General features: G+C 37.9%; 1 pseudogene; it reads right to left on the bottom strand.

Moving 5' to 3' along the window:
- Positions 1 to 58,567: 58,567 nt before the first annotated feature.
- LOC143642274 (KH domain-containing, RNA-binding, signal transduction-associated protein 1 pseudogene) lies at positions 58,568 to 60,132 on the bottom strand (annotated as a pseudogene).
- Between the last annotated feature and the right edge of the window lie 84,047 nt (positions 60,133 to 144,179).

Raw genomic sequence — 144,179 nt, 5'->3', positions numbered from 1 at the left:
TGATTTGTATTTCTCTAATTGCTAGCGTTGATGAACATTTTTTTCATATATTTGTTGACTGATTGTATATCCTCTTCTGAGAAGTGCCTGTTCAGGTCCTTGGTCCATTTGTTGATTCAGTTATTTGTTTTTTTGGTGCTTAGCTTTTTGAGTTCTTTATATACCCTAGAGATTCTCTGATGTGTGAGAGCTAAAACTTTGCTCCCAGAATGTAGGCCCTCTGTTCACCTCATAGATTGTTTCTTTTGCTGAGAAGAAACTTTTTAGTTTGATTCCATTCCATTTATTGATTCTTGGTTTTAATTCTTATACTATAGAAGTCTTATTAAGGAAGCTGGGGCCTAATCTTACATGCTGAATATTAGGGACTAGTTTTTCTTCTGTTAGACGCAGAGTCTCTGGTTTAATTCCTAGGTCCTTGATCCACTTTGAGCTGAGTTTTGTGCATGGTGAGAGATGGGGGTTTAATTTCATTTTCTTTCATATGGATTTCCAGTTTTCCCAGCACCATTTTTTGAAGATGCTATCTTTTCTCCAATGCATGTTTTTGGCATGTTTGTCTAATGTAAGATAATTGTAATTTTGTGGGTTAGTCTCTGTTTCCTATATTTTGTACCATTGGTCTAGCAATCTGTTTTGGTGTCAATACCATGCTGTTTTTGTTACTATTGCTCTGCAGTATAGTTTAAGGTCTGGTATAGTGGCATCACTATAGTTTACTCTATATTTTTTTATGCTTTACTCTTCCTGCTAAGGATTGCTTTTGCTATCCTGGGTCTCCTATCTTTACAGATGAATTTCATGATTGCTTTTTTCTATTTCTATGAGTAATGCCATTGGAATTTTTATCAGAATTGCATTAAATCTGTATAGTGCTTTTGTCAGTATGCTCATTTTGATAATATTAATTCTGCGTATCCACAAGCCAGGTAGATCTTTCCATCTTCTAAGGTCTTCTTTGATTTCTTTCTTTAGGGTTCTGTAGTTTTCATTGTATAGATCTTTCACCTCTTTCATTAAGTTGATTACCAAGTATCTTTTTTTTTTTGAGGTTATTGTAAATGGGGTAGTTTTCCTCATTTCCTTCTCAGAAGATTTATCACTGATACGCAGAAATGCCTTTGATTTATGGGTGTTGATTTTATATCCTGCTACTTTGCTGAATTCATTTACTAGTTCTAGAATTTTTCTGATGGATCTTTTTCATATGATTCTATCATATTGTCAGCAAATAGTGCTAATTTAAGTTCTTCTTTTTCTATACATATCCCTTTAATTTCTTTCATCTGTCTAATTGCTCTAGCCAGTGTTTCAAGAACTATGTTGAATAGAAGTGGTGAAAGAGGGCATCCCTGTCTTGTTCCAGTTTTTAGCAGAAATGCCTTTAATTTGCTCTATTTAGAATGATGTTGGCCTGAGGCTAGGATGTTGAGATATGTTCCTGCCAAGAATCTTGTATTGACAATGAACACTAAAAATAATGTTAAAAATAATAAAAGAATATTATTAAAAATAACATTAAAATAATAATAGTAATAAAGCCTACTGAAGATGTGGAAAAGAAGGAATGCTTATAAACTCTTAGTAGAAATGTAAATTAGTATAGACACTATAGAAAATAGTATGGAGGTTCCTCAAAAACTAAATAAAACTACCATGTGATCTGGTACTACACTCCTCCGTATTTATCCAAAAGAAATTAAGTCTGTGTTCAAAGAGGTATCTGTATATCAGTATTTATTAGAGCACTGTTCATAGTAGACAAAACATGTAATCAGCCTAAGTGACTGTCAACAAAGAAAATAAGCTATATATATATATATATATATATATATATATATATATATATATATATATATAAATAATGGAGTGTTATTTAGCCATAAAGAAGAATGAGATCATTTCATTTGTAGGTATACCGATTGAACTAGAAACATTATGTCAAACAAATTATACAGAGACAGAAAAATAAATATCACATGTTTAGGACTAGGAAGAGGACCAGAGGGGAGGGGAGTAGGGAAATAGAAAGAATAGAAGGGAGGGTGGACATGATGAAAGCATAGTATTTGCATGTATGGAAATGTCACAGTGAAACCCATTAAGTTGTATAATTAATATTCAATAATTATAATTTTAAAAGGAAATATAGCTAAGGTAAGCTGAAATGTGTTGTAAGTTTAAAATATCACATTTTGGAAACTTCAAAAATGTAAAATATCTCATTAATAATTTTTAGAATGACTATATATTGAATTGATAATTTTTAAAGTACATTGAGATAAATACATGAGTAAAGTTAAAAAATAAACACCACTGTTATCTGAAAGTATCTGATATACCAGATAAGACAACAGAAATTGTACTTGTCTAGTCCAGGAATCAGAAGAGAGCACAGTTTCAAATGTGAGCTTTGGTGAAGACAGGATATGGATGACCACTGCATTTGCAACTTCCAGGGCCTGAGATCATGTAAAGTCACCTTGGTATGAGTAAAATGTCTCAATTCAAATGAAAAGCCTGACATCTATAATTGAAGACCAAGAAGCAAGTTTCCAAAGCTATATGAAAAGAGGGGCAAAATGAACCCTAGAAAGCTCAGGACACCCTAAAAGAGGCATTCTCTATCAGAGGGAAATGGTGTCATCTTTTCAGATAGATGCTTTGGTGCAACCTCAGAGGACAGTGCCATGTTGACCATATTTGAAGTTACAATGCAGAGTGAAGTTACAATGCAGAGTCAGCTATAAGAGGATGTTTGCCCTCCTCTGACACTGTTGTACGGTTCTGCTCATAGGTATGCTCAGGGATCAGTCATTACCAAATAAAACTTGCTTTCAAATTTCAGGGTCTTTTTGTTTACTGGATACCATAACTCTGTAGTATTAACCTAAGCCAACTGAGCTATCTTTCAAACTATAATCCTTTATTGAGAGCCTGTAGTGTTACAGGTAGTCAGCCAAGCACAGAACACAGGGTCTTTTTCATCAGGGAGCTTACAGTGCAGTGAGAGTTGGGTGAGAAGTTAGAAAAATACAATAGTGACATGTACACCAGTGAAAAATCAGTTCAGATTTCTGGAGGGGACATCACATATTTAGACTTCTGAGAGTTTAAAGACTTTCCTGAATAGATGATGTCTGAGTATTTTCCTGAAATAGAGAAGGAGCTTGCAAAATCAATGTGGTTGTCAATGAATCATCAATCAGTCAAATAATTAAAACAATAATTTAAATGTTCACTAGGTGCCAGATACTGTGCTGTTCTTCTCCAGGATTATCTTTCATATAGCCCTTGCAATTTTCTTCTGAAGTAGGTACTATTGTTTTTCTCAGATTATATGTGAGAATATTAAAACTCAAAGGTTCTAAATAACCTTCTCATAGATACACAGTTAATAAGTGGAAGAAATGAAAATGCCAAAGACAAAATTGTGAGATTTCAAATTAGAAGTCTACTAATGAGGGGATATAGAGAATGGATTGTATCAATACCAACCAGCCATAAGGAGATCAGATGAGAAGTTGTGGTGGCCTGAAATGGAATAGAGGAGGAGACACAAATTAGGAATTTATCAGTTTATAAATCTATTATTAAAAAGAAAACAAGAGGAGTCATATTGTCACTTAAGAATGCAACTTGAAGTACATATTTTAGGAAAGAGTCATATTTTAGGAAAGAATGCTGAGAAACACCTCCATTTACAAGGAGAGAAGGTAAGCAAGCCCACAGAGACCTTAGAAACAGCTCCTCAATGTCCTCTAGAAATGTCATAGTCTTTTCTACCTGTGAGACTTTGTACAAGCTGCTTTTCTCATCTGTGTTATCATCTTCTCCCTCCTTTTTTTTATTGGTTGTTCAAAACATTACAAAGCTCATGACATATTATCTTTTATACATTTGATTTAAGTGGGTTATGTACTCCCATTTTTACCCCAAATACAAATTGCAGAATCACATTGGTTACACATTCACATTTTTACATAATGCCTTCTCCCTCCTTCTCTTCTGCTAAACCTCATCTGATCTTTTAAGATCCTTCTCCAACATTCTTCCCTGAGCATTCTCTTCTATCCCCCAACCAAAACAGGTTTGTTCCATAAGATCTATTACATGTCCCATCTTGATCATGATTCAATTGTTATTTTCTAGCTGTTTTCCCACTCTGGTCTTATATGTCACACTAATTATAAACTTCTTAAGAGCAAAGGTCACTGATAACATTTTCTGATATATCTCACAGTTCTAGAATTGGACCCAAGGTAGGTATTCACTTTCATGTAAAGATCAGTGGTTGTTGAATGACTCCCCAGTGTTGTGTGCAAAAGAGTTATTCATAGATTCCAATATATGCAAAATAGACCTGGTTCATACCTATTGTTCCAGTGTAGTTATTAATAGTGCCTTTTTGCTATCAAAACTGACAACATTTGAACAGTAAATTATATATGGTCACCCTATTGATAGTGTAATCAACATGTATTTTTTTATGTCTAATATTTTTAAATGATAGTATTTCCAAAATAGGCATCAATTTTTCTTGGGGAGTAAGGCATGTTAAGGTGTTTTGGCACATGCTTAATATGGAGTGATGTGTCATTCCAGATGTCTTCATTATTAGGTGGTGGCCTGTTGCTCAATTGACAGATGTCATTGTTTATTATATAGTCCCAGGGGCTTAGTTTTTTAAAGAACCATTAAATTCCCTCCTATTTTTCCAAGTGTGTGTGTGTGTGTGTGTGTGTGTGTGTGTGTGTGTGTGTTAAACTTTATATGCCACTATATATGAAATGTATCATATGTATTATATCCTTCTAATCCAGCATTTTAGAAATGTTAAGTACTTTTTCATATTTGTTTTAAGGGCAACCATTTTGAGTAAAGAGTAAGAGGATTTTCCCAATAGTTGGAATTATAATTTTTGTATGTTTTCAGGGGAAAAAATTCAACATTTTCATTTATTTAATGGAAAGAGTTAATCTATCATCCTTAATGAATAATGATCAAATAAAGAGTAAATAAAATATAGATTATTAAACTTGATTAAATACAATTTCAAAATTATCAGAAATCAATAGTACAGTTTTACATTTACTTCTGATTATGTAGTTTGGATTTCAGACAATACAAATTCAGGAGTTGATTCGTAAGTCTCCATCTAATACTTCTCTGTTAAGATCCTGCAGTTAGGCAGCAGGGACGAAACTAAATACCATTCTTTTTTGTGACCCACACACTCTACAAGGACCATTCCAGTTCCCTCATTTCCCAGGACAAAATAGCATGAGCCCTGTGGGAGTAGTTTATATGTTCCTTGGTTAATCTATGTTTACTACCACAGCACAGAGGTGCTCTGTTTGTGTCAGAAAATAGTTATAAATCACACTTCTTCCCATCATAAATATGAATTTATCTTTAGAATATATCACCAACTGAGTCATTTTGATGTAAATATTGCACCTCTTAAATATAATGATGATAATAGAGGCTGTGAATCCACAGATTTGCACAAGTACTCTCTTTTCAATAACTGAAAATATTTAAATCACAGAAGCTTTAACATCCTATGGGGAGTGGCAGACAGATATGTCAACAGAGTAGGACCTACAGAAGTTGTGACTATTTTCTCATTAATGAATAAAATACTCATCAGCTCTTGTCAGGAAATGACAGTGCATTCTATGTTGGTGTGTTCCAGCTACATTGTGACTGTTAGCCTGGAAGTGACTGACAGCTTCTTACCTCCTTCTAGCTCTGTCATCACAACCCGAGGGCTCCATGGCAAAGGGTTGGCAACAATAGAAGGTAGGCTAGCCCCTGTGGATTTCCTCCTTCAGTCAGAAGTCCTGCTGTAGTCTTCCAGCTTTCTGAGACTGGTCAAGAGACATACATTTGGTAGGATGTGCTAAAGTTCTCAGAAACTATATCTTCTGGGTGGTATTCTGATGGCACTGCCATTCTTTACTCCTTGGCATCCTTGTTTGGAAACTTCCTCCATTGGCTATAATTTTACTTGAAGATTAAAGCACAGATTTTTATATGTATCTTCTGTTCTCTGAATGTAAAAATTATAAAATACACCTACATTCACTCCTAAGTGGCAGTATTGTAATTCAGCAGATTTCTGTTTTTCTCTGAAACCTGGAGTCGAACTCTCTTGAGACGGAAGGCATTCAAGCTGCTGTTTTTCCCTTAGCTGTATTTCTCTATAAGCATCTAATTGTTTCGGAAAATGATGTACAGTATGCAAATACCTGAATCTGATGCAAATAAGTCTGTATGGCACTAAAGCTAACAGGTGTTCTCATTAATGTAAGTAGACATGGAACAATTCTTGAATGTTTTATAAACACTCAAAACCATTGCCAAATATGTTACAATAGCATAGATGTACTTACATATTGGAACATCTTTTATTCTTATTTTGCAACCTCAGCACTTATTAATAGAAAGACTTGTGTGATTAATAATCTAGTGGCAATATTTCTTTCTTCTGCTTAAGTCACTGTATTTTAAAATTAGCTATCTAAAAAATTATTAGTAACATAACTACTGACACTTTCCTAAATAGTTTGTTTATTAGTATTAGCAGTTCTTTAGTAAAATTAATGACTGCAACATTCACAGATCAGCAGTAAACACCTTTGTCCATTGAGGGTCTCTAAATAAAGTTCTACCATTAACTCAGGTATTAATTCTTTAAAATTTTGAATCTGTGATCAATCATCCATACTTTCAATTCTCAAGTAAAGAGTTCCAAATATAGGGTGATATATTTGGATGGTGCAGTATAGATTATCCCAACATAACACATGGGTGGCTTTGGAGTATAATCAAGAACATTATATTCTATGGACATGCATTGAAATACAAACAACTCTTGGTTTCTCCTGGCCCCTTCAAGTTTGTAATCCTGTTTTCTGAAGTCCAGGTCTTTTTGATACATGGAAAAATACAGTCTTCAGGTGACTGTACTAAACCTTCACAATTGTTTGCCTATTCTACTCTGATGCATTATGATCAATAGATGTCAAAAATATATTAGCTACATTACATGAAAGAATGAAATTGTATTTCAGCCTTCAAATTTTTATTATAATGGAAAATTAGTTAAATGTATTATGCCATATCAAACAAGAGAATAGTATGCATTCACTAAATGAATAAGATAGGCAAGGTTTATGTATTTATAATTTTCTTAGTGTTTCTATGTGTGGGTTATCCATCAACAACAAATACCATTGGCCTCAAGGTTAGTTTAGCATAGTAGGGGAATGGAAAAATCCATTGCAATGTAGACCAATTTGTGCTGTGACAAAGGGAAGTAGGATAGTATGAGGGCATTTTGGGAGTGACATCTATTTCATAGAAGCCTTTACTGAAAAGGTGACATCTAACTTGATTTAAAAGATTTAATAGAGGAAGTCAGAGGGTTCTAGGCAGCAGAAATGATGTGCTCTAAGGTAAGAAATGAAAATTAGTATAGAACATCTAGGGAACAAAAAGATTTTCAGTATGAGTGGATTGTAGAGATGTAGAGAGGAATATGGAACAGGGGAACTGCAGAGCAGGTAGGTGCCAGAGAAAACAGGGTCTGGCAGGCCTAATTAAAGAGTTTGCACTTCACTGCAACAGCTGTGGGGAACCTCAGATTGATATCAAGCAGAGGAATGGGATGATCAGTTCCAAATTTCAGAGAGATCACTTTGGCTGCAATATAGAGTATGGAATAGAAAAGACAACATGAATGAGACATTGGAAAAAGCAAAGGGTACTTTAACTAAATCCTTGTGGGGGATGATGTATTTAAATAGTTAAATTCAGAAAAGATTTCATAAGTGTTGTGTTACCTTTTTGTTGCTATGACCAACAAAAATCTTTCCTCCTCTAAGCTGTTCCAATAAGAACAGCTTAGAGGAGGAAAGATTTATTTTTGGCTCAAGATTTCAGAGAATTTAGCTCACATTTGCCACTCCATTGCTTGAACATAAGGTGAGGCAAACCCTCATGGTGGAAGGGCATGGCAGAGGATTATTGCCCAGCTCATAGAAGCCTGGTACTGGAAATAGAGGAAGGGACAAGGGACAAGATATAGTCTTCAAAGGTAAGCCCCCAATGATCTACTGTCTCCAACCCATGCCCCATCTGCCTGTAATTTTCATTAATCCATCAAATGAATGAATTAATTTATGATAGAGCCTTTATGATCAAATCATTACCTAAAAGTCCCACTTCTCAACATTGCCATACTGGGAACAGCCAAGCTTTAGACATTTGAGACTTTGAGGGACATTCTAGATCCATACTATAAAGTATACATTATATTTTTCATTAAGATATAAACATATACACAATGTTTATTAATGTATCTGAAAGGTATGGAAAGAGAGACAACAGTTCAGAATATCATGGGGGAAAAGGGATTCTGCATTTATATTAAGACTTTTGAATTTTAAAAAAATCCTCAAATTAGACTTATTTAAATAATGATAATAATAATATCATTTCAATTTGATAACGATGGAGGTAGCATATGCCCAAATTTCATCTGACTAGATGAGTAATTGAGCACAGTGACTAAAGTTCAGGATAGAAGTGGCAGTAGGAATATCTGACTAGTGGATACCAGTAGGCACAGACCTCAGATGATGTATTTATCTGGAGACAATTGCTCCTCCCAAGTTTCAAAATTAACATTACGAGTCATAAAACTCTATTCTGACATCTTTTTACAACAACTGCTTAGACTAGTCACTTTTTCAGTCACTTTTCATATGAGCACCACAGGCAAAAGTTTGGGTGTAGCTGCCTGCAAAACTGTGGAAACTGCTAAACTATCTACTAATTACTTGGATAGTATTCTTTCATGAATATTGAGAAGACTCTTTCTCAGTACTTAAAATATTTTAGCACAGATAAAAGAATGAACACAAGTTTTTGTTTGCTTGTTCATCTGAAAAAATATTTGAGTGTAGATATTTCATTAATAAAAAGAAAGGTAGAATCGGCAAATGACATGGGGTGTAAATGTTCATTATAGGCCCAAATTTTATTATGCAGAATAAATCTCTGAAGTAAGAATGCATGGACCAAGTTATTTGGATGTCAAAGGTACAGCTCAATTTCAATTAAAAACCATGTTTTTCTTAAAGGTGGTCCCTAAACCTTATATTTCAGAATGCTCTTGAGATCTGTTGTGTACATAGCTGAACATTTGTTTACTTTCCATTAAATAAGAAATTGCTTACATGGGCAGGTTATGTTGATATGATGATACCACTGAGGTTTCCAATAAATGTACGTGCAAATCAATCAACCCAAACACATTGAAAACATATCCAATAAACATCTGGAAACTAATGAATGCACATTTGTTAACACAGAGGGATTTGTGGAAATGCAGGATCCATTGATGGCCCAGCTTATTTAGTAGCATGTGGATTTAGGAACATTTCACAGAGTCAGAAGAAGCAGGGTAATTATAATATAAGGTTCAACATCTTTAGATATGTAGAACATTTTCCATTGCTTAAAACAAATATTCCCTAAGAAAATATAAAACATTTTTCTGACTTGCAAAGTTTTGCAGTCTATCATTTAAATTACTTAAATAAAGGGAGCTTTACTGCTCCCCAAAGCTGAGAATATAACACCCTCCATGCATATTAGCTTGATCTTCTTGACAGACCAGAGAAGTGTTTGTGTGTGCCAATTAAAACAAAAATGGGTCCCTAGTGGCTTGTTCCTCACACAACTTCTGAAGACTGCTATCATTGTTTGCTGGGGTAACCCTGGATAAGGCTGCTATCCAAAGTAAACAAACTTTTCAAAACTTTCATGACAGATGGGGGTTACAAATGCATTTTAATAAGGAGTTGCCAAAACAACTTTTTTTTTGATAATCAGTATATATTTATTTAAACATCTAGCAACATTGGGAACACAAGGCAGTTACTTTCTCACAAAATGCTTTAACAAATAACATTTTGGAAAGACAAAATGAAGATCTTTTACTTCAAGCTAGCTTTATGTTAACTTTGCTCTGAAATTTAAAAAAAAAAAAGTTAGAAGTTATTTAAGCAGGCTGTAAATTTTAGACAACAATGCAGCCTGATAATGTAATTCCTATGGCGGCCATAAACACCTTTGGAAACAAATAAGATAACTATTAATATAACCATGAACATCTTCATTTTATAAGATATATCAAATGTGGAGTGATGCAAGATGAAAACAATGTGAATCTGGGTTTTTTAAGCATTATTGTTTGGTTTTATGATTCGATATCTCATTATAATGTAGCCAAAATGTATATCCATATTTTATGCTGTGAGTATTAAATAAAGATACGGCCAAAATTAATAACATAAAAATAACTCATATTCACATCAAATAATTAACTTTTGACATAACTTTTTATTTCTACTTAATTTAATACAAATGTAATGATTTCATTATAAATTTCAAAGTATTTCCAAATATAATAATAATTGAATTCCATTCCCCTTATCCACTTATTTCTAAAACCTTTGTAGCCATACCATCAAACATGTTTTAGGACTCTTTGGACATTTGGTAAATTTTATTATATATTTCCTACATACAGTTTCAGTTTCATTAGGATGGAATAACTTCTTCGATTCTCAGTCACAGACTGATTCTAAGAAAATTATGAAAAATATTTGTTCAAATATAGGATTGTTTTAGTCCTTTTTTAGGATTTGAATACTTTTTTATTTAGATGCCTCAATTCTGCCTGATGCTTTTTTTCCATAGCAAGGAAATGATTGTTTTGGAAAAAGAAAAGAAAGAAAAATGTAAGAAAAAGGATGTTAGGTGATTTTCAAAAATTCTGCTGTCTTTACAAAACACCAAGGAATGAACCACTTTGTCTAAAATCAATATTCCAAATCACACAAATGAAACCAAATCATCATGGCCTTTTCCCATATACATACACACAGTTCTTAACTGTATACAATGTTTGCTGAGAACTAATGAACTTGAAATCAGTATCTTTGTAATTTCTTAATTCTGTCATTTAAATGATGCCAATTTGATACAATGGCATTCTTGTTTTCCTCATTTTCTTCATTTGTAAAATTACTTTATGACAGTGGAAGGAAGCTGCATTTGGAGAATGTTTATTATGTGCTTTGAGATCATTAAAGCTGATATCACTTTGCATAACAAGTGATGATATTCATATCCTTAATATGCTAAAGTTCTGATACAATCAGCCTTTAAAGAATAAGATATCATGACCAGCAGTATATATATAATTTCATGATGTAAATGTGACAGCAGTAATTACTCCCTCCTCTGAAATCTTGACATGACAGTTGTTTGCACCACTCACACTTAGTCTTTCTCTAAGCCATTTTATATTGTTACTTATGTTTATATGCATATGTCCTATTTATTCAAACAGATTGTGAATTGTTGAGGTTGGGAGTTGTTAGCTTCTAACAATGTGCCTTGGACTTAATGGATGCTGAATCAGTCCTTGATGATGATCAGGGGATTAGGGGGATGATCAGTCATGAACATATCCTCTTACAGAATTATCTGTGGAATTTATTTTGCAATTGGAAGGGTACTATATCAAAGAGAAGGGAGCACAATGTCATTCATCATCTCTTGCATCTTTGGTAATCTCATAATATATATTTGAGGTCAACTGGAAGGAAGAAGTCAACAATATTTACCACTCAAATATTTTTCTGATGAGGCATCTATCTATAGTATAAATTAATCCATTGAGCATTATATCCATTTGGTTACTATATATAAAAACTGGCATTGTCTAAATTAAAATATTGCAATGTTTAGTCTGAGGAGCTGTGAATAGTTTTAATTTGAGTCTTTGTATTTTTTATTTTTCCATACTCTACAATAAATTTATATTATTCTTATAATCAGGAAAAAGGTGTTCTACAAGGGATTTGTACCAATTCTAAAAAATAAATCTTTGAAGATTTTAATAGTATCAATGCCATTCTACACAATAGCTTCTCATTTAAATAAAAATCTAAGACCACAAATTCTTACTGCTGCAACGAATATTGGCAAAGTAATACTTAATTGACAATATTACAAATATAAATACTACTCTTAAAATGACAGTGATTATAAATCTAAACACTATTCTTAAAAACATTTTAAAATTCTTTCAATTAACACAAAAATAATCAATTTATTCTAAATCTATTCTTTTTTCCTATATACCTCTTATCTGAGATATTAGAGCTTGCATATCTTTGCCACCATTCAGGGGAACCACAAGGACACAGACCAAGTTTCCAAGCCAAAGAGAAACTATTGTTGTTAATACCAAAAAAGCTTTCACAGACATGTCTAAAATTCTGTAGGTTTTTCAGTGGATATACTTATGTAATTCATGGGTGTGTATTAATCTTTACCACATGTACCTCAGATAGAGCATTAATCTCCAGGATATTTAAAGAACTCAAAAAACTTAAAACCAAAAAGCAAATAACCCATTCAGTAAATGGGCTAAGGAACTGAACAGACACTTCAAAGAAGAAGAAATACAATCAATCAATAAATTTGTGAAAAAAATGTTCAACATCTCTAGCAAAGATGAAATGCAAATCAAAACTACTCTTCATATTTCACCTCACTTCAGTCAGAGTGGCAATTATCAAAAATACAAGCAACAATAAATGTTGGCTAGGATGTGGGGGTGGGGTGGGGAAGATAAACTCATACATTGCTAGTGGGACTGCAAATTGGTGCAACCATTATGGAAAGCAGTATGGAGATTCTTAAGAGAACTTGGAATGGAACCACCAATTGACCCAGCTATCCCACTCCTTGGTTTATATTCAAAGGACTTAATATCAGAATATTATAGTGACACATCCATATCAATGTTTAAAACTTAGGTGTCCTTCAACAGATGAATGATGAAGAAAATGCAGTATATATACACAATGGAATATTACTCAGCCTTACAGAACATTGAAATTATGGCATTTGTGGGTAAATGCATGGAGCTGAAGAATATCATGATAAGCAAGCTAAGCCAATTCCCCCAAAACTAAAGGCCAAATGTTTTCTCTGATATGTGCATGCTAATTTACAATAAGTGTTGGGGAGCTAGGGAAGAATATAGTTACTTTGGATTTGGCAGAGGGAAGTGAAGGGAGGGGAATGGATAGGGGGTAGGAAAAATCGTTGAATGAATCAGACATCACTATCCTGTGTAGATATATGACTATATAACCAGTATGAATCTACATCATGTACAACCAGAAGAATGATAAGCCATACTCCATTTATGTATGACGTGTCAAAGTGCATTATAGTGTCATGTATAACTAATTAGAACAAAAAATAAAAGAGAAAGATAATTTAAAAAAATTAAGTGGTCCCAATTTAGAGTAAAAAAAGTTTGACACAAATTTCCCCAGACAAGTACTCAAAGACATTTATTATTGACAATATTAACACACTTTGTTAAGGCTGCTCTGGTGCCCTGATAAGTCCCTTAAAATATGATCCAGTGGAGATGGCTTAAGACGTTTTGCTAAAGTAGGCTTCTAAGCAAAATGGAGACCAGCAGCTCTTACCTAAACCCATTGTTTTCTGTAAGTTCTTCCTTCATTGCCTCACTCCAGCATCTGCCATGGAAGCAAAACATGATATAGGGAGAGTACATTGGCATGGTTAATATCAGATTCTTTATCCCTGTTATTAGTACTGTATCTTTTTATGTTGTCATCATATGTTGTCAATCATAAGTTTCAGTCAAAGTTCACATTCCTTACTAGTGACATTTTTTCCCCAAGAGTGTAAAAATTTCAATTGTTCAAAGTGCAAACCACGTATCGGAAATCCTAAAGAGGTAATGTAAAAATGTGGATTGAAAGCCCTGAATTAAATGGACTTTACCAGTCAGAGATTCTGAAACCACTTTCCTGTGAGTGACTGGAATAGAGGAGAACAAGTCAATTACTGAGTGTAATTAAGAAGTGGATGCATTTAAACTGTAGAGCAGTAGCAGACTTCTCCAGACTGCCTAGTAACTCAAAAGATAGTGGGAAGACATAGGAAAAGATGTGAACTGGATTTCTCTGGCAGTTTGATTTGAATGAATTGCATTTGTATGGTTCCCTCATCTCACTTCCCAAAATGGATTTATAAATCACTGATTATGTATGATTAATGTAATAATATACATGAACAAAGAAACTTTCAAAATACATTTGCTTCTGATTGTGTTACCAGTAAAAGATCCCTTTGCATTGCATAGTATGCACCAAAAATGCAAATGCATTGCTAAACTACTTATATTTTATCACTCTTTGAATTTACTAGGCCAAAAACTGAACTATGTTGGCTCTCTCATAAACCCTCACAATACAGTAAATCTAATTATGTTTGTTTCTTGTACTTTAAAAATGTTACTCCTTTTTATAATTTTAATAATGGCTTATTTATACTGGCAGAGAATTATTATATTAGATTGTACATTGTGCTTGGACTAAATTCATTTCTGTGTATAATAACAAATTATGGCATATAGTATATTCATAATCAAAATAGTTAAACTTAGGATAAAGGTAAAGGTCAAGGACATTACTAGCTTTCTTGAGTTAGTTAGAAATGACCTTATATTTTTAGATTTCTCCTTCTGAGGCAACATTTTATAAAGTAAATATTCGGGACTTTATTTAAGTAAGGAATATTGTAGTGGTGTTCAGATAATTAGGCAAACATCAGCATAGCTGTCTTTTACTGGATACATAAAACAGAGGACTATTTTGAGCCATCCCAAATCTTAAATGCATTTTTATTTTTGAAGAGAGTGATTTGCCCCAGTGATCTGCCAAATTCTAGTATGGGTAATTAAATCCTATTATTTTCTAATATTTCACTTATTATAATTGCATATGCTTTGGACAGCTCTTTTACTGTAGAAGGGGCCAGGCTTGATAGGGGAACTCACGTCACTCAAGAAGAGCTGCTTTGCAATACAGAGTAATGTCGCATCTTCATAGATTCTTTATGAAAAATGAGTATATGTGCATATGTGCCATCAAAAATTTCTTAAAAATGCCAAGACATTCATTTAAATGTTGCCATAAGAATCACAGAAAACTTCAGAGTAAGCCATTTGGGGTAATAATTGTCACTTTAATCATAGAGTTTTAAAGATGGCCTCAAGCACGATTTGTGATTTTCTGAACTGGTGCCACATTTCAGCATTCACCTCCTATTTAGAGCAAGTAAGGCTGAGAAGAGGTGACTGGCTCCTGATTGAGTATGCTGAAATGCCAGTCTTCTCAAACTCTGAAGCCTTGCTTGATGTGTGACAGTAGTTGGGAAATGTTCATCTTCCTCTTGCAACAAAAAGTCAATAATACAAAGGGAAAATCTTCACAGTTCAGATTGATGGCCTTAAAAAAAAGCGTGTGCACACCTAATCAAATTCTCCTCAAAGGAGCCCTTTATGTGTGAAATCAAGAGCATTGCTCTGTTTCTATAGGGTCACATCCTTCTGTCACAATTCTGGGGAGAAAAAAGATTTACTGCAGTGAAAAATTTAAGTTGCATGCTAAGAAGCACTGCCAACTATTTAACAGCACTGAGAGAAGAGACATAGGATGTTCACTTGAGAAATATCCTCTAGAATGGGTTCAAAGATGTAAATAAACTTTTATTCTAACATACTCCTTTTGTGGGAAATTGGCTCTTTATTACTTTCCTATAGATCTTTATGATAGGAAAATAGAAACAGCCTAATGGTATTCATCCGTATGACCTTTTAGAAAAGTCTGCATTAGTCTCTTCGGTAAATAATCTGTTTTAGAGCTCTCCATAAAAGGAAATCAAATATAGAGTTAGTATTAGATTTGAAAAGACAAACAGGACAGAGGCCGAAGTGCAGAATGAATTCTGACACACCCGGTTACATTTTTCTGAGACTTCTAACTTAAGTGTGCACTGTCTGTATTGCTCTGGATTTCCTGCCTTATTTCTCCTGAAGTTGGAGCAATTCAGCTTTAGCCTACTCTGAGTTAATTGTTCTATTATTAAAACAATAATGTATTTGTTATGACATGAAAAAAACAGTTTATAGAGAGTACTTCAAAATGATCCTAGCCTCCCAGTTCCCAGAAAGACAGTTACTGGAAGACAAGAAAATATTTCAGTGTATTAAACTCTGTTTTAGAAGTTTTTTTTTTTTTCAAATGTAGGAGATCTATCTCACATGGTTTACCTTATTAGTTAAAATGTAGTCATTTAAATCTTATTGCTCAGTCATATAACACACATTTAAACAGAGCATATGGACTGAGGGATATTAAGTTCTTTTAAGTTTAAATAGAGTCCACTAGGAACATTTTCAGCAGACAGGATTTGTGGGACTAAATGTCATTTAATTTCTCTCTTTCAAAAATGCAATGCTTTTTTTTCTGAAATAACATGGACATTCATTTACTAGAGGTTGTAAAAAGCACACAAGTGCTTAATAACTACTGAGTTTTTACATTTTCAGTTTATGCAGCTTCTAATACTTATTCTGGAAAATAAATATTATTAAGGCCATACTCCCTGTTATAATACCAGTAAATAATAATCCTTTGTGTTGATTTTTATTGTCCTTCCAACTAGGTTATATTATCCTTCTCATGAAAATTACACATCTAGAACTTCATGAAATTATCTTAAATCATACCGGAATATGTTTTTAAAAGAACCAAGTTATTTAAAACTACTCATTTCATACTAACTATAATTTAGCTCATTAATATTTGTAAAATCTTGAGGGGAAAATATTCCTGAGACTTTTTAGTATGTTGTGCAATAAGAAAATACATTCTCAGTGATTTTGCTGATATTTTATTAAAGTCTTTCATGTTATCACTTTGAGATCAAAACTTTAAAAATAAAATGACTTACCCCCTTCATTAATACAGTCTCCATAAACACAAAAAAACCACATAAGTTGTTGTCTTTTAGAGTGGACTCTGGGCCCGAACTGCCTGTTTGAACACTGACTCCATCACTTACTAGCTGTGTGGCCTTGAGCAGATTATTTCCTCTTTTGGCCTCAATTTCTTATTAAGTAAAAATAATGGTGGCTACCTCATTGGATTCCTGTGATGATTAATTGAGTTAATGCATGAATGCTTGGAATAATGTGCAGCATTTAGTAAGCACCATGTGCATATATGATCTATTATTAAATTTTAATATAGAGCTTAGCATAGAGAACCTATCTTAAAATAATTACAATATTTCAAACATTCCTTTAAATCTAACATCAAAATAGAAACAAAATTCTTTAATGAATCCTTTCTTCATATTAAAATTATTGAGTCTAATTGCTTTCTGTTTCCAGCCAAGGGATCCAAGTTGTCCATCAAGAAACCTGGAATTATTCAAAATGCAGAGATCCTCCAGTACTGAACTGCTAAGTCATTATGATAGTGATGTGAAAGACCAGAAACCAGGACACAAAAAGTCTTTAAGTGAGTACTTTCTCTGACTCGTTCATTTTAACTTTATCTAAATGCAGTGTTTATGAAATATAAATGCATCAAAATCAAATTTAAGCCAAACTCATACTTCTCATGGAAGATTTGTAGCCATTTCTTGGCTAGGGATTCATGCACTGGAGGGCAGTCTGGGCACTTTGCTCACATCATTGTTGGTAATGCCTTTTGAGAAAATAATTATTCCAAGGTCATGGTCTCTGCTTACAGCAAGCCTCTGAATCTCTGAGTAATAGCCATGGAGTTCAGATTGGTGATTGATTTTGAGAGTGGGAAATGTCAAGCGTCTCCAAATCTTGGAATGCTGAATATTTGATTTCCATACATTAAAAGGTATGAGTGACCACCACAGTTGGGCCAACTTAAGCCAACAGGCTATGCAACTTTGCACATTTTCAGACCACCAGAAAGATTTAGAAATGCACATTCCAGAGGTTGAAAGAAAATATGGGATGTGAATTAGTAGTTTTCCCAGGTCATACTAGGTCTGCTATTCTAAAGTAATTGAATTTGGACTACAAAGAACTTATACCAGTTACATAGTAAACCTCAGTACTTTAATAGATCTTTTCCAAGCCTACTGCTTCTTCAATAAAAGGGGGTTATTAAAGCATGTCACCTTATTTCAAAGACTTGGTTTGAGTCTCAACCTTCTGAAAAAACAAGTAGATATTTGTAAAGTCATAGAAAATACATTTAACAATGTCTTAAAACTATAGCATCTTTCTTGGATCCTCTACCTTCCTATCTTAATCTTCTGGTTCACCACATTTTGGGACAGTTCCCTCTGACCAAACATCAGTTTAGTTACATCCTAACTTCAAATTTAGGGATGCCTCAGTAAGATGAGAATGTACAAGTTAATAAGTATGATGCTAGACAACTATATGTATGTGTGTGATATATACATGATAGCATATCTTCCAGAACTAAATTTTGAGAACCAAAAATCTAGAAATTATATAAGAACTTGGAGCATAAGTACCCTTTTGAAATTAATTCATTATTCAAAGACCCACATAATTGTCTCTTTTTGGTACTGGGTATTGAACCCAGGGCCTCAAACATATTAGGCAAAAACTCTACCACTGAGCTATACCCACCAATACACACCATAATTTTCAACTAATATCATTTACATATTTAGTTAGCCAGTTGGGCTATGTTGGAGTTTAAAATGATCAGTATTAATAGCTAGAAAACACATGATGTGGAAGGTTTGTGGAGAGTTAACAATGCCATATTTAAAGATTTTTTCCATATGATGTTAAAGTTTAGAGTTATTTCGTTTAAAGAACATTTCCTTTAACTGCTGGTTATTAAACCATTTTAATTCATATGGAATCTGATATAAGGTAAGATATCAAATTTAAAATTCAGTTGTGAGTGCATGTTTAATATTAACTACATAAATATTTTGTAGTAAATAGAAAAAAAGATATGTGTTTCAGTTATTAGTTGATCTGGGATTTGAAAGAGACCTTGACATGCTTCTGAAGCCTGAAATTAGGGAGAAAATAAAGGTGTGCAAAAATGTATTTTAGAAATATTGAGCCTAACAAATTCTGTATTGGGCAAAATCTCTTTTAAACAAGTTTTAGGATACTACTGGGGGGGCAGGAATTCTATGGATAGAATACCTGCTACTTCTTTTTAGAATTTATTTTTCTTTGAGAAAGACAGTTATTCTCTCTGAAATTCAATCCTGCCTAAGGAGAAAAGACACATTATTTATTCTATTTGTTTTATTATATACCTAATTGTACAAGGATGCCACATTTACCTTTTACTTTGAAATTTAAAAGCCAGTTATAACTAAAAAAATATTTTGCACTTGCTATCTAGTAGTTTTTCTAAGTGCTTGTCTTACATAGTCTCATTTAATGCTCCCCCTAACTTTATGACAGATACTGTGATTAGATGTTTTAGTTAATGAAAAAAAAAATAAGCATTTAGCTCTTCAACATCATCCTCTTTTATGGATGAGGAAATGGAGGCTTGGAAAACTAAGGTATTATGTATGAAGACAGGTTATCAAGACTTGTTTCAAACCCAAACAATCTGCTTTTAGAACTTGTGATTTTAACCAAGATACCATGTGAAAAAATATATAGTAAGCTAAATCTCTATCAACTTCAACTTTGATGGAAATGAATACATTAAATACTTTTTAAAATGACCCATAGAAATCAGTAGACTTAAAGACAAGACCCAAAAACTTATTAAAAAAGAATTAAGATCAAATGTTCTCTTCTTAATTTGATTTTACTATTAAAATAAATAGTCATTTAATCTTGAATGCTAGCCCTGATTTTAGAAAATGCTTGGTTTCTGAATCTTGGTAGATATGTATATGTGTAAGCCTTATTTAGGGTTAGCATGTTTTTTGCAAGATACAATAGTTAGTATTCATCGATTTAAAAAGAAATAAGTTCAGTCCATATGTATGTGTTCATTTTCACTAAAGGCATAATGATTTACTCACCCATACAATGTCAAATTAGACTATATGTTTGAGATTGGAGCATTTTATACTTGATGATTCTAAAGATATTTTTTTTCCAAGTAGGAAATAGCCTGTCTGAAGCCCCTCTGATCTTGGTCCTAGATTTGAACACCCAAACTTAGATTTATTACAACCTGATTTTGATTTTTTGTCACCCTCTGGAGATTAAATAATTATGTGAAATCAGAGATTCACAGTATCCTCTTCCTCGTTAGTAGTCAAAGCACAAACTTTATTGTCAGTTTGCTGCCTTTGGCTTCCTGTGCCCTTGATGTTCCCACAAGTTTTGTCGCCAAGATTGTAGGAAGATAAAGCCAGAATTACTTTTTTAAAAAAGCATGTGAACATCATTAGCAACTAACAGGTGGTCATTTTTTTTTGTCCAGTTTGTCTGTTTAACATGGGAAAAATATGTTCTCTCAATGAGTGGATTCAGAAAGTTGTATTAAAATACACTTTCCTTTTTAAAATATGATTCTAACCTGCCAACAGTAATAAGTATTATTCAGATATTTTAAGATATCAGTTGAGTCTAACAGACAAGAAGCCAGAAAATTCAATGTAATGGCCAAATCACTTTGGGAAATTCAGGACACCAGTCTGGGATGAGTGTAGGAAAGCAGCTCTCCAGGGAGGGCTGTTATGGAAAGTGGAGAGTCAATCAAAGACGATGCTAACATATTTCTCCAAGAGAAAATCTTCCACTGATGGCAAGGAGGAAAGGCCCAAATATAAACCCAGCATCAGATAACCCTAGAAAGGTTTTTGTTTTTTTTGTTTTTAACTTTGCTAAGCTCTACTTTCCAGATGTTTAAAAATGGGTCTGATAGCATCCATACAGGATTGAGTAAGAATTTGAAACTAGAGATGTAAATACGTAGTTCACAGCAGGCACTCAATAAGTAGAAGCTCTTATTATTATCCTCTGTGTCCCCAAGCAGATGGTACCAAAATGGGCATGAGCCAAGGATGATGACTGGTAGAAGACTGGAGCAGGGTGTGTATACTTGACATCCTACTCCCCAAGTGTACAGAAAATAGGGGAATGAGCCAGAATTGGATATGGGAGTCATAGATACAAAAGTCTAAATATGAGCAGCTGTCTTTCCCCTGGCACTTCCCCAGGTGAAAATGGCAGCCAGAGTATTCTTGGGAGCAGCAAACCAGGACATAGTTGAAGCGTGCCAAGAGATATCTTGATTCTTTTATGCCCCGAAGAACATGCCATTAAGAAGTTCTAGTTAACAAAAGACTCAACATCTAGCTCTTTTCCTGTTGCTTTAGACAAAGCTCTAGTTTATTCACGTAATGATACATTCATTGTTTTTTGTCAACAAACATAACCTAAAGATACACAACTAAAATTCTCTATGTAATTTGTCTGTGTATCCCTTTTTTAAAAAATATTTTTTATGGTTAGATTGTGCTTCAGTAGTGAATATATCATGTCTATCAATTGCCAAACTATAAAATCCATATGTGGAAGAAACTGGACAACTTTCATATAAAACTGAGACTTTATTTAGTACTTTGAGTAAGCACCCCCCCAATGAACATGAGTTATAAGAGTTATAACAATAAAGTCAAATGATAAAAGAACTAAAAGGAAATATATTTCCTATTAGCTGTCCGTTGATTAAGTTATTATGAAAAACAAATGTGTTTTGACTGAAATCTTCAAGGTTCTTAGATGTGGATTTCTCAATTTCATATCCCCAAATGATATGTATAATGCAGTTACAAGGACAAAGATTGGAATGGAAAAACTTTAATTGAGATATTTATACAAGGAAGGAAATGAAAATGATATTGGTAGTTAATGCTATCTTTCTTTTAAAAAGTTGCCTGAGGCATAATTATGATAATGTCATGTGAAAACAAGTTTAAAATAGAATTCAATATTTTTAACTAAATAATTATAATACTGACTGATGGTAACTGGAAGTAGGCTAATGTTCTCAAAATCCAGGTATAAATTGGTTGCTTAGAACTTGATACATTTTCTCAGGGAAACCATGTACCAGGCACAAAAACACACTGAGCTTTCTTCAGTCACATTGTTTCTAGCAAAAAACTCATTCTGAGTGTGCTATATCTCTGACCCTGAGAGCCCAGACTTCCCAGTAGTATTGCTCTCCATCTGGTTTCCCACTTCCTACTACCTCACTTTTGCACCAACTCCACCAATGCAATTAGGAGTATCGTAATAGCTTTGGCTAGAAGGCTGCAAACCCCTGAAACCCCCACCCCCCCCCACCTAATGAAAGGAAGAGAATGTAGAGCTCCAAGCCAAAAGAAATAGTGAGGAAAGGAGAGAATGGAGGGCTGTGAAAGGTTTTACAGCATGGATAAGAAAGTGAGTCTTCAACAAGGCAGATATTCTTTTTCAGAAATGTGCATAACAGATTAACTCTGGCATTGTCCCAGATGTTGACATTTGATGAATCTAGGTGGTAGATACACACATGATCATGATGCTATTGTTTTATGTATGTTTGTGATTCCTCTGAAAAAAACATACACACATACATACATACACACATAGTTTGTCACTTCCTATGTAAAAAATTCAATTTAAAAAATACATATTTTCTATTTACAACTTGAAAACTTTTAAATAAAGATATAATTTGCCAAATATAAGTTACATTAAGAAATTTTTTAAAAAATATGTAACTCATCATTTTCCTACCTCCCCAAACATATATATAGTATATGTATATGTATGTGTATACATACACACACACACACACACAAACACACATACTCCATGTATATTTATTTATTTTGCATGAGTTATAAGACTACTATGACCTTTCTAGTAACTATGTAAAATTTGTAAGATGTTTATTATTACCCAAATGCAAAACTCATAGTAGTTTCTTGGATAAATATGTAATTAGCAATTGTTTAAAACACATTCTAAAAAGCCTGTCCTGGATACACAGAGAAATACATATTTTAAAGACTTTATTTATTAAGAATTTTGTATAAAACAGCCTACTCCTGCCAATGCATGAAACTAAGAAGTAGTAGCAGCCATCTCCCAAGAAAAAGAAAACAATATTAAAATTGCACAAATGAATCCTATCTAGTTTTGAAGAATCAGGAAAGCTCTTACCTGGAAACAACAAAAAATTCCTAATATTTGTGTAGCATACTATAGGTTATTATGTTGTCATGAGGACAAAGGCTCCCTATTTGGGTAAAATGATTGATCGACTTGACTATGTTTTCTCTAAAACAAATATTGTCATTCTGACATCAATTTCATTCAATATCCACTTTAGAAAAATAAACTGTGTGAATGAAATGTGAAAATAAATGATTTTAGTTTACTATAGTTACAAAACAACAATATCTAAAGAATAGTTTAGTGCCAATTCTTCACTCAATTGTTTCTCAGTATTTAAGGAAGTTGTTTATTTTAAAATATTTCAGTTGGTGAAGAAAAATATTTTAAAATTTAAATTAAAATATATGTTGTTTAGGCTGGAGGTTTTAAAATTTGTCAGAGAAAAACATTAAAAATTAGACACATACTTGATAACCAGGCATCCAAAGTAATTTGTCAAAAGTGTTATTCACAAAGGTTGTGAGACTACTGTGGTCTTATGTGACCAGTCATTGTTCTGACATGTGTTCTCAAGACAATTAGCAGTGAACCCAAGTTTTCTGGGACCCATAGATTGTAGTTTCTTTAAAACATTTACTTCTCAATGAATCATGTGATAAGAGGACTTAGATATGAGTTGAGCAAAGAATGTTCTGATTCATATCTCCCTTCCCATCTGAGGGGCTGATCTTGCCCTCTGATCTGTGGGCATCCATGGTCACGTATCTTGTAGCATCAGCTACTCTGAAAGTCTATCTAACCCTATCAGCACTCCAGCACTAGATCACCCTATCCTCCTCCTGACACTGGCAGCAACACCATGACCATATTTCCCCTCAGATGAACTGCATTTAATCAATTTCTGATTTCATTAGGTCAAGTGGCATCTTTCTTTCAATAATAGGCCAAATACAGAGGGCTCTTTCCTCTAACTCTCCAGCAATATTTCCTTAGCATTAATATGCTACTGTGACTGTAAACAAGAGAAAAACAATGCTCTCTGATCCCCCCTGAAAGTTTCTATTCTATGAGTACAAGAGGCATAAATTATATCTTCTTGTAAAGTTAGCTATATAATATATATTCATTATTGTCACATCAGTTTAAATTACCTTTCCTCAATGTAAAATATATTCTTATAGTGAATCATAAACAGAGAAAAAACATTATTTTGAACACAAATGATCTCCTCTTTTGAAACACAAAGTTTATCTGGAGTATAGGAATGCAGAATACTTTTTTTTTTTTTTTACAAAATCCTAAAAGAAAGTAACTTGATTTTTAATGTATTAATTTATATGTCCTACACAGGTCTTAAAATATTTCAATTATAAAAACATAGAAACTTTTTAAGATTTCCTTGGAAAATAAATTTTATTTCTTATTATTCATACTTGAATCCAAATCCTTTAATTAAAATTAGGTATTTCTTTCACCCTAGAGTATGAACCAAATCTAAAAATACCATATTTCTCCAGAATTAAATGAAGTGAGATCCATACCTAAGAAATTTCTAACTTCCTTCAAGAAATGGTATATGATGACTTGGGTAAAATAAGTCTGTTAATTCATCTTTCTGTGATTATTTAAATGGTACCTGAAGACAAATGTTCCTGTTGTCTAATTTTTTCTAATGTAAATAGATATTCCCTATTCATATAAAAAAATAATTGACTTAAAAAATAGAGTCAAAACAGGAAATATCATGACCAAGTAGAAAATATAGGACTGAGATCCTGCTACCACATCTAGTATCTTCAAAAATCCAAAACTGAGATAAAAATAGGAAGAATAATTCCTTCTCCTTCTCCCACTCCCCTTCTCCTTTTCCTTCTCTTCCTCTTCCTGCTCCAATTAAGAACCACTTCTGATCAAATTATTACATTGGGAATCAAAGGCCCAAGTTCCCCTATAGACAGCTTTTAACTGCCTATGCCCTATTCCCCAGAATTTACCACCATTCCATGACCCACAGTTTATGTTCCAAGGAAACAGTGCTTATAATCATGATACATACACTACATGATGAGTTTTACCTTTAAGATAAGGTATTCTCTTAATTAAACAAATATCCTTTAAGACTAGCTCAGGCCATAACCTCTCAATATTTCTATCATTTTTTTAAAGGAAACTTGTTTTTTTTTAATAGGAAATTGAAGTTATACCCAACATTCTTTCTTTCTTTATTTTTATGTAGTGCTGGGGATCGAACCCAGGGTCTCACACATGCAAGGCAAGAACTCTACCACTGAGCTACAGCCCCAGCCACTCTATCATCATTTTTATGTCCTTTTTTAATTTTGAAGAGTTACTATGTTTCATATTAACCCTTGAGGCTCTTTAAATTGCTAAGACTTGTAATTTTCAAGGTGCTATTAGAGCAATAAAATAAAAAGAAACTTTGTAATGTACAAAAATAATAATAGTTTTAATAATTCTAAAAGACTCAGAATACTTTTTTCTTTAATCAATTTATTTTAAAAAATTTAGATTAACACAAAAGTTGTAGAAAATAAGTTATACTAATGTTGATCTTCAAGTAATATTAGTCTTCAACACCCTCCTCAAAATGTTATGTGAGATTGTATAAAAAAATTTGGGTCTAAGAATCAGAAATTTTGAATACAATTCTTACTCTCAGGATATACAACTATATGATTTGGACAAGTTTCATAAGTTTCCTAAAATTGATTTTCCTGGTAAGTATAATGTGTATTTTTTATATAACTATAACATTATCAGAAATACAAATGTGGATTTGATATGTAATAGATCTAAAGATTGTGTACACACACACACACACACACACACACGACTAAAATATATCTAAGAACTTTGTAGGTTATATATTATGATATAAATATTGTATGTAATGATTTGCATGAGTGAAGTCCGAGTAAACTAATCATAAATTTTTCTACTATAAAACCACCAGTTTCTTTCTTTAGAAATATGCCCAGAATGCACTTTTAATACAGAATTTAAAAATGCAAATTAAACAAATATGTAATTTGCCAAAACTTAATTTTTAATATTGTCATTAACTCAGAGCATAATATATCCTTTAATTCTTTTCTTTCCTTAAAGGACTCTGAGTGTGATGAGGCATAATGTCATTCCTGAATGTGAACCTGACATTATGGCAATCTCTAAATATTAAACTTGGCCAAATGTCAGTTACTTTTTTCATTACTGCAAAATAGTAATACAACTGAATAGTAATACAACTGTAGAATTTTGAAAGAGTTTACGTAATTTTGCATAAAAGCTAGGGAAGATTTTGTTTATGTTATATATATATAACATAAACAAAATAAATATGAATATATATTCTAATTGAATAAACCAGCATCATAAAGTATCTGGTTATAAAGTGATTGATTTTTATTGACTAGAGTAAAAATATGAAACACACAGATACCAAGCCATTTATAAAGAATTAACTTAAAGTTGATGAAAATCTGATCTCACCCAAGTGCAGTTCATTGGCCAGGTGGAAAGTATACCTAGAGGCCCATCACATTCACTATATCAAAGGGATGGCAGGTGTTATCTGGAAGAGGTAATCCTAGCTGACCAGTACTTCTCTCATTTGCTTTAACCCAGTTCATCCTGATCCATTAGATGGGGAATGCCTGAAGAACATTAACCAGGACCTTCTAAGGATTACCCCTCCTCCCTTATAACCTAGAACAGAGTCTGAAAGCAGTGATGTTTAATATTAAAGGCCTGAGTGAGTAAGTAACCTAATGACTGAGGAACCCATCCTGAATTTTATGCCCAAGGAATAAGAGGAAAGGTTGAACTGTGAAGAAGCACTTATCTCTTAATGTGAGTCTTAGTAAGTTCAAAGCCAGCCTCAGGAACATAGGAAGGCCCTACACAACTCAGCAAGACCCTGTCACTAAATAAAATACAAACAAGGGCTGGGGATGTGGCTCAGTGGTTAAGTGCCCCTGGGTTCAATCCCAGGTAACACACACAAACACACACACACACAAATAATAATATCAACAACAACAACAACAAAAGGGGTTCACTATGCTCCCATTACTTGTAGTACAAGTCCAAGTTTCTTAGCATGGCTTGAAAGACCTTTTGTCAATGATTTATTGTTCCTTTCCAACCTATGCTTCAGTTGTTTCCCCAGTGTTTTGTACATTGAAAGTTTACCAATCAAATTGTTATTCCCCAACTCTTTATATTCCATGACTCCCTGTCCTGTATCCTAATATGTATCCATGTTTTTCTCTGTCATTATTTCTTCTGTACTTGAAAGACTCCCACAAGTCCACAGTCACATTATATTGTAGAAGCCTTTCATTGCTTCCATCACTTCCCTGGCAATCTTCCCCCAATTCCTCCATTTATGTCTAGAGGTCACATTGAAATATTCCAACCTTTGTCTGAGAAACACATTTCTGGGCTGCTGTTCTAGCAAAATGTAGAACAGTTGGTTAGCATGCATAAGGCTATTCCAACCTTTGTCTGAGAAACACATTTCTGGGCTGCTGTTCTAGCAAAATGTAGAACAGTTGGTTAGCATGCATAAGGCCCTGGTTTGATCCCCAGCATCAAAATAACAAAAATAGTTACAAAATATCAAATATTTATCAAAATAATTATCAAAATGACCAGGTGCCATGACACACACCTGTAATCCCAGTGGCTTGGTAGGCGGATGCAGGAGGATCACAAGTTCAAAGCCAGCCTTAGCAATTATGAGGCCCTATGCAACTTAGTGAGACCTTGTCTTTTTTTTTAAAAGAGAGAGTGATAGAGGAGAGAGGGAGAGAGTGAGAGAATTTTAATATTTATTTTTTAGTTATCGGCGGACACAACATCTTTGTTTGTACGTGGTGCTGAGAATCGAACCGGGGCTGCACGCATGCCAGGCGAGCTCGCTACCACTTGAGCCACATCCCCAGCCCCAGTGAGACCTTGTCTTAAAATAAAATATAAAAAAGGGCTGGGAGTATGTGATTAATAGTACAAAAAAAAAACTTTCAAAATACTTAATTGATTAATTTTTAAGATAAGGAAAAACACACATTGCCATATCACAAAAATAATAAAAGTAAGTTTTCTAAATAGGTTTTGAAAGCTGAGAAACTGCATGTGGCTTTGGGGACTTCAACAAGAAATGCTTATATAAAAGAGCTGTCTCATCTGCCTTTGTGCAGAGTAAACCTGCTATGATTATCACATTGGCAATTGCATGACAATGCATAATTTCAGATGGTGAATATTTATTTACTCTCATCAATTCCTCCTAGCCTATGATTACAGACAAATACAGGATCAAGACACAAACTTCCAGTGTAACTTTTGCCTGTACCACACCCAGTCTTAAACTCTAAACTGGCCTCAAAAAGTCAACAGTTCTAGCCAAAGCACAATAACCAAAAAAAAAAAAAAAAGAAAGAAAGAAAGAAAGAAAGAAAAAAGAAAGAAAGAAAAGAAAAGAAGAACAGAAAATAAAAGAAAGGAAGAAAAAATGAAAAAAAATAGTTTCTAAGAATAAACTACACTCACCAAAACAAATTGACAATAGACAAAACCTGCAAGCAATTCCCTGGAAATAATCCACTAATTCCCTGGATATAAACATGTGTAAATCCCATCTGAGACTCTATTTACCTTCTATTTGACTCTTCTTTTAGGAATGTGTAATCTCACATGTAGTTTGTTTTGTTTATTTGTTACTTTCCTTCTCCAAATACAAGAATGATAGTATTTGATTGCATGAATGATGTTTTATGTGGTTCTTGAGTTCATTTCCCATTAGCCGTTCAGGTTAGATGTCCTAATTCTGGATGAGCCACAGTTTGGCTGTTTGATTCAGAGTTAGCTGCTCTCTGCTGCCTGCCAAAACAATCAAGGCCCACCAGGCTGCACTTCAGTCAAGTTGTTTTTGAAAAATCTCAAAGAAAACAAAAGTAGGCTCACAGTCTAGTTCTCAAAAATAGAGGATAATTTAAAATAAGATCTAATTAATCCATCTACTATTGTGAGATTTCACTCACTGAGAAGAAATGGTAATAACTAGATCTAAAATAAAATATTTTCTCAGATCCACTTTTATTTTTTTTATTCAATGAAATGAAAAAGAAAATGGGCTAATGATAATGATATTCTCAATAAAAACCTTATTCATAAATGTGTACCAAAATATCTAGTTTTTAAGAATTCCTTGAATAGTAATAAGACCAATTGAAGGAGTTTCCTTAAATTTTAGTAGTGCCTAGATTCACTTCACTTCTTTGGCTTTATTACCCCAAGATGGCTTACATAAGAATATTTAATCATTTTTTTGTAGTCAGTACCTGGGTTTATTATTGAAATTCCATGCCTTATTTTTAAATTGGGCATAACTGATTTTCACAGAAAGCTTTGTTTGAGAACCCAAAGAATTTTTGCTTACCTCATTTTTATTGAACAAAACCAGAATTTTAGTCAAGAAGCATTAGATATTAATCACATGTGAGTGGCATCATTAAAATTTCCTTTACCTTCCAGAATGGTGGGTCATTATGGAATTATATGAAGTGAGCTCACTTAATACTCTTTACAATTACACAGAAACAATCATTTTCATAAGTCTTACAAGAAGCTTTAACTACTACCTGAAGAGCATTTTGGAATATTAGAAAGTATTATGTTTTATTATTGTAGATGTGACTTTTGAATTGAAAAAAAATATATTCTCAGAGTTAGGAGTCACCCTTTCCAGCTTGACGAGTTTTAACTGCTAACAGTTTGTGATTATGTTTTTAACATGAGAAGTAGAGACTTTCCTGCTGAAATATAAATCATTTCTTAATTATTATATTCTTAACATTATAGAAAATAGGAGGATAATGCAGTATTTTTAATTGCAAGTAAGAACAATAGTTTGTGAAAATTTAAGTTGAGTCAGTTAAGGAGAAAATTAAGGCAAATTCCTCCTCTAAATTGTTGTTGCCTTTCTCCTTCTTTTTCTTGTAACCATTTCTCATCTTTGACTTTGAAACCCAACAGTTTAAACTTGGTTCTTATTTCAGTAGGCTAATCCCCTTTCATAAATCATGCTCAAGAGCTGAAATAATTTGCACGTCATTTAAAGAGTATTTGCTTTGAAATATTCACCTCAAGCCCTTTTGTATATCCTTTCTCTCTAAAGATTTGTAGTATTTGTTTTGTTCTCTGAGGTATAAAAGACCTGGATAAACTTTATTCCTGTTGTTTCAAGATTAGTTAACGGAAATGCATATTAATTCAGCAGGGATGGGAATAAACCTCAGCAAAGATGATCATACATATGCCCCTCGGGAATAGCAAAGTACAAAATGTCAGTCTTCAAATCTCCTTGGAATTGCTCAAAAGAGTATTGAGGGATTTAAATTTCCAGAATATGTCTACAAATGTAATTTCTTTGTTCTGGAGAACAGGAGCTATACTGATTATTTTTCCCCAGAAAATTGATTCTAATTTATATTTGAACAAAAAGTAAGCTATCCACAAAGTAGCTTTTCAAAAAGACAAAAACTGGACAGAACAAGTAAATTTAAAATGAATGCTATTAATTCTTAAATTTGTTTGTTAGTAAACTTCAAATATCAACATAAAGTTTAGCAGCCCAACATCCAGGTTATTTCCCTACAAAATGGTGTCATTGGAATGACCTCACAAAATTATAAGTAGACATAATTAGGTAAAATGTCACTTTACATTTATAAATTCCAATTTTACAATTTACTAATAAACTCAAAAAAAAAAAAACAATACTGATTTCTCCAGTTAAGATATCCATCTTGAATGGTAAGATGTGCCCTGTTCTTTTCTTTTTTTTTTTTTTTAAAGAGAGAGTGAGAGAGAGAGAGAGAGAGAGAGAGAATTTCCAATATTTATTTTTTAGTTTTCAGCGGACACAACATCTTTGTTTGTATGTGGTCTTGAGGATCAAACCCGGGCCCCACGCATGCCAGGCGAGTGTGCTACAGCTTGAGCCACATCCCCAGCCCTGCCCTGTTCTTTTCTTAAACTGAAAATGACAATAAACTTTTGGCACTTAAGTGCTTATCCGGAAATGACTAAGTGGATTCAGAGGTCATAAATCACTCATATAGATCCAGCCACCCACAGTCTTGTTCCACTTCTCTTCTTTACAAGTGTAGTAATAGGCATTTCCACAGTCCTCAGGGTGCCAATCTTTGCACCATTAGGAAAATCTACAAGTAGCTTGATTTATCTTCCCCACTCAGTTAGCTAAGACCCAACTAAGTAAAAATCAGCAGGAATGAACTTGACTTGTTAAACTTTTTTAATAGGGAGATACAACAATTACAACTTTCTTCCTTTGCTATTTCCTAATACATTGAATGTGAAGCCCCTAGTGAAAAATATTTAGATGAGATCTCAAATTATAGGTGCATGGCTGATGATGCTGACTCTGGGTTTTCATTACACACAGAGGATTGTCTGCTGTTTGCAATTAATCCAGACACAATCCTCCTGGTACTTTGGGAAGAATGTGGAAGAAATAGCCATTTTATAAGTTGTAAACTCCTGAATTACCCTAAATTAGAGACACTATTAATCGGAAACTTAGATATAGATAGGATCTGCTTATTGTGTAGGCTCATCTTCTCCTGATGGAGAAATCAATTAAATATTTAGGATGTGGAATACCTTCAAGGTTGGATAATGCGTTTCATTTAAATTATGGCCCTCCAATCTGAAACATTAAAGGGGATCTTAACGGATGGAAGCACATTACTGTCTCTTGGATTGGGAGCATTAACACTTTAAAAATGAATGTGCTTCACAGGATTTCCTATTGTTCCACCAGCTGCCTGTCGATGTGCCAGATAAACAGTTTAAGGATAAGTATGTAAAAGATGCATGTGTAACAATCTGTGTGCTGAGGTGCTCCCTTGTAGAAAGAGTCCCAACTGTGGCCCCTTTGGATTTTTCTCTCAGTGCCTAATTTTTCTAAAATGAGCTGGCTCACTGAATGGGAGAACAAGAGGGAAACCAACAGGTGATGCAGTTAGCCTCTTCACAAAAGTTCAGTGTATGTCTAACCCTTTAACATTTCTTCCCATAATTTATCATAATAACTAATGATGATCACCAGAATATGTTGGGATATCATAGTAGCATTTGAAATATGTCTAAACTTTCCCATTCTCCAAACATGTGGCTGGGACAGCATCTTTGATTTCATTCAAGAACCATTGTTATGTTCAATCTATTAATAGCATTGTAAGAATGAAGTTGTTGTGTCTCCCATATTACAGAAGCATGGTCTAGAAGTAGCTGACAAAATGTTTTATTAGACAGAAGGCACTGTTCTAACCCTTTTATGAACCCTCTTATTTAATCCTATCAATAATACTAGGGTGGTATAGTGGTCTTATTCCCATTTTTACCTACTATGTAACTGAGGTACTGAAAGTGTGCTCAATGCACCCAAAGTCACAGAGTTAAGAAGAAGCCAAGTTTTAATTCAAAACTAAGCAGTCCAACTTCACAGCCTGGAACCATAATTATGTTCTGTGAAACTGCTGGCTTTTGGAGCTAGGTACAGAGTTTCTATAGCCTACTACATCTATAAACTGAGCTAGTGACTTGACATCACTTAGCTTCTGTTTCACAGCCTTGAAAATGTCAATAATAATGGTACCTATCTTGCAGAATTATTCAGAAGCATAAATTAAATTAAGTAATGTGAAGTTTATAGCAGTGTTTGACACAATAAATATTAATCATAGCATGACCATTCGCACAAGTATTATTTTTTCCTCTAGTATTTTGAATGTGCTCCTAATTTGATTAGGAAAAGGTTACCTACAGATAAATGATTTGAAATCCTTGAAGATTAACATATGTTCAAAAATGGTTTTGGAAGGAGGATGGGGGAGGAGGAGTGGAGGTGGTAGGGAATGCAATTGACCAAAGCATGTTATGTGCAAGTATGAATATAGAAAATGAAACCCACTTGTATGTATAAATATAATGCACCAACTAAAGAAAAATAAAAGAGTTGGGGCCTAGCAACAGATCATTAAAACACTAGAAGAGCTGCCCTTGGGAGGGACAAAGATAGTTCTTATGAGACCCTTGAGTCAGTTCTCCAGAGAGGCTTGGTATCAAAGAACAGGCCTTGCCACCCAGCATCCTTTCTGACTTCCTGTCTCCTTCCAGGGCCACATGTTCCCTCATTGTGAGGCCATCCTTCACCAAGCCCTCAGAGTTGAGCAGATATTGACTCTATGCCTTTGAACCTCTAGAACCATGAGATAAATATGCCTCTTTTCTTTATAAAGTTAAAAAAACAAATGTCTTTTGCCTTTGGTGGGGAGAAATAGTCTATTGAGGGCCTCACAGAAGGCTATAAATTTCCTGAACTGAGTTAAATGTCTGTTCTCATCCATTCTCTGTCTACAAAAGTCTTGACTCACAATTAACATAATGCATAACATAAATATATCATATTAGCTTACCAAGTGAAAACAAATTTACTCAATCAGAAAAAGATGGTAAAGATAATGGTCAATTTCTTTGTTTCCAGCAACAGACTCCTCATGCCAAATCTGATAGAACATATGCTTGGGTGCATATGCCTTTCTTCAGAAGACTGCAGAAATCCCAATTTACCAGTATAATTACATAACTTGGACAGTCATATTTAGTAGTTATCTTTCACAATAGAATATAGACTTACAAAGTTCAATGAAGTTTTAGTAATTTAAATGAAAACCAATTATTTATCATTCTTTTGATGGGGAATAAACAAACAAAAGGAAATAAATTTAGGCCTTTCAAAGCTGGATGGAAAAACTACCCAGAACTTTACACTGTAATCAGTGTCATTGAGAGATCCTGAGGACTTTTATTTGATAGTATTTGATACCTAGTCTTCAGGCTCTAATACTTCAGACAACTGGTATTATTAGGGATTGCCAAGAAAATTAGAAATTAGTTGGAACTCTTCTTTCTATTCATTTTTCACTCTAAGGCAGAGTATATTGTAAATCAGGAGAGAATTACACATAAATACATTTACCCTTTCACAATGTTGGGAAGAATATTAGGATCAAATCACAATCTGGTATTTAAAACAACCAGCAACATGCTTCATTTGGCCATTCCACAATTCCTCCTTATTTATTTGTTTGCTGGCGTCTTTGGAAGTCCTGAGAGTGGAGTGAAGCTCCTGTCTACTCTTTAGCTCTGCTCTTCTGTTGAAACAGAAAGGACTTGACCTAGATGGATTGATAATATAGGAAGAAACCTGGGCTTCACCCACTGTGTCAGTCATCACCTCTGAAAACTGGTGAAGAAACTGGGCACACAGAGTTATTTTCACAACATGGAGACTAGAATAATTCCTCTCTATTATCTGTTCATAATATAAGTTGATTAACTCAGTTCAAAATGATCTATAACTAAGGACTGAGAATCCATATTTCAAGATCAAGCAATAATTATATAGACTCTAAAAAGCTCAAGTAGGGGGAGCAGGACCTCAGTGCACATTCCCACGACAAGGAATTGACTGGGAAGTTTCCTTACCCACTCACAGTTTCAAGCACTGGAATTAAGGAGATTCTGCATAGTCTCAATTCTACATTAACAAAGAGCATTTTGTTGCACTTTTAAGTGGTTTTCTTCCTATTCTATATCAAGGTGATTTATTTTTAAGATGAATTCATTAATGAAATATTTTTTAAATATACCTGCTTAGTCTTATCAACAACATGAGTACAGCTGACTTGTTAATAGGCTTTTAGCGAAGGGAATTCATAATAGTTTTATTTATATTCTAAATTGAATTTATCAGAAATGTTTTATTCACCATAAAGATTAATTCTCATCTCTGGAGTGTTAAGTCATATGCCTTGATCATCATCTACCATGCGTTTATGAGGGAAAAAATTAGTAAATCAGAGTGCTACAAACTGAAGCCCTGTTGTCTTTTTTTCACCCTAATTCTTGAAGTGGGAATTATTTCCTGGCCAACCTTAGGAAAGATCTGTCACTTTCCAATGATAGAATCTGTGTTAAATGCTGTGGAGCCCAGTCTATAGGAAGGAAATGCTACATATTGTTCACATCCAAATTAGGAATTAGGCCCACTTACCTGATTGTCCAGCTGCAGGTTAGAATGAATATTGTGGGAACTACAGCAAGACTGGCCCTGCTGGTCTCATTTGTTTGACTTGGGTAACATTTTCTTTGAAGAGTTGTAGTGGAGCTAAATAAACTTTGCCCCTGGAAGTGCTTTGAATAGTTACTAGAATTCAGTAAGGGCTAACTAAATATTCAGAATATTAGAGAGCTTTATTAGAGCAAATGAATCTAATAACCCATATAATGTGCATGATTTTAAAAACAAAATGGTAAAAACATAAGCATCAGGGTGGTAAATTATTTGATGTATAAAAATGTTTAGAATTATAAAAAATAAAATAATTTTGAATTTTTGATTGTATTATACATTAAAATTTTATAAACTAAGAAACAACATGTAGTATGCCAAGAGATAAAGTGATAAGGCCAAATTTATTTCCATAAGGTTAAAGAATTTTGGTCAATCTTTACATACTAATATCAATATTAAACACCATATGCACAATGAGTAATTTTAAGTACATATTATATATTTCTCATTTTTCTTCTTCAAAACACCATATATATTAAAAATAATTTTATATTCATTTACAGAAAAGGGAATTCACATACATGGTTATCAAGCCCAGATTTTATGTTAAGCAGTTTAACTTAGTAAACCTTCTACCTTTTTAATAGCTTTTTGAAAATTTTGTTTTTTCCTACTCTTTCTTTCTATCTTTTTTTTAGTTGTAGTTGGACACAACACATTTATTTCACTTTTTTTTAATGTGGTGTTAAGGATCAAACCAGAACGTGCAAGGAGAGCATTCTACCACTGAGCCACAACCCCAGCCCCACTCTTGTCTTTCTTTAGTTTTATTTATTATTATGTTTGAAAAAAAATTACATTGTTAAGTGATTTTTTTCCATGTGTTTTGAAAGATAAAGTGTTCTGTCTACAGATATAAATGCATGTGTGTGTATATATAGTACGTAAAAATAAATTTTAAGGCCATATTGGCAGATGGAAAAAACACAAATGTCAAGGAAAGTTGATTAAGAAATAAATATATAATAACAAAAACTAAACTCTAGCATTTATTGATTTAACAGATGGTGAGTTAAAAACTTATAATGTAATATGACTTTTAAAATTAATGAGATTATTTTGTGCACTTGTTTGGAAGTTTGTTATTTTCTACTTTTATTTAAAAAAAGAAAATTCTCACCTTTAAGTTCACAAATAATTTACTTTTTTTCACTAAATAGATCCTGTTTTTAAATCATCATATGTACAAATATTCTTGTCAGAATATACAATTTACTCCTAGATTAACAGCCACAATGTTGTAGTAGATTTTTACAAACATATTTCACATATTTAATATTATTAATAATAAATATGCATTCAACCTTGTACCTTAAATACAGACCATATAACTTATTTTTAAAATATCCCACAAGATATAAAGCAAACAAAGTACTATCAATCACTTACTAAGACCACTGAAATCCTAAATGCAAAAAAAATTATTCAGAAATTTGATATGAATACAACTTGAAGATAACAAAAACTCAAACAGAATACTTCTAGTAACTTATTTTTCAAAATAAGATTCTCTTCAATTGTTTGTCTCTTGGTAGAAATCCTAAAAATGCAAATTTAATACATGCAACCAAAGAAATATTCAGAGGCAAATGCATTGCATGAAATATTTTTAGTATGAAAAAAAATGAAGTAAAAAAATAAATTGGTACTTAAGAAATATTTTAATTAAGTAAATCTAACTAAGGAAACCAAAAGTTAGTAATGATGAAAATTCTTAAAAAATGAATTAGAAGAAAAAATTATTGAATGAACAGGTAGTTCTTTGGGAAATAAACAGCTTTTTAAAAAATGAAGTAAAAACAGCTGAGGAAAATCTAGTTAAGAGAACAAAACATAACTACCTATCATTTAAGATGTGAAGCAGATATAGAAGAGATTAAAATATAAAATTGTATAAAAGTTTGTTCTGATTAATTTGGAAACTAGTTAGTTTGGAGGAAAAAAAATAACCAAAGTAAGTAAAAACAGAAAATCTGACTACATTCCAAAATCTTCCTCAAAAAGGATCTAGATACAAATATTTAATAATATGTGATATCACTTTCTGAAGAACAGTTCATTTTCATACCATTCCAAAGCACACACATAATCCATGAGAAAATCTTCAAATTCAGAAGTGATTAAGAAACAAAAACATAATGCAGCACAGAGCACAAGGCCACTGCTGCAGCTACTGTGGGAGGCATCTGAACAGGCAAGAAACAAAGGAAGGACTAGAGTTTCCAGATTGGCTTTCCAAGCGGTTCCTTAAGAAAGACAGTGCCAGACCTGTGCATTCACTTTTCAGGCACTACCTGCAATGTGTTCAGACAGCATTAAAAGGAATGTAGATTCCTCTGAGGGGCCAGTGATCTCTAGCCATGGGAAAGAAAAGTCTTGAAGGCTCTTTACTGCTTGACAGTTAAAAATAGCACCTTCAAATCAAGAAGTAAGGAATTCTGGATTTTGTCAGTTAAGGTCATCAAGATAGATATCAGCTGGGCAAATAGTTTAAGAGGGAGGAAATTTATTCCTTTCTTCTTAATGTTTCCTCTTCTTTGTTGATGACCCACTACTCCTTGCTGTGAAGCCATGACTCAGTTCCTTTGGCATCTCACAGCAACTAAATTGGGCCAAATAGTCTTTATTATTTTTTTCTTTTTTGTAATAATGTTTGAAATACTTGGTCTGTAATCAGCTTGAGAAAATGAATGTAAGCAATGGTAAACCAGTCAGGATGTTCAGGGTCCCCTGACCTCTTAAATTCAGCTGTTGAGTACCCTGTACTAACATTTTCTCATTTTTTTTAGCCTCAGTGAGCTAATGCTCTGAAAGGCATGCTGAAACTATGGCTTCAATACTTGGAGGCATCATTTTTTCTTTTTACGTAACAACTTGATGGTTTTTAAGGTTGCTAGAAGCCTGGGTCAGCCAAGAAGGAGAATGCTTTTCAAAGAGTGTTTCCTGCCTTAACAAGGGATATCAGATTGGAACTTGAGAACTTCCAGAAGGTCACATTGAACAGAGCCTCAGAGTGTACAACAGGGTACAGGAAATGAGAAGATATCCTTAATGAAGTGTAGTGCTGTTTGCTGATTGTTGGGGAAGATCACAAGTTTGCAAAGATGGGCCCTCCCAATATCCAATCCCAATCAAAAGGTCCAGGTACAAGCACATGTGTGAAATTCCAAAATGATACATCTGGTTAAATAAAAGATTTTTTTGCCTTGTTTCTCCATGCCTCCAGGTAATATTGCTAACCATAAATATAAAATAATATCACAGTCATAATCATAAGTAATAATGATAGGATAGCATCTTAGTCATACATTTCATTTGTATCATTTGGAAATAAAATTTATAAGGATATAACAGTACTTTTTCCATAAATCTAATCAAGAGTTATATGTCATTACATTATAATCATAAAAATAAGAAAGTACATATGTGCAGATATGTGTACATATATGCACACACACATATATAAATATTTCATCTCTACTATAAACATAATCTTTTTATGAAGCTCTTTGGAAATGTGAACTGACAGCCTTAAAAATTTGTATTCTTTAAACTTTTTCAATTCTAGAAAATCATATAAAAATAGTAACAAACTAAAGTGTTTTTATCATAGCAAATAATTTGAAATAATCAGAGAGGACATTTATTTTTTAAAATTATGGTGAATTGTAGAATGGCATGTAGTCATGAAAAAGAAAGTTTTTTTCTGATATTCTTGATCAGAAATATATCCCTACTGAAGTAAGGATTCATTGAATATGTATAAATTAAGTAATAGAAAAATATACCAAAATAGGGCAACAGCAACATGATCAAATCTGATATAATTACCACTTATTTTTTTTATTGTTTCGTTCTCAGTTACTTATCTTCTAAAGTTTCCATATGTTTATTCCTAAAATCAGAAAAACTATAAAAATATGACATTATTCCAATAGATGCACAATATCATTATGGGAAATACATTTCACAAAGTGCTTATGTTTTGCTTATGTGTGCTTGACTTTTCTGTACTAAAATTCAAACTCAGGCCTGCTCATCCCAGTTATTTTCACCAAATTTCACCAGCCATATCTATTTTCACTACTAGTTTTATTTATTCTATTTTACTTTGGCATTCATCAAAGTGTGAATGACATGTCTAGAAAATATAAATATCAGAGACTAAAAATACTTTCTTATCGGAGAGCTGAAATGCAAAGATTTAGAAGACAAAATATCTGAATAATGTTAATGTAGAATCTTTATTCTATACCAAGGAGACCTCAAATATGAAGTGTAGATTTTACTTTATTGCTTGATGTGGTAATCTCATTAGGTTTATTGTTCAGTTTAATGTCATTTTCTTCCTCTTAGATTTTACATAAGATGTGATATAATTTGCTAGGAAGATTGTAACTAAACTTTGATCCTTTTTAAAACTATAAATCTCTTTGATTCCTGTTCTCTTCAACAAGAACACAATAAGAAAATGAGACAAGGGCTGAAAGGACCCTTTTAGAAAAAAACTTAGGAAAATGAGGCAGAGCACCATTACAATTCAGAAAAAGGGCCCTATGTGTTGGGGTGAAGAGATGGCAGCTCTGAGGGCACTTGTGTCATCCTAGCAGAGGGAAACAGACATGCAGAACACACTACCCCCTTACACCAGCTCTAAGGACTTCATCCCTGCTGCCTTCCAGCTTTTATTTGAGGAAAGACATGAGGCATAGTCTTCAGATGTGGCTTAAACTATGTCTATTCTTTCATTTGGGGCACACAGCAACCTAGAGAGTTAGAGGCAACCACAGGAAACATTGAAATGTATTATTTCTTCATTTTGACTAAATTTGTTTTATAAAAAAATATAAAGATGCCTTTAGTTTTGCTACTATTAGAGAAAAAAAGATTCCTGATATTAAAAGAAAGAAAACTAAAGAAATAGAATCGATCTATAAGGATAAGAAAATCAGTATTGACCAGGAAAAAAAAAAGTTCTGATGCTAACAGAAAGTAACTCTTGGTGTTCATTTGTTTTTCGCATAACTTAAACTGTCATCAGTGAAGAAAAACATCAGTTATTTGCCAAACTGAAGACAGTAGTTAACCCTGCTTCTGAAATTGTCTATAAACATAGTTCCCCTTTGAATTGTCCTTTTTCTGCACAGGATATTAACAATTAGTTATTAACACCAACTCCTACAAGCCTGGAGGTTCACCATGAAAATGGACTTACCAGCAGGCTCTTGTGATATGTAAAGTTGGTTGTCAGCTGGAATTAACAGGTCATTTATAACCTGCCAGGAGAATATTGTTTGTTCACTTGTCTTTTAAATTTTGTCCTATTTTCATGGTGGAAGTTTGCCTTTACAAAAATGACAGCTTACAAGTTTTTAACTCAGGGACAGGGATGGCTGTAGAGAGTTGTTCCTGGTCACTAAATCTCCTGCAAAGTCTTAATACTGAAAAACACAAAGCCTCACAGAAGGTCCACACACCTCACATTCCCAGTAGATACTTACAGAGTTCATCCATTCATTCATTCCACATTTTATGTGATATAATAATGTACAAAATAGATGAGCTTCCTTTTCAAAAATGCCGCACATGTAAGAAACTGCTGACCCTAAAGCCAGAATCATGTTCTGTGAAGGCTAAAAGTAAACAAGACTACACATAGCCAACCTTCTACCTTTTTTTTTCTTTATATAAAAAAGTTGTTGATAGACCTTTATTTTATTCACTTATTTGTATGCGGTGCTGAGAATCAAACTCAGTGCCTCACACATATGAGGCAAGCACTCTACCACTGGGCCACAACCCCGGTCCACCAACCTTCTACTTTTACTGATGAGAAATTTAGACCAAAATTGTACTGTTTCAGTTAGAGTTCAATAGATAAGCAGTGCCACCACTAGCAGGAAAATCAGCAGGTGGATGGACAGATATATGATAAATAAAAAAGGCTTGGTTTATACAATAGTAAACGTGAAGTATATAGGATAAGCAGTCAGAAAGTGAGACCACCAACCACCGAAAGGCTGGAATCTCACACACCTGGGCTGAAACTAGATATACACAGGCAGAAAGAAAACGTAGAGAGTAGGCTGAAACTCCCCAGACAGGAGCTCTTTAGGATCTCTCTGCTCAAGGAGGTCTAAGTCCTTTGTAAAGTCCTTACCTGTCCTACCATAATCTAATCCCTTCTGACTAAGTTAAAGTTGACTGGTAATGTTCTCTAACAATCACTTCTCAGTTCCACATAGATTAGTATGATCTAGTGACTAAAGTTTGTAGTTTAACCTACCAACATTGACACATTAAAAACCCATCACAGGAACATTCACTGTCCCAGTGTCACACAGCTGTCACCTGGCTGAGCTAAAATTGAACTGATATTGACTCCCCTAGTACCCAGCTCATTCATGAAAGGCAAGCCTATCAGACGCACACATGTCATTCTATTTCTGAAGACAACTACAAGGGGAAAAGTTTTCTTTCAATCACAGGTGTCAAAAAAAAGGTTATAAAGTGATCTACAAAGCTGGAATGCCTATAAACTTAATTATATTTTAATTGAGACCACTCATTTAACTTTGACTTGGTAGGCATGATGACAGTCAAGGCCAGCCTGGCCAAAACTTCTACAGTCTTGGGAAAACAGGCTGTGTTCCTATAAGAAATAAGTTAATCTATTTAATTTATTAAATTGATATTAAGAGAATCAAGGTCAATGACAATTCATTTATTCAATTTTGTTTATTTTAGTAGTGACTTAGTAAGGAGATATAATTTGATGGAAATAAAGAACAGACTGAAATGTAATAATTCTGTAGAAAATGGATGTCTAAACTTGAGTAAGCAGAAAAAAACTGCATTAGAAATAAAGACATAGAACAACATAACCTAAAAAGAATTTTTATTAATATGACAAACACTGACTTAAAAAGCATAAACAAATTAATAAACCACCGCTCTGTATATTTCATGAAAATTTGGAAAACTATGCTTAGTCTTACCAGACAAGTTATTTATATTTCTAAATATAAATGACAAATTTCTATGACAATTTCTAGTCAAGACAACTTCTGTTCCAGTGGAATGATGTAATCAAGCCTAGTTCTGCCTCTTTACTTGCTGATAGTCAAAACATCTCAAAAAGTTTGTGTTGGAGGATAATGTCATTTCCAAAGATTTTTATTATAAGCTGAACACTCAACGAGTTTTCTTTCTTATTTGTTTCCTTTATTTTAAGTAGTCATGATATCAAACTTCTACTGCCATTCTTTGCATTTTTATGTCAAATTAAAAAATGTTTATTGGAAAATTTGTTTTATTTTGCAAGAAAAATAAAACAAATTCAGTTTTCATTTTTTTCTATTTTCATGAATTTATTTCTACTTCAGTGATTGTACTGAATATATTCTAGAAAATTCATAATACTGATCTTTCATATAGTTCAATTAATATTAAAATTTATTTGAAGAGAAGATTACCCAATATTATTGGAACAGCCTATATAATAATAGAACTGGTAATCCAGATCCACATGTATTAATAATATCCCTGCATAATTTATATAAGATACAGAATTTTTTTAATTGGTACATATTTATTATACAGAATGATGGGTTTTACTGTGGCATATAAGTGCATACATTAAAACATAAATTTTTATCAATTTCACCCATTGATTCTTCCCCTACCCTCCTTCCTTCATCCCTTCAATATTTTCCTCTATCTTATTAGTCCCCTTTTGATTTGATGGACTCCATTTTTGTTGGTTTTGTTGTTGTTTTCTTCTAGCTTTTACATGAGAAACAAAACATACAACAACTATTCCCTGAGTCTGACTTATGGTCTCCAGTGCCTGCCATTCTCCTGCAAATGCCATAGTTTCACTTTTCTTTATGAATTAATACAACTCTATTGCCTATATATGCTCTATTTTCTTCATTCATCTGTTGACAGGCAGCTGGGCTGACTCTACAACTTGGCTATTGTGAAATTGTGCTGCAATAAACATGGAGGAAAACCCTTTTTCATCTCCTATAAAGCAATGATGGCATTTTTACAATCAAATATTTACTATAATATTCTATTTTAGAAACTTAAAAAGATTAAATCATTCCTTAGGTGAAATTATTTTAGCATGAAAATGTTGAGATCAAAAGCCTTTCTGTCATTATTCCCTGGATATATTTCTGCTATCTTTCTCTGTTAACCCATTGCTGGTTTCTTTTCTTCTTCTTTATTTCCCCCTTTATACTCTCCCCCATTTTTGCTTTTTTATGATTTCTCATGAACATTGTAAACACATTTTAATGAGCACTGACCAAAGGATCTAAAATGAAAAAAGCAGGAGAAAAAAAAGAGTGGATACAGAAGAAAGAGAGGAGCAGTGGGCATGGCTCTTGTTTAAGTTCATTCCCACAGGTGGCTCTCACTTCCACAGTTGTACTAAATACTTTAGCATATACAAGATGAGCAAATCTTTACAAAGTCAAGGTGCTGATAATAAGAATCTGTAGTCCTTGAATTCCAGATTATTTCTGTGATCCTTACCTGTAAACAGTAAAGATGTGTGTCCCTTGAAAGATAGTAAATGTAGTCACTGAAAGTCTTTGCTCTGTTGGTATCTACATTTTTAGGCTATGACTGACAGTATTATTAAATCCCTGTCTACACGTTTCAGGAGAAAGGCGATGCCTTATATCTTTTCCATTTTAAAAACCCAAATGCTGATATGTTACATGTAAAATGTATCAGATGTTTGAAAATATAATTGCTTTTTTAAAATGCTAATAAATGACAAAAACTATAAGTATTTTCATTTAATTGCATGTAAATGGAAGAAGACCCTCAGGGGTATACAAAATTACATACAAGAGGAAGTGAGGGGAAAGGAGGAAAAATATAAGGGGGAGAAATGAATTACAGTAGAGGGGGTAAAGAGAGAAGAGGGGAGGGGAGGGGGGAGGGGGGATAGTAGAGGATAGGAAAGGCAACAGAATACAACAGACACCAGATTGGCAATATGTAAATCAATGGTTGTGCAACTGATGTGATTCTGCAATCTGTATATGGGGTAAAAATGGAAGCTCATATCCCACTTGAATCAAAGTGTGAAATATGATATATCAAGAACTATGTAATGTTTTGAACAACCTACAATAAAAATTAATTTAAAAAAAAAGAGAAAGTGAGGGGAAAGGGGGAAAAATATAAGGGGGAGAAATGAATTACAGTAGAGGCGGTAGAGAGAGAAGAGGGGAGGGGAGGGGGGAGGGGGGATAGTAGAGGATAGGAAAGGCAGCAGAATACAACAGACACCAGAATGGCAATATGTAAATTAATGGTTGTGCAACTGATGTGATTCTGCAATCTGTATACGGGGTAAAAATGGGAGTTCATATCCCACTTGAATCAATGTGTGAAATATGATATATCAAGAACTATGTAATGTTTTGAACAACCTACAATAAAAATTAATTTAAAAAAAATAAAAATAAAAAAATAAATATCAATACACAAAAAAAAAAGATTATATAATGATGGCATTTGCAGTTTAATGGATGGAGTTGTAGACTATCATGCTAAGTGAAGTAAGCCAATCCCATAAACCCAAAGGCAGAATATTCTCTCTGAGAACTGGATGCTGATCCAAAATGGGGAGAACGTGAGAAATGAAGAAATTTTGACCAAAGAGGAGGGAAGAGAAGGGAGGGCGCATAGGAGCAGGATAGATGGTGGAATGAGATGGACATTATTCCCCCAGGTACATGGATGAGTAACATAGGGTGCAATGCTACATGGTGTCCAATTAGGTAAATGAAAAGTTGTGTTGCAGTAGTGTACAATGAATCAAAATGCATTCTGCTGTCACATATACTGAATTAAAAAAAATAACAAAAAAGCTCCTATGGTAAGAGAGCTTCCAGTCCTGGAGCTCAAACAGTACCAGGGGCCTCTGGAATAAGAGACAGAAGTAAGCTCAGAATGACACATGCCGGTGACCTCACTCATGGGGAATGGAATATAGTCACATAATAGAGGTAGAAAAATGGTTGTGAGTGATATTTTCCTAATGACTATTAATGCAGATGGCAATTGGTTGTTGGTGTCCTGACCCACAGCAGCCATTTTACAAGCAATGCCCATCCAGCGCTCTGTCTGGGCCTTGCTCTGGACCACCACTCTCCCTGCCTGGCCTATGTCACAGTGTCCCCTTGCAGGCAAGAAGAACGGCAGGTGCCTTTTCAGGGGCCCTGTCCATTTGGTTTTCATTTTCATTTTGTCTAAGAAATGTCACTGACTTCTGATTTCTTACCACTCTATTTTGGGATTTAAATGTTTAATTTTAAAAAGCACATTCTTGATATTTGAATATTCTTTCATATATCTTTTTAAAATATAGAACATGTTCTGTCTTTCTGAAGTAATAAATTCATGTTTTCTAAAGTTGAAAAAAAAATTAAAAAAATAAAATGCTAATAAATGACAAAAACTATAAGTATTTTAATTAATACTTTTTTACATGACAGCACATAAAAACGAACTGAAGGCCAAGATGATGTTTTAAATTTCCTCAGTTTCTTCCTCTTGCCTGTAGGTAGGAGGTTTTTCACAAGTTCAAATTCACATCATGTCTCTAGTTTTCTTCCAAAAAAAGATAGAAAATTCCTGGCAAGGCTTCGGCACTTTATATCTTTCTTTAGGGATCCATGTAACAGATCTCCAGAGTTATCAGTCAATTAACCAGTTCCTTGAACAGTGGTGATTTAATATAGAAACTGAATTCTTATTGTTGTTGTTGTTGTTGTTTTCTGTAGTCTGCCTTTGTCATACTGGCAAGAGGGATGAGATTGAGTCTCAGCAAATATCTCCAGAATGGTAAAGCTATTCTAGAAGACAACTTGTATTTTGATTGGCTATTGTATTTTCAGTCTGTCATGGTTCCCTACTTCCATATAGGAGGATAAATTATTCAGGCCAAACAATACAACGGGGTTTGGAAACAATTGGCTTTTATGGGCACAATCTTATTCTTTCCATTTCCATTTTTTAAAAAATTGTAAAAATCAATCCAATTTTTTTTTTCAAAACTATGCAATTTCCCAAGACTCATGGAAAAGACATCTTGGGTTGAATTTTCTTTTCTTTTTTATTCAATTTCTGCTCATGAGGAAAAAGAGTCATTGTATAAATTCAGCATACGCATTTGTCCAAGTATTCATAGAATGTGTTTTGAGTATTAGTGGAAAAGAGTATTTTACCTGATGGGCTTTGTCTTCTTGTTTAGTTCTTCAAGTTCCCATCTACTAATCCAATATTTATAAATCAAGAATGTTCAGGTGCAAAGCAGGTGACTGAGCTGTGCTCTGGGTAATTTCATCCTCTCTGTGAACACATTTTCAAATACAAGTGATTTTCATCTGTGAAAGCCCCTTGAGGGGCTTGTGTGTTCTCAATAATTTTTAGAGATCCAAGAATTTTCTTTGTAAAACTCACTCTGTAAAGCCAGTTGGTTGATGCCACCCTACAAAACTCCTTTTGAGTGAGGAAGACCAGTTTAGCAGGTTGATGTAGCAACACCTATTATAGTTATTGTAACATTTCCTGATTCAGTAATGGCAAGATGTGATTCCTATCACATGTTCATTCCAAACACAAAAATGAGTAAAAATTGGTACAGTATTCCTTTTACTCTAAGAATTGGGCACAGCTGCTCCCTTGCAAGTATTAAAGGGAAAAATAAAAGATAATAACATCTTTAATTTCTCATGTTTCTCAGCAACTCTTAGAAAAATAGCTTTGTGATACATGGCTCTGTTGCCTGAAAATGCCTCCTCTTGTTATGCTCGAAAGCACTGCTTCCTTTGCCTGAATCAGAGAAGGTTCCTAATAAATACAGAAACTTGAGAAGAGAATATGCAAACTTGATATAATGCCTAGTCATACTGTTCACTTATTCCAGTGGGTTTCTTCTTTCCAGTCCTTTGTTTGACCACTATTCTATGGAGCCTCTAAAATGAAAATACCATTCATTTACCTTATCTGAAAAAAAATGTTAAAGTGTGAGGCACAGTGGCTAATGCCTATAATCTCAGTGGCTCAGGAGGTTGAGGCAGGAGGATCATGAGTTCAAAGCCAGACTCCCCAAAAGTGAGATGCTAAGCAACTCAGGGAGACCTTGGCTGGGGATATAGCTAAGTTGGTAGAGTACTTGCCTCCCATGCACATAGGCCATGGGTTCACTCCCCAGCAACATAAAAAAATAAAATAAAATGCTCAGTGAGACCCTGAATCTAAATAAAATACAAAATAGTGGGTGTGGCTCAGTGGTCAAGTGTCCCTGAGTTTAATCCCCAGTACTGAAAAAATAAATTGTTAAACTCATAGCCATGTGCATACTTGTTAGACTTTCAATTATTTGTTCTTTTCCAGAAAATTAAAATGCATTGATCATATAAGTAACAGTAGTAGTCTTGGATTATATAATCTTCAGGGAATTATATGCACAATAACTCAATGTCTCAATATAGCAAACTAGACATTTCTTACCAGATTTAAAAAAAAACACGGAAATACATTCAAGTGCTTAAATTTTTTATCTCTCTTCTCAATATTATTGGTTGAAAAACTTCTTTGGGAACACCTGTAGATCATCATACAAAATTCAAGTTGAACTTTTTTCATTCAGACTTATAGATCTTGCAGACACAACTATTTTAAAAGAAGAACAAGATTTTTTTCAAAAAATGAATTATACAGAAGTTTTGATGAGGCTTTATTGCTAATGCACATGGGGTTCAGAACCATAATGACGATATTGGGCACTTAAGTCATTAGGCTGTCACATTACAGCAAAATTATTTGTACTACATAATCATTGTTTCTTTTTTATATTGCATGGATCTAAGCTTAGTTCATCTATCTTTGCCATTAAAATACTACTTTGTTGTTGTAAATACCTATTTTTTAAGAATGAGTTGAGTATGTTCATTGTGGTTCAAGTTCATGTTTATTAGACCTTTGCTTCCCTAAAGCTGGAAAACATGATTGAGGGAAATATGCAATCTGCATCATGTTGCCTTGTTTGATTTTGCATTTCTTTGTATCAATTACTTTACAGTTTATATTTAAGTACTTTATACACACTAAACATTTCAAGGGGAATGGGAACAGTTTCTTTCCTGCTTTTGTCCCCTCTAGCAATATTTCCATCATACTCATCCTATTTTAAGATGTGTTCTTTTTTTCAAGGTGGAATTCTGTTTGTATTCTACTTTTTCCTTTAGGAACTGAATATTGCTTTGGTTTTGAGAACTAGTTCCATGGTTTCATAAGCCTTTTAGAAATGGATATTAATTTTCATTATCCACCCAATCACATGGCTTTCTCAAAATATGCCTTGCTTATGTTCAATGTTGTAGCAGAGTTTTCATTTTATAATTAAATCTTTAGGGATCACAATATAGCTTACCTTCCACGGGTTCCTTTGTGAATGTGTGTACATGCCTGTGTGTGCACATATGTGTGTGTATGTTTGTGTGTGTGATATGTAAAAACCGGGTCATGTGCATTCTTCTGAATTTGAATAAGTTTCAACTGAGATCATGCAGATCAATCTTATTCTGGGAAATGGCATACAAGTAAAATCAATAGTCTATTTAAATCAATGTATGATCACTTAGTTAAATATGTGGTAATTTAGAGTGAAACCAGAACCAACTTCCTACGTAGTCAAGAATATGCTATGTTTTTTTTAATTTATATATGACAGCAGATTGCATTACAATTCTTATTACACATATAGAACACAATTTTTCATATCTCTGGTTGTATACAAAGTGTTTGTCTTTCCATCTTCTCTTCTCAAAACAAAGTCTTGATTTGGGGAATGTACTGAAAATCAGATGATACCTATCCAATCTTTCCTATATTCAAAGTAAATAATCTAAAATTGATGCTTTGTGAGAATTTAATATTTTTATTTTGCTGTGAGTTTTCAATGATAAAATATTATTTAACAGGTGAGAGGGTCAGATAAACATTGCCATCTTGGAACACATAACTGTCTAGAGTGCAAATAGCACAGATTATCAACTTAAAATACCCAGCAAACCTGGGAACCTGTAGTTGACCTTTCAGTACTCTCAGATTTATTTTAGAGTGTGGATATAAATGCAATAACAAGCCTAGCTCAGTGGTGCATGCCTGTAATTCTAGCATCTCGGGAGGCTGAGGCAGGAAGATCGAGAGTTCAAAGCCAGCCTCAGCAATTTAGCAAGGCCCTAAGCAACTTACAGAGACCTTATCTCTAAATTAAAAAAAATTATAGAAGGACTAGGAATATGGCTCAGTGGTTGAGTGCCTGTGGGTTCATTCCCCAGTACCACAATAAATAAATAAATAAAGTAACAAAGGGATGTCTAGCATGTGTGAAAATTTATGGATATGCATGCTATAACAGAGTGACCCAGGAAAATATGCATAATAAACTCAGGTGCCTAATTACTGTCTACAAATAAATAAATTGTAACTCTTATGAGCTGCTCTACCAATTTGAGGTACAAATACAGTTGAAAACAACATCTTCTCCTTCTGATCCTGAGTCTGACAGTCAGGTCACCATGCAGTTTCAGTAGGGCCCCCCATTAAACTCCAGAGGTCCGTTCTTTGTATTGACACATGTGTTAGATTAGACATGATACCCAGAGTCTTGCTTTAAACTATACTTCCCAGTAAGGGTTCTGCTAGCCTCAAGGGACTGTTGAACATTTGAAATATAGCTAGTCTGAATCAAGATGTACTTTAGGTGTGACATAGACACCAGCTTAAAAGTCTAGTACAAAATAAAGATGTGAAATGTCTCAATAATTTTGATACTGATTACATGGGGAAATGTTGATGCTTTGAATAGACTGGGTTAATTAAAATATAATATTAAAATTAATGTCCACTGTTTCTTTTTGACCCTTTTTAATGTGGCATCTAGAAAATTTTTAAGTTTTAGTTACATATGAAGTTCACATTATGTTTCTACTGGAGCCTGTTAATCTAAAGCATCTGTAACCTCAAACACAAGTTAAACTAGTCAAAGAATCAGTCTCTATCTCTTCCCTTCTCACTCCAACTCCCAATTTATACTGAGAGTTCCATTTATGATCCTCTTTTTCCTTCATCTTTCATTGAACTTCCAACCAAGAAACACCACCTAGAATAATTTTAATATATCCTTGGGTACATAGATATCCTTAACAGATATTTAGTTTTTTGAAAAGTAAGCGGATTACATTTTCTTTAAATTAGGTAAAGATAATAACATGATTTATATTACTGTCTGTGCATAAGTCAATAAGGAAAGAATACTAAGCTATTTCTAGATGTCCAGGGTTTGAACAGATGAACATGAGAACCAGGATCTGCTTCTCTCTGCTTGTGGTTATAAACTGTCATTTCATGATACTCACCAACCACCATTCCCCTTCTTCATAAAAGATTAGATGAATGCTTATTTCTTAGAACACAAGGTTTTATCTATACGTTGTTAGGAATTTTTAAATCAATGAATAGATAGTTTTTATTTTTCTAAAAGAAGAATTTAGAATATTCTTTAATTTCTTCAGTAAATATGTACTGTACACTTATTTTGCCTAGCACTCTTCAAATCCTGGAATTAATCTCTAAGAAATAAAATACGACTGGGAGTGTTGCTCAGTGGTGGAGTCACTGCTGGCCTGAACAAGGCCCTGTGTTCGGTCTTTAGTACCAAAATAAAATAAAATAAAATGGCAACTATTTAGCCCTCATAGAGTTAGTATTTTAGTAGTGGGGGAATAAAAAGAGAGATGTTAAAACAAAAAGTAAAATATGTTTTGGTTAAATAGTGATGTTTAACAACTTTATTTATTTATTTGTTTGTTTGTTTGTTTATTTATTTAAAAGGGGAAGGGGATAGAGAACATCAAAGTAGGAAAAGCTTTCAACTTTAAGTAGAGAGAACCTATGAGGAGTGACATTTGGGGAACAGGACTGAAAGAAATTAGGACAGTTACTATGACCATATGTTAGGAAAGAATGTTCAGGTCAGAGTAAGCAGCATGTGAAAATGTCCTGAGGCAGGATATGCTTAGGAAAGAACAAGAATACCAATGTGTTTGGAGTAGAATTAAGGACTGCTGATAAATATAGCCAATGATTTCCTTCTGGGGATAAGAAAAGTTATCATTTTGAGAAGCATTTTTTACTTTACTGGTCAGAACTAATCTAACTTAAAAGTGATAGTAAAATTTTATTTGGGCAGGAGCAAATCAAAAGGGTCTTCCTTGCACTACTAACCTACTCCCAACCTCTCACTACACTTATAATTCAACTCCTCAAATTTAGCTTCTCCCCAAAACTACCACTCCATCTGAAATTAATGAAGTGTTAGGGATCTTCTTTTAAAATTTAACATGTAAAAGATGTTTTGACTGTGATTATTAAAGTACATATTTGTGTGTCCTAAGGATACATGGCATGGGATATACTTTTGATACAACTCTGATAACACTTATCATTATTTAAGGTAACATTGCTGCCATATTAATCAAAGCAAACTTCTTGCCATTTCAGTTTGTGTATACTCAGGGTTTAAGCCTTAAATTATATAAAATAAAAGGTTTATATTTTAAAATTTTTATTTTTTGCTTAAGTGGTAGTAGTAACAGACCATCCATTCATGTGGTGGCATTGATGCCACTTTTACATGTATACACATCAAAATTGCAATTAACATACATTCAGGCAGTTGGATATTTAGCTACACAATGCATCAAAAGCATGAGAAAAGATTCTGTGTCCCAACAAGTTATTCCTAGGCCTCTTATGCAATACGAACATTGAAGAACACCAACCAACACCACTGACAGCTATTATTAATATAAGCTTAATTTAATTTTATATACTAATTCAGAGTTTCCTAAATTATCCATATTCTCTTTCTGTTTAGACACATCAGTATCATGATGTTAATTGTTAGCTCTCAAAGCCCAAAGACCATTCCTATTTAACTCACTGAATATAGAGTCTAGTGCAGGCAGTAAATTATGATAATGAACGTGAACATGACGAAAGGAGGACATAGGGAAGGAAGGAGATGAAAGCAGTAATCTACTCATGTACGTATAAAGCATTGAGACTTTATACAACATAATTTTCAATTTTTACAATGTTGCTTCAAGATCTTTTTATCCCTGTTATGCGAATGATAAATTGGGATCCAGGAAAGTTAAATCATACAGTCTCTAAGTGGTAGAACTGGAATTCAAAATCAGATCTCTTAACACAGCTTGCACAGGCATTACTCAATTATTAAAAATTTTTGTTTTTTGCTAATCACCATCTATGTTTCAGACTTGATGGGAGTCTAGGGAGCATTCTTTAACTTTACAACATGAAGATCTGCCTCGCCCCACCTTCAGCCTCAACTTAATGTGTGTTGCAACAGCAATTTATTTTATGTGCCACAAAACTGGCAAAAGAAATATTTTTGCCAAAGTGTCATGTGACCGTGATGATTCTTAGTTGGCCATTCCCTCACAATGCAGCAATTAAGCTCAATTTTCTTCTGCAAGGGCCCACCCATGATTCACAACTCTGTCCCCCTCTGCTTTCCTTAGCCATTACATAAGCCAGCACCTGTTTGTGTTGTCAAGGGTGTGTTTAGACTAAAGTCCACAGGTGGCTTTTTATTTTCCCTGCCTGCCATTGAATGAAAACAGCTACACTAATGACTAATTTAAGGAAATATTTTCTGGTGGACATATCCTAACTGAATTGAGACAAAAATGGAGGGGGCGGGTAGTCAGATCCTGCCAGAATATTTCTCTTGTACTCTTGGTTCTGCTTTGACAGTATGAAGGATTAAGGGATAACAATGTCAGTAGTTCTTATTATTACCCAAGTCTTACTGTGTCTTTCTCACCATTCACAATGTCCCTGCTGGAATAAATGCTGATGACTACATCTGTTGTGTTATTTAAAGTAGATCTTTAAGTCAAAATGAGGATGCATGTGCCACCTCATTTTGAGTTTGCTTAATGTTTCCAACCATATTTAAGAAATAAATCTAAAATGCTGTTTTGCTAAGTGCATTTTTCTTTCGATTTGAAACCTATGTGTATTTTAAAGGTCATTTAATCCGTGCATTTCCAATTGCTCAGGTCTTAAATCATTACTGTGTATTTTATATAAGAGGTACTTAATGTCTCAAGAAGCTTTTGGAGGCCTTTAAAACCCAAAGACTTTTTTTTTCCCCTCAAGACCAGAAGTTCCATTTTGTCAAGAGTAAACAAGCTTGAAGAACACCAACACCACTGCCTGTTTGATAGTCCAAAAGTTTGAATTTCAGAGGTGTTGGAACTCAGTGAAGTACATGTTTCCATCTATAGTTCAATCCTCTGTTTCCTCCTAGCTTAGTCAGAAACACATGGAAAGCATATCCAGCAAAGCACTCTTCTCAGAGACATCTTCATCTGGAGGGGTGTCCTGGCATTCAGCAACAGAATTCTCTTCCCCCAGGGAATTGGAAGGCTCAAAACCCCAAATAATAATAATAATCTATTACAGATTTCAGGTTACCAAAATTTAGAGGAAAGGATCATAGCAAAACACTTAGCATTGCTACATGTCAAGAGGAAGGCTACTGTATTTCCCCCCTTGGGGCATGTATTTTTCATATTATTATGCATGTAAATTTAAATATATTTCCATATTACAGCTCAAAATCCCCTAATTATAAATATGTAGAATAAAACAGAATTAATTGTTGGCAATTATTGCATTAAGATTCAAATGGAAAGTTCCTTGTTACTAGAAGAATTGGGCCAGTTGTGGGCACCTTAAGCAACAGAACTGGCTCATCTGGAACATTCTTTTGGATTTAAGAACAGTTTTTCTAATAAAGTAGATCTGGGATTAAGGACAAATAAGAAGGTGCTGAGAAAAGAACAGAAATGGTGGTTACAAAATTTGAATTGAGTCTTTACTCAGTTTTTGCTAAACATGTAGCCTTGAGCAAGTAAACTAAATAATTTGAATGTATTTTACTTCATCTCAAAAGCTAGGAGCATTTATACTATGTTATCTACAGTTTTTTTTCAAATTTAAAATTTCATGTTTCTGAGATTCCAACATGAGCTGAATTGTACCCAAGGACGGGGTTATCTGATGGTCAAAAACAAGAAAAAAGAAAAAAAAACTTGACAATTTGATTACAATTAACTCATTTAGGAAAATAAATAGAATATTTGGGATAACACTTAGGTGTTTGGCAGTAAGTAAATCTTCCATCATGATTTTTAAATAGAGGGAAGATTTAATCTGAGAGGGTGGCTAGAAAGCAGAAAGCAGTTTTCATTTGTCACAGACATGGCGACCCCCATGTCCATGAAGGACCCCTGAGGGATTTCAAATTAGACAACAAATAAAACAACCTATATCCAGACGACACTGAATGTCAAACTGATGAGAGGTTTTCTGGGTCCATTCTTAATTTTTTTCTCTCCTCTAGAAATGTATGTTATGAATTATGTTCATTGCAATAGAGCCAAGTATTCACCGGGCTGCAGCTAGATCTTTGTTTAGCAAGCATAAGCTCCTTGCCAGCTGCAAGCTGCAGCTGTCTGTCAGAATTTGTGAAGACAAACCACCCCATTATCCCTGATCACTTAGCCATAGACTACACACTGCCTCTTCAGATCTTCTCAGAAAATCCTTTGCATTTTCAAATTATGGGGGAGGGCATCAGTGCTTCTCACACACATTTTGAGGCAAATAGCTTAAAGCTTATGTCAAAATGATGCTTCTAATAATAGGGTTCTTTCCCAAGAAAACTATTTTCTGAAAGTCTAACTGACTTTGGCCTGACATTTCCTGATCTCTGATGTCCTGAAAAAGGCAAGGGAGGCTACAACTCTGACAAGCAGCCCTTCCTCAGGACATAATGAGCCAGGCAGAGGGTGCCAAGAGAACGGGCCAAAAGCCAGGTGCCTGTCTCAGAGCTAGAGAAGGTGGGGTTGAGAAGGCCACAACCATAGGGTGAAGCCTGTGGAAGGGTGCAGACCAGGGTGCTGAACACCACCATTCTCCTGGGCCATGGCATGGAACAGGAGATGAGACTCAAAGGAATTCTACCTCAAGGAAATTCTCATCCACAATGTTTAAGTAAACTTGGGCCTTTTTTTTAAGAAGGGGCTTTGAAAGATTATATATTTTGCTGAATTAGAATTTGCTATCTTTCTTTTCTTTCTTTAGTTTCCAAGAATGTTCAGACTGGGCTAAAAACGGGCAACACCATACCAGATAGAATTAAAGTGTTTGTAGAGTTAGTCACAAGTTTATCCTCCGTACAGCACAGAGGGGTCAGGTGAGTTATAAGGATCATTTTTTTTTTTAGTGTAATGACAATTTTAGAAATATGAAGAAATTTATACACAGTAAACTGTGAGTTTCTAAAAGGGTAAAAACTAGGACTGAAGGTTCTTTGGGCTTTGGGAAACTCTTGTCACATTGTAGAAGCATGAAGGATGATCAGTCAGTACCTGTGGAAGGAATGTTTATGGTTTTGGTTTAATGACACTATTTTTAAGGAAACAAAATAAATCTGGAATGTTTCCCATTTACCCCTCACAGTAAAAACTGCTTTTTGTTATGTAAGAGTATTTTTTCAGGAAGGAATGTACCCTCTTGGGAAGAAAAGCACAATGTGAATTCATATTTATATAAAAAATTCTGTACAATATGTAGCATATGCCCAAAGTTGGCCCAAGTCTCTCAGTGGGGAAATATTTCTAAGATCTGGGAGAAGATGCATACCTTTATCCCTTTGTGTGTGTGTGTGTGTGTGTGTGTGTGTGTGTGTGTGTGTGTGTGTGTTTAGGGTTATGTATGTTTATGGACAGGAGAGCACTGACCCAATCATAGATACTTTCTTTCCCACAACTTAAACCTATACTCAATACTTAAAATAGTTTCTTTGAGGACTAGAATCCATGACAGTCACGAGGTCATTAAATAATAGCAAAGCTCTGTTAGTCCATGATCTTTCCCTATTCACAAGGATTGCAAAATAAAAACAAAGATTCTGCAAGGAATCAATATTTTCAAAAGGCATAGTAACTGGCAGGACAAGAGCATTTGGGTTGCTAAGTGCCTTCACTTCTTTCCATGTCGCTGTTTGTTGCTGTGTTCATTGTGAAACCCTTTTGCTGGATGTGTTACATATGATGAGCTGGGGTGTTATAATAAACAGAGAGGAAGGCAGCAATAATGTATTTCAGTTAGGAAGAAGCACTTGAAAGAAATTGGTTTTGCTATACACATGATGTGAGCCAATCAATAGTGGTTTAGTCTGACAAGCACTGTCAATATCCATTGTCACAGTTCAGAAAGTCTTTAATGGATAGTTCTTCAAAAACCAATGATTTTAACACATGTTCAAAGTCTTGAAATGCACTCTACCTGGCAGAAATTAATCACAGGTAATTCTTGGGGCTGTATACAATATTTTTAAAAGTTGAAATATAAATGGCAGTCAATTAAAATATACATATATATGTATATACACATACACACACACACACATATATATACACATATATGTATAGATGCATTTAAACAGCAGCAATGTGTATCATACATATAAATATACACACACATAACAGTTAATGGTATAGTCTAATAATACCAGATACATAATAAACGTTTAGTGTATGTTGGAAAAGTAAGAGGTACTGGGATGAAGGGTGAAGAGGTACTTTTTGCAATACCTGTTCTGTTTACCTAATGATTATTGCTAAGTGATAATGATATAGGTCAACAGTGGTAACCTTAAGATAAATAATAATTATTAGCATACTTATTATGCACTAGATCTTATGATAGAAGTTTAACTTACCTAGGAATCCTTGATACAGGAAATATTATCCCCATTTAACAGATTACAATATGGAGGCACAATTTTTTTTTCATAGTTTGAACAAGATACCATGTTAAATGGTAAGAATTGAAATTCAAAATTCAAAGCCTGCAGTATTCAAAAATGGAGTAAGAATGAGTGTGAGAGAAAGAATTTCTTAAAAATAGAATTAAAAAATGGAACTGGCACCAGCAATATGAAAATAGCCATATCAATGGTTCTTTCCTACTTTCCACATAAGTGCTGATAAGGGACTCTTTTTTTTATTAAAAAAGGACTAAACTTTATTGACAAACTGCTGCAGACATTTTGACATAAGTTTAAGCTACCTATTTAGGCAGACTTACACATGTAGCATTTAATCTTCCGAGAACAAAACGGGAGGACAGTACAAATCCAATTAGGACTTTAACTTATGTACAAAGTGGATTTTGATTCCTTTTTCATTCAGCTGCAGTGTCCCTTATTATATCATGCTAGTGTTGAGACATACTTAACTATCTTGGGAACAGTTCAATATTAACAACCATCAACTTACTGAACAACTTCAGCTTTTGGCCCCAATGTCCAAGTGAACTTTATGTGGAGTGCAGAATCTCAAATGGACAAAATACTTTTTGTCTTCCTGAATACTGAAACTTTAATTATTAGTACTCTTACTGAAAGATTGTGGCTAAAAAACACTACATCAAATTAAATTTAGATGGCCAGCCCCTCTGCCCCAATCAACCTCTTCAAAACTTACTCCCCCCTAAGTATCTCTCAACACTGTATGCCTGGGGCTAGATTTCAAAACCCACATAATGAAAAAGTCAGTTTTACAAACCTAATTTTGTTGTTGTTGTTTTAAGTCGATTAACGTTAATAATTGCATCAACTATTTAATTCATGAGGATCTTTCATATTAAAATTTAACTTAAGATTCAATCGCCATGTGTTTTTAAAGGAAACATTTTTAGAGACGTCTAAGCTCACTTTTGCATGGTGGCACCTACTGCCGTTAACGTTTGTGATTTTAAATCTTAAACAGCCCTGAATTTTGAAATGTAGCCTAGTTTGGGATTCTGCAACTGCAACTTTACGGGATGCCTCAAATCAAAACTAAGAGAAAGTTAACAAGCCTTACTTCAGAACCTTTAAGCAAGCAATGTCACTTTTGAAACTAACAGGTTTGTGTGTTTGTTTTTTTTTTACTCAACTTCTTTTTTTATTATAAAAGGTACACTTCTGTTTATATTTAAACAACAAAGAAAAAAGCATATACACACTTAAAAAATTAATTCGATATTCCTAAATCTATTTTAACTCATTTTAAAATACTACATACAGAAGCCAGAATGCAGAGTTAAGAATGGAGGAAGGTGGGGAGAAGAAGGGGACCACGAAGAAAAACACTTAGACAATTACTTGTCTGTTGTGGGTAAAGCAACAGGAATCCTGGGAGATACAAGAAATCAGTAACAACTTTGCTCATAACTGATATTTTTCCCCTCCTGTTTGATTTTAATAACGTCCATATGGGTGCTCTCTGTATGCTCCCTTCACTGGCCTAGCTGGAGGGGCCTTCAGTGATGGCCTGGTCCCATTCCAGTCATCTTGGGCATAAGCTTCAGAAGAATCTTGAACCTCCCCATGTCCATAGTCATAATATTCTGAGTCCCCTTGGCTCTGGCTGTAATAGCCTTCGTAGCCTTCATAACTCTGTTCTGCATATGTATCATCATATCCATATTCTTCATATGTTTCTGGTGCAGGGGGTGGAGGCAAAGGTATTCTCTGGATTCCTGCTGTCCGTGCTCTTGGTGCTGGAGCACCCCTCACAGTAGGTGGAGGTGGCACCCCTCGGGTCACAGTGGCACCTCTGGTGATGGCACCTCTCACTGGGGTGCCATGCACCAAAGCTCCCCGAGGGGGTCCAACACCACGGCCCCTGGGAACAGGTGGAGGGGGAGGTGCAGCTCCCCGGCCTCTCTGGCACCCCAAGTCCACGAGAGGGCTCAGGTACTCCATTCAAGTAGGACAGCTCTAGAAATTGCTCCTGGCAGATATCATCCATCATATCTGGTACTAAAAACTTCTCACTTCTTCCATGGCATGGGCCATGAGAGCATAAGCCTCACATGGGGGTCCAAAGACTTCAATGAAGACATGCAGATCCATATTTAAGTGGGCACACTTTGGGTCTCCGCCTTTGCGAAGCTCTTCTTCCTTGGCTTTGTCTCTCATTGAACCCTTTCCCAATACAGAGATCTTTGCACCAGTTTCTTCCTGCAGTCTTTTGATTGTATTCCCTTGTGGTCCAAGAATCTTCCCCACAAAATTGAACTTTGGGTACTGCTTGACAGGTATCAGCACCCATTCTTTCAGCTTCATGTTCTTATGAGAAAATAAGTCCAAATAATTCTCCTCATAGTCCTTTTTTGAATCCCCTTTCTGAATCTTCTCAATTTCTGCCGTCAGAAGCTGCATGGCATGTGTGAAGGATGGGTGGAGCGAGTCATTTTCAGCCATGAGTTCGGGCAGGTACTTGTTCTCTGGCTCCATCTTGACCGAGGCCGTGGCTGATGGGGGTAGCAGTGGGGTCGGCGCCGGCCCGCCCACTGTCCCGTTGGGACCTGTGGCCAAGGGAGGCAGCAGTGGTGGTGGCTGCGTGGCTGGCGAGGCCCGGGCGCCGCCTCGGGGCCCCCCTCCGCCTCCCCGGGACCAGTGAGGCAGCGGAGGCTGCCGAGAAGGCGTCTGACGCACTGAGGGGTGGGCATCTGAGGGGTCCATAGAGCCGCTGCCGCCCGAGGACCGGGTCATGCGCGCGGCAGGATCCTCCCGGGGCTGCATCGGGGAGGATGTGCGAGCGAGAGAGCGAGCAAGGAAGCGACGCGGCAGAGACCCGAGCGGAGGTTGGCAGGGGTGGGAGAGCAGGGGCGACAGCGACCGAAGCCGACCGGAGCGACCCAACGAGAGAGCACCAGAAAATTGATAAGGGACTCTTGTACTCGGTCCCTATGAAGCAATCAGGAATAAAATAAGTTACTGAGTTCTGAGGTTCAGAATAGAGAACAACGAAATTTCCAGGTCTCACTGAGAGAAGTTTAGAGATGTGCCTTATACTGTTGTGGGCTAAGTACATGTCTGTTTATAGAAAAGATACTGTGACTGCAATAAATATATTATATTATATTATATTATGTATAATATATACACATATAACATATGTAAATAGCATATTATATAGTTTAGAGTGTAAGAAAGTTTTGTATATTATATGTAATATTATATAAGTAATCTAAATATGTATTGATATGTAATAATATATTATAATAATATATGAAAGACATTTATTTATATGTATTAATATAAATTGTTTATAATTCCATTAACTACTCAACCACTTCCTCTTTCTCTTAACAATTGATTATTTGCTTTAAGTCATTTCTCTAGTTATCTGCACCACTCTTTATATATATTTCTATGTGGCTCAACTCTTGTGTGGGAAAAATTAAGGATACCTTATAACATACTCTTTTGTAAAGATACATTGTAGCCCTCTCAGGGCCTGGAATTTGCAGATTTAAAGAAAAATACTTCAAAGTTGTCATATGTTACTCTATGCTGATAATCCATTTTTTTTGTTTTGTTTTGTTTTGGGTAAGATTACTGGTGATTGAACCCAGGCCTTGAGCGTGCTAGGCAAGTACTTCATGACTGGGTTGCATCCCTCACCCTGAAATTGCATTTTTAGACACATTTTTCCAGATGTATAAGCAAGTATAAACACAAACTCTGTGTGTGTGTGTGTGTGTGTGTGTGTGTGTGTTTGTGTGTGTGGAGAGAGAGAGAGAGAGAGAGAGAGAGAGAGAGAGAGAGAAAACACATGAGGCACACTGGTTCACATCTATAATCCCAGCAGCTTGGAAAGCTGAGACAGGAGGATAATGAGTTCAAAGCCAGACTCAGCAATGATGAGGTACTAAGCAACTCAGTGAGATCCTGTCTCCTTCTCTAAATAAAACACAAAATAGGGCTGGGGATGTGGCTCAGTGTTTGAGTGCCCCTGAGTTTAATCCCCAGTACCAAATATAAAATAAATAGATAGATAGATGATAGATAGATAGACAGATAAAAATTAGAGAGAGGGGATTTTAAACATGACCTAATTGAAATACTGCTCAACCCTGCAATACACAATGCTTCAAAAATGAATTTTATTTCATTTTCCAAGTTTGATTATTGATTTTATAATAATACAGGTGCTATTTTCCTAGAATCTTGAAATCCTGATACTTCTAATTTGCAATTTTCATTTCCACAACTCTATTTTGGGAGTCTTTTTCCTCTGCTTATAGACTGATGTTGACATTCTCTATAAGTTTCTTTCCATTGTATTTCACTATGGACTGTTTTCTGTCACTAGAAGAGTACCATTCCTATATTTAATATGTGGTCTTTCTTCATGCAAAAGGTGTTTCTACTTCATAATGCACTTCATCTGGATTGATGCTCTGTGTTATTTTTTTAAGTAATTTACTTATCAAAAGAGGCTACTGTCTTAATTCAGTAACCACTTACTTTATTAGCAAATTTATCAACATTTTGAGTAGCTCTTAAGTGACAAAGTTATACTAACATTATATCAAGTCATAAGAAATCAAGATAATAGATCTAATTCATAGAAGAATGTCTTAATGATCTGAATCTTTACATTTTACATTGTTACTGATTCTGTTTGTGGAAAAAATGACACTATATGTGTTTTGGTTTGGATGTGAGGTGTCCCCCAAAAGCTCATGTGTGAGACAATGCAGGAAGTTTCAGAGGAGAAAAGATTGTGTTGCAAGAGTCTTAAACCAATCAGTGAATTAATCCCTGCTAAAGTGGTAGGGTGTGGCTATAGGATATATATTCTGTATCTCGAGAGTAGAGTCTCTCTCTACTTCCTGGTCACCATGATGAGAGCTGCTTTCCTCATACCACATACTATGCCATGATGTTCAGCTTCACCTCAAGCCCCAGGGTTTAGAACTGGCCTTCTATGGACTAAGACCTCTGAAACCATGAGCCCTCAAATAAACTTTTCCTCCTCTATAATTGTGCTGGTCGCATTTAGGTATATTTCTTCTTCTTTCCTTTTGTTTTTCTGAAAATACAGTATATCTATAACCTGCAATGAAAACATCTTTTTAAACCTTGAATCATAAAACAATACCAGATATATTTACAATGAAATGAAGGGTACATATTTTGATGATATGTTCAATATTGACAGTACAGCATGGAACTCATCATCATTGTTGTCATCAAAAGTATGCATTATGCAACTCAAAGCTAGGCTAAATGCTGTAATAATTTGAACATAATGATCTGGTTTGCGGTATAGAAACACATTATCAACATAGACACACTTAAGGTATATTATGAACAAAATAAAAATATTATGCCTTTACATGAAAAAAACAGTGAAGAATTTGCAACACAAAACAGATGAATTAATTAAATGTTGGAAGATATGGATATGAATATTACTGGAAAAAGCAACCATGGAATTTCCATACCCCTAAATGATGGTTTGTCAGTTTTTTATTAACCCTAAAAATATAAAAATATGGTTAGATTGAGATTTGACGATTTAAACTAAATAATTTAACTAAACATTTTCATTGTATGAATTCTCATTTCTCCACAAATTGATAAATAGCATAAATATGGACCATTGAATATATAACATATGCATACCCTTCTGTTATGAATCTAATTATCTATTTTGTATTTCTACAATGTCTAAGTGGGAATTAAGTGGTTAAACAAAGCCCTGCAGTTAAAATGCCCTGCATTCTGTCTATTATTTCCAGATTTAATAATATTTGTGTTTCAAGTAACTTAAACTTTTAATAACTTAGTGTCATAAGCTGCAAATTGGGGGTTGGAATTATGACTTCTGGTTACATCAAGCATATGAAATTAAGAGATATTAAATGATCAACAGTACATTAGGCCCAAGCCTATCCTTTTTGTCCCCTTTAACAGAGGGAGTTCATGCAGTTTTTTGGGCTCTGAAACTGCATGCTAGAGAAAGCAAAGCAGTATTTATTACTGTCCCATGAATTAGCCCAGGAGTGTGTATTTCCTTGAAAAAGTCAGGCAAGAGGGTAAAGAGAAATTTAATAAACTTTATTTTTCTTTGCAGTCCATTTTGAATAAGGTGTTCTTATTTAAGTAATTTAGAATGTGGTACAACAGGGTAATTCCAAATACAAGAGGGTTGCCTTGGAAAATATGAGTAGAGACAACTCAGTACTTTGTTATGTAATCCTTGTGAGAAGTGTTTTGGAATCTCTGGGGATAAAGAGACTGACATAACCTTATTTTGTCCTTTCTTTCTGGATCTCCTGTTCTGGACACCGCAGTGTGGTAAGATGATTGCACTAAGCAACTGCTGCTGGTTCCCGCCCTCCCCCCAGTGTCCTCTTAGAACTGGATTAAAGTGCTGGGGGCTCTGAGCTGCTAATAAAACTCTCTATATATACCTGATGTTGATCCCTATGTGCATCTTCATCCGGAATGTGAGAGCAAGAAGCATAGGAGGCTGTTTGGGATATCATTTCTGAAGGGTAATTACTCTGCTTTTCTTTAGCAGAATTTCTGAAACATTAGCTCTCCCAGAATTTCCAAATTGGAAAAAAAAAGAATAATAACAACATGTAATTGTAACATGGGAATACTGCAAGAACAGCAGTTTGGCAGGAAAAGGGAATATTTCAAAATAAGGTCCCCAGCAAGAAAAGTTCTGGCTGATGTACAATTGTGGATCATGTTATCCAAACTGTTGGATTCTGGAAGATTTGGGGGTTTTCTTTCGTGGTTCCCATACCCTTAATAGAATAGTAGTATATGTACCTCATCCAAACAACTGTGTTGCTTCCCTTTCCTTTCTTAACATAGGAAAATAAGTATTCAAAGGCACCATTACAATATGCATTCTGACCTCCAGATATGGTTTTAACACCCTAGTAGCTGTGTCAGGTATGAAGCTTGTGTTGGGCTGATGCCTATTCTCATATGTAATGCTATTAAATGAAGATCATCTTAGAAAGCCCACTATCCTACCATCTTAGGAAGCCCAAGATCCTAACCCTTCTTAGTGAGAACAGCTTTAGCACCAATTAAATCTTTCAACTGGTTAAGAATGATGCTTAAAGTTAATGCTTTTGGCCTATGTGTGTTGAGACGAAAATTGCATATTGTTATTAAAGATTCTTAGTCTTTTAAAAAATATTCTATTTGGGCTTAAAAGAAAAGATCATCCATGGATTGAAAAAAAAGAAAAGAAAATCATAAAGGAAATGTAAGTAAATTCTAGCAAACTTGAAAAGCTAGTACAATTCAGGTTAACTCTTCCTGGAGGTGAAAATAAGTACAATTAAGGGTGATTCCTCTAGTCTCCTATGTAAATCAGATTAAATGCTTTGGAATTTAAATGCATATCTCTTACAGCTCTTTTTGTTTTCAAATAAAAAGTTTAAATGACAATGGAAAGAACTACTCATTGGCTTAACATAAATCTTTAAACTGCAGGAAGTTTCACCCTCAAAAAGTAGTTGAATCTCTGAGGAAAAAGAAAAGGCTGAATTCTATTTTTTATAAATGATGGATTATTGTACCACACTGTGTATTTTCCAGTAAAGTGTCCTTTTATTTGCACTGTGTGATTACAAGTTTCTAAAAGTATGTGTGGGGTCACTTGGGTGCTGTGGGAAAATGGAAGGAACACTGTTCTGTTAAAATCAGTAGTGAAATCAGAAGCAAACTATGTCCTGATTATCATAGGCATGTGTTTAAATTTTGCTTTCCTTAATTGGTTATGTTGTATTTACTTAAAATGAACAATTTGGCAAGTTTTTCTCCCTTGACAACAGAAAAGCGTAAACTGTTTTATAAGTTTGGCTGTTAAAATCAGATTTGTAAACCACAATATTCGAAGATTTTTCTGAAGTTTTCAGGGACCCAGTGATGGACCTTGCTTTTTAACCATGCATTTCTTACATTTATATTTTGAATTTATAGAACTTTAAAATTATTTAATTAAAAACTGTTCCTTATATATATAGCCATATATTGAATTTACCTTCTGCATAACTCTTCTTAGAACAAATGAGCAGAATGAATGATGGCAAAGTCCTGGCAACTTGACTTGTCATCTGAGGATGATTATTTATGACAGCAGGAAATGGAAGTTGATGCTCTAGTCTGTCTCCAGGAAAGTCATCATTTCAGGAAACTTTGAAGAATTTGACGATGCTAAAAAGCTGTACAATCATATCCAACACTGCTAGTTTCTTAGGACATGTGAAAAGGAAACAAGTTAAAGTGTTTAAAAACATATTTGCATTTCTTTTGAAAAGCCAGTGCACCTTACAGACATTTCTTATGTGTGGAGCCAGATGGTGGTATTGAAAACAATATAATATACCTATATATCTCTCTAATTAAGAATACTATCACAGAATACCTTGGGGGTTCCAAAAAGATATCACTCACCACATAATTATTTTTATAATCTAGCATTTAGACTGTGTCTATGTGTGTGTGTGTTAATTTGCAGAGTACTTCCTCATCAGATTATTAGTTTAGCTCCAAAATGACCCAGAATTTCTTGGCAGTCTGTCATGGGAAATGACAAGGTCTTGAGGTTAGACCAAAAAATAGAAAATTCTGGTAACCTGTAAAAACTTAGACTGATTGTTCCATACAATTCAAAGATGGACTTGTGACCAGAAATACCCTGAGACACCTTTTTTTGCAGGATGTTGTTTTCTTCATCACTAGAACCCAGACCTGAGGGACTTTAACTACAGTTATCTGTTATAGCAGATTATACACCACTGGTAATCATTGTAATGACTAGACCTACAATGAAAGTTGATAGGGTATCATGTAGGAATAGTATATTAATATGCTCAGAGTAGTTCTTCTAATCATACAATTTTGAAATAGTTAATTCCTGAATAATCATGATCCTGTAAAAGCAATTTTTGCTTTCTTGGGTAGTTTTTTGTTTGTTTGTTTATTTGTTTGACTTTTTTTGTACTCACAATTGAACCTAGGAGGCTTTACTACTGAGCAAAATCCTCTTTTATTTTTATTTTGAGACAGGGTCTCTTTAAGTTGCTTAGGGTCTCACTAATTTGCTGAGTTGCTTGCTTGGGTTCTAAAGGCACTTTTTCTCTGAGGTCAATTCATCTCTAAGATTCCTTAGTTCCTTATATTTCTATTATATGATTTATTGTAATTACATAGACCAGGTGCATTTTTATCCATAACAGTTAAACTCAGTACTGCTATGTACATAGTAGGTCAACTTGTATTTATTTCTATCATCTAGCAACACTGCCTATTAATATAATGTGAGCCATATATGTAAAATAAAATCTTCTGGTAGCTTATTTTAAAGAGTAAAAGAAACATTTTAATTCTATATTTCTTGTAGCTGAGATATCCAAAATATTACAATTTAAACATAAATTACAAGATGCATGCTGAAGCTGGGCTTGGAGGTACACACCTATAATCCCAGCAACTCTGGAAGCTTAGGCAGGAGGATGGCAAGTTCAAGGCCAGCCTCAGCAATTCAGCAAGGACCTAATCAACTTAGTATGACCCTGTCTCAAAATTAAAAAAAAAATAAAAATAAAAAGGACTGAGGATGTGTTCCTTCCATTTTCCCACAGCACCCAAGTGACCCCACACATACTTTAACAAACTTGTAATCACACAGTGCAAAAATTAACTAAAGGGGTGCAAAACTCACCTCCCAGTTCAGTCCAAGTACAAAAAAACAAGAGATGCATTCCAAATGCTCAGGAGACCCAAATGACTAGTAACTACCATAGTAGAGGGCATTGTCTGATGCAGTGCTTCTCCAGTGGTTGCAGTTAAGGTCCTGTTAGAAAATGACAATATTTTTAAAACCCACTGAAAGAAATACATAAGACTCATAGTCAAAATGTACACAGCTGCACATGGTAATAAAATAGAATCACTGTGATTCTATTTTATTACCATGAGTGCTGAGTGCTGAGTATTACATAACCCATTCTTCAGACACACTAGTTGGGAAGTTCTAATCTATAGCAGTGAGTCCTAACTTTTTTCTAGCTGTAGATCCATTCACCTTTCTCACTTGTAATAGGTAATAGGTAACAGTTGCCTATTACCAATTCATTTAATGAACAGATAGTTTATGATAGATTGGTGATAGATTGGGTATATATTATGTGTATTATACTTATGCTACTTAAGGATTTCATTTTGCTTTTCACACATCCTTTGCATTCTCCCAGTGTGCTGATAGATGGTTTAATACCAATAAAAGAGAACTTAGTGGACTCTGTAACTTGTCCCATCAGTTTAAGGCAGCAATCCTCAATGGAACAATTTTGCATCCCTCCCAGTGCACATTTAGAAATGTCTACAGACATTTTTGATTGTTTCAGCTGAGGCAGGTGAGGTGCAACTGGTATCTTGTTGGATCCATACCAGGGAGGCTGTTCAACATTCTACACAGTCTGCCTGAGATAGCATCCTGCAAAAAGAACTACATGGCCTAAAATATTAATAGTCAAGAAATTCTAGTTAAGATAATACAAAGTATGTTGGTTCTTTTAAGTGGCAAGCATTGTCTTGATTCAGTATAGCATAGCACCTAGTCCCATGTCTTATCCAAAACTCTGAACCTAATTTACCATTAAAACTCCACCCTTCTCCCAGTCAACATGCAGGTACGACTTTTTCTCCTTCTCCTCTTTCTAGCTTTATACTTTATCTTAACTGCCCATCTTGCTAACTCAAATTTACAACTGCTTTGTGATCCAAGCTGGAGGAAGGAGTTGCAAAATACCCACAATTTACCAATATTGGAAGACTTCTAACAGTCTGAGGCAGATTTTTGTAAAGGAGAACTGAATTTTTTAAAAACAATATCTAATAAAGTGTCCCAAAATGTGAATTTTTTGAACAAGTGGGTTAAGAAACTAGAAACCCAGTTAGGATCTATTTTACCTTAGAGATACAACAAATTATAATCAGTAACTAATAATAAGACACCTTGAATGTGTACAGAATCTATGCTTAATGAAAATACACATCTTATGTGTTTTATTCCTCATTTAATTCACAGCATGGAACCTGATGATCATTATTAAAACATTCAGCAAGTATTTGTTCAGGAATGAATTTGACACACATATTAATTTGAAAATAAGGCTGAGAATAGGGAACTGATGAAGACATAGAAATGTTTGAGGGAAATATATGTCCAGTTTTCACCTAAATTTTGTGGTAACGGAGCATCAATAATGAAAGTAACAAATATCAGCTTCCAAAATAAAGAAAATCAGTTTGTATTAACATAAAATAGAAGATTGACAAAATTATTTGGACAAACAGAGCCTTCAAAAATACCTGCATTACTCAGAGATAGTATATAATCAGAATTAATTGCAGTTAGCAATGCTAAATCATTCCCTCCCAATGTAGATAATGGGTTTTAATTTAACTGACCATAATTTTGTGTTTAAACAGATATAAAATTATTTAGATAAAAGTTATTATGCTAAATATAAAGGAATTAAAGTGAAAATTAATTGTATATAATTGGAGCTACCCATATTCTGATTGCACCCTGATGTTGAAGTCATACTAATACTTTCATGTGGTCGAATTTTACTCATATGCCCTATATACAGAGAAGGGCCTGAGCTATTAATTCAGGTAGTTTTTCAATAACTACTGTTTTCTATTCATATTTGCATAAAGTAATAATCATAAAGGAGAAATTTACTGAGAGCCTCTCACTTTGTTTTTAATCTCCTGTGTTCAGACTACATCATAGTGCTTCTGATACAAGCGACAAAAACAGAGTTAAAAGCCGATTAAAGAAGTTTATTACCCGAAGACCTTCCCTGAAAACTCTGCAAGAAAAAAAAACTTATTAAAGGTACAGTTTTATACTTGTATTGTTGCTGTGATAAGTGATGCGCCTCTGTGTCCACAGCCAATCTGCTCTAAAGGAACATTAGGATAATTTATTCTTCTTAGGTTGCTTATTAAATTTTCTGTTCTATAACAGAGGAAAAAATAGCTGTCTAGAAAAAGCACCCTGAGAAAATAAAGATGGCCTCATGGGATCATTGAAAACAATTCCTAGTTTTGAACTCAGCAGATAGGAATTCTGTACCAGAAGCAGCATAGAAGTATCCTAGTGGGTGGCCTGGTCAAATGACTGCAAAGTCCCATGTGCCAGTACATCCCAGTGTAGTCCTGGTGTCCCTAGCATATCTAATAACAGTAGCCTCAGAAGTGTCCTGATTTGAACAATATTATTTAATCACCCAAATAAGAGTCTAAAATAAGTTCTAGGAAGAACGTCCAAGGCAAACTATTGTCATAAAAATATGACTACAGTCTACGGAAGGGCCCAGAGCTCAATGTAAACTGAAATAATGAGATAATTTTGTAAATATATATCCAAGGTAGAGAAAAATATCTGTACCAAGTCATCCTTTTCACTATAAAAAAAAAATAAATAAAAAAAAAAACATGGTCCCTGGCATTAGAAGTAGTTAGAATTTAGACCTTGACAATTATTCTATTATGCATACTGACTTTAAACAATTTATGAACTTTCTGAGCCTCAGCTTTCCCATCTGTGAAATGGAAATACTGAGAGCACATTTGGCTCACTACACATCGACTTCATACAATAATATACTGGTGTAATATACTAGTATCTTCATTTCTACCTTAGACTTTATCCTGTAGATTTTATTTTTCCTTAGGAAGGATTCAGTTGTAGATTACCTGCCATCTTGAAATAAAACTAGATTAGCAGCACAAACAATCCCAATTTTACATAAGTTCTAATTTTTCATGACTATGGCAAAATAAAAGAGTTTTTAATTCAGTGATAGGGTCTAACTCCAATCAAAATGCTAAAGAATTAAAAAACCCTTGACAGTTCCCTAGAATTGGTCTCAGAAAGCAGCAGAGGAACTAGATGCTTAATGCAGTCTTCATACTGATCCAATGGAACCGCTGAACACACTCTAATGCATTCATTTCCTATCTCAGAGTTCCATTAAATTTTCACCATAGCTGACCAATGAGTCAGTATTCATTAGTAGGGCTATGGAAAATCTATGTGAAATTCTGATTTGATAAGCTTCCATTGTTGTCTTCGGTGGAATTTTTTTTTCCAAATACAGATCAAGTTATGCAAATGTAGTCACTTCTTGGACTTGTTTCAAATTTAACTATGAACTTTTCTCAAGGCTTTCACTGAGATTTTTTTTTCAGTTGAGTAAAAGGCACTGACCCAATTTTAAAAGGATCTGACCAGTCAAATTTAGTAATTTAGTCCTATTTATTATTATTATTATTGTTGTTGTTGTTTAAAGCAGAGATTTAGAAAAAATTTGTAAAGAAAAATCACATGAAATAAATTGATGATTAATGTTTAATTGGTTAAATTCCCCCATGCAAAATGACTCACAAAGTTATTTACATTACTGTAGGGTCAGCTGGTATACTAATTTTCATTTTCACCAAGAGTGTATAAGAGTTCTTTTTCCTTTAAAATTGATCTGCAGTGCATTTGGCTAAAGAATCTGAATCATATTTTTTAAACTGCCTTATCTTTCAGATCTGGTTAAAAGGCCTCCATTGCCAAAGATAAGAAACTATGCTTCCCAGTTTGGGCCCTGCAGTTATGCTTCCTGCAGGTCCATGACTGTATTCCTCTTTTTCTTTTATTAACAAGCAATAAGTGTACAGATTATTGGGTTTCACTGTGACATTTCCATATATGTCTATATCACACATTGATATTGTCCATCCTCTGTCCCCACTCCCCTGATCCCTTCCTAGTTCTTGTTTTACTTTCAGGTCTATTTTTGGGGGAGTTCCATAATTGAGAGAAAATATATAATACATGTCTTTCTATGTCTGACTTATTTTGCATAGCAAGATGACCTATAGTTTCATATATTTTCCTGCAAATGACAGGATTTCATTCTTCTAATGGCTGAATAATACTCCATTGTACATATATACAATTTTCCGTATCCGTATATCTATTGACTATTTATCTGTAGGCTGATTCCATCTTGGCTATTGAGAATAGTGCTGCAATAAATATAGGTATGGTGGTGCTTCTTTTGTATACTAACTTCATTTTCTTTAAATAAATACACAGGAATGGCATAGCTACATGATATGGTAGTTCTATTTTTAGTTTTTTTTTCAGGACCTCCATACTGTTTACCATAATGGCTATACTATTTTACACACCCATGGAGAGTGTTTGAGGGTTCCTTTCCACTACATTCTTGCAACAAGTGTTGCTATTGTTATTTTGATAATGGCCATTCTAACTGAAGTGAGATGGAATCCCAATGTAGTTTTCAGTTGCATTTCCCTAATGGCTAAAGGTGGTGAACATTTTTTCATGTATTACTTGGCAATTTGCTCTTCTCCTGAGAAGTGTCTATTTAAGATCAAAGTGAGCCAAGTATTGCCAGTGGCTCTTGCCTGTGATCCCAGCATCTCAGGAGGCTGAAGCAGAATAGTAAGTTCAAGACCAGCCTCAGCAATTTAGCAAGGCCCTACACAACTTAGCCAGACCCTGTCTTATTAAAAAGGGCTAGGGACTTGGTTAAGTGCCCCTGGGTTTAATCCCCACTACCAGGAAAAAAAATCTAAGTGTGTGCTCTTTTATATAGTAGTATCAAGAATTTGAGAGAATTGAGCTTTGAATTCAGCCAGGCTTCACTGATTACCCATGTGGGAGGCAGGAATGGCTGTATTTAATAACACCCATCAGACTCATGTCCACAAAGAACATTATATAAAAAAATTGCCCTGATATCACACATTTTAAATTAAGTCACAAACCCTTTCTTCAAAAACTAGTTTTTGGAGTTATGGAGACTTGGCCAATTTGGGATTGCAGTTGCCAGAATCTAGATCAGAAAACTGTCCCTCAATAGTGTTATGTTTTCTAAATTCTTTAGTATGACTAATGACAAGTATACATTGTAATGCCAAGGATGGTGGAGGTGGTGGTGGAGATCCAGCAGATATCTCTGATTGGTAAATGGAAATAAATCATTGTGTGTGTGTGTGTGCGTGTGTGTGTGTGTATGTGTGTGTGTGTGTGTATTGGGGGCAGTAAAGCCATGTTTCCTCTACAAGGAAAGAGAGTATGAAACCATTTCATGGTTCTTCATGCCTTACATATTGAAATTGCTACAAATTACAATCATAAATACTGTCCTACATAGGGAAAGGAAGATGGTACTAAGTCTAGCTTTGTTTGCAATAAATATCCCAAATATTATTCATTTGCCAGAAGTCTAGAGTGAAAAAAATATTAGGGAATGTTTTAATTCAGATGTGAGGTGTCCCCCAAAAGCTCACATGTAGGTCCACAGGAAAAAATGATTGAGTTTTAAGAATCTTAACTCAATCAGTGAATTTATCCCTTGATAGGGACTAGTTGAGTGGCAACTGAAGTGCTGGGGTGTGGCTGGAGGAGGTGGGAATCGGGATATGGCTTTGGATATATATTTGTATCTGGCCAGTTGTGTCTCTTTCTCTCTGCTTCCTGATCACCATGATGTGAGCTGCTTCCCTCTGCCACACTCCCCTGCCATGATATTCAACTTTGAGCCCAGAGAAATGGAGCCAGGCTTCTATGGATTAAGACATCTGAAACCGTGAACCCTCAAACATTTCTACAATTGTGCTAGTCAGGTCCTTTAGTCACAGCAGAAAGAAAGAAAAACTGACTAAAACAGAGAATCTCTGCCTCCTGAAGTGGTGTAAACTTAGGTTTGTGTTCCCTTATTTCTCTGCTTTACTAATATAACACTTAATGATCCAAAATAGCTGCTTGAGTTTCACCCACCATGACCATGTTATAGTTTCAATATGAGGTATCCCCCAAAAGTTCATGTGTAAGAAAATGCAAGAAGGTTCAGAGGTGAAAAAGAATAGATTATGATAGTTGTAACCTCACTGATATGGATTAATTGGTTGATAACTATAGACAAGGATGGTGTGGCTAGAGGAGATAGGTCACTGGGGAGTGGGACCTTAATAGATCAGGTGGGTGTAGCAATCATCCTGCCACTGCAGTGACAGTCTCTGGAAAGCTCCCTGAGTGCATTTATGTTTGCCAAGGGGATGACAACATTTGTATATGTACTATTTTACTACATTGACAATCTCACTGGAAACACAACTTGAATCAGTTTAATTTGGAGATTATAGACACAAGGGTACACTTTAGGATAGTAGGTGTGCTTGTGCACATCTTCTACATAAGTCAGTTTGGCTAACACTAGCAAATTATTACTTCAGTTCCCAAAGCAAGTAATCATTTAAATAATAGCACTGACTTCAAAAAAGGGACATACTCAAAAATATAGATTTTAGAAAAAGATAACAACCTTTGTATCTATGAATACTGTTTCCAAATATCAAAAGAAATAAGATTGTATATTTGGAAAGTGGTTTTATTCATCTTAATATGAACAAAACCCATGACATTAGTGGAAACTGAAATTAATGTCATACTAGTTTAATTTTTAATCAGTATATTGTAAAGTAGACAATCTACTTAAAGATTCAGAAATATATGGTAAAAAGCAATGTTTTCCAGCCTAGTCCCAGTTTTGCTCTGAGGAGCCACCACTTCAGTTTCTACTTTTAGCTCTCCTAGCTGTTGACTCCATATCTATACTATCTAGGGTGCAGGGTGGTTTGTGTCTGTCAGTGTCTTTCTTTTCTTTAATGCTATAATATCATAATTTATCAGTCTTAGACATTAATTCATATTTCTGATGTAATAGGAATGAACTGGACTCAGTTCTATCACGCCTCTTCTCTACTCCTCCTCAAATACACATGGTCAGAACAGCTGGTCTTACTGTCTCCCCTCTGTCTTTTCTATTATACTTCTCTATCATAAAAATTTATACTACTTCATTTATCTCTATAATTATAATTCTTTAGTAGGTGCATTCAAAAAGTTTAAATTTTTTAAAAATTGATAATGGCATATTCATGTAAAGTTGTTTACTGAAATGCTGTTAGACTTCCTTCTCTGTTCTTACAATATCATAACCCCTGTGACACTCAAAAGTAATTCGCTGTTCATGGTGAAAAAGATGCTCCTATATTTCACATGTGAGAATCATATTAATAATGTTATTCTAATTTAAACCCACATCCAAGATTTTTTCCGTATTTTGCATCAAATTGTGAACAAAACCAATAATCAATTTTACTTGGAACATACAAATATGACAAAATTTTTGTCCAAGAAATATGGGATTAATATATCTGTAAGTCCAAAGTTGTAATTTATGGGTATATAACAAGGAATGATATTCCTACTTTCAACTGCAAGCTCCACCATTCACTTAAAATCATATCATCTTTTAGCTTGGCTTGTTTTTGGATTATAACATTCTTGTACAAATTTCCTCCCCAACAGAGTTTTATTTTATTTTTTCATGTTTTCTAGGTCTTTATGTCATCAAATGCTTTCATCTTCCCAGTCTAGTCTTCCATGTTCTGCTCTTTTTTTTCCCTTGAAGGTCTTCTAATGTTTTTCAATCCTTATTCCAATTTGGATTGGTTACTTTCCAGGGTTGTTACCCTGTGATTTCTTTTCACTGCTTTTCAGCTGTATTTGCTGTCCTCTGAATCCATGGCTTTTAATTCTCATTTAAATACCTTCTACTCTGTGACAGGCTACTTTCATGTGTTTAGAAAACCTGAGACCTCATAGGTCAGAAAATACCTTCAGTATGCCCACACACTTGATCAATAGTTTAGTTGGTTGTTAAGTTCCTTTGCATTTAGAAAACAGACTTGCATGTTTCAGTCATAATTGTTCGATTTTTAAACACTAATGGTTATTTTGAATTTTTTTCTCTCAAAATCATTGGCTATTTTGGATTTATTTTGAGATTTTGTCATCAAGATAATGTATGTAGTTAACAAAATTTTTGAATATTCTTAGCACTTAATTTCAAGACTTATAACTCTAAAAAAGTATAATAACTCTCTGATGGTATAGGTGACACACACCTATGATCCCTCTTACTCAGGTGAATGAGGCAGGAAGATCACAAATTCAAGGCCAGCTTTTGTAACTTAGTGAGGTCCTGTTTCAAAATAAAATATAAAATGATCTGAGGATGAAGAACAGTGGTAGACCTCCCTGTGTTCAATTTTCGGTATTGGGAAAAAAAAAGTAGTACTTTTTTCAACTATGTAATTTTTCTCCATTTTTGTTTGTTTGTTTATGTTGATATGTTTCTCTGACTGCTGTGCTTCCTCTTTTGAGGTATTAATTAGGTGAATATTAAATCATCAGAATGGATTATTTCATTTAATCTTATTATTCTCATATTCTGAAAGAATTTTTTTATTTCCCATTATTTACAATAATTTTCTTATTTTATCAATAATATTTTTAATTTCCTAGATTTTTTCTTTTATTCAACTTGTTTTTTTGGTTTTTTTTTTGTGTGTGTAAATCTCATTCTTTCACATATAAATCTTTTGTTGACCATTCTACTCCCATGCCTACTAAGTGCAGGTACACACACACAGAGGCACACACACACACACAAATGTATTCTTAACATTCATATGAGGACATAAATTGGAATTTGCTGTTGTTTTGGACTTTTGATTTTTTATTTAAAACATTCTTTTTTATGCCTTGAATCATCAAATTTACCTACCATACGTTGATTTATTTGTCTCATTCTATTTCTAGTAAACTAATGCCTTTGTTCAAATATCTTACAGGCATGGTTGCTCATTTTTATTAAAGAATGATGGTCCACATAAATTGGGTGGAGCTCTAAATGCATGAGTAGAGCTTTATGAATGAGATTGTTTTGCTTAGGGTGATCTGTCAGTGGCTCCAACACCTTCCTCAAATGTCATGTATTTTCAAGGGATGCAGAATACCCTTAAGACTCTTGATAAATGGAATGAATAACTCTGATGACAGAAAGTTTTCAACTTTATTTTATGGTTAAGAAAATTGAGGGGCTGGGGTTGTGGCTCAGTGTTAGAATGCTCGCCTAGAATGTGCGAAGAACTGGGTTCATTCAATCCTCAGCACCACTTAAAAAAATAAATAAATAAAATGAAGGTATTTTTTTTAAAAAGAAAGAAAAAGAAAATTGAGGAGAAAAAATTTTAGTGTATTTGGAAGTAATTTGAGAATTCAACCAAGGCAGGTTTGACACTGGATTTTTTCATTAATCAGCAACCTAACTAAACATATGGCTATTGGATTTCTCCCCTATGATATGTACTTGAGTTTAGTTTAAATGATATATAAAAAGAACCTCTCTCAGTGCCCAGCTTATTTTTGTCATTCAACTACTGTTCAGCTTATTGTTGCCATTCAACCACTGTTTTCTCCCTTTCTTCACTTCTTGATTCTCCTTTCCTTTCTTCTTTTCTTTATTTCATCTTTCCAAAATTTATTTCCTTCCTTTCTTTCCCTCTTTTCTTCTTAGTGTCATGGAGGAAATTATAATCAAGATGACACCAGGAAACCATTATCCCAAAAGGCATTATCACAATAGACATTACAGAAATAAGAAGATAATTAGAAATTATTTTGAATCCTTATACTCCAATAAAATAGAAGTTAATGAAGGCATCGATAAATTTCTTAAGTCATATGATCTGCCCAGATTGAGTCAGGGGGGATATACACAATCTGAACAGACCAATATCAATTGAGGAAATAGAAGAAGCCATCAAAAGACTACCAACTAAGAAAAGTCCAGGACTGGATGGGTATACAGCAGAGTTTTACAAAACCTTTAAAGAAGAGCTAATAACAATACTTTTCAAGTTATTTCAGGAAATAGAAAAAGAGGGAGAACTTCCAAATTCATTCTACAATGATAACATCACCCTGATTCCTAAACCAGACAAAGACAGTTCAAAGAAAGAAAACTACAGACCAATATCTCTAATGAACATAGATGCAAAAATCCTCAATACAATTCTGGCAAATCGGATACAGAAACATATCAAAAAGATTGTCCATCATGATCCAGTAAGATTTATTCCTGGGATGCAAGGCTGGTTCAATATATAGAAATCAATAAATGTTATTCACCACATCAATAGACTTAAAGATAAGAAGCATATGATCATCTGGATTGATGCAGAAAAAGCATTTGACAAGGTACAGCATCGCTTTATGTTCAAAACACTAGAAAAACTAGGGATAACAGTAACATACCTCAATATTGTAAAAGCTATCTATGCTAAGCTTCAGGCTAGCATCACTCTGAATGGAGAAAAATTGAAGGCATTCCCTCTAAAATCTGGAACAAGACAGGGATGCCCTCTCTCACCAATTTTGTTCAACATAGTTCTTGAAACACTGGCCAGAGAAATTACATGAAAGAAATTAAAGGCATAAAAAAAGGAAAAGAAGAACTTAAATTATCATTATTTGTGGCTGACATGATTCTATACATAGCAGACCCAAAAGGGTCTACAAAGAAACTACTAGAGCTAATAAATGATTTCAGCAAAGTTGCAGGATATAAAATCAACACGCATAAATCAAAGGCATTCCTGTATATCAGCAACAAATCTTCTGAAATGGAAATGAGTACAACCACCCCATTCACAATATCCTCAAAAAAAAAAAAAAAAACTTGGGAATCAACCTAACAAAAGAGGTGAAAGATTTATACAATGAAAACTACAGAACCCTAAAAAGAGAAATAGAAGAAGATCTTAGAAGATAGAAAAATATACCGTCTTCATGGATATGCAGAACTAACATGATCAAAATGGCGATATTACCAAAAGTTCTCTCTAGGTTTAGAGCAATGCCAATCAAAATCCCAATGGCATTACTTGTAGAAATACATAAAGCAATCATAAAATTCATATGGAAAAATAAAAGAACCAGAATAGCAAAAGCAATTCTAAGCAGGAAGAGTGAATCAGGCGGTATAGCGATACCAGACTTCAAACTATACTACAGGGCAATAGTAACAAAAACAGCATCGTACTGGTACCAAAACAGGCAGGTGGACCAATGGTACAGAATAGAGGACACAGAGACCAATTCACAAAACTACAACTATCTTAAATTTGATAAAGGGGCTAAAAGCATGCAATGGAGGAAGGATAGCATCTTCAACAAATGGTGCTGGGAAAACTAGAAATCCGTATGCAACAAAATGAAACTGAATTCCTTTCTCTTGCCATGCACAAAAGTTAACTCAAAATGGATCAAGGAGCTTGATATAAAATCAGAGACTGTGCGTCTGATAGGAGAAAAAGTTGGCTCCAATCTACATATTATGGGGCTACGTTTCAAATTCCTTAATAGGATACCCATAGCACAAGAGTTAAAAAGAAGAATCAACAAATGGGACTTACTCAAACTAAAAAGTTTTTTTCACAGTAAGAGAATAAGAGAGGTAAATAGGGAGCTTACATCCTGGGAACAAATTTTTACTCCTCACACTTCAGATAGAGCCCTAATATCCAGAGTATACAAAGAACTCAAAAAATTAAACCATAAGGAAACAAATAACTCAATCAACAAATGGGCCAAGGACCTGAACAGACACTTCTCAGTGAGAGGACATACAATCAATCCACAAGTACATAAAAAAAATGCTCATCATCTCTAGCAGTCAGAGAAATGCAAATCAAAAGCACCCTAAGATACCATCTCACTCCAGTAAGAATGGCAGCCATTATGAAGTCAAACAACAACAAGTGCTGGAAAGGATGTGGGGAAAAGGGTACACTTGTACATTGCTGATGGGACTGCAAATTGGTGCAGCCAATTTGGGAAGCAGTATGTAGATTCCTGGGAAAGCTGGGAATGGAACCACCATTTGACCCAGCTATTCGCCTTCTCGGTCTATTCCCTAAAGACCTTAAAAGAGCATACTATAGGGATACTGCCACATCGATGTTCATAGCAGCACAATTCACAATAGCTAGACTGTGGAACCAATCTAGATGCCCTTCAATAGATGAATGGATAAAAATGTGTCATTTATACACAATGGAGTATTACTCTGCACTAAAAAATGACAAAATCATGGCATTTGCAGGGCATTAGAGAAGATTATGCTAAGTGAAGCCACCCAATCCCTAAAAAACAAATGCCAAATGTCTTCTTTGATATAATGAGAGCAACTACGAACAGAGCAGAAAGGAAGAGCATGAGAAGAAAATTAACATTAAACAGGGATGAGAGGTGGGAGGGAAAGGGAGAGAGAAGAGAAATTGCATGGAAATGGAAGGAGACCCTCATTTTCATACAAAATTACACATAAGAGGAAGTGAGGGGAAAAGGAAAATAAACAAGGGAGAGAAATGAATTACAGTAGATGGGGTAGAGAGAGAAGATGGGAAGGGAGGGGATGGGAGAGGGGATAGTAGAGGTTAGGAAAGGCAACAGAATACAGCAGACACTAGTATGGCAGTATGTAAAAATGTGGATGTGTAACCAATGTGATTCTGCAATCTGTACATGGGGTAAAAATGGGAGTTCATAACCCACTTGAATCAAATGTATGAAATATGATATGTCAAGAACTATGTAATGTTTTGAACAACTAATAATAATAAAAATAATAGTTTGGATTTTATTTTGTCAAATAACATGTTTAAAATATGGAAGTAGTAGGGGAATTAAATATCAACTGTTTAACATTCTGTTAAGAATATGCTAAAAAACAAACTTTCATACTTTATTTTGCATAGATGTACTACATTTTATGTCTTCACCAGTTAATAGTGTTGATTCAGTGCTGGTTTTAACTCTTTCTTAAGATATATCTCTGAGTATATGATTCTGTGCAAAGAAAGGCAGTTTTTTATCTTTAATTCTATTTTAATATCTGGGATTACCAGATTCTGTTGTATATACATGTGGGCTTGTAATAGGTTTACAATTACTAGTAGAAGTGCTGTCTAATGTCTGCATTTTTGTGCATCTAATGTTCAGTAATTGACCCTCCTGCTAATCTTGAATTTTTTATGCTGTAAAGTAATAACTTTGAGCAGGATGAAGATTTGAACTGTTCTTTGGGATTTTAACTTGTCTCATTTTCTTCCTCTTGGCTGATACACCTCCTCCTGACTATATGCCACCTGATGAACAGCTGGGCCAAGATAATGCCCAGACTATGGATACAAGCAATAATATGATTCCTCAGATTATGCCCAGTATATCCAGTAGAGGTAAGAGAAGTATATTTTATCTTTTATCAGAAAGTTATGTTCAACCATGTTGATTTTATTGTAACTGTGTTTTTTCTTTGTTTATTTTTCTTTTTTTAATCAGTGGATCTTTTATTTATTATTATTATACCTGGTGCTGAGGATTGAACCCAGGGCCTCACACATGCCAGGCAAGTGCTCTATCACTGAGCTAGAAATCCAGCCCCTGTAGCTGTTTTTATTTTATTTTTGTTTATTTATTTGCAGTGTCATAGGCCCAGTGCAGGGCCTACCACATGCTAGGTGAGCATTCACCACTGATCTACACCCCCAGTCTTGGCCACTTTAAAAGAAACAGGAACATGTATATTTTATATACTATAAATTCACCTTAAGTATATGATTGAATGATTTTGGAAAACATATAAATTTTGTACCCCAATGAAGTTTGAGAGCATTTGAAAGGATCCTCACTCATATGAACAGCTCTACATACCATTCCAATCTGTTTTCTGTATGTATAGATTTATCTTTTCTAACCATTTTATATAAATGGTCATGTAATATGTAATCTTTCATCTGGCTTCTTTCAAATAACATAGTATTGTCAAGATACATTCATGTTATAACATAATAGTTTGTTCCTTTTTATGGCTGAACAGTGGGGTTTTTTTGTATAGATATACCACATTTTACCTATTCACCAGTCAGTAGGCATTTTAACTATTTCTTGTTTTTGTTTTCTTTAGTATGAATAATACTCTTAGAAACTTTTGTATAAAAGTCTTTGTGTGGACACCGTTTTTGTTTCTTGGGAAGATACCCAGAAGTAGAATCGCTGTGTCATATAGTAAGTTTAACCATTGAAGGAAAACTGTCAACCTTCTCCAATGTAGCTGTAACTTTTTACACCTGCAGCATATCAGGGTATGAGTTTTTCATAATCTGTTAACATGTACTATTATATCTGTCTTTTTGATTATAGTCATTTTAGTGAGTATGAAGTGCACATTGTGGTTTCAGTTTTATACTCCTAATGAGTAATGATATTGAGCATTTTAAAAATTTTTCTTTGATGAAATGTTTATTTTATGTTTTTTTTGCCCATTGAGTTGTTTATCTTTTTATTAAGTTGTACAAGTTCTTTATATATTCTGGATTTGAATCCTTTATCAGAAAGTGATTTACAAATATTTTATCTCAGTAGATTTTGTTTTCTTAATAATGTTTTCTGAAGCACAGTAGCTTTAAATTTTGATGAAGTCAAGTTTATCAATTTTTTCTGGATCATGTTTTTTGGTATTGTATCTAAGAAATCATTATCTGTTCCAGGTATGTATAGATTTATCTTTACAAAAAATATTCTGCTATGTTTATTCTATGTGTTCTGTAGTTGTAGCTCTTATATTTAGGTCTCTGATTCATTTGAGTTATGTTTGTGTATGCCATATGGTAAATATCTATATTTTTTGTTCTCCATTGCACTGACATCTTTATTAGAAATCACTTTATAATAAAAATTTACAAATGTGAGGGTTTGTTTAGGGCCTCTCAGTTTTGTTCATTGATTGTATATCTGTACCTCTTTGTCTTGATTACCAAAGCTTGATATTGAGGATTTTTCCACATAATTTTTTATTGCAGTAAAATAGACATAAAATTTATCATCTTAACCATTTTAAAGTCATATAGTTTGTTGCCATTAATTACATTCATAATGTGCAGTGGTTACCATCTTACATCTCTGTAACTGTTTTTACTGTATGAAACCAAAGAAAATTTCTGTACCAATTAAACAATAACTCTACATATCTTCCTTCCCTAGCTCCTGGAAACCACCATTCTATTTTATTCCTTCTTTCTTCTCTTTTTCTCTCCCTCTCATGAATCCAGGACCTTACTCAAGAGCTCTATCACCCAGCCCCACCATTCTACATTTTGTCTATTTGTCTTTTTATGACTGACTTATTTTACTTAGCATAATATCCTCAACTTCATCTTTTGTGGTAAGATGAGTAATATTTCACTGTATGTTCACACCACATTTTGTTTATCCAGCATGCACTGATGAACACTTGGGTTGCCTCTAGGTTTTGGATATTAAAGATAACTTTTTGAAACCCTTCTTTCAATTCTGCTATTGTGGGGTATCATAGGTTCTGTGCATTTCAACTAGGTGAAGTTGGTTGACATTATTGTTCAAGTTTTCTATATCCTTATTTCCTTTCTAATTATTCAATCATTTATTGAGAATGAGGGATTGACGTTCCCAACTATTGTTGAATTGTATATTTCAACATTCAGTTCTGTTGAGATTAACCTTACATGTTTTGGGATTCTGTGGTTTGTATAATTCAGCATACAATTCAGTGGTGTTCAGTACATCTACAGTGTTGCTACCACTGTCACTGTCCGTACCTATTATAAAGCTCCCTATTCTCTCTTCTCTGGCCCCTGATCAATAGTCTGTTACTTTTCATCTCTGTAATGGCTACTTGAGGTATTTAAGTGGAATGATGTATTTAGGAACTTTATCTCTAGCTTATTTCACTTAGTATGGATGGCATTTTCAAGATTTATCCATGTCATAGCATGTATTAGAAATTCATTCCTGCTGGGTGTGGTGGTGCAAGCCTGTGATCACAGTGGCTTGGGAGGCTGAGGCAGGAGGATTGGTAGTTCAAAGCCAGCCTTAGCAACTTAACCAGGCTCTAGCAACTTAGCAAGACCTGGTCATTAAATAAAATATAAAAAGTGTGGGGGATATGGCTCAGTGATTGAGTGTGGCTGAATTTTAATCCCCAGTGATAAAAAAGAAAAGAGAGAGAGAGAGAGAGAGAGAGAGAGAGAGAGAGAGAGAGAGAGAGGGATTCCTTCTTAAGGCCAAATTATACTCCATTGTATGTGTGTACACTTTTTGTTTCTCTTTTATCTATTGATGGTTTGGAGTTTTTCTACTTTTTTTGGTTGTTGTGAATCATGCTGTTATGTTTGAGTGTCTGCTTATAATCCTCTTGAATATTATATTCTTGAAAATAGAATTGATGTGTCATATGCTAATTATGTTTAACTTTTCAAAACCACCAAACTGTTTGGTAGAGTAGCTGCATCATTTGACATTCCTACCATCTATACATAAAGGTTCCACTTTTCCCATGTACATGCTAATGCGTGTTTTTGATGTTTTTTCTTTTTTAATAATTACCATCCAAAGGATATGAAGTGATTCTCATTGTGGGTTTTTAATTGTCTCCTTTTTAAATTGACAATGAAAAATTGTATTTTTTTATGGTGTCATTGTGGTTTTAAAGTCACTTTGTTTTGAGACTTTAAGTTCTGTGGATTTCTATTCACAGAGTTTCTTTACAACCTCTTAGGGAGGTGTGATCCCAGCTAGAAGCCTCATGGTCCTAATAATAAAATTAAAAGGTCATCACTCTGGACAGCTCTGGTGGGGGACAACAGGCTGCTTTTGTGGATGAAGCAGCCACTGTCCACAGGAAAACAGCTGCCCCATGTCCACCTGCACCCAAAAGTCCTACCTAGCACACTGGCCAAAAATTACCTGCAAATCTGTCTGACCATGCAGAGAAGAAGTGTAAATGGGAATGTCAGCACACATGAAAAGTCAGTCACAACAAGGCACTTGGGGAAATAGACATCAATAAGGATGTTAGAAGATCAGCCAAAGTACAAAATGAGTGATAAGATCAGGGATAATTTCAACAGAGGGGTAGTTGAACACACATTCCTTGAAAGAATCAAGTGTATACTCACCATAGCATTGAAATTTGAAAACAATAGGCAATGCAGACGTAGATGATTTTAGTAATCCATGCTCTCTTTAAAATGAGGCTTTGGGAGAAGAATAAAATAAGTGTGAGTTTTGCATTTTGTGTCCAGAACATGATGTGATGAAAGGAATATATGGAGCAGGTGACATGCATATTTCTTCCACCATTTTGGGGAGCATGTTTTGAAACCCTACCATTTAGAGTTTGGGGATAAAAATAGGTGTACCCTGGGTTTATGTATATAGAGATGATGCATGAATAGACCATATGGTGAATAAAAAATATAACAGGTTACTATTTTAAATAATGGATTAAATTGATATTTTATAAAATACATGAAATCTGGTATTCACATACAAACATTCAATCCAAGTAGTTATACATGTAGTGGTAATATTAGGGTTACAAATTATAACAAAGTGTGTTTGAGTTTTGCTTCGAAAATGAAGAAGGAATTCAAAAGTTATGTGATATAAAAGAAATCTCATGAAAAAGCAAGTAAAGAAACACGGAGATGCATGGAATCTGATACAGGGAGTGAATGAAAGAGAATCATATGCATGTCAATTTGTAAATTGTGGATGAAATGATACATCCTATGATGTATATATACAGAAGAAATAGGAATATAACAATTTTGAATAAAAATTTAATTCAAAATACACATAATGTCCCAAATGAAAATACTTTCATTGATGTTAAACTGGGTCACTTACTGTAGAAATATTAGGGTTAGTACTCAATATTCACTGAAGTTCATTTTGAGTATTCCGAAATGAATATGTAGGTCAAGAAAATTAGTATTTCTGAAAAATATCTCCTGAAAATTTGATTATAAATCCACACAGATGGACATGAAAGAATCAAGGTAGTATAAGTATATGACACAAATAAATCATGTTTGCAAATTCATAATATATATATATATATATATATATATATATATATATATATTTAATACATTAAAATGAAATAGTATGTATGCCAATCGAAATTCATAAGGGGATATATATCCTTCACATATGTACCCAAAATATTCATTTTCCTCTACATTGTTTCATGTCTAAACTTGTTGAAGTATAAACCTCATCATACCTTGAATTTTCAGTTACCTCAGTGTATTGGGGGGCAGTGATCTCTTCATGAAATTCATTTTTACCAAAGGGAGAGTACTCTCAAGAATATACCTGTGATGGCAGTAGAATTATATATATATATGTATATAAAAACATACATTGTGACCAAGGCGACAGAGACAGGGAGTCAGGAAGTTACATATTTGTTAATTTTGAAAATTCATGGAGAAGAAAAATGAGAAAAATGTGTCACAGTTTTTATAATATGTATCTCTGATGAAGCAAAGGGAAGTCAAAGTATACACCATGCGTCCTATCAGATGCCTCTACTTCTATTCCTTTAGGATTATATTTATCAATGTTAGGATAAGTAGTCAGAGCCTAGAAGGTTATGGGTTAGTGTCAGAGATTCAATATTTCAAATGGCAAAACAGAAAATGAGTCTAATACATATGGGAATACGTGGCACGTAAAAAGCTTCCACTGTCATCCACCACAATGCCTGGACATTACTATCACCCCAAAGAAGACACAATGAGAGGAGAAGAGGAAATAAATCTGTGAATACATATCTGGAATTGGAAATTCTGAGGAGCTCACAAACTTGTGTGTGGCAGAAGAGATCCCAAAAGTAGAGGCCAGGGTAAACATTCCACAAACATGGAACTTTGCTGGCCTAATGACTTCTTGACTATCTGCCTCTGACATTCGTCCACTAGAAATATAGCTTTGTGTTTTAGCTTCCTTTGTAGTGAGATCATGAAAGCTTGGTCTGAGTCTATGTGAACAGGAGGACATGGGTTCATATTTTCCAATAGGAACAGGAGGCAGCAGTGCTGAATCCTCTCTATGCAGGTAACTGTGGCCTTTGGGATATGAATGTCTCCCTGAGTGGATTGTGAAGCCTTTGGCTCACTGCCCAGTATTAATGGCATTTTTTACAGCTTCCCTGGAAAATTGGTGTTTGTTTTTGAAACACAAAAAGGTCAACCAGGACACAGTGCTGGAAGGAGATCTGCCACATGGGGTGAGTCAGGGTCTGAAGGCAAAAACACAAACTGGGCTGCTACCCCATATACCTTTCCCACTTGAGCATACCAACTTGTTTCTGAGCATCGCACCAAATCCTCTCCCCACAACAATATGACTTTATTTTTTTGGATCTCCTGGCTGCACCTTGTCAGTCACATGTCATTTGGAAGCCAATGACAGAAACACAGGGGCCCACCACAGATGTTGGATCACACACCTGCACTCCATTGCTCCAGGCCCAGTGTCCTGCTGGCTCCTACTCACTGGCATCTCTGTTCTTCACCATGGTCATGAATTCCAGTCAGTCAAAAATGGCACTCGCTGGTTCAGTCATGATGAGCAACAGGAGATCTAAAGGTTCTCCAGGGATTTCTGGTCATGGGATTCTCAAAAACTTCATGGTATTGGCCTAGCCATATTTCAAGAATGAAGAAGTTGACACTGTGGGTTTTGATTCATTCAGGAACCACTAAGTGTTGAGGAATCTCCTTTCAGTAAAAGCTCTGGAGATTGCATGCAGGCAAGGTTCCCAAGGAGTGGTGAAAGGTCACAGGAATCCAGGCCCATTGGGGTCTAAAATATGAGGTTCCTCTGAGTTTTGGCTCTCAACTATAGCTGAGAAGGCTTTCACAGCAAAATCATGTGAAATCCTGGCTGAGATTCCCAGTGCTATGGAGAAAGCCACCCTCGGCCTAGATCTCCATTTCCAAAGGCTCCTCTAATGCCTGGCCTTCTAAAATCCCAACACAATTCATGGCAATAGTTCTCTGAGATCAGTTCCAGAACTCAGTCTTTAATGGCATCACACCAGAGTTCAAGCTGAGGTGGACCCAGTCATCTTTTCCAACCACCACACAAAAGACCACTATTCTAACAAAAACAGTCCCACATGGCCCTCATCTTCTTCCATACAGACACTCATCATAACATTCTGGCTGGGGGTTTCTATAGGGTGAGCAGTCTTAGAAAGTGTGCAAAGAAAGCTCTCATGCCTATCATATGCCAAATATCATGGCGGCCAGGGCACCCTTCCTGAGAAACAGGATAGATAAAATGGGCCTGTAGTTAATACTGCTCTGCTTGTCAAATTAGAGGCCTCCTGCCTGCCATGGGTAGATTCTTTATGTGTACTGGACTCATGAAAAAACCCAAACACCTGTGTGCTAGTTACTGGAGGGCTTGCAACAACTCATTTGACCCAGAGGATCCCTGTTCTGACTTCATAGGGGTCAGGAGCCTGACCAGAGGAAGGCAAGAGACTTTATCCAATAGTACACTTCTTTTTCATCCTTTTAGATTGGGATGGACACATGGGAATTTTCTTGAGTTTCCTGAGGTGCTGAGAATGTAATTCACAGCCACACACAGGGCCAAGGGGCTGATTCAGACACAGCTTTTACAAAGCACTTTACTTAAAAGGCACAGATTAGGCCTCTTCATTTCCATTTGAAACTGTTTTCTTGAGGAGTCCCAAAGGAGTGCCCTAAGGCAAACACCTCCCTGACATTCAGGGGAACAGAACAATAGGGAAGAAAGAAGCCTGGAGAAAAACTTGGCTTTAATTGAACACTGTGGCACTGACACCTCCTGATCATGCAACTTGGGTTACTATCTATCCAAGCAGGGATTCTCCAGAGAGATCCTTAGCAGTCATGCTAATTTTTGAGTTTTCTGAGATGCTTGGCATGCCCTTCAGCAATCCAGTCCATGGTCATGTCACAGAGCTTGAATGTGGTACACATCTTGGACACAAAACCAGGAAACCCTTCAGAGAGTGGCCAGAATTCAGGAAGAATTTTTTAATATTTATTTTTTTAGTTATGGCCGGACACAACATCTTTGTTTGTGTTTGTATGTGGTGCTGAGGATTGAACCCAGGCCACACGCATGCGAGGCGAGCATGCTACCACTTGAGCCACATCCCCAGCCCCTACTGTAATAATTTGATGATAAATATTTGTTGACTGTATGCTCTTGGTGGAATCTCCCCAACTTTAACTGTTGGTGGGGGGATGCTAGCCCTTGCATACCTCCCTGAATCTTCAGGTGGCCCCTGCTCTAGATTACCCTGCCACCTGCCCATAATCATTCCTTCTGGGTCTCTTATCCTAGACTCCTCTGCGTATACTGCTTGCCCTCTTCAGCCTCCTTGGATGAGATGCAAATTTGTTAGGGCTGGTGAAGACCCTTAAACCCTGGCTCTGGTTCGACTTCTCCACCAGTCTATCAAGCTGCTCTCTTGGACTCAGGCTCCCCTGTATCCCAGCCACTGGGCAGGTTACTTGACCTTCCCCAGCCTCACTTACCTCTTCTGTATAACCCAGTTCATCACAGTGTTGCAGTTGGGTGATCGGGATTCAGTGAGTTCGTCACCTGGGGATGTTTGGTGACTGCAAAGCACAAGATCAATACTAATTCTCACTTGTGTCATTATAAGTAACAATATGTTTCATAGTGAATGGAAAGTCTCCATTGCTTGATGCCCCAGAGCCCAATGGAGACAGAAAGCAACACAGCCTATTATTTGTAGGTACACTCCATGTCCCCTTCCTGACCCTGGCCGTATGACTGCCTTCTCACCCCCACCAGAACCGAAGACAGCCTTTGGGCTTCTTAGGAATCCCACGCCCTGCATGGTGGGGCACAGGGGTGGAACCCTGCCCAACCCCCCTGCTTCCCCTCCCTGTCAGCTTCCCCACCAGCCACTTTGCAGTTGCTCTGCCATGCCAAAGACAGAGGACACACTGCCCCCACCAGCTGCCAGGCCCCAGAGTCCTGCCCCTCTCCCACCTTGGCCTCTTCAACAGAGCTCAGTCTAGGGCTCTTGGTGGAGGGTGACCCTGGGCTGGGGAGGGCCACAGAGAGAAGAGGGCTCCAAAAGCTGTGCCTTGGACTTTCTGGACTAGGTTCTGATACTGATTGGAGCAGTCTCCTCCATATTTGGTCGCCGTGGCCCCGGGACCAATGAATGTGCAGAGCCACAGCCAGAAGGTGGCCGTGGGCTTTCTTTTTCCTCTGTGTGTTTTCTGTGTAAATCAACTGCTCAGTTCTGGTTTGGGCCTCGGAGGGCTCATGGGATTTGGCAGGTGATTTTTTCTGGGGTCCCCCATCTCTGCCAGTCCCTGCAGGAGCCAGAAGTTTCCTTCTCTCCTCCATGGCTGGCCCCTTCATTTCCTTCCTCACTCTTCTCCCTTCCTGTTTTCTCTCTTTCCTGGTGTCTCTATCAACCCCCTCCCCGCGCCCCACTCATTCTCTGTGTCTCTGTATCTTTCTCTCTGTCCGTGATCAATTCTGCCTCCGGGTGTCTTTCATCCAGTGGTTCTCTCTGTCTGCTTTATCATCTTCTATTTCTATTTCTTTTTCTCTGTCAATCAAAAAGAGAAAGGGAAAACCAAGTCCTGAGCACTGGAAGGCCCAGCCTCTGCCATTAACTCTCTCTGAGTGAACTTTGACTTCAACATTTCTGAGCCTTTGTTTCCCCATCCCCACCATGAAGGCTCTACCTAAACTGTGCACTAAAATGGAAGTTGGGGAATCTCCCAAGTGCATTTTCATTCCAGGGAGGAGCTCAGAGGAAGGGACAGGTCCCATTCTCTGCAGGAAGCAGGGTCCCCACAGAGCAGTGTGGACAAGAGATGGGGAGGGCAATGGAGCCTTTCCTTGGGTAGTAAGGACTTATGGGAAAGGGCAAAGATGGAGGAGACTGCTCCAGCCAGTATCAGAACCTAGTTCAGAAAGTCCAAGGCACAGATTTGGAGCTTGGAGTCTGGAAAGATTGAGGTGCTGATCTAGCAATGGCAGATGGAATTACAGGACAGAGGACCTGGATTGTTTGTTTATTTATGTGGGGGTGGTACCAGGGAATGAACTCAGGGGCACTCGACCACTGAGCCATCCCCAGGCCTATTTTGTATTTTATTTAGAGACAGGGTCTCCCTCAGTTGCTTAGTGGCCCAGTTTTGCCGAACTCACTATCCTCCTGCCTCAGCCTCCCATGTGCCAATGGGATGACAGGTGTGTGCCCAGCCAGAGCACAGGTCCTGCCTTTGGTGGTTATTCTACTCTGCATACCACTCTGGATTAGGCCAAAGGACAGGTCCCTCCATCTTAAACCTTACTTCTCCTCTCCTCGTGGCATCCACCCACTATTCTGTAGTGATTTGAGGGTGAATGAGTCTGAGCTATGGAGTGTCCCACGTCTCTGCATTGCTTTCTCATTTGGTCCCTCAGGCACCACCAACTTCACTATAAGCCAAATCAAGCTCATTCTCCACAACCACCCCCACATCTTCCTCCTCCATGGTTTCCTCCCAGGAGCTCAGGCTCAGACTCTTCCTTTCTCATCCCTTCTCAAATCCAGTCCAGCCCTGTGCCTTGCAGACTCAGCCTCCTTCCTCTCCTTCCTCAGGACCCTGCTGCCCTAGATCCTGTGGGCACCATTTCTGTCTCATCATCCCCAACTCTGCCTCCACACAGTTGCCAAGGCAATGACAATTTGGGGTACTAGGAGTAATTTCAGGGTTTTGGCTATTACATAGAAGATAGCTAGAAACATTCTTTTGTGTGTCCTTTGAAATACAATTGTCAAGCCACGGATAAGCACAGAGTCATCTCTTGGTATCCACAGGGCATTGGTTTCAGGACCCCACCAATACCAAAATGCACAGATGCTCAAGTCCCTTATGCAAAATGGCATAGTGTTGCATGTCTTCTTTAAGTCATCTCTAGATAACTGCAATGTCAATTCTATGTAATAATTAGACTGCATTGCTTAAGGAATAATGGCAAGAAATTTTTCTCTAAATGTTTGGAGCAGATGCAATTTTCCCCCCAATAATGTAGATCCTCATTTAGTTGAATCCACAGGTACACAACCCATGGCTATGGAGGGTCAGCTGTCTTCAGCTTCAGCAGATGCTTTCCAAGAGTGGTACCGATGCCTACTCCCACCAGAAGTGTGTGAGCATTTTTGTGGCTGCTCGGTCATTTCTGTTTTCTTTCATTTTACTCACAGCAATGGGTTTATGGTGGCATCTTATTATGGTATTAATTTTCATTTTTCTTTTTGATTAAGTGGAACACCTTTTCATGTGTTTATTGACTATTTTTTTAGTTGTAGTTGGACATAATACCTTTATTTTATTTATTTATTGATATGTGGTGCTGAGGATTGAATCCAAGGCCTCACATGTGTAGGATGAGTGCTCTGCCACTGAGCCACAACCCCAGCCCCTATTGGTAAATCTTGATATTCTTTTTTTGTGAAGTGTGTCATTCCTTCACACAGTTTTCTATTGTTTTGTCTAACATAATTTGAAATATGAGTCTTTTATTAAATATATCTTTGTAAATATTTTATCCTATTCTGTGGGTTGTCTTTTCACTCTCTTAGCGCAACCTTTTGATGCACAGAAATTCTTTCTTTTAACATAGTCCAAATGATCAAATTTTCCTTCAAAGATAGCATGTTCCCATTTTGTTTAAAAAAAGTGTCTACTTCAAAGTTGCAAAGTTGTTCTCTTCTGTTTTCCTCTTTTCATTAGTATTATTTTATTTAAAAAATATTTTAGCTGTAGATGGACACAGTACCTTTATTTTATTTATTTAATTTTATGTGGTGATGAGGATTGAACCCAGTGCCTCACACATGCTAAGCACATGCTCTACCACTGAGCCCCACAATCTTGGAAAGGGCTTTACCACTGAGCCCCATAATCCCAGCCCCAGCCCATTCTTATTTTATTTTTTGATTTTTTTCTTTTTTTATGTACTATGGCTTGAAACCAGGGGCATTTTACAACTGAGCTACATCCTCAACCATTTATTTTAAAATTTTGAGACAAGGTCTCCCTAAATTGCTATAGTCTCACTAAGTTGTCCAGGCTGGCCTGGCCTTTAACTTGTGATCCTCCTATCTCCACCTTCAGAGTTCCTGGGATTGTAGGCACATACCAATCTGTGTTGCCTTAGTTCATTTTTAATTGACATATAATTGTACAAATATATGAGACACCAGGTTGAGTTTCACCATACCTAATATATATTCTGTAATGCTCAAATCACAGTAATTAGTATGTCTACCAAATCAAATATTTATCCTTTCTTCATGGTGAAATATTAAAAATCCTCTTTCAGCTATTTTACTTTTTAGTTGTTTTTTTTTTTGTTTGTTTTTTATTTTGAGTTGTGGTCTTACAAAGTTGCTTAGGACCTCACTAAGATGCTGAAGCTGGCTTTGAACTTATGATCGTCCTATCTTAGTCTCCCAAATCACTGGGATTACAGGTGGGCACCACTGTACCTGGATGGATATTATTCTGAAAGCTTGAATGTGCTGCCTTTCACATTTACATCTGTAATTTATCTGATTGCATGATGTAAGCTAAATATCAAGAAAAAATTTTTTCCTTGTGGCTATCTTACTGATGAGCACCATTTATTATTATTTTTTAAAGTATCCAATGTCATCTGGTGTGTTGGTGCACACCTGTAATTCCAACAACTTGGGGAGCAGAGCCAGGAGGACAGTAAACTGAAGGTCAGCTTCAGCAAATTAGTGAGAACTTGTCTCAAAATTTATAAATAATTAAATATATAAATAAATAAAACATCTGGGGATGAGCTCAGTTGTAGAGTGCCAGCCTAGGACACCTTTGGCCCACGTATTAAATCCCTAGTATCAAAAAATGTATTTAATATGCTGCAGTGTTATTTTTTGTAATATATAATAAATTAAGCGGTCATATATGTGAAGTTCTGTCTTTGAATTTTCCACTCTTTCTGTTTATCCATGTATATATCCTTGGGCCACTATTAAAATGCCTTAATTACTCAAACTTTCTTGGTCTTGGTAGCTAACAATGAGAGTACTATAGCTATGTTCTTTTCCTTTAAGATTACCTGGGCAACAGGTGTGGTAGTGGATGCCTGTAATCCCAGCAGCTCGGGAGGCTGAAGTCAGAGGATCATGAATTCAAAGCCTGCCTCAGCAAAAGGGAGGCATTAAACAACTCAGTGAGATCCTGGCTCTAAATAAAATACAAGATAGGGCTGGGGATTGGCTCAGTGGTTGAGTGCCCCTGAGTTCAATTCCCATTACCCCCCAAAAAAATAGATTACCTGGGAAATTCTCAGCCCTTTGCAGACCCATCTGAATTTTAGGACCAATTTATCAATTCCACACAGAAAACCAATTGCTGGGGTTTTTGAGTGAGACACATTGAATTCATGGATTCATATGGGGAGAAATGAGAATTGACATATTTATAATATTTCTAATTCATGAGTACAGTTTTCTCTTAATTTATATATTTTTAAATTTCTCTCCATCATGTGTTGTAGCTTTCATTGGGAAGATTTTCTACATCCTCCATTAGGTTTTCTTCCTAAGAATTTGATATATATGCTTTTAGAAATGGAAGGGTTTTTAAAGCCTTCTTTTTCTATATTCTGCTGCTAGATAGAAATATAATTGATTTTGCATATTAACCTCTTTTCTTGGCACTGAGGATTGAACCCAGGGCTTCAGGCATGCTAGATAAGCAATCTACCACTGAGATACATCCCCAGCATGAGCCAATGCACCCAGTATGCATATCGACCTTCTAATCATTGGTCTTGCTAAATTCACGTATCATTTCTGTTTTTCTGCAGACCCTTTTAGGTTTTCTGTGTACACAGTCATATTAAATAGAAATAGCAATATTTTGGTACCAGGAATTGAACCCAGGGGTGCTTAACCACTGAGCCACATCCCCAGCCTTTTTTGGTATTTTTCTCTAGCGACAGAGTCTCATTAAGTTGCTTAGGGCTTCAGTAAGTTGCTAAGGCTGGCCCTGGACTCAAGATCCTCCTGCCTCAGCCTCCCAAGCCACTGGGATTACAGCCATGCATCATCTTGCCCAGCAGAAATTTCAATTTTTCATTCCAATTCATTTATTTATTGGGTCTGTGGGCTGGAATCTCTAGCAAAATATTGAGAACAAATGGTGAGTGGGTACCCTGTCTCACTGTGCAGATGCTTTCAAAATTTCACTGCTCAGTATGCTGTTTGCTGAAGGTTTTTCAAAGCTTCTCCTTATCAGGTTGAACAAACTTTCTGCTATTCCTAGTGTGCTAAGACTTTTTTCATAAATAAACATTGAATTTTGTAAAATACTTTCTATACACCTATCATGATTTTATCCTTTTTTCCTATTTATATGAATTATAATGATTGATTTTTTATTGTCTCACTACCCTTGAATTCCTGGATTATAGCTCACTTCATCATGAGGAGTTATTCTTTGAATATATTGATGGATACTATTTGCTGATGTTTTAAATTTCACTTTATTTTGTGATAATTGTGAATTCTAATGCAGTTGGTTGCAAGGAATAATACACAGAGATCCTATGTACCCTTTTCTCAGTTCCTCCCAAGGATTACATCTGGCAAAAATATGTCACAACCAGGATATTGACACTGATATAATCAAGTTAGAAAACAGTTCTGTCACCACTAGGACCCTTTCAGATGGCTTTCATAGCCACACATACTTCCTGCCTGGTCCTAAGTCCTTTTTAACCGTGGTTAAATCAAATCTGTTTTCCAGTTCCAAAAAAGCTCGTCATGTCAAGAATATTACATGATGGCATCATAACTGCATGTAACCAAAGTGTGATTGCTTCTTCACTCAGCAAAATTCTCTGGATATTCATGGAAGCTGTCACATAAGTTGCTTTTAATTGCTGGGTAATATTCTATGATGTAGGTGTGCCATTGTTTATTTAATCAGTCACTCTTGGAAGGACATATGGAGTGTTTCCAGTTTGGGGTTACAATAAAGAAAGCTGCTATGAACATTCATACACAAATTGTTGTGTGAAGTTTTGCTTTAAAATTTTTGGTATAGCTTGGCATGGTGGTACACACCTGTAATCCCAGCAACTCAGGAGGTTGAGGCAGGAGGATTGCAAGTTTGAGGCCAGCCTCAGCAACTTGATGAGGTCTTAAGCAACTTAGTGAGGCCCTGTGTCTAAGTAAAAAAAAATACTGGGGATTTGGCTCAGTGGTAAAGTGCCCCTGGGTTAATTCCCTTGTACTGATAAATAAATAAGTAAATAAGCAAATTGGTATAAATGCCTAAGAGTACACATGCTGGGTCATATGGTAGTTGCATGTTCAATTTTATAAGAAACTTCCACAACTATTTTTTGCAGAGTGTACCATTTTATATCTCCAACAGAAAGCAATGTATGATTGTTCTAGTTTTTCTGCATTTGGTATTTTTTTTAATTTTAGCTATTGGATGGCTATGTAGTGATATGTCATTGTGGTTTGAATTTGCATTAATTTGCATTAATGATGTTGACTAACTTTTCATGTGCTTATTTGCCATCTGAATATCCTCTTTGGTGAAATGTCTCATTGCATCTTTTGCCCATTTTCTAATTGGCTTGTTTGTTTTGTTTTATCTTGTCTTGCTTTATTTTGTTTTACTGTTGAGTCTTAAGAGTTCTTTGTATCTTCTAGATATGAGTCCTATGTCAATTCATTGTGTGTAAATATTTTTTCTCAGTCTGTAGTTTGTCTTTTCATCCATTTTTAATTGCAGAGTGTAACTATTTAATTTGATGAAGTCCAATTTATCCATCTCTTTACTTTCATGGACAATGCTTTTGAAAAAAGCTGTCATGTATTAATATTTTTAGTACTGAGGAATGAACTCAGCAGCTCTCCACCACTGAGCTACATCCCCAGAGCTTTTTATTTTTTATTTTTTTTTCTTTTGAGATTAGAGTCTCACTAAATCACCCAGGTTGGCCTTGAACTTGTGATCTTCCTGCCTCAGCCTCCCCAAGAGCTGGGCGTTTAAATCCCAGCTGTGTTCAGTTTATGTTTTATGTTTAATTCTGTTATTTGTTTTCAGTTAATTTCTTTGTAAGGTCTTGGTCAAGATTTTTTTTTTTCCCTGATAAATGTCCAATTGCCTCAGCCTCATTTGTTGAATTCTCTTTCCTCCATTGAGTTCCTTCTGCATCTTTGTCAAAAATGTGTTAAGCAGTCAGGTGCAGTGGTGAACACCTGTAATCCCAGTGGCTTGAGAGGCTGAGGTAGGAGGAGCACAAGTTAGAGGCCAGCCTCAGCAATTTAGAAAAGCCCTAAGCAACTTAGCAAGAACATGTCTCAAAATTTAAAAGTGCTAGGAAATAGCTCAATGGTTAATTGTCCCTAGTTTCAATCCCTGTACACCCCCCCCCCCCGCAAAATGAGTAGGGCATATTTATGTGGATCTGTTTGTGAGTTCTATATTCTGTTCCACTGACCTATCCATCACTCTCTCTGTCAGTAAAACAGACTTAATTACAGTAGCTCTATAATAAGACTTAAAATCAAGTAGAATGATTACTCCCACTGTGTTCTTCTTTTTCAAAATTGTCTTAGCTATTTTAATTCCCTTGCTTTTTCATATAAATTCTGGAATAATCTTGTCTATATCTATAAAAAAGCTTGTTGGAATTTTGGTAATGATAGTATTAAAACTGTATATCAATTTGAGAAAATTGACATATTTTTTATGTAGAGCCTTGCAACCCATGAGCACCTGCATGTGCCTCTCCATTTATTTCAATCTTCTTTGATTTCATTAGCATTTTGTGATTTTCAGTATACAAGTCCTGAATGTGTTTTGTTATATTGAAACCTAATATTTTTTGAGGGGGGTAGCAGGCATTGAACCCAGGGGCACTTGACCACTGAGCCACATTTCCAGCCCTTTTAATTTTTATTTAAAGTCAGGGTGTCACTAAGTTGCTTAGGGCATTGTTAAGTTGCTGAGGCTGGCATTGAACACAAGATTCTCTTGCCTCAGCCTCCTGAGCCACTGGGATTACAAGTGTGGTGACACCTGACTGAAACCTAATTTTTGTTATTGTTAGAGAGATTAGAAATGGCATCACATTTTTAATTTTTATGTTCACACATTCATTGGTAGCATATAGAAATATAATTGATTTTTATGTTTGTCTTGTATCCTGTGACTTTGCTGAACTTATTTTTCCGTCATTCTAGGAGAGTTTTTGTAAAGTCCTTCATCTTTTCTATGTAAACAATTATGTCTTCTATAAATAAGAACCAATTTACAGCCAAATGAGGTGGTGCATGCCTATAACCCCAGTGACTGGGAGGCTGATGCAGGAGGATGGCAAGTTTGAGTCCAGCTTTGGCAATTTGGAGACACCATGTCTCAAAATAAAAAATAAAAAGGTCTGGGGATGTAGCTCCATGGTTAAGTGCCCCAAATTCAATCCCCAGTATCAAAAAAGGGAGGGGGGATTGACTGTTTCCTGTCCAGTGTCCAATGCTTGTGCCCTTTCTTTTCTGTCCCTTGCTTTGCTTTCTTTATTACAATAAATCTTCCAGGATTATTTCAAAGAAAAGCAGTGACACCAGACATCCTTGTTTTGTTCCCCAATCTAAGGTGAAAAGTATCGAGTCTTTCATCAGTAAGTAGAAGTATAATATCAGCAATAGGAATTTGTAGATGGTCTTTCTCAAACTGAAGAAGTTTACCCACAAGCTAATTTTTTTAGTGTTGTTATTATAAAAGGACATTGCATTTTTTTGAATAATTTTTCTGTATCAATTGATTAGTTTGTGGGATTTTTCCTTGTTGGTCTGTTAATATGGAGGGTAACACTCACTCATTTCTGATCATTAAGCTAGCCTTGAAGTCCTAGAATAGGCCCCTCTTGGGGCTGAAGTTGTGGCTCAGTGGTAGAGCGCTTGCCTACCACTGTGAGGCACTGGGTTTGATCCTCAGAACCACATAAAAATAAATAAAGATACTGTGTCCATATGCAACTAAAAATATTTTTAGAAAGGAATAGACCCCTCTTGGATGTGATATATAATTTTTTTTTCAAATAAATATTTTTTTATTTTATTATTTTTTTTAAATACACAACAACAGTGTATTGCATTACAATTCTTATTACACAGAGTGCAGTTTTTCATATCTCTGTATATAAAGTCTATTCACACCAATTTATGCCATTATGTATTGTCTTTTTTTGCATTACAATTCTTAATACACATATTTACCAGGATTTTTCATATCTCCGTTTGTATATAAGATATGTTGACACCCAATTCAAGTCTTCGTACATGTACTTTGTATAATGATGACCATCACATTCCACCATCCTTGCTAATACCTTTCCATCTCCCTTTCCCTCCCACCCCTCTTGAAAATAAATATTCTTTATTTTTAACAAATCAATATTGTTAAGCACCAAAACTGTATATGGTTACACTGCATGTAGTATATGATTTTTTAATATATTACTGAAGTTTAATTCTTGATAATTTTTCTATTTTCATTTATCTATAGTTTTTTGTTGTTGTTGTTGTTGTTTTGGAGATGAGGTCTTGCTAAGTTTTCCATGCTAACCTTGAACTTGCAATCCTCCTGACTCAGCCTCCTGAGTTGCTAGTGCTCCTGGTGTGTACTGCAACACCCAATTTGCAGTTTTCTTTTTGTGTACTGTCTTTAATTTGGTCTTCCATTTTCTGGAAGAGATAATATGGTATTTTTGTTAATTTTTTTTAAAGTCTTGGTAGAATTGTCCAGTGAAAACAACTGGGCCTAGAGATTTATTTTTCAGGTAGGTTTAAATTTCAAATTCGATTTGTTTGATAGATATAGGGCTATCCAAATTGTTTCATATTGGATGAGTTGTAATCTTTTGTGGTTTTCGAGGAATTGATCCATTTCTACTGAATTGTGAATTTTATGTATGTAGAGTTATTCACAGTATTCCCTTATTTTTCTTTTGATGCCTTTAGGGTCTGTTATCAATATCCCCTTTTGTGTTCCTGATTATGGTAATTGTTGTCCTCTCTCTCTCCCTCTCCCTCTCTCTCTCTCTCTCTCTCTCTCTCTCTCTCTGTCAGTCTTGCTAGAGATTAGTCAATTTGATTGACTTTTCAAAGAACCAGCTCTTTCCTTTCATTGATTTTCTACCCATGAAGTCCTGGAATACACTTCACTTGGTCATGATGAATCATTCTTTTAATATGTTCTCCAATTCCATTTCCTAATGTTTTGTTCTTTGATTTTGCATTCATGTTTTTAAGACAGATTGGTCTGAAAGGGTTCCTTTCTTGAAATGCCCTGGTCTGGTTTTAGTATCGAGATTTGTCTGGTTATTTGATTGGCCTCTGAAAAAGAACTAAGAAATATTCTTTTTTTGTTGTTCTATTTCTGGAAGGTATGTGTAATATTAACATTACAAACACACAGTTTTATGCACTTAGATGTGTTCAGAGGCAAATAGTTTCTTCTCTGTGTATGGATCTAGGTGGGGCAGGAAAACCTATTTTTTTATTTGCTACCATCTGCCTGACACCATGCTAAGAATTTTACATTGATTATCTCATTGTTTCCTTATAAAAAATCTCATTGGATGATTATTTTGAATAATAATAATAATAATAAGACAGCTTTTATCTTAGAAAATTGAGATCCATTGGCTTGCCCAAGACCACACCAATGTGAAAGTCAAAAGTAAACTCATTTATTGACCTCCTACCATGTACCAAGCACCACACTCTGAGATCATCATCTGCCATAGCACTGACTCCTTCCAGCAGCTCAGCGAGATCACAATCATGTCTTTTTCGTTGTTGAGATGAGGAAGCAGAGGTTCAGAGAGGCTGAGGAACTTGTCCAGAACTAAACAGCTAAGATGTGATTCAAGCTAGTCTCCAGAGTGCTATATTGCTATTCTTCAATTGAAAAGTATGTTCTTTGTGTGCTGTAGCCAGAGTGTTTCCTTCATAGCAGGAAGTTCATTCTTGTTCATTAATGACTGCTGCTGTTGTTAACTGCTCAGAAAAGAGAAGAGTGACATGATCAGAAAAGTGACTGGCCCCAGACTTGAAGAAAGCACAGATTCAAAGTGGAATGCCCAGCACAAGGACACATGCCTGTAATCCAGCAACCTGGGAGGCTGAGACAGGAGGATTCCAAGTTTGAGGTGAACTTCAGCCACTTAGTAAGACACTGTCTCAAAATTTAAAAAAAAAATGAAATAGGAGGACTGAGGGTGTGGCTCAGTGAAAAAAAACTCGCCAAGCCTGTGCAAGGCCCTCAGTTCAATTCCCAGCACCAAATTATTTTTTTAAAAATTAAAGCTGAAAACAAACTTAGGAATAGATTGCTGAGCAGGTGGAAGAAAAGAGCTCAGGAAGAGGGCTCTAAGTGTTGAGGCTGGGAGACTGGCATGTGGCTCTCCAGATACCACACAGAGGTCACCAGATGAACTGAGGGCTCAAGTAGTTCAGTGGCAGGGATGGACTTTGGTTGGCCCTGGTGCCTGCTCCCTTGTCATGGGAAAGAGCTTACTGGGCTAGACCTGGCCAGACTGGATTTCCTCTGCCTCTGTGTAGACCAAACCTGAATCTCTAGTGATAAAAGTCATGGGAAAGGACAGATTGATAGGGTTAGGGAAGAGAGGTGTCCTGAGGCCCTAGCCTCTGACCAGAGGCACAGAGGGGGCCTTGACTGGGGCTAATATGGCAGAGCTTGGGAGATGTCCTTACAGATCAGCGGGTCCAATTATTCCATTGTGTAGGGGCAAACCAAGGCTCGGAGAAGGGTGGCTGAAGTGACGGGCTTGCCCAAGAATACAAAATCTTGAAGGGCCATGTGAGGGAGAGCACAAGCCTCAGTTGAGCTGTGTCGAGTGGAGGACACCCAGGGGATGTTTGTGCCTGTGAGATGGCATCCTTCCTTCTTTAAGGCCTAACCCTTCTATAGAAATCCCTCTTATGCACTGTGCTGAGGATAAGTGTGGCCCTGAGGCCTGCCTTGTGTATTAGCTGATTTTTGTATGCCTTTAGGAGCAAGTGACTTGAGTACTCTGACCTTCAGATTATTCATTTGTACCTCATGATATAGCCACCTCATAGTACTGAGGTTCAGATTAAATGAGTTAATATACCCACAGGAAACACTTAGGACAGTGTCTTGCATGTAAAAAATACTGTGTCAATGTTATTGTTATTATTGGAAGCCTTTGGGTTGGATTGAATAGATAGATGCTCAGAAGTCATCTGCTCGGGCCAGGCATGGTGGTGCATTCCTGCAACCTCAGCAGTTTGGGAGGCTGAGGCAGGAGGATTGTGAGTTCAAAGTCAGCCTCAGCAACTTAGTGAAACCCTGTCTTTAAATAAAAAGGGCTGGGATGTGGCTCAGTGATTAAGTGTCCCTGGTGTAATCACTGGTACCAAAAAATAAGAAAGAAAGAAAGAAAGAAAGAAAGAAAGAAAGAAAGAAAGAAAGAAAGAAAGAAAGAAAGAAAGAAATAGGTGCCTTCCCTGATTGCACTCTAGATGGTGTGGCAGTGGCTGTGCGAGTTTGGGCAACTCTCTTCCCTCTCTGAGTTCCAGCAGCTTCTTCTGCAATATGTGTAACATGAGACTAATAAGACTCCCTCCTTTTGCTCAGGGCTGTTGGAGGCATTCAACACAACCACAGGGACAAATCACCTGGCTCACAGAAGGTCAGTAGTAAAGGGTGGCAGACATTCTAAGTGCTGTTGAGACGCAAGGAGAGAAAGAGAAGCCCTCTCTATGGTTTCTATCTCCCAGGGCCTGTTCCTCACATACCTAAAGCTGGTTTCACCTTCTTCCTCACCAGAGCTGGGCAAGAGCTCTAGTCCTCCAAGTTTCAGGCCCTGCTGTCTCTGTTCCTGTCCCCAAGCCAGCTTGGGGACTTAACTTCTACTTTCAACGTAACAGTAGGGGCTATGAAAGAATTTTTTTTGGTACCAGCAATTGAACCCAGAAACACTGGACCACTGAGTCATATCCCCAGTCATATTGTGTATTTTATTTAGATACAGGGTCTCACTGAGTTCCTTACCGCCTTGCTATTGCTAAGGCTATTTTGGAGCTCACGATTCTCCTGCCTCAGCCTCCTAAACCACTGGGATTACAGGCAGCATACACCACGGCGCCTGGCTTGTGAAAGCAATTCTGAGGCGGCACTGAGGCAGGGAGGGAGCCAGATGCAGTCCCAGCTTCCCACAGATGGCCTTAAGTGGAGACACAGAGCCTGCCTGCAGCTCTCCCTTAAACCTTGCTGGATCCATGTGCCTCAAAGCCTCCCCTCCATCTGACCCTAGTCTTGGGCTCAGTGGTGGAGCAACAGTTGGAATGAGAATCAGAGACACCCAAGCTTCTGAGTAGAGTCACCTGAAGCCCCTCCACTCCATGTCCCCACACAGGTTAGTTTAGGGGAGGGAGAATACAGCTCTATGAGGAGCAAGGAAGGAAGCCAAGATTGTGTAGCAATGATTCCCATTCTACAGAACAGGAAGCTGAGGCTCAGACATGTTGAATGCAGAGTTGAGATCACAATTAATCTTAGTGAGGCCCTAAGCAACTCAATGAGACCCTATGTCTAAATAAAATATAAAAGAAAGGGGGTGGCTGAGGAAAAAAAATGGAGCTGATGTTGTGGCTTAGTGGTTAAGTGCCTTTGGGTTCATTCCCTGGTAACCCCCCTCCCCCCCAAAAAAAAATCACAATCCCCATCTGTTTTTTTTTTCCCTACCAGGGATTGAACCCAGGGGCACTTAAGCACTGGGCCATATGCCTAGCCCTTTTTATTTTTTTCTTTTGAGATATGGTCTCACTAAGTTGCTTAGGGTCTCACTAAGTTGCTGAGGCTGGCTTTGAACAGGCAATCCTCCTGCCCCCAGCCTCCTGAGCCACTGGGATGACAGGTGTGCACACCCATAATGCAGGTTATTTAAATGTTATCTTTTCTAGAACTGGAGTATGCTAGAACTCGAAAAACAATCCTTGTTTAAGGGATATTTAAGTCTTCTTCCATTTTGTCAATGAGTAACAGTGGGGCCCAGGGTGGAAAAAGAACTCTTCCAAGATTCAAAAAGAGCTAGTGGCTGCTGTGAGACTTAAATCCAGACTCTTGATTCCTTGTCCCAGGCTCTTCCCAGCCCCCAGATTCAGGAGAGGCTCTAGGATCAAAGGCTGAAACTGGGGTGAGGGGTCTCCAGCAAAGTATGGGATGCTCTTAGTTCCTGCCCAATCAGAATTCTTATCTTCACACTATTTTTTAGCTCTGAGAGGGATCACCTCTCTTGTTGGTACTCTGAGGAAGGCCTTTCCATGGGAATGAGCCCTAAACAGATTCATAAACCTGAGTTGAAGGGTGAGTGTCCTCAGCTGAGCCTCTTCTCTGTGGGCCTCTGCTTCTGCAACCTTAAACTGTCGTGTGTGGTGTGGAAAGTGAAGTAGGAGCAGTTGAGTGTGAGCATTCGACTTCCCTCGAGAGCTGGTAAAATTACTAATCCCCAGACCTTATCCAAAATTGCTGAAGTCAGAATCTGACCCATTCAGGGTGTCTTGGGATGGGCCAAGGAGGAGGCCTTGTCAGCTCCCCTCCCACAACCTCCACACAGAGCATGCCAGCCCAAACTCTAGGCCATTTTCCCAGGGTTAGGAAATTGCTGTGGGGTTTATGGCACTGTCTGCTCCTGTGGGAGGAGTTCGCTTGTCCATGCCCCTCTGCTGCCTCTTTGCCTGATATCCCCCTCTTCTCTGGCTAACTCCATGTGGCAGGCTCTGGAATGAGAACAGACTCAGGGTGTGAGTCCTCCTCCCTCGGCCTCTCGTTTTCTCACTGATAAAGTGGATTAGTAATGGCACTTGGAACTACTGTGAAGATGGGCTGAGCTGAGGCCTGGAGCATTCCTGTCACTGTGTGGGGCCCAAGGGAGCACGTAGCAAAGTAAGTCCCCTCCCCTGATGCCCACTGCTCAGCCCTGGGGACAGCCTGGTGTCTGCCTTCCTCAGAGAGACCTCACAGAAACTGATTGGCTCTCAGTCCTGCTCCATGCCCTGTTCTGAGAGAGAGCAGTGAAGATCTGCGGCCTGCTTTTCTCGCATCCTAGTTGTGGGACATGTTCATTTCCACTTGCTTTGTGCCACCTTCCAGGAAGCCCAGGGGAAGTGGGTGAAGTCGGAACTCAGAGAGCACGAGTCTGCTGCCCAAAGGTGCTCTGCGTAGAATGGGCAAGGCTGGGATGGAAACCCAGAGGCGTTTGGCTCTGGAGGCCCAGGTTAGGGAAGGCTCTGTTTCATGTGAGGACCACAGCTAACATCAGCACCCCTCATGGAAGGCACAGATGCTGTTGAAGGTGCTGGTGGGGCCACCAGGGCCAGATATTAGCTGCACATCTGTGTGAATTCGCGATCACACCTGTATGCACACCTGCATAGCTGAGGTTGGGATGGACTATAACAAATACAAACAATACTTGGTGGGCTGTACATTTGTGTGTGTGTGTGGGCTCGGGGAGTGGTGGACACCCCTCTGCACCCAGCCTCCTGGTGGGCCCCGGGACACCCACCTGCCCAGCCGTCCCTGCTGGCCTAGGGGGTCTGGCCAGGGGTGGGGCAAAGGGAGCCGGCCTGTACCCTCTGGGCGGAAACGTGCCTTGCAGCAGGACGTCCTGGCCAGGTGGTGTCCTCACCAGTGTGAGATGGGTCCTCACTGATGTCCGAGTCTGGGGCTTGTGGGGGACGTGAGACTGAGATGGCCCGCTGTGTCTCGGTGACTGTCTGTCCACAGAGTCCTTCCTTTCACCTCTCCTGTGTCTCCAGGGAGACAGACGGGGGACCACACTGCTCCTGCCCCTGGTGGGAGTGAGGGGTGGGTGACCCACACCCGGGTAGGAGGTCCCCCAGGTGGAAGGCTTGGTCCCTGGAGAAGGGACGGGACATGAGGGTTCTGACCTTGATGGAGCTGGGTGAGTTAATGGCTGCTGGGCGCGTGCGTGCCCTGAAGGGGTCCGTCTCCCCCCCACCCACCCACCAGGGGCCCTGGGCTGGCCGATGCCCCTCGCCACAGCCCTCTGTGTGACCTCCCTGAACTTTGGCTAAAGCAGAGGAGACAGCCTTCAACTGGGAGGCAGAGTAGATCTCCCCTTGCATGTCCTCGGCCTCAGCTCCCTGGTCTCTGTGGTTGGGGCGGTTCCCAGTGGTGCTTAGTAGGTGCTCAGTAAACCGCTTCCTTCCCCCCAGACCAGCCCAGCGGCTCAGTATGGGCTGCCGGCCCCTCTCCACGTTTCCCCCTCCTCGTCTGGAATAAGGTGAGCACAAAGCACACCCTGAGGCCTCTCGGTCAAGCTGAACTGGACTGAGGTCCCTGGGGAGGCTGCGAGTCCGTGGTGACTCCACAGTACCACCAAGCGGCCACCGCACATCACCATGAGGAAGGCTCGAGGTTTGGGGTCAGGGACAGGGGTGTGCCTGACCTCTCCAACCCTGCTGGAAACCCCAGACCCTTTATGGCCATGTAGCAAGGGCCACAAAGGAAGGAATCTTTTTGGGGACACATGGCCACCATGGGAAGACAAAGACCATAGCTCCAAGTCCTGTGCATGCCTACCTCAGAGTGTTGTGTGGCCTTGGGGTAGTGTATTACTCTCTTTGAGCCTTGCTTTCCTTACCTCAGACCACCCAGGAGACCTCTGGCCATCGTTGTCCCCTGTGTTCCTGTGGGTGTGTCAGGGCTGTGTCCACTTGGCAGTTCTTCTCGGTTGTGCGGAGCCTACTCTGCGGTCTACACAGGACAAGCAAAAGGACAACTCACTAAGTAACTGTGAAAGTTCCTCTGGGTCAGGCCATGGGCTGGGCACGTGGTCAGCGCCAGCTCATGTGACGGACATGAGACTGACTTTTCTACACACCTTATGGCCACTCACTCCTTTATCCACAGCACAGAGACCCAAGCGCTGACTCTGCCCATCAGCGAGTTCACTCAGCATTCGTTTTATTGAGCACCTACATGCTAGGTCTGTGGGCAGCACTGGAGCCCTGGGGAATAGTGTGAGTACCATCTTGGACCTTGCTGACTCCCTGTTGAGTGGGAGGACCTACAGTGAGCAAAGAAGACACCATGGAAGCCACATTGGGAGGTTCAATAAGTGACCCTGAGGGAGTGAAGAAGAACTATAGGGGTAGGGGAGGAGAGAAGCCCGATCAGAAAGGTGGCTGGAGGGTGAAGACCGCAGGCAGCATTAGAAGTCTCAACGTGAAGGCCAGGGAAGCAGCCTGTGCAAAGGCCCTGCGGCAGGAATGAGCTTACATCACTGAGGGTCTGAAAGGAGGCCCACAACACCCACTCTGCACCTCCAGATTCCAGGGGGTGCTTATGACACTGGAGCTTGATGAGGTCCCCCAGGAGACTATCAGAAGAGCCTGGGCCTTCTCTAGGGCCACCTAACAGGCCCTGTGGACATAAAGCTGGCTTGGCTGTTTCTGAAAACTCCTGGGTGACAACAGTGGGTAGATTGGGGTCCCTCAGACCCCAGATCTGAGTTTTGCTATACTCTCTTGACCTGATGACTGACTGTCATGTGGTTGGGAAGTTTTATTTATCTATTTATTTTGGGATAATTATCAGTATTTTTCTCCCTGTTGGCCGCACTCTGGACTTGGGTCCAGTCACACTAGGACACTTCTCTAAGTAACACATTGCAGGTAACAGTGTGGCTGGCGAGTTAGTCTTGGGGACCTCCTGGGCCAGTGTCTGCACAGGTAACCCCCAGGGAGGCTAAAGACCCCCAAGCATGACTCAAACAGCCTTAGACAGGCCCTTCTGAGCTAAGCCCAGGGAAACCTGTCCCCTGTTGGCCCACCCAGAAGGTGCCCAGCTGGAGAACAAGGTGGGGCTGGTGGAGTGCTCTGGAAGGGACTGGCAATGTCTGCCTGGTTCTGAGGAACCACCTCAGGGTGACTTCCGCTGCACTCAGATCTCACAGTGGGGTCACCCCCAAGAGGTCGGAAGGATTCACCCCTGGCTGGGTGACAGACTGAGGGCCCACTGAGGCACGAACCTTCACACTTTGTCTTCCACCAGGAAATTGCCTCCTGGGACTGTATGAGTCTGCGAGCACTGCTGTAACAGAGCATCCCGGGCCGGGTGCCTGGAGCAAAGAGGATCTATGTCCTCCTGGTTCTGGGGGCTGCAAGCCCAGGGCCAAAAGCTGACAGGGTGGGCGTCTTGGGAGGCCTCTCTCCTTGGCTTGTAGAAAGCCACATTCTCCCTCGCTGTGTCTCATTTTTAGATCTGCTCTACATAGAAGAACCTGTTATGTTGTCCTCCATGACCTCACATTACCTCAGTCACCTCTGAAAAATCCAAACGCAGTCGCATTCGGGGGTACTGGGGTCAGGACTTCAACACAGGGTTTGGTGGCAGTTGGGGGAACCTGATTCAGCCTATAAAGGATGGAGCATTCTCCTTGGGGGAGGGGGGAGGCCCTTTGAGAACTGCCCATCCACCCAGTTGTCTGTCATGAGGTTATAGACACATGTCCCCAAAGTCAGCAACTTAAAAATGTGATTCATGTTTAAATTAATTATCTTAAACATATTCAGTGATTTTTCATTATTTTATGTGTTAATTTTTCTCTGGGATCTGTGAGTTGCCTCTGTCTCGGGAGGCACCTCTAGGGTGGCCCCATGGGTAGGAGTGGGAGGTTCTGGGGGCTGGTTCACTTGCAGCCCGGGAGTCGACCCTGACAGGGGCTGTGGGGTCAGACGCTCGTGGGTTGCCTCTGTGTGTGATCTGGGCTTCCTCACAACATGGCGGCTGTGTTCCCAGGACTGTCTCAGGGGAGGACACCAGGGGGAAGCCGTGCACTCTTGTGTGACCTCACCTCACAGCATCCCTTCTGCTGCAGTTATCCAACGAAGAAGTTGCCGAGAACACCCTTACTCCTGGGGAAGGGGGGATCTGTTGGCACTTCCTATTTTGCAGACTTCTGGAGATGTCTTTATACTCCTCTACAGGGCAGAGGGGACTTAGAGGAGGAGGTTCTGCCCAGACCCAGAATGGGATGCCCTCGCTCACCGCAGACAGTCCCTAGGAACGTGGGGCTCCCCATGCAGGGCCAGGGAGGTGGCCTCCTTCTCCCAGAACCCACCCAAAGGCCTACAACTGGACCTCAGTCAGTCTGTGGGATGGATTGTCACCTGGGAGAACAACACTGATTTTCTGCTTTCTTTCCCTAACTCCTATTAACATGTTGGTTAGTTGGGAGTCCTCAGGAGTCAGAGGTCCTCCAGAATCCCTTCCTTTTCTTTTTCTCCTCTACTTTCTCTCTCCTTGTCTTCCTCCCCTACCTCTCTGATATTAGGGTCCTGATTAGACCTGCCCCCTGGAGGCAGCTCCTTCCTTGGAACCAAGCTTTATGGCCACTTAGCACCTGGTACAGCCACTCAGGACCATGTCCCGCCCAGCTTTCAGTCAGCCAGGCCACAGCTTCTCAGGAGGCTGAGGCAGAGGTCACACAGCTCATTTCTGGGAAGGTAAAGCAAGGGACAGCTAACAGGGGTCTCTTCTGGGGACAGGGCTGGGTCAGGGATGTGGTTCTGCTCGCCTCTGTAACTTTAGAGCCCAGTACATAGTAGGTGCTTAGTTTTGCCTGGCATATAGTAGTCACTCAGTAAATGACTGTCAGTTGTGTGGATTCATGTTTCCAGAGAGGGACCTGACCTTTATTTTCTGCCCTTCTCTGTGGTGGTGATTGGTTTTCATCATGGGTGAATATAAAACAAAGGTGATTCTCAGTTTTTGAGTGTGATCCTTCATCTTCTGACCTTTCTCACCCATCACTGTGCCCAGGAGAATTCCGGCTCCCGTTCACATGACGATGCGCAGCCATCAGTACATAAGTGTTGCTCTGAAAAACGGGGAGAGAACTGGCCGGCCAGCCGCAGGTCTGTTTATTAAAAGGGGAAACTCCCTGGAGGTGAGCGAGGGCCTCCCGGCCTCCCTGCCTCCCACTTCTGCTCTGGGTTCTGTGTGGGGATCTGGTGCCCAGGGCTCTCCCAGGCCCTGGGTCGCCTCACGGAATGAGCCTGGCAGGGGATGGGGAGCTCGTGGCAGGGATGGGTGGTCCCCACCGGCCAAGGTAGGACCTCCGTGACATGCGGGGGGAGGCTGCTGGGCCTCTGAGGAGACTTGAGGTCATGGCCAAAGGGCCAGCAAGCCAAGGGGGTGCTGGGGGGGAAGCTGCGCAGGGGACACTCCTCCTCCAGTAGCCCCTCATTTCTTCTCTCTCTCTTTTTTTCTCTTTTTGGTCCTGGGGATCGAGCCCAGGGGAGCTTAGCCACCTCCCCACCTCTGCATCCACTTGACTTTTATTTAGAGACAGAGTCTCACCAATTTGCTTAGGATCTCACTAAGGTGCTGAGGCTGGCCTCAAACTCACAGTCCTCCTGCATCAGCCTCCGCAGAGCAAAATATAGAATTATTCTCTCTTCAGGGGGGTTGATTACCTTAATTACTTTTATTACCTTTACCTTTGAAGATCCCAGATTGCTCATTTCTGCCTCTCCTGTGAGAGGCGACCACAGATCTTCTCTTGGTGCCTGTGGAGTGGGGACAATCAGAGGCACAGCTTTCTGGGGAATTGAAAGGAATTTTGAATTGCTTCTTGTGAATGTCCTGGTGCCAAGGAGCGGGAGCTAAATCCTGGGAGAGGCTGGAGGCCACAGAGCACACGGGGCAAAGCTCCAACTCTGACAGTCTTTCTTTTTTCTTCTCCCTCCTCATCCCCCTCTGCATTCTAATTTATTTACTTATTTATTTTTGGTGCCAGGGATTGAACCCGGGGCGGGGGGGGGCTTGACCCCTGAGCCACGTCCCCAGCCCTTTCTATATTTTATTTAGAGACAGAGTGTCGCTGAGTTGCTTAGGGCCTTGCTAAGTGGCTGAGGCTGGCCTCCAATTTGCCATCCTCCTTTCTCAGCCTCCTGAGCCACTGGGATGGCAGGCGTGCACCTGGCTCCTCTGTGTTCTTAGTGTGATGTGGGGAAAAAAACTTTCTACCCAGCAAATTTTAACTTCGACTTGAGAGAGAAGAATTACAGGCCTGGACAACTGTCCCACTTAACCCAGAAAATGGAAAGGCGATTTGGTTTGACATAAATCCACCCAAGGGGAACATTCTGAAGTTAAGGGGGAGAAAATCACCAGGTGTCTGGATCTGGGGATATTTCAAGCCAGGGGATTTGAGGACAGTCCAGGCAGTGGAAGGTGCCCACAGGCTGAGTGGGGACATGGTGTGGGGAAGGCCTGGGTACCAGAGAGTGACCTCATGAGGGGAGGAGGCGGCCGCTGGGTGAGTGCCCAGCTGTGGCCAAGGTGCCTCGAGGTTGGCAGAGGAGGCAACCAGGCCACAGACCTCTCCTGGGGCTTCTTGGGCCAAGCACATGGTGGTGTTTGGAGACAATGTAGCACTTAGAAAGGGGACTGTCACCAAAGCAGCCACCAATGGAGCTCACCTGGAAGCCGAGGCACAAGTCCCAAGTCAACCAGGTTTCAAATGCTGGCTCTGCCAAGTTGGAACTGTGTGACTCAGGCACACACCCCAGTATCTCTGGGCCTCCTTTCTCTAAATTACATGGTGGACATGGTGGTCAGGGCACTCAGGACACTCCCCTCTCAGAGCCACTGTCAGGGATGAATAAAATGATAGCAGGTGTATGACGCTGAGCTCCCCAGTGTGGTGGGAAACTAAAGCTCAGAGAGGTCAACTGCCTACCTCAGGTCACACAGCTTCCTGCAGTGAGATGAAGTCTTTACCCCATTGTCCCCTTCTGATTCTCTTTGGGGACTGGTAATCGGCACCCCCGGGGTGGGCTGCTTGAGATTCCCCAGAAAGGAGAGTGAGGGAGACGAAGGGGGAGGTGGGTGTGGGGGACCCTCACACTCCCTGAAAGGCAAGGAAATTGTTTGCAATTTCCTTTGCTGAAAAGCACCTGGGGAGGTGACAGAAGGTGGCCTTAGGGCAGGACATTAGGGTGCAGAGAGGAAGGTCAGGCACAGTGGCGTTTGGGGGTGGCTCTTTGGGCTTACCTGGGCCAGAGAGACTGCAGCCCTGTCCCCACAGCAGCACTCACCTGCCTTGGCCCTCTCTGTCCCTGGACCCTGTCTGCCTGTCCCTTTCTCCCTCTACCAGAGCTCCCGCTGGTGCCTGCTCCTCCCTCTCCCTGCACCAGTCCCCCCACCTTGGAACCAAAAAAAACGGCACCTGGTGGGGGGCTGCCAGTCTGGAGATAAGGGGCAGGGCGAGGGGACGCCCGGATCTGGGAAGGGACAGGCAGGGGGCACCCTCGAGCCCCCAAGGGATCCACTGAGGCCTTGGAGGTTCAACTCCAAGACCTGCTTTCTGCACCCTGAGCCCTGGGTGACCTGAGAGTAGGCGTCTGGGTCTTGTTAAATTCTATTAAAATGATTTCATGGGCCGGGTGACGTGGGGCCTGTCTTCCCAGAGGCTCAGAGGCTGAGGCAGGGGAACCGCCAGCTCAAAGCCAGCCTCAGCCACAGTGAGGCCCTGAGCAGCTCAGTGAGACCCTGTCTCTACAGAAAACCCAACATAGGGCTGGGGACGGGGCTCAGTGTTCCAGTGCTCCTGAATTCAATTCCTAGTACCCGCTCCTGACCCTTAAATAAGGAAATGCCACGGGTTTTTTTTTGTTGTTTGTTTGTTTTTAATGTTGCTTCTAGAAAATTTAGAAAGTGCCTGTGTGTGGCTTTCACCCTTTCCTCCTGGACAGGGCGGCTTTTGAATTTGAAGATGTCCATCCTGGTCACCAAGGAAGTATCTGTCCAGCCTTAGCCTTTGGGTTGTGGCTGCTTTTGTCCTCTGGTCTGTTCTCTGACTTTAGAAAGGAGACAACCTTCTCCTCCCACTGAAGCGAACAATGTTGAAGTGGGGAGATCAAGAAATTCTTGCCACTAATGACGGTTTCAAGAACCCCTTTCTGGAACCCACCCCACTGTGTCCTCACGGCGGTCCAGGCAGTGAGGGTGATATCTTTCTGGAGTGGGGTCATTCTTAGACTCTGAGGTTGGACCCTAGATTCTTCCCTTGTTGGGGCTTGATGTTCACCATCAGAGTTGACTGGGTGAGACCCCAATGGAGTGAAGCCTGCTCTTGGCCCCCAAGGCTGGGGAGCCTTTGCAGGACTGCTGGAGTGGCCCACCGAGGCAGCAGGGGCTGGTCCAGGGCTCAGAGTGGGAGACCCGAGGCCAGGCAGGAAGCAGATAGGAAGGCCTACACATATGCCAGGCACCTTCTGTGTGCACCAGCCTGGACAGACACACTGACCCTGTGCTCCGGAGAGAGTGGCTGAGAAGTCCCAGGCCCCGACACCCCATGCTGGTGGGTCATAAGCACTGTCTCCCCTGGCTGCCATGTTGGTCCTGTGAAGCAAGGTTCACTGCACATCCCATGTCCCAGAAAAAGAGCCTGAGGTAGAGAGGGGCAAAATCCACATTAGCTCGGTTCCAGTCCTTCTTTGCTTGGCCCCAGGCCCTGAGCCTCCCTGGGGCCTGCCTTCCTGCATGGTTGTGTCTGAATTCATGGTCCCTGCTCTTAATGGAACCCTGGAGAACCAGGGCATCCTTTTAGCCTGGGCCACCCTGGGGATGGTGACACTCATGAGTTGACACCCCGCTGAGTAAAGGACTGAGCACTTTGATTTTCCCCAAAGGCCTTGAGTGTCCAGGGTGTTATTGGTGAGAGGAGAGAGGCCTGTCTGGCTCTCACTCACCTGCCTCCTCTCAGAGCCTCTGCCTCCCTGGGGAATTGCAGGGGTGCCCAGGGCACGTGGTCACCCCACACTGGAGCATTGACCTTACTGCACCCCCTCCCTGTGTCCTGGGCATGAGGTCTTGCCCAGGAGACATCAGCTGGCCAGGCCTCAACTTGCTCCCCCACATCTGGGAATGAGGACCCCAGTCATGCAGGACATGGGGACTCTACTGAGGGACCATGGGAGGGTCTGGAGGAGAGGGGGCTTCCCTGCCCACCTGGGCTTTGGTATGGCAGGACTTCACTGATACATGTAGGGGACAAAGATGGCTAGGGACATTATTAGTAGAGTTTGAGTTATAAGACATCAGCAATTCTTACTGAGACCCAGACACCATCCTGTCCTCACCTCTTTCACTTTCCTCCCCGCCCCGCCTCAGCTCCATCTTCTGGCGTCTCACCACCCAGGCAGCCCTCTGCCTCAGGGCCTTTGCATGGCTCTCTCCCATGACCTGAACCACTTTCTCCAGAAACAGTCATAATCACACCCTTCTCATTAGGGTGCTGCCCAAATGTCACCTTCTCCAACAGGCACCTTGGGACCCTGTTGAAACCCACAGCCCCTCGCCCCTCATTCTCCTAGTTCTTCTCTCTATAGCATCCTTCATTTCCTATCAAACCTTATTTTTAAAAAAGTCTCCTTTTAAGGGGCTGGGGTCATGGCTCAGTGGTAGAGTGCTCGTCTAGCACGTGCAAGACCCTGGGTTCAAGTCTCAGTACCACATAAAAATAAATAAATAGAATAAAGGTATTGTGTCTGACTACAACTAAAAATAGAATATTTTAGAAAGTCTCCTTTTAAGGTATTCACGCTGTTGATTCTTGTCCATTTTCTCCAAAGCTGGGACTCTCACCTGACAGTCTGGCTCCTGACTGTCCCCTCTGCCCCGGCACACAGCCTGGCCCACACAAGGTGCTCCGTGGATGGGGTGGGACCAACCCGATGTCCTCACTCCTGTACTTCTAAGGGTTGTGCAGGTGGGTCCTGATCATTGTCACACAGGAACAGCAAGTGACAGTGCCGTTGGGTCCCCTCCAAGCTCAGAGATTGTTAGTCATGAACCAATTTATTTCAGGAGGGGTGGAATTGGGCTGGGGACACAGACATGAATCAGGGCATCAGGCCTGGGAAGGCTGACCTGGACCCAGGTGCCCATTTTGCAGGTCAGGAAGCTGAGGGCATTTGTCTTGGCCTGGTGGTCCTGACCCCGAGGGCTTCCAGCTGCCCCTCCATACAACCTGGCCCCAGGCCCCAGGCCGGACTCCCCAGGCTTCTTCAGGACATGCTGCAGGAGAAGAGGGGTACTCTGGGAGCCCATGGGGGGCCTGGAGAGGCGGGGAAGGGACAAGTACCAGGGAGGCTCCCCTACCAGTCTCTGGACACTTAAAAAACATTTGTTCTTATTATTTTTTAATATGCAAAATTGAATGAGTGCTGTGGTTGGGCTAAGGTCCCAAAAGGCCCGTAATTACAGGCCTGATCCCAACCCAGTGGAGCTCTTGGGAGGTGGAACCTACTGGGAGGTCTCAGGTCACTGGGGCTGTGCCCTTCTGGGACCCTGATCTCTATTTTGTTTTTGTGGTGTTGGGGATTGAACCCAAGTCTTCCTACCATTGAGCATCATTCCACAGACTTTTTATTTATTTATTTTATTTTGAGACACCATGTTGCTAAGGTGCTGAGGCTGGCCTCAAAGTTAGGATCCTCCCAAGCTGCTGTGATGACAGGTGTGTGGCCCATGGTCAGACTGCTGCCCTCTTTCCCATCCTAGCCACGAGGTGAGGTGACCAGTTTGCTCCACCACAGGCTCCCCACCATGATGTGTAACAGGGCCAACTGGGCATGCACTGCCACCTGAAAACCAAGAGGCCAAATCCACCTGTCTTTATAAGCTGGCTGTCTTGGGGATTGTTACAGTAACAGAAAGCCAAGGACAGGCGAGAATTGTCTGATTTTAGAAAATTATCATGAGTCTGTGGATCAGGTGTTATGTGCTGACCAAGACTCAGGCTGGTCCAAGACCTGACACCTTGATTCAGTCCTAATTTCCCTGGGGTGGCCTATAAGGAAGATTAGGTCCATTTTACAGATGAGGAAACTGAAGCTCAGAGAAGAAGGGGATTTGTCCAAAGTACAGGGTCAACAGGCTGGAGGAACCAGGACCCCTCTCCAGGCTGACCTCTGTGATGGAAGGGGCTTCATGTTGGGTGGGGGGATCATAATTTCTTACAAAGAACAGAAAATGGGGGTCGGTGGGAAAGAGGAGCCGCAGACCGAAGCCAAGGGAACCCTTCATTTCCATTTCCACCCGAGTCCCTGGAGGGTGTGTGTCCCGTTTCTGTTTTCTTTTGCACCTGACCTGGCCTATATAGGGCTGGGGATGTGGCTCAAGCGGTAGCACACTCGCCTGGCATGTGTGTGGCCCGGGTTCGATCCTCAGCACCACATACAAACAAAGATGTTGTGTCTGCCGAAAAATAAATAAATAAATATTAAAAATTACTCTGTCTCTCTCACTCTCTCTCTCTTTAAAAAAAAGAATTTGCCTACATTGCACATGTCCTTAGAATTCATGGGAGGCTTATTTAAAGGTAAGAGAAGGTCATACTTTAGATATGAGTTGTCTCTGGAACGCTCAGGTATAAGACAATGCAGAAAAGTTTCGAGGTGAAATGATTGGGTTTTGAGAGCTTCATCCTAATGAGTGCATTAATCCACTGGTATGGATTAACTGTATGGTAACTGTAGCAAGTAGGGTAGACCTACAAGTAGTCAATCAGAAGGGGCATGCCTTTGGGGTTCCTAGTTTGACCCTGGTGAGCAGAGTTCCAAGTCTGCTTCCTCATTGCCATGTCCTGAGCTGCTTTCCCACTCCCTACACTTTCTCCACCATGTTCTGCCTCACCTTGGCCCCAGAGCTATGGAGTTGTTGGTCAGTGGAGGGAGACCTGAAACTATGAGCTACATAAGCTTGTCCTGCTCTAATTGTTGTTGTTAGATTTTTTTTTTTTGGTCACAGTGATATGAAAGGCAACTAAAACACAGACTAATTAATCCAGCAGGAAATATACAAGGCAGTACAGCATTTGAAATATGGCCTGGGTATTTCTAGCTGCTTTCAGCCTGACTTACCATGGGGCTCAGGAGCAAAAGCCAGGGGAGAAAGATCTAAAATACTTGCAGGTTTTCCAGAAAAGAAAACTTTGTAATGTTGGGGCCAAGGATGGAGTGGTGGTAAAGAGATTAGTTCCATTACACAGAAGCCATCTTTAGGCATCTCAGGAATGGGAAGGACACCACCCTTAGCAGGCTCAATGACTTGTGGAGAGAGTGTCAGGATGCCCTGCTTGCACAGGGCAGCCTCAGAATCCTTATGTCCAGATTCATTTTGCTGTGGAACTAACATCATATGGGCTCACAGGCCATGGTGCAGGCAGGCCTGGCTACTGTCCTCATGCCCAGCTGACCTTGGTATTGTCCATGTGATGCTGGATGTCAGGCTTACAGAATGAAGAGTTGTGGGGTTGTTAAGGTTTGCATTGATACTACAGAGGAAACACTGGTGGCCAGGAAGTACATGTCACATTCAGAGTGCAACCCAGTAGTCCCAGAAACAGTGATTTGTCAAACTGTGAGAGTGGAGCCAGTGTTGTGGTAGATAACTCAGTAGGTTAGCAGTGGCAGGCCTATGAAACACCTGCTCAGGAAAGTGAAAGTCAGTGAGCGCACCAGCTCTAGGGAGTGGTCCCACATCAGACCAGGCTGGAGGGGTGAGGAGGTTCCAGCTCTCGGGGACCCATATCACACCATCAGGTGCCCTAGTTTCACACCTGGAGCACTAGACTTAATGGAGCACAAGACTTAACATGTGCCCTGCTGTGCTTTCTCAGTTTCCTCCTTACTACTGTCCTCTTCTTCCCTTTGGGGCTAGTTGTGTTTCCCCTGTGTAGTTGTATCTTGGAAATGTGTTAACTTTTTTTGATTATTAATGAGGATTGCAGCCAATGCAGCTACAAAAGTTTGATTATGCTGCTTTGCCTCCACCCACGACAGTAACTGAAGAGGCAGAGAGGTGGGAGAGGAAAAAGCTTCATTGGCAACAATCCAGCATTTCAGAGCTGAATGGCTAGCTCCTGGTTTCATCTTGCTTAATGCTGCTGAGTGAAAGTGTGTACACTGTGTTATGTGGAATTGTTCTCTCAGTCTTGGGCAAGTGGACACAAGCAAAGTTCACTAGTGTTGACAGACTGTCTTTTAGAGTGGGTTGGGTTCATGGCTCAGTGGTAGAGAGCTTTTCTGGAATGTGTGAGGCAATTCTCAGAACCATATATAAATCAATAAAGATCCATGGACAACTAAAAATATATAAATTAAAAAATGTCATTTAGAGAAGATGGGATTGTGTGGGTTTTATCTGGGTCTAGTGGACTATGACCCATTCCATACCTGTGAATCTAAGATAATGTGATTGTTTATATGCTTGCAATTCTGAAGGTGTGTGTGTCTGGTTTCCCTCATAGTCAGTGTCTTCTGTACACTTCTGCCAATACCCTTTCATTTGGACATTTCCTGTGACCCAGTAAGAAGGAGTGCCCAGTGCAAGGGCCCTTTTAACTGACTTTAGTGCTTTTACTGACTCTATGGTTAGTCATTAAGATATGGTTCAGGGTGTAGGGGTAAAAGAAAGCTATACTCATAAAGAAAAAAGAAGAGAATGACAGAAAGAAACCTTTCAATTCAGGGTTCAGTATCACTGTGTTCCCTTGAGTCTCAGAAGAGAATTTGGACAAGAACTATTTAGAATGCACTGTTGATATTTATGAACTCTTAGAGTCCAAATGCTTATTTATTTATTTATTTATTTATTATTTATATATTTACTTATTTATTGCTGTGAGACAGACATGAGCTTTTGGGGACAAGGGGTAGGTGTTCTGGCATTGACATTTGGTGTTTCTCAAAGGCTCACCTGTTAAATGTCTAGTTCCCAGCTGAAGGCACAATTGGGAGGTGTTGGAAGCTTGTGGAAAGTGGGGCCAAGTTGATGAAAATTAGTTCATTGGGGATGTGCCCCTGATGGGGTACTGGGACCCTAATGCACTTCTGTCTCTGTCCCTCTCTGCTTCCTAGCAGCCATGAGCTGATCAGTTTTCATCTGCCACACACTCTTGGCCAGATGTTCTGCTTTGCTACAGGTCCAGAGGTAAGAGGGCCAAGTGACCATCTCTGAAACCATGAGCCAAAATAAATCTCTGCTCCTTTGAGTGTGGTGATCTCAGGTATATTATCACAGGCTTGGGAAGTGATTAGGACAGCTGCCGTCTAAAACACAAGTGGCCCCAGACCCTTCCTCTAACCAGATTCACTTCTTCTGTCTAAATGTAGCCTGGAAAACCTGACAATTTACTCACTCATCTTTTGAGCAACAAACATGCAAGTAATATCTTCAGGTTAGAATTTGGGCCTGTAAGGATGCCAAAGGCCTCTTGTGTGAGAACACTGCAGACCCCATTCAGAAATTGGAGCTGACGTGACTGAGGGGGCACCCAGGTGAAGAAGTTAAGCCCTGGCATGGGAACACCAATTGCACAATGGTCTGGCCTTCCAGCTAGGAGACATCCATCTGGGCTGACAGTGGATACTCAAAAGAGTCTATGTGGGGTGATTCTCTCCTTTAGATACCCCTTAAGTGTCCCAGAGTACCTTCATCTGCAGAGGCATTATCTGAGAGGGCTCTCTTCCTATTTGAAGGGATTTTCTCCATATTGAGCAGCTATTGAATGGCTGGCAAGTACCTTTCAGTTTTATAGGAGGGAATGTGCTCTCTCCTTTGCACTTTTATATTTTCTTACATTTTCAACAACAAGGTATGTGCCTGAAATCTGCATCTTCACCCCTCCACCTCTCTGTGGAGTGTTGCAGTCTCTGGCTGGGCACAAATCATGAGTCTCCACACAGCTTGTAGATTCAAACAGCAATTCTTTTTTCCCGAACTCACACCGGCCGTCTACAAACACGCTCTGGGGGAATCCACATTCTCTGCCCAAATCCACACCGCATGGGCTTCTGTCTCCCAAAATATACTCTGACCCTAAGCACTCAAGAGGAACTCAGCAGCAGGATGCGCTCTATTCTAAAGGGGGAACACCCTAATCTCCTAATATGCTAAACTGCCCTATTCTAAAGGGGGAACACCCTAATCTCCTATTATGCTAAACTGCCCTAGTCTAAAGGGGGAACACCCTAAACACGGGTCCTGCCCTGGTCCTTGAGCAAGGTCACCTTTCAGAAGTCCTTCCACTAGACAGCATGGGAGTAAGCTGGCAAGGAATTTGTCATACCTACTTGGCTGATGGCTCCCAGCAGTGGAGGGCCCACAAGATAATATCCTTGAACTGCATGTGTCAGTGTTCAGATTATGTATTGATGTCCTCTCTCTGTCTCTGTCTCTGTCTCTGTCTCTGTCTCTCTGTCTCTCTCTCTCTCTCTCTCTCTCTCTATATATATATATATATATATATATATATATATATATGTGTGTGTGTGTGTGTGTGTGTGTGTGTGTGTTTGTGTGTGTGTGTGTGTGTGTGAGAGAGAGAGAGAGAGAGAGAGAGAGAGAGAGAGAGAGAGAGACAGAACTCAAGAACTTGGTCCTCTAGCACCAGGACTTTGTACTTTCATGTGTTTCATGTGTATACATATGGAAAGGATATGAAACAAGACACCATAAATTATCTTGTGTGGAACTGTTTGATTGTTATGTGTAAATATTTTCTGAGTGATTTCTTTGGTCAGTGTTGGCTGAGTACCTTTTGGTGATACTGATTTCTGGAAGGACATGTGTTTAGGGTTTAGTGGTGCATCTGTAGGTGTTGTTGGCATTGTGGACTATTGTGAACGTGACGCTTGTGAATGCATTTGAGAAGTGCTAGAATGGTGTCTTACCATTATGTGTTGGATCTGTGCATTTTCAGATTTTAGAATGTATATGTATATTCATAGTGTCTAGGTGAGAATTTAGGGGCATAATCTTTGGTGTACAGATTTGGAGAGAATAAAATCATTGGGTATGTTGGGGTGTTTGGAGTTATGTATATGTGGCACATAGATGTGTACAGATTCTGTTGATAATGTCTCAAGTGGACTGCTGTGTACTTTCTTATTTAGGGCTTTGAGGTGATCATGTAATTCTTGGGAATGGAGGGTATGCTTTGTGAGTACGTAAGAAACTAGCAGTGTCTGTATGTATGAGATTTGTTGTTGAACTTTATATTCTGAGTCATTCTGTGTACATGCATGTTTAAAGCATACAGGTGACTGTATATGTTTTCATTTGAGAATACAAATTGTTGTCATATGTTAATAAGTAATTTGCTTTGTCTATTTAGTTACTGAGGGAATGTTTGTGTGATTGCATTTGGGTGATACTGATTGGTTTGTGTTTTTCTGGGGTCAAAGATACGTGTATCTGAAGCACACCAGATGCTCCAAACCAAATGACTCTTGCCATAATTAAGCTTCTTCTCTTGTCAGATCAGCAGCATGTATGCAGAGGTTACTGGGGTTGGTAGCTTCCTCTTTCTTGTAAATGCCAGGTTTTCTCTCTTTTTTTTCTTGGTAAAAACTTATGAAACCTGCGTCTGCCCTAGAGAATGGAATGAAAAGCACTTGTCAATGAATCTTCAAGCCCCCTTCCCCCCATGGAATACAAATTTCAAAATATTTTGAAATTATCTGTCCAGAGAATGTTTCAGGCATGAGCCGCACTCTAGATGGATTGGCTACAGCCAATAAACCTACTTTTTGAAAATTCCTCTGGTATCCAGGCTCTTTGGTCCTACTTTATGTCTATTTTGTTTCTTGGAAGTGACTGGAATATGTATGAGATTTTGTAAGGAAAATTATTGGTTGGAATTGTTTGGATTTTGCTGTGTATTTGTTTTAATTTGGGCATGAGGACTCTGGGTTTACAGTCAGGCATCTGGAAGATAGGAAGTTTATGCAATTGAGTATTTTCAGAGTTCCACAGTGTTGTGTGCTTTTGGCTGAGTATATCAGAAAGTATGGGCAGTTCTGTACATTAATAGTGAGTTCTGTGCCCTTCAAAAGTGAGATAGCATGTACTTTGGGTCTGTGGGACTACTGTAAATTTGTAGATTTAGACAGACACGTGTGTTCTCAGACTTATGTAATCTAGGACTATAATGTATTTAGGAAGTGTGATGGCTGAGTATTCATTCTCAAACTGTAGATGGGTGGTGTGTGTTTCCACTGAGAGAATATAGGAGTTATATTTATATGGGAATACAAGTTAGAAGGCTTGGGTACTAACAGTGTATATGGGTTATTTATGATGTGGTGGGACTTGTGAATAATTATTAAGAAGAGTGTTTGGAGTATTTTGATGAATACTTTTTGATATTCACAAAATATTTAATTTTTATTTTATTTTATTTTATTTTATTAGGTTAGGAAAGGGTGTGAGATTAGACAGTGCAGGGGTAAAATGTGTGTATTAGGGCCACACATATGTTATGTGTGTATTTGGGAAATAACAATGAGTAGATTGTAGTTGACATCATTGTTGTGTACTTTTGGAGAGGGTTGGGAAACTTTATGTGTGTTGGGAGTTGGTGTTTGCATATCAAGTGATTCTGGGGATATGGACTCATGTTTATGTGTGTATGTTGGTGGTTGTACCTGTGTCGTTTAGTGTTAAGGATGTCACATTTTTGTAATCAGGGTATTTCTGGTTGCACTCAATCTTGGAGAAATTCAAAGAGATTTTTCTGTATATTGTATTTCTGATGAGAGGTTCAAGTCTGTGAGATTTTCCAGAGTACTTAGGGTTTTGTTTATGTGACTTCTGGTAACAAGTAGGGGTTTTTTTGTGTGTAGGGTGGTTGTATGTTGTATTTCTGTGTGCGTGCATACTCAGTGTTTGGTGATATCATGTGTATGTATTCAGGAAGTGTAGAATATATAGGAATGTATAAGCATGTATTTGGAAAAGTATACATTATAGTTGCATGTCCGTCAGTACCTGGGTGATAACAGGCATGTGTATTTGTGGGTATGTATAGAGTATATATTTTTTTTAGAAAGGAAGTGGTGGTGTGTGTATTCAGGGAAATCAGGGATAAGGGTGATTTATGCATCTGTGTTTTTGGTGGGATGGCAGTGAGTTATGGGTCATGCACCTGTTTCCATATGTGAGGTGTTTCAATGATATCTGTGGCAGAAGGGGTTGTAATGAGTGTGCATTTTCACATGTACATGCCTCAGCAAGGGGTGTTCACAGGTCTCTGTGGCTGGGTGGCATTTGTGTCCATCTGTGGCTGTAAGGGGTGGCAGGAACACATTGGTGATGACGAGCCTTTTCCATGTGCACTGATGCTTGTTTCTGTTGATCTGGAGCTCCAACAGTGATTTCTGCTTTCTCATTCTCATCTGACATCTGTCTACATTAGTTGTGGTGGTGGGTGGATGTGCCTCTTGGATCCTGGGCTGGTGGATGGAAGCTAATCAGGGGTGGCTCCTCAGGAGTGGTGGGGGGAGCTTTTCCTCCAAGATGTGAGGTATGGCCATTGTGGCTCAAAGGGACTGACTCTGGAAGGAAACTGCCAGGACTTTCGCAGATCCAAAGACAATTGTTGAGAGATTTGTTTGTGGTCTACCTTTTGCCTCCTCGCTTGCATTTTTCTCTGCCAAGACAAAGACAGAGACCCTAAGCACAAGTCTCCCCAGGACCCTCCAAGCCTGGTGGTGTCCTTGGCCCATATGTGCACATGACTGGCCTCATGGTGTGCATGCTCTGGCAACATCACAAGCTCTATAATTATTACACCACTGCACCTCAGTCAGATTAGGAGAGGAATTAAGAACTGCTTGTATGATACTTGCTTTAAATTTTCCTGAGGAGCTACTCTTTGTATTCTTTATTTCTTGGCATGACCAAGTGAGTGATTCTTCCTTTCAATCTGAATGATCCCTTCACATTTCTACTCATGGAGAACTTCCTTCTGATCAGTTTCTACTAGTGGAGAATTTCCTTGGTTTTTATTTGTGTGGAAATAAGTAGAAGGAGTTTAATTTTATATACATTTTCAAATACACACAGCAAAGTTTTGCCATGTCCACTATTTGGGAAGGCACATCAGTGGTGTTTATTGCATTTATTTTTCTATTCTTCTGAAACCAGCATGCAACCACAGAACTTTTCTCATCTTGCAAAATTGAAGTTCATTTGTTAGACAGTAATCATCAATTTCCCTCATGCCCTAAGAAGCTACCATTCTCCTTTTTGTATTATTTTAATTACTCTGTGTACTGTACTTCATATAATTAGGATCATACAGTATGTGTTCTCAAGGTCCATCCCTGATCTACTATCAGCCATGATTTCCTTTGTTTTCTAGACAAATAATATTTCATCATGTGCTACATGTAAAACATTCTTCCTTGGGATAGGAAAAGGGCAAAATTGTAGATTGAAATTGACCAAACTATCCTATATACATATAAGAAGAGACCACAGTGAGTTTTATCTTTATGCATATCTGTAAAGTACAAGTTAAGAAAACTATAAATACATGGATAGAACACCAGTATAGAAGAAGAAAGGAAACAGGGTCAGGGAGGAGGGGAGGGAAAGGGCAAGTTCTGGAGACTGACTTGGAACAAACTATATCCCATGCTTTTGTATAACCATAATTCACAGCTAAAAATTAAAAAAAAAAAAATTCTTTCTCAATGGACCCTTTAGTATAATGAATATTTTTGGAGTAATTATTAACATATAAATATCTCTTCAAAAGAATTAGAATTGAAGGGTCATTTGAATGATCCTTTTGATAATTTGAGGAACAACCCATCACTTTCCCATGGAGCCTGAACTACTTTGCATTCTAACCAGGATTCCAGCTCCATCTCATTCTCAGAAGCACTGGTGTTTTCTGTTTTATTTGTGGTGGTGGGTGCTTGTGCCTCTTGGCTCCTGGGTTGGTGGATGGGAACCAATCAGGGATTTTTGTGTTTTTTGTTTCTTTCTCTTTCATCATGAGTGTGAAGCTGGATCTCATTGTGATTTTGATTTCTCCACTGATTATTGGTATTGAACATCTTCCCATGTGCTTCTCAGCCATTTGCATATCTTCTTTGGACAAACATCTGTGGAAGTCCTTTGCCCATTTTACTATTGGGTTGTTGTTTTCTTATTGTTGAGGTATAAGGACTATTTATATCATAGATCTTAATTCTAATCAGAAATATAATTTTCACATGCTTTCTTGCATTTAGTGAGTCATCTTTTCACTAATGACTGTGTCCATTGATGAATCAAAGTTTTGGTGTTGATGTAGTTCAGTTTGTTTCTTCCTTTTGGTGCCTGTGCTTTTGATGTTCTGTTCAAAAAGTCACTGTCACATTCCCTTGTCATGGGCTTTTTCTCTTGTGTATTATGAGTTTTAAAGTTTCAGATCTTACATCTAGGTCCTCTATTTATGTTGAGTTACTTTTTATCCATGGTGTCAGATAAGGGCCCAGCTTCCTTGTTTGGTGTGTGGCTATCTATTCAGTTTTCTCAACAGTATTTGTTGAAAGATTGTCCATTTCCATGGAATGCTGTGGTCAGAAATCACTTGAGAATTTATGTGATTTTTTTTTTGTTCTTGTTCAAAATGTTTCTAAAGTTGGTTGCTTTCACATTCCCTATCATTTTAGGATGAAATTTTAAATTTTTGCAATGAATAATCTCTGCATCATGTACAACAAGACTGGGATCTTAATTAGAATAAGATGTATTCCATGTTTTATGAATAAATCAAAATATTCTCTACTTTGATGTAAAATGAATATGAGTAAATAAAAATATAAAATAAAAATGGCATTCATGAAAAAAAGAAATTAGGAATTTTTTAGGGATGGGACAGAAACTGTAGATTTCTTTGGGTAGTGTTGATATGTTAACAATTTTAAGTGTTCCTGCCCATGATCATTTGATATCTTTCACTTTTTGGTGTTATTCTAAGTTTCATTGCTTGTTTTAATGTCTTCATGTTTGATCTATTTTATTGGGTAGTACTACATTGGGTGTAGTATTACATTTAATTTTACTTGTCAGATGAAATTGTTTTCTTGATTTTCTTTCAATATTTTTTTATTATTAGTGTATAGAAACACAGTTTTTGTGTGTGGGGTTTTGTAATGGCACCTTTGCTGAATTTATTCATTGTTGTGATTATTTTCTTGGAACCTTGAGATTCTCCAGATGTAACTTTATCTTGCTTATGAACAGAGGTTGTTATACTTCTATATTTCCATTTGGCATGCCCTTGCCTGTACGTCTTGCAGATTGATCTGGCCAGGATTTCTAATATGTTAAAAAGTACAAGTGAAAGCATGCAAATTTGTCTTGTTTCCATTTTGGGAAGAAAATATTTTATTTTCTGATTATTTAATGTATTAGAAAGTCATTTCTTATGTGTGATCTTTATTTTGTTGTTGTTTGCATTCTCCTTTTTTTTTTGGTATGAAGAATTGCATTCATGGTCTGACACATGCTATGCGTGCATTCTCCCAACCACAGAACTAAATCCTGACCCTTTTAAAAATGTTAAGACAGAATCTGGTGAAGGGGTTCAGGGTGGTTTAGAACTTGTGTTTTTTTCTGCCTTGGACTTTGAATAGCTGGGATTAGAGGTATACACCTTATCATCCAGCTGTTTTTCTTTCTTCTTTTTCTAGTTGTTTTTCACCTTCTAATCATGAAAGGTGTTCTTGCCAGATGGATGCAATGACAAGGATTGTAGTTCCAGGTTCTTTTTGTGAACAGATAATTGAAGGAGGCACACACTAGACAGAGCACAAGGAGTTACTGAAGTGAAAGTACACTGCCTTAGACAAGGGGCAGTGGGCTCATCTATGGGAATGGGAGGCCTTGAGGCAGAGAAGGAACTGGGAAGCTGGCTTTGAGAAATAAAGAGACCAGATCTGGGATGCTAAAGTTAGTAAAAGGATATGACTATCACTCCATAGGATGTGACTACAACTGACTTTGGCAAATACAAATTTTTATCAACAGAGAATGTTGATAGAAATTTGATTTCTGTAGCTTCATTGGGAACTTGACTAATTTTAGATGAGATTAAGTAGAAGACTTTGTTTAATACTGCCCTGCTTCTCAAATTCGAGGCCTATTGACTGCTGGCGGTAGATTCTTTATGTGTCTTGGAGTCATAAAAAAAACCCAACTACTTATATGCTAGCTACTGCAGGGTTTGGAACACCTCATTTGACCAAAGGATCCCTTTTCTCACTTCATGGAAGTCAGGAGCCTTACCAGAGAAAGGCAATAGACTTAATCCAAAATTACTGTTCTTTTTTGTCATTTTAGTTGTGCATGGACACATGAGATCTTTATTTAGTTTCATGGGGTGCTGAGAATCTAACACACAGCCTCACACAGTGCCAAGAGGTTGATTCAGACACATCCCTTCACAAAGCACTTTACCAAAGAGCCACAGGGGAGGCACCTTCATTTCCATTTTAAAACTGTTTTTTTGAGGCTTCACAAAGGTGTGGCCTGAGGCAAAGACCTTCCTGACCTGCTGGGGAAGTGAACAATAGGTAAGAAAAAAGCCCAGGGACAGACTTTTTCACAAGATGAACACTAGGGCACTGATAGCTCCTGTTCAGGCTACTTGGGTTGCTATCTAGCCAAGCAGGGTTTCTCCACTGAGAGCCTTAAAGGTCATACTAATTTCTGAATTTTCTGAGATGCTTGGCATTCCTTTCAGCAATACAGTACCATGTCACAGATCTTGGAGCTGGTACATATCTTGGAGACAAAATTACAAGCCAAAATTCAGGCCAAAATTCAGGAAGAATACAGAAATTTTGGAACATAGTAGGTGTTGCCCATCTGCAAAGCAAGCAGCAGTCTATTCATATATTCATTAGGTGGAGTGCTGGAAAGCTTTGCACTGATGCATACTGTTTCCTAATTCTTTGTTTCCAGAGACTCAGTAAAAACTTCCTGAGATCAGGTTTTGGAAGGGCACAGCCAAGAGTAGGAGAGATTAAAGGCTCAGTCACTGTAATCTCCTCTGCCACCTACAAAGTTGTGAACTGCTGAGCATTTTCCATTCCAGATATATATTCACAGATATTCTTCTTCTTCTCCCTCTATTTGTGTATAACTTGGAGTGATGTTAATGTCAAGGCATTGTTCTGGATGACAGTGGGAAGTGTTCTTGTGTAGCATGTGTTCATATAAATGTTGGATTGATTTTATTATTTTCCCTTTGAAGTATTGAATCTCTGACCCTAACCCTTACCCTACTAGACTCTGAGTACTAATCCTAACATTATGGATAAAAGCAAACCTAAAATAAAGAAATGCAGGCATTTCATAGGAGGAATTGTGTATACGTTGATTTTCCTTTTGCTTTATCAAGGGTATGTGTTATAAAACCAGTCACATTTTCATTCTAATACTTCTTCATAATCTTCAAATTTATCAAATTTATAACTTCTGGATTCCCTTTCTCTGTAGCCTGGGTCAGAACATGTATTGTTATATACATATACATTGCCCTTCCTGCTAACACAGGTACATTCTTTGTACATATCACATGTACAAATTCCATGAACAGATCACTCCCCTCAAACCTCAGGGGAACTGAAAATTCAAGCACTGGTGAGCTCCATAGTTGAACAAGTTTATATGTAACCCCATGTAGAGTAAAATGAATATTTTTGTGATCTTTGAATGATATATGTTCCATTAAGAATTTGGATTTGCATATCTATTGCTACTTTTTCATGTATTTAATATATATATTTCTCTCTCTCTCTGTCTCTGTCTCTCTGTCTCTCTGTCTCTATCTGTCTTTCTCTCTCTCTCTCTCTCTCTCTATATATATATATATATATATATATATATATATATATATATATATATATTGAAAGGAGTTTCCTTACCCCTTAATGGTTCCTGAAAGCCACAGTGCCACCTACTTCATCCTTGAATGATGGCTAGGCCAATACAGTGAAATATTTGAAATTCTCATGACCAGGAAGCACTGGAGGACCTTCGGATCTCCTGTTGCTTTTCATGACTAAACCAGATAGTGACTTTATTGACTGGAATTCATGAAAATGGTGTAGAACAGAGATGCCATTGAGTGGAAGCCTGCTGGGAACTAGGCCTGGAGGAGTGGAGTGCAGGTGTCTGATAAAACATCTGTAGTGGAGCCATGTGGATCTGCCATTGGCTTCCAAATGACATGTGACTGACGTGGGGCAGTCAGGAGACCCTTATATGTAAAGGCCTCTTGTTGTGGGGAGAGGTTTTGGGGTGATAATCAGAATCAAGTTGCTACCCTAAGTGGGAAAGATGTATGGGATAGCAGCCCAGTTGGTGTTTTCTTCTGCAGACCCTGAATCACCACACGTGACAGAACTCCCTCCAGTGCTGTGTCCCAGTTTGTTGTAGGGACAAATGAACAAGGCACTGAAGATAGCTGCAGCCAGGTTCAGAGAGCACAGTTTTTGCTGTTGTCAATCAATCCCTTCAGGGAGTTTCAGAGTTTTATACCCAGCGTGTAAGTGGAAGGGCTCAGAAGTTCACAGTCTGCAGATGTTCACGTAAAAGCAGCTTTTTATTTCACTGTTCTGGGCAAGTTAACTCTTCAAGGACAACACCTGAGAAGGGGAGAGCTTATTCTTATCTTTCTTCCTCCCCCTGCCAGCTGTTACCATGGAGCCCATTTGTAACTTATCTCAATAATGTAGACATCTCTGTGAAGCCCAGCTCAAGGCCAGAGGCCTTGTTTGCACATTTCTTCAAAGTACTCTACTGGATACCTTTGTGAAAAGTAGTAAGGGGGTGTCCAGCACCTGGAGTGCTGGTATCTTCCTGGCCAGTGGCCAAGTAAACAGGGCAACACAAAAATAGAAAGTTTATCTACATTGAACTCTTTTGCAGAGACTCTTTGGCTGACATTCCCCAAATCAGCCATGGTGAAGAGGGCTTTTCTGTGGAGAAAGGGGGTACCACTTCATTGGGTCCCCCTCTTCCTCCAGGGAGTAGTCTTTTCTGCTATCCTTTAATAAAGCTCCAACTTTCCACTCTAAACTTGCCTCAGGGTGCTTCTCTGGTGTTATACTTCAGCACTGGGAAAGCAAGGCCTCATTACCAGGAAACAGCAGTAACTATAACAGTCAAAGGACAGAGATAATGCCAAAAATAAAGTCAACATTTAGAATTGAAGATAAAAATAATCTTTAGTGCTAAGAATTCCTTAATTTGATACTTTAAAAATAATAACAACCTATTGCCTGGGGGCAAATTTGTGACATATGCAGTCAAGGGGAGAAATAAAGAATGTCCACATGCTTCTGCCCCTTTCAATTCTTTATTCATTCAAATTACTCAATACAATTTTACTCTATAGGTACTTAATGAAGAAAACAACAATCCTTAATGATAGGCACTGCAATGGAGATAATCAATTAACAATAAGCAATTCTAGATTAATTAATTCACAGAAAACAATTTTAGATTAATTCTGAGCATTGCAGAAAATATTTAATCATGACAGGCTAGTGACATTTTTTTTCTGAATACTAAGTTCAAAAGTCTCAAGTCTTAGACTTTATGTCCTGCAAATGCACACTCTCTCAGACAGCAGTGATCAGGTCCCAAACCAAAACAGGCTTTTTCTGGTTTAGGGTGGACCACCAGTTGAGGAGAGGGTCATAGGGAGAAGTTGCAGCTCTCACAAAGGTCCAGATAAGATGGTAGAGTTTGTTAGCAGTAAGGGTCACAAAGAGAATCAGGAGAATGATGGCAAATAATGGGATGTCAGTACAGGTCCTCATCAGGCTCTCCAGCTTGAAGAAGAGAAGAAATTTTTTTTTTTAAAAAAATGGCATCATGGGCATGAGTTCTGACTCACCTCTCGTAGAAGATAACAAAAAAGGATTCCATTCTGGATACAAGGTCAAAGAAGGTCATAAAAAACAAGAAGAAGAAGAACAACAACAAGGAGGTCGTGACAGACAGGCCTGGAACAGGGTGAGATGAGCAAGTTTTCTGGGCAGGGAAATTGATTGGCTTGTCCAGACCAAATTTGTTTTATGAGGTCATAATTAAAGTAGGAGAGCAAGAAATGAGACAAGTCGATGACGCCATTGGAAAGCTGAGTTAAGATAGAGAAGAATAAGAGGGAGGCCCTGTCGATTCTAGAACGGAGAGGAGATGCAAAGAAACGGGTATTTCTGGAAGGTTGTTCAGCAGGTGCGTGTGGGATGGATTGGCAGAGGGTGGGGAAATGTTAGAGGGAGAAGGAGTGGGGAGCTATTTCAGGAACTGCCAAGTTTTCTTCGGGGTAGTGGTCCTTATTTTCTAACTACAAAACTGTAGAACATGAAGGCTCTGCTTTGGAGGACTAGGAGAGCCAAATAATTATCATATTTGATCTCACCCAACCCCTGATTTTCTTCCTCGGTAACAGATATCTAGGGACCTAGGTACAGCCTGAACCCCTTTACAGAAATTTTTATCTGGCAGCCTGAAATAAAGAGATTTTGTTTGCTCGTCTCCTCTTTCCCATTTAATATCAGACACGATGATCAAAGATGGAGAAAGTATGTAAGAATCTGTAAACACCATGGGGAATCTATAAATTGTCCTTCTCTAACGGGGTCCCCAAGGCCAAGGTGAACTTGATGGACTAAGAGCTGAACTAAAAAAGTGTCAGAAAAACTTAAGTGAGTCGTTTTAATCATAGATGATGATGGCAGCCGAGCTCACCACTAGGAGAAGATAAACTACTCTATGTTTGACAAGGTACGCTGTCTGCATTTCATATGCAACGTCTTGAATCTTCACAACAGCCCTGCAGATTTGGTCCAGGACAGCTACCCCACTTTGGTATAACAAACTGGGTGTTAAGTGGATTAAATGACTAGCTCAAGATCTCAGATTATAAAAAAACAATTGATTGGAACATGGGTTTCAGTGTAGCAATTATCTATCTCCACTATGCCATTAATTTGGAAAGTGTAAGGAAAAGGACAGTGTTTTAGAAACTTATAAAATACAGCTTCCTGCAAGATTCCAGTGCTTCTAGTTTGTGAATAAGACATTTGAAATCTTCCCTTAATGATTGAGAGACTTCATTCATGGAAATACAGATGTCAATATGTAGTGAATTTGAATGTGCTGCTTAATACTGATAAATACACATTGGAGATGAAATCTGTTTTATTGATAAATTGGTAAAATTACTAATCTCTTGGAAGAAGCATCAGAGATCCGTCGGATGCTATTTTAAAGATATCATCTTGTCACACAGCATTTCTCTAGCAAGCAGTCCTATTACCTGTAGACTTGTTATAATAGACTTTTTGTAACCCTAGTGGAAATAAAAAAATTATGATTTATGCCCTGCTTTATCTTTCAAACTGAAGTCATTGAGACCTGGTGAACTTTGGGAGAAATCGGGTCTGCAAAACTTATACAATAAAATGTTGGACTTTACGTTTTATTCATACAACACACAAGGGTTGCAAAGAGCCCTAATCATTTCAATAATAAATCTAGTAATCTAGATGAAGGCCTGGCCTGACAGTGATAGTGTGTGCCCTTGAATCTAGCTTGGCTTGGGCTCATGCTCCTAACCATTAAGCAGGAGGGGCGTCCAGGGCACTCTGCATAGTTTTATATCCTCCAGACTTTGCCAAATACCAGCCATGCTAAAGGAGTTGAATGTCCACTCAGTGATGGGACAGGAGATGTTTGGGTGTGAAGGGCTTTGGCTTTAGCCCATGCTGTAGCTACTGTTAATCCACCCGGGACTCTCATCCAGTGAGAGAGAAGCTAACCTTCACCTGATCTAATCCTCAATGTGTTTTTCTAGAATGTCTCTGCTGCTCTGACCTCATTGCTCAGCACCTGATACCCCAACAAGCCCCAACTGGCTTGCTTTGCCCTCACTGCTCCTACCAAGAACCACATCCACCTCTCTCAGATCCCAGACAGGAGACCCTCAATCAAAGCTTTCCCATAACTTCCTAACTCATACGTAATCAAAAGCTCATCCGTCTCACTCCATAGATCTCTCTAATCCCGTCTTATTTCTCAATATACATCTTTTTATTTCTTCGTTATCAAGAAAAAAAAAATAGATCACCTTTTAAAATAGCCCTTCTGAATTTCATGACATAGTCCCCTTATAATTTTCAGGGGAATGGCCCGGGGCTGGCTGGTGACAGCTTCCAAGTTGTTTTTACACTACCTGCAAGCTAATCATGGTGTTTAAATTTTAAACGGATAAACAAAATCAAAAAGGACACAGGTGAACACAACAGCAAGTTTAAAATTCGATGTCTATAAATAATGCTTTCCTGGAGCACATCTGACTTGTTCGCATACGGGACCGTCACGGGCAGCTGTCACTCCACACAACACAGGACAGGAGTCACAAAAGGGTTGATGGCATCTGAGGAGTCCTGCTCCCTTCTCTCAATTTCTCACTCTATCTGGCACATTGATCCTTTTTCTAAAAAACCAGAAGATCTAAAATGTGAACCATCTGACATTTCACAGGAAGAGGCTGCTGACCTTTGGCATTGTAGGATAAATAAGAATGAATTATTCAGTGGGCACACGAGATACGGGCACTGTCCATTCATTATTTAAGCTAGACCTCTCACCTGGAGACAGGTATCATTTTCTTCACCTTGTACTTAAACAGGTCGAGACTAAAGGACTGATATGTCTTAGACCCAAGGACAGCACTGAAAATTTGTGGACCTCACAGTTCATTCATGGTTTTTATTTTTTCTCTTTGATTAGCTATTTCTCCATGTACTTGAGAATAAGTCAATACATCAACAAGGGTGAAATCACCCCGGACCCTGGAATACACACATGATGTGGGAAGTTAGGTAATGACAAGTGACCCCAGAGAAATCCAGCTAATCCAGGAAGAGAGGATTGCATCAATATATCGTCTCAGCCTCTCCTCGATTCCTAAATTTACCTGGCACATAGTTCCTTTTTTTTTCTAGAAACATTAAACCCTTGGAAATCCTTTTTCAGGTGGAACTTCAAAATTCCTTTTCATCACTTTTATCTGTTGATCAAATTGTTCTTTAAAAGAATAGAATTTTTTAAAGTACAATGTCGTCCCCTGAATCCCACATGACAATTTTAAAAATCAGTGCATGGAATCACTGTCTATTTGAGCCACCTAGGTGTATTGTCTTTTATTTTCCAGGACATAAAGAATGGATCAAAGATAAAAAAGAGACAAGGAAAAAAGTTCTGTGGTCCCCAAAGTACCTTTACCTTACAGACTCACAGTCGAAACTAAGGAGATTGTTCAGGAATGAAGAAAATAGACAAATGAAATCCAGCCAGGATAATCCAGGTAGTCATGTGATAATTTTTCTTTTTTCTGCTCATTGCTCAGTTCTGGTTTGTGCCACAGCACAGCATGGTGACTAAGCTTAACCAACAAAACTCAGTCGGCAAAGTTAACCGACCCTTAAGAGAATACTGTGATTTTTGTAAACCTTGCTTCTGAACTTGCCCCTAAGAACAAAAGCCAGCATTTCTAGATCATCACTGTATATTAAGTGCTCTGAATAGATGAGTTTGCTCAATCCTCCCAATGGTCCCATAAGGTAGGTAGTACTAGTGGTTACCTCATATCACATATGAGTAAATAGAAGTTCAGAGACTGGGGTCTTGCCCACAGTCAATCATCTAGTAATAGAACCAGGCTTGAGCCAAAGTGACTCGGAACAAGCGGCCCTGCTCCCCCATACTTGGCAATCATTTAATTAAACAGAAAATAGTAACTATCTTTTCATTAGATGTCTGCATAACAATTTGGTGACCAATCTACAACAAAACCCTGTTTGTGGTGGTTTTGAGTTTCTCTCTCTCTCTCTCTCTTTTTCTTTTTTGGTACTAAGGACTGAACCCAGGCGTGCTTTACCATTAAGCCACATCCCCAACCTTTTAAAAAATTAATTTATTTATTTATTTATTTATTGATTGGTGCTGGGGATTGAACCTGGGGCCTTGTGCATTGAAGGCAAGCATTCTACCACCTGAGCTAGATCCCCAGCCCCCCTTTTTATTTTATTTTATTTATTTATTTTTGACACAGAGTCTTGCTAAGTTGCTGAGGGCCTTGCTAAGATCCTGAGGCTGGCCTCCAATTTGCAACCCTTCTGCCTCAGCCTCCTAAGTTGCTCGCATTCTAGGTATGTGACATCATGCTTGGTTTGGGGTTTCTTTTAAAAAAAGTGATGTGTCATGAAGATAGTGTCCCCCCAAAGACTTTTGAGGAAAGCATTGAGTTTGTCCACTTTGTCAATAAACAACAACAACAAAAATAAAGAAAACAACAGCACATGTTTTCTTGTGAGAAACTTCAAACCTTATTTAGCAGAGTCTAAAGATTTTAGCATTTACATGAAGATATGGAAAACATCAACATCTATAAGTCATCTGGAAGGTAATTTGCCATCCTTAACGAAGAAAGATGATCAATAGAAGGGCTGATTATTAAGTTTTAACTATGGCAACACTCGCACATACACAAAAATCAATACACACTCGTTCATTGAGTCAGAATTAAGACCCAGAGGCTGAAAATGATCCAGATTGCAATGAATTTTTTTTGTAATAACATTCTTATGACAAATCTATTTGTGCAAATTTTGAAATAACCAGTCCCGAGGACACACCAAATTAGACCGAGAAGACGCAAATCAAGAAGAAAGCTTCACTCTCAAAAGGCATTTGGTTAAAATAAAAGGAATAGCTCCCAAGTCCTCATTATCACACTCCCATTTATTTGGCCAGCTCAGAGGGACCCAACATCACCACTTTCTTCAGATTAGAAAGGTCTGGGTTTCTATGATTTCTTGGCTACATTGTTCCAGAGCAGATGTATCAAATCCAGTAGATGATGGGGTGGGGCAGTGTTTGCTCTGGACTGAGTTCCAGACTTATACTTAAAGCTATTAAAATCAAACCAGGGCTGTCTGCTTGCTCTGAACTGTTTTCCTCCAACACGCCCTTAAGCCATGATGTGCTGCCTCATTTCAAGTCCAGAGCCATGCAGTCCACTGACCATGGACTGAATCTCTGCATCTGTGAGCTCACATAAACTTTTCCTCCTTTACCAAATAAATAATCAGGGAAAGGTCTGATGACCTCCAAGCCAAACCAAGCTTTAGTCCCCAAGTTCCATATGGGAGAATGGTGGAGACTCTGGAGAGGACCTTCCATCTTCAACATGAGACCTTCAATTTTTAGTGTTGTGCAGGAGTGTCTAGGAGAGACGTTGATGGAATTTTCCAGAAAATGGCAACTTACTAAATTAAATACTGCTTTGGGAACGGCCCTGCTATATGTAGTGATACACAATCACCGATTTAATACAGAGAACCGAGAAATGATTTTCTTCTTCCCTCCAATTATTTCAGTAATTTTCTTTACTCTGTTCCTGGGTGAACCTATGAATATCTGAGAGCTCGATTTATTTTCTTAAGATAGCATTTTAAGCACAACAAATGCTAAAAGATGATGCATCTTCTTTAATAAAAACAGAATAATTGCTGCTAAACTATTTCAAATTGTTCTTGGCTGCTTGAAGTTTGTGTTCGAGCCACATTATAGACCACTTTTATTATAATCCTAGATTTGGTTATAATTGCTTTATTAAAAATATGGTCGATAATATGAAAATAGGTTGCAAATTTGGAAAGCAGAAGCATGTCCAAGGCACTATCACTCCTTATGTATTATTCTTTCATTACATTCTTGATGGAGCTGGACTCAAAGACGCATTCCACATTTATTCCATCCTGAGTAACCTCAATAACAACATAACAAGGAAAACCTTTTTTTAATAGCTCAACTTGGTGGATTCATTAAGGCCAATACTGTAATGCAACGTTAGCCTTATCCTTTGAATCATATTAAGATAATTTCCCTTCTAGTTATAATGGTGTAGTTTCTATCAAGCCATAGGAAAAAAAAATTATAAATTCTCAACTAAATAACCCAAAAACACTAGAGAGAAAAAAATAAACAGGCAGACATTGGGGGAAGATAGAGGAGGGAGGATTATATAATTGGAAAAATGAGCTAGTATGGTCATGGCCATCTATGTTTATAAGTTTTCCATCAGAGGCTGAATTCCAAATCCAGTTAATGCTGTGTGGAATACCATAATTTAGCTACAATCCTGCAGTTCTACTGGGTTGAAAAATCTAGAGGATAGAGTTTGAAGTGTCCATAGTCAGTAGAAACACAGGAGGGATCTTGGGAAGGAATTAGCCAGAGAGTGGAGATTTCAGATTCTGAGTATAAACTCTGCCCAATCTCTGGCTAATCCCATTCAAAAAGAAATAAAAGGGCTATACAGGGACTTCAGTTACTGTCAGACACAAAGGGGATGCAGCTTTGGAATTTGCCTTTAGCTTCATTGACAGGTTCATTGTATGTTTTTCCTAATATTTGCCAGAATATAAGCAAATGTATAGTCTACAGCATACCATTGACAAAGAATAAGGGTAAAACTTGAAGTTTTAGACCCATAGAAAAACAGAAAAGCAGGACATGTCATTAAGAAAAAAAAAACAAAATTAATGTAGACTCACCTTGAGTTCACTCAGATGTTGAACTAGCAGAAAAGCACTTTAAAATAGCTAATATAACTATGCCAAAGTTCATAAAGGAAAATATGCACTTATCAGTGAACAAATAGGAAACCTCATCAGAGAGGTAGAAAGTATATAAAGAAACCTAATGGAATTTTGAGACCTAAAAATACAATATGTGAAAAGAAAGAGTGAACGGAATAAGATGAACATTGGAGAGTAACTCTGAAGAAAGAAAGAACTTAGCTTCAAGAACAGAGTATGGGAAATTTTAGAAAAAAAAGTAACCAGAACCTGTAAAACCCCTGGTGCAATATCAACTAATCTAATGTCCAGGTCATTGGATTCTGGAAGAGAGAAGGTGTTGGGGGAAAATGTTTCCAAAATTTGATGCAAGACATAAATTTACAAATCAGAGAAGTGTAATAGATGCTAAGGATAAATTCAAAGAAAACCACCCCTAAACATACTGTAATGAAACTTCTGAAATAAGAAGATTAAGAAGGAACTTCAAATGAACCAGAGGAAAGCAACACATCCTATGTCAGGGAACAATGATACCAATTACTACAGACTTGACTTCCCATCAGTAAAGTCCAGAAGCCAATGGAAGATGTCTCCAAAGGTGGAGAAACAGAAAAATTGTCAGCCCAGAATTAACTACCAACAATATTCTTCAAAAATAAAGAGCAATGAGTCCCATCTTTATGTGCATTTATAAAGTCCTAATTTTTAAAAAATGCATAAATAAATACAAAGAAGACAATTAGAGTAGAGGAAGGCTATGGGGCAGAGAGGAAGGGTGGGAAAGGGGAAGCCGTGCATGTGTGATTACATCAAAATGAACCCCAAAGTTGCATAATAAAGATATAAAAGAGGAATAAAGCAAAACCATTTTAGCTAAATGGAAACTAAGAATCGGCCACCAGCAGACCTTCTTTTAAAAAATATATGGTCACAGAAAGTTTAGAGAATGAAGATTAAATGCTTCCTTGGATCTCGAGAATGGAATTAAGAAATGGTAAGTGTGTGGGTAAACATAAAACTCCATTCTTTACCATGTAATTTCCTCGAAACAAAATTTAGGCAAAGCAAATGATCCTACGATCCTTGCTTCGGATTTATAATGTATCTAGACAAAAATAAATACGACAACTAGAGAAAAAAATGAGGAGAAATGGTAAACAGAGCTATACAGAAGCAAAGCATTGTTTGTTTTATGGGAAGTAGTAAAGCTTTACATCTGAATGGATGGTGCAAAGTTCAGGATATGTATCATAGTGCCTTAAAGAAAACAATGCAAAGAAATATAGTTTAAAAAACCAAGAGATGAATGAAGTTTGATGAGAACGCAGATTCCTAGAGTATCAAAAATCCAAAGCCAAGCATCATAGCGCAGCCCTGAAATCCTGATTCAGGAGGCTGAGGCAGGAAGGTCACAAGTTTGAGGCCAGCCTCAGCAACTTAATAAGTTCAAAAGATAAAAAGGGCTGGGTATATAACTCAGTGATAAGCACCCTGAGTTCAATCCCCAGGTTGGCTAGGCCATTTCTGCAGATGATATGCGAAGTTCAAACCATTCCTAATTACATTTGCCATTGTCCAGAATGAGCTGGTTAGTTACAAAGCATGATAATGCAGAGAAAATTCTAATTAAAAGAGATGAAGGAATCTAACACATATCATCAGTCATTATGCTGTCAGCCTTACCAATATAACAAGAGGTGGTTTGCGCCAAGAGTCTGGCTATCGCTTTTGAAAGAGAACTATTTATAATTAGAGCTGTGCTGAATATTTAAAAGTTGCAAAATTACCATGTCTCTAGGGGGAAATGTCTGTGGAACCATGTGACAGCAAATCCAGAAAGATTTCTGATGCATTTAAGAGCTTCTAACTTACATTAAACAACGAAAGTGGGTGATAGCAATTAAGAGCAACATGCAGTTTTATACAGCCATCCAGCTAATTAATTGTCATTGCACAAATGCCAATAAGCTTATAGGATGAGGATGAGTGTCATACCTAGTGATTATTCAGTAAATCAAAATTTGAAGATCCTTTTTTAATTTTTTTCAGGTTTTATAGAGCACTTTATGAAATTGTTCCTCCAAGATCCTTGGACCATTATTTAGCACTGCTATCTTATGACATCTGAGGAAGAATGCCCAGAAATAAAGCTGAGTTTCCAAAATAGTTAATAAAAAGCCCATGACATTGTTATTACACAGATGACCTCTGAACTTCACTGAAAAACTTATTTTTTAATCTGTTATTATAGAAAGTATCAAACTATATAAAAGTATAGAGGGTGGTATAATGACTCAGTCTGTCACCACAAACAATCTAATTTTACCTATATCCTGATCTACTTTCCCTCTTATTCTGATTATTTTGGAGCATAAACAAGATATAAAATTTCCTCTGTTCAATATTGCAGTTTGTACCTCTTAAAGACATGAACTCTGAAAAAAAAAATCCCACAAAAATAATCTCTCTCATCCCTAAAATAACTAACAATGATGTGGCTTTCTTAACTTCAACAGATTGGGAGCAATAAATTAGATGGGTTGGAGAGGGAGGATGTGTAGGTATGTACTAGCGGAATAATTTTAGGGAACTCATTTAATTTCCTTAAGTTTCAGTTAGCTCAAAGACAAATATGATTGTTCTAACAGTTAAATCAGAGGTGACACAATATACATGAAGAATACAATATAGTACCTCGCATAAACTAAGTGTGCAATGTCAGTTATTATAACTATTATATAAACTAAGTGTGCAATGTCAGTTATTATAACTATAAGGATTGAATCAATCCCTGTCTGTCCTGTTAGAGGTAAATTAGGTAAATTGAAGTTCTCTGGAAAATCACTTCAGTGAATCACCAATGACCACTAGACTTCTAAATCAGTAAGAGAGATTTTTTAACTCATGGGACTTCTCTCATTATTCTTTGACACGACCATTGAACACACACACACTCCTGGAGGAAACCTCTGCTTTTGGCTTCCATGATACCAAGGAAGTTTCTCTGCTGGCCCCTTCCAAATTTCCATTTCGAGCACCTCCTCATCTGACCATTACCAACTGTAATTTTTTTCAAAGTTCAGCACAATTGAATTGCTATCAACTTCCATATTCACAACTCTAGCCCAGATATCACTTTTTGATTTTAGATTTTTAACGCCAACTCCCCAGGGGTCATCTTCTTCTCAATGACCCATAGCATCTCACGTATATGACTGAAAGTAAAATCCTATGTACCTCTGTTTCAGATATATCTATTCCTATACAAGTAAATCACCCCAAAATGTAATGGTCGTGTAGGTTATCTGAATGGCTCCTGCTCCACATGGGCTAGGTAGGGTGCTAAGAAGACGGAAAGGGGCAACTTTCACATGGCTGATGGTTGATGCTGACCACCATCTTGAGGTGAGCTGGGGCTATCCACCAAGGGTCCTGCTTCCCCTCTGAGAGCTTTTCCACATACATGTTTGGGTTTCTTTAGAGATGACAACTGCATTCTAAGAAAGAGCACTCCAAATCAAAGGGGCAGAAGCAGCAAATCTCTTAAGGGCCAGTCTCTGGGTCTACAGAGAATCACTGTTTTAGTTTTGTTTTGTTTTCCCACTGTGACCAAAGGACCTGAGAGAAAAATCAGAGGAGGAAATGTTTATTTAGCCCACCATTTCAGAGTTCTAAGACCACAGATGGTCAGCTCCATAGCTCTGGGCCCGATGGTGAGGCAGAATATCATGGCAGAAGAGTGTGACAGAGAAAGGCAGCTCAGGACATGGTGATCTGGAAGCAGAGAGAGCTCAGCTGACCAGGGACAATATATACTCTGAAGCCTGTCCCAGGTAACCCACCTTCTCCAGTCAATCACTGTTTGCCTACAGTTAGTGCCCAGTTGATCCATCTCAGTGGATTAATAGTGCACTGATTAGATTAAGACTCTCATAACTCAATCATGTCACCTCTAAAATTTCTTGAATTGTCTTACACATGAGCTTTTAGGGGACACCTAATTTCAAATCCATAACAATCACTTTCACTGAATTCTAAAGGACAATGTAGGTCACAGAAGCAGCCTAGATTCAAGGGGAAAGAAATTAATCTTGTCTTTTAACAGGAGATTGGCAAGGACATATTGAGGAAAAAAAATTGCAAGTGAGGTGGGAGATCTTGTTGCAACCATGTTTGGAAACAAAAAGGTGTTGTTACCTCTAACCATGGGTCTCCCCCAGAGTCTCCCTGCTCATAAATGACATCAGTATCTACCCAGATGCTCCTACCATCATTATCCTGAACTCCTCTTTGCCCTCATCTCCCATGTCTCCCCAATCTCTGAATATGGCCATTTTTACCCCATATATTACTTATGAATCTGTCTCCTTCCCTTCTGTATCTACTGTCACAATTTAAGCCATTGTCATCTCCTATGGGGCTCTCGAAATAGACTCTTAATGATCTCCCCAGATCCATTTTGCATGACTTCAATCCACTTTTCAAGAGCAAAAGACTCAGTTCCCTAGTTAAAAACCCATCAGTTGGTGGGGAGGGGAGAAGAGAAGTTCACTGGTTTAGACAAAGGTGAATGGAGGGAAGGGAGAGGAATAGGAATAGGAAAGACAGTAGAACGACCAGGAAACCACTTCCCCATGTTCCTAAATGAATACACGACCAGTGTAACTCCACGTCATGTGCAACCTCAAGAATGGGAAGTTATGCTCCATGTATGTAGGATATAGCTGAATACATTCTACTGTCATGTATGACTAAAAAGAACAAATAAAAACTTTTAAAAAATCATTAGTACTTTCTTATTATAATTATAGTGAAGTTCAAATCCATAACCTGACCCATAATGTTCTGTATGAACTGTCTGTCCCCTTTTCATATCGACAGCCTAATTTTTCACCACCCTGCCCACCACACACAGTCCAACACTGACCCTAGTCTTACTTTATGCCTCAAATGAGTCAGGGTCCTCCTTATCAATACTGTTCCCTCCACCTCCAGGGACTTTTCTCCTACTCTCAGCTCAGCCAATCTCTCCGTCTCTTTCACATTATAGCTGAAGTGTTGATCCCTAGGGAAGCCTTTCCTAATCCCTCAGGTGAGGCCAATCCCTCTACTATATACTCCATGCTACATTCCTAAGAGAAACACATCTCTGGTGATAACGTTGCCAGCCACCACTTGATCCATCACCTTGTTTAATATGTGTGTGACTGTTTAAAGATCCCGTATCTAACACATATTATTAATCAATTAGAAGTGAATGGCCAGCAGTGCTTAACTCAGGAGTGAATGAAAGTTTTCTAACATACATTCTTTCATATTTTATCTAACGGCCCTCATGGGTTTCTTGTACTTAATAAAGCTAAGTAACACATCTGTAACATGCTTAGGGGTCATTTTAAATAGCAAAATTGTCAGTGAAATCATAGAAATGCAAAAACCATGGCACTAAAGTAACCACAAAAGGGTTCTTACTTGTAACAGGAGAGCTGAAACAAGAAGGCAAAGCCAGGTTCAACCTCAACTGCAGAAGGGCAGGTTGGGCAACTCCAACTCTTCACCTCTCTATGCAGGCCTGAGGAGGAGTATAAAAGTGTGAGAGCATTGATTCTAAGGGTTATGAAAAAAATTTAGTGAACAGATGAATTTTCAAAGACCGGTTCATAAATAATGAGGGACCAAGTGTCCATGTTTAGTGACTGTTTCCTCTGTCAGAGTGTCAGCTTCATTGAGAATAGGAGTCTTCTCTGCTTTGGTCTCTGGTCTCTGTACCCCACCATGCCTGGGACAATGTAGGTATACAATAAGTATTTTTCCAGTTATTAAACATTTAAACATATATAATTTTATTCTTTCTTTAGGGATAAAAAACTCAGTTCTATTTTTTTTTGTATTTGACTATTTTTTGGTGTGTTGGCTATTGTTTTTTTAAAAAATTTAAATTTTACTTATTCTAATTTGTTATATATGACAGCAGAATGCAATTTGATTCATATTACATACATAGAGCACAATTTTTCATGTCTCTGGTTGTACACAAAGTAGAGTCAAACCATTGGTGTTTTCATACATGTACTTAGGGTAATGATGTCCGTCTTATTCCACCATCTCTCTTACCCCTATGCCTTCTCCTTTCTCCTCCCTTCCCTTTGCCCTGTCTAAAATTCCACCATTCCTCCCATGCTCCCCACCCCATCCCCACTATGGATCAGCCTCCTTGTATCAGTGAAGACATTCAGCATTTGGTCTTTTGGGATTGGCTAACTTCACTTAGCATGATATTCTCCAGCTCCAACCATTTACCTGCAAATGCCATGATTTTATTCTCTTTTAATGCTGAGTAATATTCCAGTGTGTATATATGCCACATTTTTTTATCCATTCATCTATTGAAGGGCATCTAGGTTGGCTCCACAGTCTAGCTATTGTGAATTGTGCTGCTATAAACATTGACGTGGCTGTGTCCCTGTAGCATGCTATGATTCTGATTGGAGTGAGACTAAATTCTTAACCCTAAATTCCATAGAAGATATTAAGAAGAATTGGAAATGCCCAGTAAAATATAGATGGACTATATAAAGACCAAATTGAGCTGGGCACAGTGTTGCATGCCTGTAATCCCAGCAGCTTGGGATGCTGAGACAGGAGGATTGAGAGTTCAAAGCCAGCCTCAGCAATGGCAAGACACTAAGCAACTCAATGAGATCCTATCTCTAAATATAATACAAAATAGGACTGGGGATGTGGCTCAGTGGTCAAGTGCCCCTGAGTTCAATCCATGGTTCCCCCCCAACACACACACACACACACACACACACACACACACACACACACACACAGAGAGAGATCAAACTGAGATGAGCTCTTGTTAAAATGGGTAGACTTGGACAAAAAGGAACTTCTATAATGGAATTGATGAGAAAGAGCTAAGTCAGGGTGAAAAATCAAGGGATGAAGGAAATTGACCAGGTATAAAACTGACTCTTGTTCAGTAGTGGTACAATCAAAAGTGCAGACCTAAAAGGCAGAAGGTGTTGTGGAATTGGCCCCGGGGCAGGACAGCTCTCATAGCAAGGGAAGGGAAAAAAACTGATCAACAATTGCACGGGTCAATAGATACATGGCCAGGGAAAACAGAAAGCTGAGGTGATCAAATTTAATCAGCACGATGCAATGTCAAGACTGAAGTGACAAAGTCACAGACAATTCTTCAGGTCCAATGGGTGGTGGGAGAATAGTTTACAGGGATAAATGCATTCCTAGGGC

This window comes from Callospermophilus lateralis, chromosome 11 (assembly GCF_048772815.1).
Source record: "Callospermophilus lateralis isolate mCalLat2 chromosome 11, mCalLat2.hap1, whole genome shotgun sequence".
In the NCBI taxonomy this organism is placed as follows: domain Eukaryota; kingdom Metazoa; phylum Chordata; class Mammalia; order Rodentia; family Sciuridae; genus Callospermophilus; species Callospermophilus lateralis.
This window is presented reverse-complemented; position numbering and strand designations above follow the sequence as displayed.